Source organism: Arvicanthis niloticus, chromosome 1 (genome assembly GCF_011762505.2).
Source record: "Arvicanthis niloticus isolate mArvNil1 chromosome 1, mArvNil1.pat.X, whole genome shotgun sequence".
Classification (NCBI taxonomy): Eukaryota; Metazoa; Chordata; class Mammalia; order Rodentia; family Muridae; genus Arvicanthis; species Arvicanthis niloticus.
Window position 1 is genome coordinate 3,394,062 of NC_047658.1, and position 135,820 is coordinate 3,529,881.

Below are 135,820 nucleotides of genomic sequence, written 5' to 3' on the forward strand. Positions count from 1 at the left end.
GGTATCTCATTACCACCTGCTAGGAAGCCAGGGGTGGTCCTGGCCAAAGCCCACTCTGGTCAGTATTTAATCAAAACTTGCTTCAAATTTGGCTCAAATGTATGGAACTGGTTTTTCTCTTGTGAATTTCAGAATTCACATGGAACTTATAAAAAGTCACCACGTGGACACATAGAGATCTTTCAGTGTACTTTGTTTCCCCACAGATTAGAAAATCTGAATTGTATAAAAAATATTTGCTTTTAGGCCAGAGAGCAGGCTGCACAAGTAAAATGCTGCCGGGCAAGTCTGGCAACCTGTGAAATACATCCAAGTGGCTTAGAACAGACCATACCAGATCAAAAGGTTCCAAGTGGGGCTTATTCAGGAAATAGGGCAAAGATATGGGGGGGGGGGGGAGGAAGAAGAAGAGGAAGAAGATGGAAGAAAAGAAAGAAGAGAGAGAGGTCAGGGGGTTCTGACTGTTTTGTATGGGCCGTGACATAGCCTTTCCCAGGTGAAGGTGGGAGGTAGCCAGGTGGATTCTGGGAATGTATGGCGGTTGCCTTGGCAACGATGTGGGGGTCGCCTAGATGTGATATCACTGGGTTTGGAGCCTGATACCAACATACCTCCTTTTTTTTTTTTTTTTTTTTTTTTTTATTATAAAGAAAAGAAAAAAGGGGAGGGGAAGCCGATGGTGAAAGGGGAGTCGGGGCACCGGGTCTCTTAAACTACTTCTTGCTGTGTAAGGGCATAATCCATTGTGGGGTGTAGCTGGCTTTCACCATTGGGGTCCACTTGGTAGATGTGTGCATCAGGTTCCTCTGTGGACAGTGGCTGGTAATCCTGTAACAGTAACTGATTAATAGTTTGATTAAAAATAATAACACCAGGAGAATGACTAGAAAGGGTGTTACAAAAGAGAATATATATATATATATATATATATATATATATATATATATATATATATATATATATATAGAACTGAAGGTCTCAGGTTCCCTAAAAACAGCATTCTTCGTGGTGGAACCATCAAAGACCATCTTCTTTAGCTGTTAGGACATATGACCCCTGTCAGTTCTGAAGCACCACAGCTGGAATCCTGCAAGTCTTGTATGTAGAAAAGAGTGTCTTGCAGTGTTGGTAGAAGAAATGGTTGGTCCATGATCCTAGCATGTGTATGTGACAAGACCAATATGGACAGTTCTCATAATCATCTGGCCAGTTTCTATAATAATCTTCTATCTGGTCAAAGAGAAAGCAAGTGTAGAGAACATAATATTTAGGTGGGACAACAGATACAGGGATGATAGCAATTTGGATTGGTTCTTGGCATCCAGCTATGGAGCAGTTTCCTGACCCTGTTTGGAAAGACTGTTTGTTATCTGTGGGGGTCTCCTGAACCTCGAACCTCCAGATCTAAGGGCTGACCTGGATAGAAACAAGCAGCAGGGGGAGGACGAGAAACCCATGTCTAGTCCAGTGAGGTCGAGCTCGGCTACCAGGGTAGAGTCTCATTTTCTGGGATTGAGGACAAGGTGGGTGATCTCGACATCCTCTGGAGCTTAACAGAGCCCGGTCCTGTCAGGGCCTACATGTATGAAGAAGAGTTGATTTTAGGTGGAGGGATGAAAGGCTTGAGGTGAGACAGGTGGACCCAATGAGAGAGTCCCTTGAGTTTAGCAGCTGTAGGGGTCACAAGAATTACCTTGAAAGGGCCTTGCCACTTTGGAGAGAGGGATAAGGGCCGATGATCTGGAGGGGAGAGAAGGACTTGGTCTCCAATGTTGACAGGCAATAGACAGGAGACAGTATGTGGTCAAGGTAGATGGTGGTCGGCAAAGTTCCAAAGAGAGAACGGAGATGGCAAAGTAATGTGGTGAGTAGATGGTCTGGGAGGGGAGAGCATTTAGGTGAAAGACCAGGAATTAGAACTGGACGTCCATAAATGAGTTCAAAGGGTGAGATGAGGAGAGGCCGCTTGGGGAGAGCTTGTAGCCTGAAAAGAGCCAGAGGTAGGAGTTTTACTTAGTCAAGATGAAGTTCCTGTGACAGCTTAACAAGCGTGGTTTTTAAAGAGCAGTTAGTTCTTTCTACCATCCCTGAAGATTGAGGGTGGTAGGGAATGTGGAAATGCCAGGGGATGTCTAGGGCCTTAGACAGAATTTGAGAAACTGGGAAGTAAATTCAGGACCATTGTCTGACTGGAGGGAGGCTGGGACACCAAATCGGGGGATAATCTCTCGGAGGAGGAGATCAGAGACTGTCTGATCCCTTTTGTTAGTTGTGGGAAACTACAACCTCCCAGCCTGAGAAGGTATCCACCAAGACCAGGAGGTACTTGGCACGTTTGACAGTGGGCATGTGGGTAAAGTCAAGTTGCCAGTCAGTCCCAGGAAGGGAACCTCTAGCCTGATGAGTAGGAAAAGGGGTGCTACGGTACCTGGAGTTGGAGTCTGACATCTGACAGATTTTGCAAGAAGCAGTGATAGATTTTAAGAAACTTAAGTCCTCTGGAGAAGGTTGTAGGTGGGTCTTAGCAAAATAAGACAATGCTTGGCTGTTAGGATGAAAGAGTTGGTGAAGATAGAACAGAGTTTGACGAGTGTCAGGGGTGTAGGTGGGGATGTGGGTTGCGGTGTAAGGATGTCCTGGGAAGGGAGAGGTGAGTCTAGACCCCTAAGGGCCACAGCTCTAGCTGCCTCATCAGCTCGGTTGTTTCCCTTGGAGACAATAGAGTCATCCGTCCTGTGGGATCTGCAGTGGACAATCCCAATAGCTGTGGGGAGATGGGAGGCCTTTAGCATGGCCATAATTTGGTTTGCATTAGTTACTGATCCTTCTTTTGTGGTAAGTAACCCGCGCTCCTTCCAGATGGCAGCGTGGGACAGGAGGAGATGGAAAGCATATTTGAAAACCGTGTAGATGTTGAGGGATTGTCCTGTGCCAGCTGGAAGGCATGGGTAAGGGCTATTAGTTAGGCCTGTTGGTTGGTGGTATGAGCAGGGAGGGCCTGTGCCTCCACCATCTTAATGTCTGACATTATGGCACAGCCAGCCTTCCTGGCCCCTTCATGTAGAAAGGAGCTTCCAAGTATACCAGGTATAGGTGGCTTGAGGCAATGTGCCCTCCTGCATGTGTGAGGGATGAGGTAATAGTTCCTCTAAAGTTTCAGTGCAGGAGTGAGATAGGGAGTGGTTAGTATTAGGTTGAGGAAGAAGATTGGAAATATTAAGAGGTGGGCATGATTGAAAAGTGAGGGTGGAGTCTTGTATTAGGGCTACCTGGAGAGAAAGAACCCTGGAGGGAGGTAGGGTCTGTAAGCCTTTATAAGTTAGGACCTGTGACAGGTTGTGAGAAGAGAGGACAGCTTTAGTTGATCCCGAGGTTAGTTTCTTTGACTCTCGAATAAGGAGTTCAGCAGCTGCTAAGGTATGAATACCAGGTGCCCATCCCTGGATGGTTAGATCTAGTTTTTTCGACAAGTAGGCTACAGGTGTAAAAGAGGGTCCCAGTTGGTGACCTAAGACTCCAGGGGCAAACCCCTCCTTTTCAGTTACATAGAGGGAAAAAGGACGAGTCAGGTCAGGGAGATGTAAGGCTGGGACCTTAAGGAGAGCCTGTTGGAGCCTTTGAAAGGGCTTAGTAACAAGTTTGAGAAGAGGTTCATGGGTAGGGCCTAATGCCGCCTCATATAAGGGGCGAGCAAGTAGGAAAAAGGAAGGAACCCAGGACTACAAAAAGCTAGCCATTCCTAGGAATGATAACATCTCTGCCTTTGTAGAAGGAACAGTTAGAGACTGAATCAGGTTCTTTCTATCTAAGGTAATAGCCTTGTGGGTTGGGGGTAGTTGTTAGCCCCAAATAAGTGACCTGAGGAGTAGACAGTTGGACTTTAGAAGGTGAGACCCTGAAGCCTCAACTGGAAAGGAAATTTAGAAGAACAGAGGTGTCAGCTTGGCTAATCTTTAGAGAGGGACTACAGAGGAGGACATCGTCTACGTAAAGTACAATAAAGACAGCAGGTCAGATCCCAGGGCCTGGCCAAACAGGTGTGGGCTGTCCTGGAATCCCTGAGTTAAGTTGGATAGAAAAGTGGGTGTCAGGATCTGTCCATATAAAGAAAAATATGTCCTGTGATCGGGCATCTAGAGGGATAGAGAAGAATGCATCCTTGAGATCTAGGACTGAGAAATGGGAAGTCCCTGAGGGGATAGTAGAAAGAAGTGTGTAAGGATTAGCCACAACAGGATGGAGGGGAACCACTGCAGAATTAATTCATCTGAGGTCTTGGACCAGGCGATAGGTACCATTAGGTTTCTTAACTGCTAGTATAGGGGTGTTAAAAGGGGAAGAGGTAGGGCGAAGGAGTTTTTTACTTAAGAGGTCAGAAATGATAGGTTTAAGTCCCTTGAGGCTCTGGAGGGAGAGAGGGTATTGAGCTTGGGTGATGTACCTGGTAGAGTCCAGTAACTGGATGACAACAGGAGAATGGTGTTTAGGAACAGAGGGGTTCTGGACATTGCAAACTTGGGGGTCCACCTGAGAAGCTGGTAAGGGAAGCAACATGTCAGTGTTAGTAGGTTGACTGGCTAGAAGAAGGAGCAGAGGAAGTGCTGGCGAGCTTGGGTTTAGGCGAATTGGGGGAGCAAAGGAAATAGAGGCTCCCAACTTAGCTAAAATATCCCTTCCCAATAAGGAGACAGGGCATGTAGGCACTACTAAAAAGGAATGGGTGAGAGGTACACCCCTAAAAATGCAACTAAGTGGGGGGTGTCTGGTGAGGAAGGTAAGGTTGTCCTCCTACCTCGACAATAGGAAAACGCGAAGGTGAAGTGGGTCCCCAAATCTCTGTCAGGACCGAGTAAGTGGCCCCAGTATCCAAGAGGAAGGAGGTGGGTCTTCCATATACCATAATAACTACCCGGGGCTCCTTGCTAGTGATGGGCGTGGTCGGTCGAGACAGCTCAGGCCCTGTCAGTCCTCCATAGCCAATCCTAGAAGGTCAGCTGAAGGGTTTTCTGGGAGCGATGCCACTCTCTTATGGGCCACATGAGGGCAATTGACAGCCCAATGTCCCTTCCGATGGCACCTAGGACATGGTCCCCTTGGCTTGCTGGGGTTGGGGCAAGCCTTCACCCAATGACCTTGTTGACCACATTTATAGCAGGGGCCTGGTTGTCCCTGAGCCTTCAAAGACCAGGAGTCTGAGGTGGCAGCTGAGGCTGGTCGGAGAGCTTTTGCCAGCATGTGGTATTTCTGTTTTCAGGCTTTCTCATCTATCTCATGGTATACCTTGAAGGCCAGTGCCAAGACTTCTGCCTGTGGAGTTAGGGGCCCCCTCTCCAATCGCCTAAGTTTAGCTTTTATGTTGGGGTAGCTCTGGGAACAAAGTAGGTCATCAGAAGTTGCTTACCTTCTGGGTTTTCAGGGTCCAGATTAGTATACTGCAATAAAGCCTTTGTGAGGCATTCTAAAAACTGAGATGGGTTTTCCTGTTTGTCCTGGACAACCTCTTGGAGTTTCTCAAAGTTTACTGGCTTTAAGACTGCTTTTCTTAGGCTGCCAAAAGACATGTCATAAATTTATCTCTAGCTAAGATACCACCTGTGGAATTATAATCCCATCAAGGATCCTGGTCAGGAACTGCCTCAGATCCAATTGGATATGCTCCGTCTGTTTGATGAATCTGATCTGCATGCGTTTTTGCCTCTTCCCAAACTCGTGTGCATTCATCAGGAAGTAAATTGTTAGTGAGAATCATATGCACATCATGGAAAGTCAAGCTATAAGATTGAGTAATGTTGGGCTGGTAAGATGGCTCAGTACTTAAGAGCACTGACTGCTCTTCTAGAGGTCATGAGTTCAAATCCCAGCAACCACATAGTGGCTCACAACCATCTGCAATGAGATCTGATGCCTTCATATGGGTGTCTGAAGACAACTACAGTGTACTTACATATAATAAATAAATAAATAAATAAATAAAGTCTTTAAAAAAGATTGAGTATGTACTGGAATTCTTTAATAAAGGTGGAGGAATTAGAGGTATAGGAACCCAGTCTGCTCTCTATTGAGAAAGTTCACTCAGTGAGAAAGGGACATGTATGGTTAACTCCAATCACTTCCCTTAGGGGAAGGACAGATGCTGGTTTAGGTGTCCCTGGAGGAGAAGAAATTGGAGGTTTGGCTGTGGCCTTAGAATGTGTGATAGGAGGGGTAAAGTTTGGTGCCAATGCAGGGCAATTAGAGTGGCTTGCAGCTGGCACAGAAGGAGGGGTTGGGCTAGTAGACTCTGAGGTATCCTGGTGAGAAGAAGAAACTGAGGTGGCAGATTGTGGTTTTGACTGCATGGAACAGATCTGTGACGGAGGGGAGGCAGTCTATCAGCTGGATCTCAGGGTGTAGTGTCATCTAATGGTGGTTGAGTAGGTTTCATGGCTGAAAGAACCTGGGGTGGGGAACAGGCAGAACACATGGGGGGATTAGAGCGGAGGTAGATGAATGCTTGGATATAGAAACCCTCTTTCCATTTACCACACTGCTGGCAGTGTGTATGAAGACCCTTTAAAATGACTGGGTCTAGCGTGCCATTAGGTGGCCATTTTAATCCGTTATCTAGAGGGTACTGAATCCAAACCTTATTGCAGAGGTGTATCAATTTGGAAGGCCTCAAATCAGGCGTTAATTTTAGAGATTTGAGGTTTTTCAGGAGACAACCCAGTGTGGTGTCTGGGGGAACAGTCGAAGACAATTTAACACCCACTGGGTGATGGGGGGAGGCTGTTACTGTACTATTCGTTTAGGCGTCCCAAAAGAAAAGTCAGTAACAGATCAGGCAGGCAGCCTAGATATCAGGTCAGCTGTGGCAAACTCCTGGAGATTGGCAGAAAACAGGTCAACCTGGTACCAGGGATTTATCGGCTGCTGCAAGAGCTTGGGGGGGGGGTGGGTGGGTTATGAACTGCTTTTGAGAAGGGAAGTCACCCAGTGGCCAAAGTCCTAAGTCATAGGCCAGCCAGGAGCTCAAGTGGTGGAAGTTCCATGAGCCTCGCAGTGGCGGGCAGAGTTGGTCTGAGGCAGCGGTGGAAATCCACACGGTTGGTGACTTCCTGAAGTCTTCGGTTTCAGCCCAAATGTACCAATGAAATACATCCTGATACCAACAACCTGAGCTCAGTCCATGGGACCCACATAAGGGGAAGCAGACAACTTCCTCTTCAAAGGAAGTTGCTCCCTGTGGAGCAAGGCCAGCCTGGGCTGCATTGAGTTCCAGGCCAAACTAGGCTCCAAACAAAAGAAGAAAGTTGCACTTTGGGGGGTACAGGCATGCAACTCCAGCTACCCGGGAGGCTGAAGGGCTGCAATTCGAAGGCAGTTGGTCAGTTTAATGAGATCCTGACTGAAATACAAAAATAAATAAAAAGGTGGACCAGAGGTAGTGAGTGATACACGCCTGTAATACACGCCTTCGGGCAGGAGAACCACTGTAAACCCAAAGGTAATCTGGCTCAAATGGAGAGTTCAATGCCAGCCAGAGCTACATAACAAACAAGGTCTTGTCTCATGAAACAAACTCTTGGGCTTCCAGAGCACTTGCCTGGAGGGTGCCAGACTCTGGCTTCACTCCTAGCCCTGGATTATTTTTTAACTCCTCAACCGTCAGAGTTGGCAGACATTGCAACTAGCTTGGGAAATCGAATCTTCTAGAGCAAAGGAAAACATGTCACGTGAGTGACTCCCAAACTAGATGGACAACATTTTCAATGTTTGTGTTTGAACAAACCGGGTGGTGGTGGTGGTGTAAGGGAGAGCTGTAAATTGCAGCTGCGCCATCTACTGTTCAAATATGGAATTGCATCTTGTGCATGTGTTCCATGTCCAAGGAGCATTTTGTAGATTTAAAAATATTATTACATCATATATCCTTTCCCCCTTCTCCACACAACACCTCCTCGTTAAAAAAAATATTTATAAATTTTATCCGTTTATTGTATGGATGTTTTGTCTGCATGTATGCCTGTACACCAAATGCATGCAGGGTTTGAGGAGGGCAGAAAAAGCATCAGGTCTCTTGGGTTATGAGCCACCATGTGAGCTCTGGGAATTGAACTCGACTCCACTGAGCCATCTCTCCGGCTCTTATTGGGTGTTTTCTAAACTGGTATATATGCACACTTCCTTTCTGAAGTGCCACACACACAAAAGCATGTACATTTCATTCACAGGAGACTGAAGAGAGATTCAGGGGTCATTTGAACTACCCACAATTTTCACTTTATTTTGTCTTCATTTCTGAAGATTTGTGTTATTTTGATCTTGAGACAGGGTTTCTTTGTGTAGCCCTGGCTGTTCTTAAATTAGCTCTGTAGACCAGGCTGGTCTCAAACTCACAGAGATCTGCCTGCCTCTGCCTCCCAAGTGCTGGGATTAAAGGCGTGCGCCACCATCACAGGCTATGAAGAATATTTTTGCCAGACCCGGAACTCTTTTCTTTTTCATGTGAATGCATGTGTGGAGCACGCGTGCACACATGCATGTGCATACGGGTGTGAGGCACCTCAGGAGGGTGCAGGCATATGTGTGTCTGTGAGTGTGAGTGGAGGCCCGAGGCTGACTGACATCATGAATCGTTCTTGATGGTTCTCTACCTTATTCACTGAAGCAGACTCTCTTCATTAAACCCAGTTGCCAGTCAGGTAGTAGGTAGCCAGCTTGTTCTGGGGATCCCCTGTCTCTGCCTTCTGAGACTTGGGTTTATGGGCAGGCCACCATGCTCACCTAGCATTTATAGGGAGGCTGGGGATTCCATATGAGGTCCTCACCCTCATTTGGCAAACACTTTATCCGTGGAGTCACCCTCCCCTGCTCTAGATACAAATTTTTAAAAAAAGATTCTTTTATGTGTATGAGTGCTTTATCTGCATGTATGGCTGCAGGCCAGAAGAGGGCATCAGATCCCATTACAGATGGTTGTGAGCCACCATGTGGGTGCTGGGAATTGAACTCAGGACCTCTGGAACAGCAGCCAGTGCTCTTACCTCTGAGCCATCTCTCCAGCCCCCTAGATTTAGAATTCTTGACGGTTTTCTTTCTCCTTTGCTTTGAACATCCCACCATTTCCTTCCCCATCGGTGTCGGTGGAAATGGGCTTTCATTTGAATTCTTCTTCCCATAGGAGTGACTCCAGATGCTTGTCAGTCTCCCCCTTAGCTGTTGCTTATACAGAGTTTAGCAGTGCCTCTGGACATGGATTCCTTTTTGTGTGGTCCTTGGGTCTGAATCCATCTCTGTCCCCTGAAGTGAGGGGTTGGACAGTGTGCTCGGTCAGTGGAGCCTCCATTTCTGCTTTCATGCCCAAAGGGTGGAAACCACCACTGCCTTTGAGTTCAGTCCACCTCTCAGAATTAGAGGGTCTGAAAAACCCATCACAAGCATTTGCTGAGCACTGTCTCCACCAAGCAGATCCATAGCAGACAGACAGACAGACAGACAGACAGACAGAGGTTCCCACCCTAGGAGAGCTGACAGCAGGAGGATGTCCACCATCAACAGGCAAACTGAGGGTAGCAGACATCACATCAGGTGACAAAGCTGGACTGGGTGGTGGATTCAGAGTGGGGATGTAGCTCAATTGGTAGAGTGCTTGTCTAGCATTCACTAGGCCCTGGGTTCGAACCCCAGCACTGCATGAAACTCAGTGGGATGATGTACGCCTGTAATTGAGCTTTCCGGAGATGGAGGTCATCCTTGGCTATGAAGAGATTGTGGACAGCCTGAAGTACGTGAGATCCTGTCTCTCATACACATTCACACACACACACACACACACACACACACAGAGAGAGAGAGAGAGAGAGAGAGAGAGAGGTACACGGAGACAGAGAGAGACACAGAGAGGCAGAGACAGAGAGAAAGACAGAGAGCGATGGAGAGAGATGGGGAGGGTGTGCTTTGGGGTTCTTTGGGTAACTGCCTCAACAAGATTTCTTCTTTGGGGAAGAAACCCATCTGAACAAGAACCGAGTGTAGTAGAAAATCTGTAGCTAGGGTGGACATCAGAATGAATAGTTTTCTAGAATTACTTGACCTTGAAGAAATCAATGTAGAAAACAGTGTTTGTTTTCTGTGATTTATAGAGTTGTTTTTCTGAGGGAGCTTTAGAGCCTTTGTATGACTTAGGTCGCAGGACGGTCCTGGCAAACCTGGAGCATCTTGCGTTCTGAGTATTGCTAAAGACTGAGACTGCAGAGGAAGGAGCTCCTTCAGGGAACACTGAGAGCAAGAAGATCGGGGTTTGGTACAGGAACTTGTTTTACTCTTAAAATAAAAGCTTGTGAATAACTGTCAGTAAATGCGCGTCTGTAAAGCAGTTTGAGGTTTGGTTCATCAAGGCTGGACCTTCCTGCTGCCTCAGAGCCTGACTCTGTTGTGCTAGAGAAAGGTTAGTGATCCCCCCAAAATAGGGGCCAATCTGATGCAACTCACAGCTGGGTCTTTATTCTATTCGAGCTAGTTCTGCCTTCCCCCCAAAGCACCACCTTCATGCAGGACAGTTTTGGTGGTGGGGGAGCCCCAAATGTCTACTGGGGCAAGACTCAATAGTAAGCGGCAAGCTACTGTATAGCCTTTAACATCATTGGCTGGTGCTGGGATCCTTATCATAAACTTAATTTCTGCTCCCCTCTGCATTGGTGGTCACTAGGCAGGGGGTGGACTGGTAACCTGGGGTGCAGGTTTGTTGGGGGAAATAACCTGGAGACTCTGGTCTTGTTGAGAGATTAGCCTAGGGACTGGAGCTAGGCTCTGGTTTTGTTGGGGGGCAACTTGGAAACTAATGCTAGGTACCAGCCTGTTAGTTTACCTGAGTTCAAACTTAGGTCAGGTTCTCTAAAATGGAGTCTGAACTTAAAAGATTTGGCATCTCAATTACATCTTGGAGTGGCCCTGGTTCTTAGATTGACCCGAGTAACTCAGAACACTGACATGGTGTCCAGTGTGGGCTCGAAGAAAAGAGGGGTCTGGACATTCCAGGACTGGAGGCAAAGCAAGCTCACTGGTAAGCAAGACTCCAGGATTTGGCAGGGACATGGGAAACTCCAATACCCCACCTCAGGAGCAGCAATATGTACAGTAGCAAAACTGCTTGTTAAAAGCTCTTGTTAGAAGCACAGACTGCACATTTGCAAAATTTACAGGTAAAAGCAAACGAGTTCCAGAGACAAAAAATATTAGAAGGAAAAGGGATCCTCCCACCAGGATGAAGGGAAGGAAAACGTAGAAAGGGGGAAAGGAAAAAGGATGTTCCTGGTAGAAAGGAAAGCCAAGGACTATGGCACTTCTTTATGCAGGGATTGAGGAATGGTTGATTATTCTGAAAAACTGGAAGGGATGATTGACAGCCAGAACTCAGAGTCTCTGGCTGCGAGCTGCCTGGCATCCTTTGCTGCCCACAGCCCACCAGCCTACAGTAGCAGCACACTCCAAGGAGGGATGGGCAAGCGGGCTCTACTGTTTTGACGTAAGCCAACATAGCTGGCCAGGAACTTAGGTTTTTCTTGTTTACTTGCTTTCTATTTTAAACTTTTTGTTTTAGATTTATTTATTTATTCTATGTATGTGAGCACACTGCAGCTATCTTCCGACACACCAGAAGAGGTCCTTGGATGCTGTTACAGATGGTTGTGAGCCACCATGTGGTTGCTGGGAACTCAGGACCTCTGGAAGAGCAGTCAGTGCTTTTAACTGCTGAGCCATCTCTCCAGCCCCAAAATAAATTATTTTAAAGTTTTCACCTAAAATTATTTTCAGCTCAGCTTGAGGATTTGTTATATCAATTTATCTTCAAAATGGAGTAAAAAAAATCAATGTTAGGTGTGGTGGTGTGCCTTTAACCCAGCCCTTGGGAGGCAGAAGCAGGCGTATTTCAATGAATTTGAGGGCAGCCAGTTCTGGCACAGCCAGGGCTACACAGAGAAACCCTGTCATGGGGGAAAAAATTAAACTCTGACAAGAAAAATAGTTTTAAAAGGCTCACAAGAGTCTACCCTCTATTAAAGGCATTGTGTTATATATCATAAAAACAAATTTTATATAATATTCCAAACTCAGAATGCATAATTAGGAATGCATGAAGATCATCTTGACGTCTGAAACTTGGGCATTCTCTGCTGACGGGCATGTAACGGTCTGTGCTCAAGGTGCAGCCGAGGCACACAATGCCTTTCCCTAACTAGTCAGTGACAAGTCACAGTTCCAGGTATGCCAGGGGCCCCTGGGGACTCCAGAAAACACCATTATGTCATACCTGGAACTTTGACAAATAGCCCTTTATGCGTGTCCTTTCTAGGCCTCCTTACAACTAAAAAAAATGATAATGGTCCTGCCAATGCCAGCAATAGATTTCAGAAAGTTTAATATTAATCATGTTACTAAAAAATTCCTTACTCTCTGCAGGGTCAAGCTGTCCTAAAATGACACCATCCCAGAGGGCCCCTGATCTGATGGGTGAGACCAGGACACCCAGAGACCACCAGATGAATCTAAAGGCAGATGACACATCCATCAAAGAGGAGACATCTGGAAATTTGGGGCAACATCAGGGCTTTAACTCATCAAGGTGGGACTTTGAGGAAAATAAGGACCACTCAAAACTACACTGTTACCTTTACTGACTGGAATGTACATAATGCAAAGAATCCAGATGTCTTTTGTCAAAGGGGACGAAGGATGCACCTCTGATAGGAGACAGTACGGTATTGCTTTGTCATGCTAAGGATTGCTCATGAAAGCTTATGCAGAAAAAAACTATATTGAACCTATTTTGCTCAGAGCAGAAATGCTAACAGAGACTCAATGGATCCCTGTTCTAGCCCTTGTTATACTTTTTTTTTCTGTACTAACTTTACTGGCTTTAGAATGTATTCTGGCTCATCTACATCCGACTTTAATACAACAGAAACTGTCTTCACTGTGTGTCTGCATGACTGTCAACATAATTAAAGTAACTTAACAAAAGGGGGACTATAGTGGGGAATCTAGTGGAGTCATTGTATCTAGGGTAAAGGTCAGAATGAAACACTTGTTCCCGAGCTGTTGAAGGAAACATTGTAGAATACAGAGGTTGTCTCATGGTGTGTAGACTTGTTTTTCTGAGGGGCTTTTTAGCCTTTGCACTTGAGTCACACCTGAGTCGGTGGAAGGCAGAAGCCTTCCTGGCTATCAGTTGCTTTGCTCATTACTCTGTCCAGAGACCTGACAAAAGCAACTCCAGGCGGGAAGGGTTTGCTGTGGTGGGAGGTTGGCGGGTACAGTTCATAGTGGCTGGATGGAGTGGCAGAAGTGTAAGTGGCTGGTCACATCACATCCACAGCTGGAAAGATGATGGCTCACAGATGGAAAGAGATGATGGCTCTCCAGGACTTAGCTTCTTTGCTTTTGTTAGCTTACAGGCTATTCTGCTAGGCTCCTCCCAGGGACCTAGCAAGGGATTACATCGTCACCTGCTCCCATCACCTGCTGCCACCGGGCACAGGTGGCCTGTTGTATAAAAAGACACCCCAATTCTCCCTCTCCCTCTCCCTCTCCCTCTCCCTCTCCCTCTCCCTCTCCCTCCCCCTCCCCCTCCCCCTCCCCCTCCCCCTCCCCCTTCCCCTCCCCCTCCCCCTCCCCCTCTCTCTGTTCAGTGAGGCATGGGAAACTTCTGAGGCAGAGAGAGGGGACATAAACAGCTCTAAGTGTTAATGCGACACCAGGACTAAGTCACTGGCTGGGGCAGTCCAGATGGGAGATGGTGCCATGCTGGCGGAGATGTTCAATGGTCAGATGCAGGACTTGGCATTGTAAGCATGAAACTGGTTCTTCGGTAAATATCCTCCCTCCCTCCCTCCCTCCCTCCCTCCCTCCCTCCCTCCCTCCCTCCACCTCTCCCTCCCTCTCTCCCTCCCTCCTTCCTCCCTGGCACTCTACACTGCCTTATAAATGTTAGCCTGCAGCCACCTGACAGGGAAGCCTCTGTCTTAGGTATTGCTGTGATGAAACACCATGACCAAAAACCAAGTTGGGGAGAAAAGTGTTTTGTAACTTAAAATTTTCAAATTCTACTTTTTTGCCCTTTTTTTATTAGATATTTTATTTACACTTCAGATGCCATCCCTTTTCCCCATTCCCCCCCTTAGAAAACCCCTATCCCATGCCCCCTTTTCCTTTTTGCATTTATACATTTTTTAAAAAAAATAATGTTAATCATAGGCTTTATAAGTTTGGTATTGTTCAATCAGAGGTGTAACCCACTGACCAACCTAGATATAACAACTATCTTTGACTGGTGGAGATACATGAATATCTGCCTCCCTGTCTCCCCCCTCTTTCTCTCTTTCATCACCTAGCTTCTCCTCTCCTTCTTCTTCTCCTCTTCTTACTCCTTTTCTTCCTCTCAGTACTCCTCCTACCTTAGCTCCTCCTACACATCACCCTTCCTGTTAAAATGAAACTTTTCTCTCAAAATACAATTAGAGCATAATTATGCCAATTTGTACCAGTGAGGTACAGGATAGTCCTAATACCCAGTCCATCCTTTTGTTGACTAACCAGCACCTCTGTCATCTATCCTAACTAAAACATTTAGTTCTGAACCTGGCTTTAGGATGAATGTCAGCTGCCGACCATCCACTCAAATCTTTTCTCTTAAGGTAAATAGCTGTATGTTTTCAACCCCGTCAGAAATCCAGAATGACTGAGTTAACTATAATTGTGGGAAGCACAAAGCATAGCTTCTAAAACTTAGCCAATTTATAGAGAACTCTGAACCCTTGGACACTCGCTTTACTTCAAAACGTTGGAGCATCTGTTCTTCTGCCTTCTGGCCCAGGATCATCTGACAGACCTTAGCGCTGCAGAATTATTAAGGGCTGATTACTCTGTCTAGGCAGATATAATCAGTCGACTATTCTGCAAGTGTGTCCTTTTCTGGACAGTGATTTGTCTGTAGAAGGAAAGTGGCAATTCTTGCCTAGTGGCTGTCTCACCACAACTGGAGTAACTCCAAGGATGCTCAATTTCTTCTTAGAATTCAATATAGGAAGCTGTCAGGAGCAGACAGGTCTCTAATCAAAATGAACATTAATACTGAAATGTTTGTTATGTCAATTCTAAGGATTTCTGATGTTTTGAAAACCAACTATCTATGTAAGGTAATCTGGACTGTTGCCTGTTAACTCCACTCAGCTATTTCTAAATAAAACATAGAGAACACCCTTATAATAAACTCCAAGTCATGAATTTGCTATAGTCCCTTAACTCACAGGCTGACCATCTCAAATCAGTTAAAAAAAAAAAAGTTAAAGAAGGACTGGGTCTAAGCTTTGTATTCCTAAGTGTGTTATACTGGTACAATGCCTATGAGAGTAACAATATTCATCTCACTCTTATATCACTAAGGAGCTCATGCCAATGAAAACCTTAAAATTTGTAATCAAAGTAAATTGGTGTCATTTAAGAATTTATATCTTCATCTTGATATCAATTATACCGATTTCTACTAATAGGTTATGGCTATGCAATAAACCCTAGCTAATCTTCTCTATTCCGACAAAACCACTACTTTTCCCTAGAGAGACAGCCCAACATTTACCACTTTAGTCCCCAAGCCCAGGGAATAGGGGCGCTGACTCTTCATTAGCTTCTTCAGGCTGATTATGGGCGTTGAGATATTAGAAGAGGAGTGGGGTTGGGGGAAGAGCAAATTGACAGTCCTCTAATGCTGTGTCTTCGCTGCCTCCAGATGGAATTCCCGGACCTCAGAGGTTTGAGCAGGTCTGCCCAGCTTGCTTGTTGAGTAGATACACCAAGGCTGATCATTCAGCAGGCCAGGCAGAGCCAAATTCTACTTTTAATAAGGGTTCTTAAATGTTTTAACCTCCCTTCTAGCCCACCACCCACCAGAGGTAGTGGAAAAGAAAGGTTATTAGGATACAGGGGAAGTGGATCTGTTTAGAAATTGTTCTTTGGAGCAAATCCAATCTGCATTATCAGGAAATCAGCAGTTCAATTCCACTTGCAAACACTTCATGAATATACCAGCAGTCCAGTTCAGTAGTGTTGGGATAGCAAACACGAATCAGCCGTGGTGGCACGACCTAGCAGAGACAGCCAGGTCTCATCCGAATCAGCACAAGTCAGCAGGAGCGATCAGGCCCAGTAGGGACGCCAGGAGAAGCTCTCTGTCAGCGCCTCTCTCAACGAAGTGAAGGTCAGCAAGGAGGCCACAAACTCGAGACCAAGAAGCATTTCAAAGCTAGCATTGCAAGCCAGTCCACATCACTGTTCTTTGATTCCTATTTATACTTTCTCCAAACATCACATGTCCTCCATGGGTCCTGCCTCACCACATGAGTCTGTCTTAGCAAAATTCCATGTGAGTCTGTATCAGCTGACATCACTCTGCCAATCGGCCCCAGTCTGCGGAAGCAGCAAGAAGCCGCCTCATGAGAAGTTCTTTGGTGAATTTCTCTGTATGGCGTCACCACAAATGGAGCTTGCAACATAATATAAGGTAAGCACAATGTAAGGCCTATCATTAGTGAGGAATCCTTCATCACATGCCCTTTCACATGTCTGCTTTAGCAGAACATCCTTTGACATAACTGACTTTACAAAGAAACCAAAAGTTTCCACTTCAGTGTTTATTCAGCTTACACTTCCACATTGCTGTTCATCACCAAAGGAAGTCAGGACAGGAACTAAAACAGGGCGGGAACCTGGAAGCAGGAGCTGACACAAAGTCCATGGAGGGGTGCTACTTAATGGCTTGCTCCCCCTGGCTTGCTCAGACTGCCTTCTTATAGAACCTAGGACTGTCAGCACAGGAGTGGCACCGCCCACAGTGGCCTAGGCCCTCCTACATCACTCGTCAATCAAGAACATGTACCACAGGCCAGTCTGGTGCAGACATTCTCTCAGTTGAGGTTCCCACTTCCCAGATGACTCTAGCTCATGTCAGCCTGACAGAAAACAACACAACACCTCCATCAGGTTGGCCTACGATGGATTTGAGCCAACTATGGGCCGTGTCAACCCTTAGGAAGTGGTTTACATTCTATAAGAGAGCAGATGGTGTTAGCAATCAGGCACCTCCACGGCCAGCCCGAGGGGCCCAGGGACATTAGCTGCCAAGAGGTGGCACATTCTACTGTTGCCACATTTTGCCTGTCCTCCTCCAGAGCATGCGCCACATTCCTGATAAAAGGCCCTGTTACTCCTTCTCTCCCCTGCCCCCTCCCCCCATAAGCGCCTCTGTATCCCCTCCCCTTTCCCTGAATAAACCTTCTGTGTGGGACCTGTGGCATAGTGTGGCTCTGTGGATCCCGCTGCTTAGACCCAACAGGTGGAGCAACTATCTTAGGTTTTTTGTTGCTCTGGGGAGACACTTTATAATGGAAAACATTTAGTTTGAGGTGTCTTATGGTTTCAGACTGAGAAAAAAGACCAACTCCATTTTGGGTTCAGGCTCTGTCGAGAATCACACTAGCCCATGTTTGCAGGCCAAAATGCCAGGGACCGCTCTATCAATGTTGGAACCAGCACTGCCAGAAACCTTGGGGGCTAAGTGTTAGAGCCTGCACTGCCCCAAGCTGCTCCAGTCCTCGGGTCAGGGTTCAGCAAGAGAGTGAGGAATGGAGACCAGACAGAATGTGATTCAATCCCGTTTATTCTTCAGTCTCTCTTCCTAGTCCAAGTCCCAAGTCTTGAGTTCCTAGTCCCTAGTGCTAGTTCCTAGTGCCTCCAAGTTCCAAGTTACTTCTTCCAAGTGCCAAGTGCCTAATGTCTAATAATCTCTTCTATCTCAAGTGTCTACTACCAAGTGCCTAATACTTAATAATCATGTCAAGTGTCTGATTCTCTGTTATTCTCCTGTCTGCCTCTCGCCTTTTATGTTTCACTTCTAAGCCACACCTTTAAGTCACGCCCTTAGGCCTTATCTCTAAATCTGATCTCTAAGTCACGCCCTTAAGTCACACACCTTTAAGTCTCACACACCAAGGGAAAATCCTGGGTATCTAAAGCAAGATGTTATCAGAGTGTGCTCAGCTGTTGTAGGCTGTTGTAGTCAAGTCTCTTGACAGGGTCTATGGCTCAAGATGGCTGCAAGGATGATAGTCGCCTTCTGTCGGCTCCCCACAGTAAGCTCCATCTTAGAGAACCTGACATAAGGTTGAACTCAAGTTAACCAACAAGCCTTCACCTATCACTAGTTTTCAGGTTATTCCCCAACAAGCCCACACCTAGCGCTGGTTTCCAAGTCACTCCTTAACAACCACCAATCAGGAGGAAAGCATAAGTTAAGTTTATGGTTTGGCTCCCAGCATCAGCCAATCATTTTAAAGGGCAATAATAGTCCCCCAATTAGATGTGTGCCAAGCTTGTTTGCTTGCCTCTATAAATGCTTGCTTGAAACTGGGCCCAGGGCTTCATTGCTGCATCAGGGTTGGCTGTGAGGCCCAGCTTGAGCTTGAATCGAAAAGCATCTGAGACCTTAAAGCCCTCCCCCATGGTGACACACTTCCTCCAACTAGGACACACACACACACTCCGGCAAGGCCACACCCCCTACTAGTACCACTCCCAATGGGCCAAGCATTCAAACATATGAGTCTATGGGGGCCATTCCTATTCAAACCACCACCACAGAAACTCATGAGGAAGAAGCCTGTAAGCACTGCTCCTCCATGGCCTCCCCTTCAGTTTCTGCCTTGGCCTCCTTCCCTCACTGGGCTATGACCCAGAATATATGAGCCAAAGAAACCCAAGTTGCTTTTGATCTTGATCTTTATGACAGCAATAGAATCTTGATAGGACAGTGAGTGATTATCTTGAGTATTCACTGACACAGGAGGCCCAGCCCACTGTGGGCAGCATCCTTGCTAGGCAGATGGTCCTGGGCTGAACAAGGAAACTAGCTAAGTACGACCCTATGAGAAGGTCAGAGAGTGAGCCACCAAAAAATTTTTCTCCGTGGTGCCTGCCTTGATTTCTCCCAGTGAACGAACTATGACCTGGAAGTGTAAGCTAAGTGAATCTTTTTCTCCCCTCAGTTATTTTTTGTCATGGTGCTTGTCACAGTAACAAAAGAAAACTATGACAATATATTGACTCCCTTTCTTTTCACTGTGATCAAATTCTAAATAAAAAGCCACTTTGTGAAGTGCTGTCATGGCCCACACCATTAATCCCCGTAATCGTGAGGCAGAGGCAGGCAGGGCTCTGAGTTCGAGGTTAGCCTGGTCTACAGAAAAAATTCTAGGACATTCAGGGCCTTGTTTTGAAACACACAAAGACCTTGTTTTGAGAACCAAACCAAACAAACAAACAAAAAAACATCTTGGGCTAGGGATATAACTCAGTTGGTGGCTCTGCTTCCATCCCCAGCCTGCATCAGCCATAGGTGGGCAGTGCATCCTGCAAGCCCAGCACCTGTGAGGTAGTTACAGAAGGATGGGATGAGGAATTCTTCCTAAACCACCCTCTGCCACACAGTGAATGTGAGGTCGGAGGTCAGAATGGGCTACACAAACACTTGTCTTTTTTTCCTTTTTCTTCCTTTCTTTCTTTTATTTTTGTCTTTCTTTCTTTCTTTCTTTCTTTCTTTCTTTCTTTCTTTCTTTCTTTTTTAAAAGGGAACTTGAAGGGAGAGAAGCTTATTTCTGCTTATGGCTCAGGAGATAGTCCCCTCGTGGCAGGAAAATGTACACGGGGCGTGGAGGTGGGAGCTTGCTGAACTGCTTTTCCTGGCATCTCTGTGGGCCAAGGAGCAGAGTTTGCTTAGAACACAGAAGCCTCACCTCTGTGGTCCTATGTCGACTAGCTACGCATGCACCATGGCTGGAAGGTCCCAGGACCTTCCAAAACAGTGCTACCATTTCAGAACTGAGTGTCCAAACATACAAGCCTGTAGGGAACACTTCACAGATGATGACACCTGGTAAGAATTCTACTGCAGCTGGGCAGTGGTGACACACACCTTTAATCCCAGCACTTGGGAGACAGAGGCAAGTGGATTTCTGAGTTTGCGACCAGCCTGGTCTACAGAGTGAGTTCCAGGACAGCCAGGGCTACACAGAGAAACCCTGTCTTGAAAAACAAACAAACAAACAAACAAACAAATTATTAGAGTATGCTAAAAAAAAGAATTCTACCACTGAGTTTAAATCCTGACCTCTCAATAATAATAATTAGTAATAATAATTTTTTTGAGACAGAGTTTCTCTGTGTAGCCCTGGCTGTCCTGGAACTTACTCTGTAGACCAGGCTGGCCTCGAACTCAGAAATCCACCTGCCTCTGCCTCCCAAGTGCTGGGATTAAAGGCGTGTGTCACCACTGCCCAGCAATAATAATAATTAATAATAACAACAATTATTATTTTAGTTTTGTGTGTGCATGTTTATGTGTGTACAGTGTGTTTGTACAGATGTGTGTGAGTGCAGGTGTCACAGTGTGTGTGATGGTCCTGAGACAACCTCAAGTATCTATTCTTGCTTTCCACGTCATTGAAAGTGAGGTTTCTCCTTCTTTGCTGCTGTATACACCAGGCTAACTTGTCCTTTAGTTCTAGGAAGTCTGTTGACTCAGTTTCTTTTCTTTTTTTTCTTTCTTTCTTTCTTTCTTTTTTTTTTTTTTTTTTTTTTTTTTTTTTGATTTTTCGAGACAGGGTTTCTCTGTCCTGGCACTGTAGCCCTGGCTGTCCTGGCACTCACTCTGTAGACCAGGCTGGCCTCAAACTTAGAAATCCGCCTGCCTCTGCCTCCCAAGTGCTGGGATTAAAGGCGTGCGCCACCACCAGACACAGATTTCCAGGAACTGAACTTACAGATGGTTATAAACCACCATGTAGTTGCTGGGAATTGAACCCAGGTCCTCTGAAAAAGCAGCCAGTGATCTTGACCACTGAGCCATCTCTCCAGCTCCTAGTTTTTATTTCTGAGACAAGAAAAGGAAAAGAAAAGTCCCACTATGTAAACCAAGCTGGCCTCGAACTCCTGACTCTCCTGCCCCACAAGTGCTGGCATAACAGGTGTGTCCTACCTCGCTGATTCATGTCTTCTTTTACACCAAAGACTTTTATGCTCCTTCCCATATCCCCAGAGGACTCCACTTCCAGGAAGGTTACTTGCCCTCTCAGTCACCTGACCACAGCCTTCTTTTATGACCAGGATCCACCCAGCCCCACATGCGTGCTCACTCATTTAATTAATATTTTGTGGCTGCTCACAGCTAGCTTGGCAACCGGCCTAGCTTTCCTAAGTTCAGAGTAACTGGCTTTCATTGTCTTTATTAGTGTTGCCGTGGGCCCTAACAGTCTCAGTTCCTGGTCCTTGAGGTTCCAGGGATACAGGACAGTACCTGGGGGGGTGGGGTGGTTTAGGGCAGAGGTGGGGACAAAGTTCCTTCTCTGCTCCCAGCACTGCTGGCCTCCAGCACTGCTGGTCCCATATTCTGGCAGCTGCCCACACTGTGCACTGTGTGACAGGCTGTGTGTGCCAGCCAGGAGAGTGTGCCCGGCACACTGAGGCTGAGGCCAGGACTCATGGGGCCTGCTGGCTTCCACGGCCGCTCGTGGACAGCGATCCTCCTCCCAGGTGAGTCTGTCCTACAGACAAACTTTGCTGCATGGTTGAGTGGCTAGAGGTGTGTGTGTGTGTGTGTGTCTGTGTGTCTGTGTGTCTGTGTGTCTGTGTGTGTGTCTCTCTGTGTGTCTGTGTGTGTGTCTCTGTGTCTGTGTGTAAAAGAGAAATACAGAGAGACAAAGCAGAAATAAACCAGACATAAAAGACATTAAGAAGAAGAAACAAAAATGAAAAAAAAAAAAAAAGACCAGAGAGAAATTATCTTTCTCTTGAATAAATGATAAGGGAGAGAGGAAAGATAGTGAAGGAGGAAAAGGAGGAGGAGGAGGAAGATAAGGAGGAAGAGGAGGAGGAGGAAGAAGAGGAGGAGGAGGAAGAAAGAGAGAAGATAGGGAGAGTAAAAGGGAAGAGAGGAGCAGAAAGGGAGAGAGAGAGAGGAGGGAGGGAGGAGGAAAGGGAAGGATGGAGGAAGGGAAGGAGATAGGAGAGGAGGGAGAAAAAGAAGGGGAGGGAGAGAGGAGGTAAGAGAGGGAGAAACAGAGGGCATGGGAGGGAAGGAGACAGAGACAGAGGTAGTGGAGTTTGTACCAGAGGAAAAACCAGGGAGAGACTGAGATAGATGAGGGGGCGAGGGAGACAGAGGACAAAGAGACGGGAAGAAAACTGGAAAAAAAAAAAAAAAAAACAGAAAGAGAAGAGAATGAGGTGGGGTTGGGGAAAGGAAGGACCCTGATAGACAGATGAATGGGTGTGAGTAGGCCGGACTGTGCCATCCCTGTGGTCCACACGTCCCCGTGAGGTGGATGTGAAGACCACAGCTAATGAGCATCCAAGATGAAAGGGGCGGCAGAGATGGCTCTGGAGTTACGAGCATTTGTGCAGCTTTGGAGACCTGAGTTCCTGGTCCCAGCATGGTGTAACAAGCCAGACATGGGTTCCTGCAAGCCTGTTACCTCAGCAGTGTGGGGTACACATGGAAGGGTCTTGTGGTTCTTTGGCTGCCAAAAAAAGTGACCTCCAGATTCAGGGAGAGACCTTGCCTCAAAGAAATAAGGTAGGCCGGGCAGTGGTGGTGCACGCCTTTAATCCCAGCACTTGGGAGGCAGAGGCAGGCGGATTTCTGAGTTCGAGGCCAGCCTGGTCTACAGAGTGAGTTCCAGGATAGCCAGGGCTACACAGAGAAACCCTGTCTCAAAAACAAAAAAAAAAAAAAAAAAAAAAAAAACAAAACAAACAAACAAAAAAAAAACAAAAAAAACAAAACAACAACAACAACAACAACCAAACCAACCAACCAACCAAAATAAATAAATAAATAAATAAATAAATAAATAAATAAATAAATAAATAAAAGAAATAAGGTAGAGGGGAGGGGGTAGATAGGTGGTGACGTTTGGTCTCTGTGCACGCACACGCACAGGCATGCAATGTGTGTGTGTGTGCATACACCATCCATGCACACATGCATTCACTTGCACACACATGTTGGGGGTTACTAGAGTAGTTTGGTACAACAAAGCACTTGAAGGTTAAGGGATATTTTTGTGATTTTTGAGATGGGTTCGCCACAGAGATAAGGGCTCAGCTCAGTCTTGCTGTGTGACCCCGAGTCTGATGTGCCCCTCTGGGTCAGAGCTTCACGGCTGATGTGAAGAAGGCTGGACAGACTCCAGGTCCTCCTGAGAGGCTAAGTTATTGGTTGCGTGTTCAATTGTCACTGTGAAGTTTGATTACTTCCAATGGGCACCAAAGTCAGGTCAAGAGAAGGAAGCAGGACAGGCTGGGGACTTTCTCTAGAGGAAGTTCTTTCCCATCCAGGCAGGTTGGTGACAAGGTCCACTTTTCATTCATTCACCCCTGTGGCTTCCTTTAGTCCTTAGGGACTTAAGTGAGACTGGATCTATCCTTACTCCCAATGACAAGAGGGGCAACTGAGACTCAGAGAGAGAGAGAGAGAGAGAGAGAGAGAGAGAGAGAGAGAGAGAGAGAAGCACATCACTAGGCCAACTGGGTAACAAAGCTGGGATGGGAGCCCTCTGGACCTGTGGCTCTGACCTGTAAGTACCTTGGAGACAGAGTGGTACAGAAATGAAAAGGGCCAGTACATCATGTGACTAAGTGCTAATGAGGGGTTACTGTGCTTGTGTCTTTTTGTTTTTTAAGATTTATTTATTGTGTGAGTACACTGTTGCTGTCTTCAGACACACCAGAAGAGGGCACTGGATCTTATTACAGATGATTGTGAGCCACCATGTGGTTGCTGGAAATTGAACTCAGGTTCTCTGGAAGAGCAGTCAGTGCTGAGCCATCTTTCCAGCCCCGTGTTTGTGTTTTTAAGAATCAAACCTAGGGTGTTGTGGGTGCTAAGAAAATGTTCCACTACCTAGTCATGGCCCCAGCCCCTCTCTGGGGGGATTCTAGGCAGGGGCTCTACCACTGAGCAACACCCCCAGCCCTTCATTGGGGGTGTAAATATATATGTTTTATATGTGTTTACATGTGTGTTTTTGAAAACACAGGATTTCCATGTGTAGCCCTGGCTGTCCTGGAACTCACTCTGCAGACCAGGCTGGCCTTGAACTCACAGAGATCCTCCTGCCTCTGCCTCCTGAGAGCTGGGATTAAAGGCGTGCCGTCATTGCTAGGCTTTGTTTTTGTTGTTGTTTTGTTTTTTGTTTTTGTTTTTGTTTTTTTCAGACAGAAGCTTATATGGGTGTCAGGCTGGCTTCAAATATGTGATCCTCCTGCATCTGACCCCTGAATCCTGGGATTCCAGGTCAGCACTGCTGTGTGTGATCTTCCCCACTTGCAAAGACTACAGCTAGCCACATTATTTCATCTCCTTCCCTCATTGTCTCTTTTCTCTTTCCTTCAGCCTCACTTCTGATCACATGGAGCCCCCCAGCTGCTGCCCGCTTCACTGGCCAGGCTGATCCGCTTAGCAACACCCAGATGGAGAGAGGTATGGTGTCTTTGGGCTCTCTGCCCAGACGCCCCTGATTCATGGCACATTGAGTGATTTGTTAGCAGAGACTGAGGTCACCATCCATGTGTCTGTCTCCACAGAGTGTAGTAGTGAGGGTTTCTATTGCCTTGACAAAACTAGCTAGCATGATTAACCCCTTGTTAACTTGACACATGCACACATCACTATTTGACTAGAACCTTTCCTTTTTCATTTGTCCCCAATAGTAAGTCTAACAGTGTAAAGGTCAATGTCAGACTTCTGGGCCTCATGACCTCCTAGGCTCCGGAGGGCTTGGCACAGCACACATAGCACATGTCCTGGGCTCAGGCCAGCTCCACCCCGTGGCTCTTACTGTACTTGGCAGTCATCCCATGGTACTGGCAGTTGCCAAGCCTCAAGTGCTCTCTATAATGTCATCATACCTTTGAAACCAGCACCACCAGGGTCAGCACCAGCTGACCAAGTTCAGCTGCCAGCATGAGATGCAGCCTCAGACTCCTCCAGACAACAGATTCAGTGTTCTTACCATAAGGAAACACTTCCCAGAAAATTTTACCTCAACAATGCTGGTCTCTTCTTAATGACAGCACATTCCTTAGCCTTGGCTGATCAGCAATCATTGTCCCAGCAAAGCAAAGGTTTCTCATTTGGGGTTCTTAATTCGAAACATGGAGTGACCCCGATAGTTTTCCCTGTGAGACTTCACTGGTCCTCAGTCAGACTTACAGTCTTCACTATTCTCAGAATCATCTAAGTTCCGCCACTGGTTACTAAGTTCTGAGCTCTCAATGGTGTTTCTATCTCAAGTTCCAGTCTTTCTACAATTCTCCACCAAAACATGGTCAGGTTTGTCACAGCAATATCCCAAGACCGGCACTAATTCCTGTCTTAGTTTGGGTTTCTATGGCTGTGATAGAACACCATGACCCCAAGAGCCCCAGAGAGTGCCTCACTCACTCACTGTTCTACTGCTCTGAAGAGAAACCATGACTAACTCTTATAGGAAAATAGTAATAATAAAGATTTATTTATTTATTTTTATTTTATTTTATTTTATTTTATTTTTTGAGATAGAGTTTCTCTGTGTAGCTCTGGTTGTCCTGGGTTCATTTTATAGACCAGGTTGGCACCAAACTCGGAGATCTACCTGCCTCTGCCTTCTGAGTGCTGGGATCAAAGGTGTGCGCCACCACATCCGGTTAAAACAAAGCATTTACTTGGGGCTTGCTTATGTGTGTGTGTGTCCACCTGTGGTGTCCAGAAGAGAGCATCAGAGCCCCTGGTGCTGGAGCTCCAGGTGGTTGTGAGCTGCCCAGTGTGGGTGCTGGGAATTGAACTCAGGTCCTCTGCAAGGGCAGCAGGTACTCCTAACCACTCAGTTATCTCTCCAGCCTCGGTTACTTTCCTTGTGACCATACTAATTGAAGGAAGGAAGAACTTATTTTAGTTCATGATGTAGGGAGATCCAGCCCATTGAGGCGAGAAGAGCAGAAGGCAGGAGTGTCAGGAGGCAGCTGCTACTCACACCTTGGTAGAGCAGAGACAGTCTTGCAAGAGAGGCCAAGCTATAACCCTTAAAATTACTCTCCCAGGGATTCGCCTCCACCCACCCAATCCCACAACCTCTCAGCTAGCACCAGCAGCTGAGGGCCAGGATCTATGGGAGATATCCTGATGACCCCATCATGTCCCACACCGTGTGTACCACTTACACAGCCCCATTGGATAATGCATGGAAATTGGAAGGAGGATGCAAAAGTTTACACCTGGGGTAGAGAGATGGGTCAGCGTTAATAGCACTTGCTACTCTTGCAGAGGACAGTTCCCCGCACAGCTGCTATTAACTTCTGCTCCACAGTAATCCAGCGCCCTCTCCTGGCCTTCACAGGTATTGCATACATATGTGCTTATACTCACACAGAAAACTACATATGAAAAATAACTTTTTAATAAAAGTATACATATACTTCAAGCACACTGGGTTTACATTGGACATGTAGTACTGATCTCAGTCCATCTCCAGGATGTCTTTTTGGCCATTCTGGTCCTTTCCAGTCTCATCGGATCCTTTTGTGACTGTCTTGTTCTTCTGTGTTCCTGCATGCCGCCATGACCTTTTGCTCTCGCTCTCTGCAGCTCCACTGGCCAAGCCCACCCTCACAGTCAGTCAGAGAACTGTCACAGAGCAGAGGGAAAAGGCAGTCTTCTCCTGTAGGACTAATGCTGTTAATGTCACCATCCACTGGGTCTCCAACAACTCTTCACTCCTGTTGAATGAGCGGATGAAGCTGTCTGCAGATAACAAGACCCTCACCATCCTCCTTGTCCAGCGGGAGGACTCAGGGTCTTACCTGTGTGAAGTACAGCACGGCTTTGAGGTGCAGAAAAGTGACATCGTCCCGCTGGTGGTAAACTGTGAGTCTTCCAGGTTCCCTTACATGTCGTGTGTAGGACCCTTGTTCTGGAGGGTGTCCCACGACGATCTCCAGACTGGGGACAGGGTGAGAGCAGGGAGGGCTCACTACAGTCTCCACACTGCCTCCGGCCTGCGTTTCCGCTATCTGTAGATCTCCATCCCGGCCTGATGGGGAGGCCAAAGGACACAGAGTGCGAGTGGGAGGGGAGATTGCCTGCCTCTGCCGCTGCCTCTGGTGCCCTGTCACTGACCAGTCTCTCCCAGGTGTTGCCCCTGTCTCTTCGTGGTCTCTCCCAAGTGTTGCCCCTGTCTCTCCATGCTGAACTGATCCAGGCCCGGGCTGGGCTGATAAGGAGCCGGCTAGCTGGCAAGGAGGCAGCCTGGTGTCCAGGTTCCGGGAGAGCCGGCGGGTTCTGAAGTGTTACAGCTCTTTGTTGAGCCGGGAAGTGCTGGCTAGGTAGCAGGGAAAGAGGGTAGATCCCTTGCCCAGTGTTAACAGCTCTGGAGCCGGCTAGCTGACGAAGAGGGGAGGGTCCATGGCAGAAGCTCTCTGACAACAGGATGATTCTTGCGTGCTCTTTACTTCTCAATTAAGCTCAATATATACAGTTTGTGGTGGGTGAAGGTTTTAGCAGCAGGTAACCTCATTGGCTTAGTCTGAGGTTTTGGGGATGCCTCATATGCATCTGAGGAGAGCCTGAGGCACCATTCCTACGTGACCCAATGGTCGAGATGGTTGATGGTCATAGACCTCTCAACCTCTCTGTGGGAGGGGCTGTGAAGGGTGGAAGCTGAGAGAGCTGGGGGGCCAGGAACAGAGCTGAACTCCTGCCGTCCCAAAGGGTTTCCGGGGTTCAGAAGCTCGTTCGACCAGACGCCTGGTTGTCTCTCAGCTCAGCACCCCACAGTCGTGGACACCTGCTTCCCTAGCACTGTGTTGTCTCAGGCTGTAAAATACTGGCCCAGAAAGGATTTACAGAATGAAAGTGGAATCAAGGATTAGAGTCCTTGTCTAGCACAAATGAGCAATGGACTTGATCCCAAGCAAACCCCATACAAAAGAACAAGTGCAGGCTTCAAAGAGGGAACTGATATTCACATCAGGATTCAATCTGAAATAGCCAGTGTAGTGAATTAGAACCTGAGTTTTTAAAGAACACATCTATAATAAACCTACCTCCATCAGATCCCACCTCCATCAGATCCCCACCTCCATCAGATCCCCACCTCCATCAGATCCCCACCTCCATCAGATCCCACCTCCATCAGATCCCCACCTCCATCAGATCCCACCTCCATCAGATCCCACCTCCATCAGATCCCCACCTCCATCAGATCCCCACCTCCATCAGATCCCCACCTCCATCAGATCCCCACCTCCATCAGATCCCACCTCCATCAGATCCCCACCTCCATCAGATCCCACCTCCATCAGATCCCCACCTCCATCAGATCCCACCTCCATCAGATCCCGCCTCCATCAGATCCCACTGAAGACCCCCAAACTCGGGAGACCCTTCCTCAAGTCTCAGAAAATCACGACCACCCAAAGATCACAAGACACCATACCTGGATGCAATCAGCAGAGGTTTATTAGGAAAGAAAGCTGGCAGCCAGTGGTCAAACTGCACACTCGCGCAGGAGTAGAGTTTGACCCCGCCAGCCAGTCTGAGGAGGGTTTTAAAGGGAAAAACCACAAACCAAGGGAGTGGGAAGGGGGTGAGGGGTTGTCAAGGATACAAAACATAAAAATAGTGGTACATTTCAGAGGTACTCACCCTAAATGATTAGAGTCATGTGTAAATCACTCTGCACACTCATTCTTCTCAAAAATGTAGTCTTACCATGTCACTGTGCCCCACACTGTCATTACCAACTATTTCAGGTTAAATATTTCTCACTTCCTCCAGTCACAGCCCCACCTAGATGGCTTGTATTTTTTTATGGTCAGGAATGTGTCTTCCTGCTTTGGGCTTTTCCCACCCACAGGTGGGCCTGCTGCCTGAGGCTTGAGGAATGTAATCCAGCAAGTGTCCTCTGATTCAGGGATAATGTCCTCCACCCAGAATGTGCCTCGGGGCAGTGAAGGCCTGAAATCTTATTTTCAGTTCCGCGTTCTGGAACCTGCACTTTTTCTGCTCAGGTCTAAGGCAAAAAAAGTCTACACATATTTCATATAATGGCCTTTGTAATTTTTCACTCTACACCACCTCCATCAGGTCCCACCTTTATCAGATCCCACCTTTATCAGATCCCACCTTTATCAGATCCCACCTTTATCAGATCCCACCTCCATCAGATCCCACCTCTATCAGATCCCACCTCCATCAGGTCCCACCTTTATCAGACCCCACCTTTATCAGATCCCACCTTCATCAGATCCCTCCTTTATCAGATCCCACCTTTATCAGATCCCCACCTCCATCAGATCCCACCTCCATCAGATCCCACCTCCATCAGATCTCACCTCCATCAGATCCCACCTCCATCAGATCCCACCTCCATCAGATCCCACCTTTATCAGATCCCACCTTTATCAGATCCCCACCTCCATCAAATCCCCACCTTTATCAGATCCCATCTTTATCAGATCCCACCTTTATCAGATCCCCACCTCCATCAGATCCCACCTCCATCAGATCCCACCTCTATCAGATCCCACCTCCATCAGGTCCCACCTTTATCAGATCCCACCTTTATCAGATCCCCACCTCCATCAGATCCCACCTCCATCAGATCCCACCTCCATCAGATCTCACCTCCATCAGATCCCACCTCCATCAGATCCCACCTCCATCAGATCCCACCTTTATCAGATCCCACCTTTATCAGATCCCCACCTCCATCAAATCCCCACCTTTATCAGATCCCATCTTTATCAGATCCCACCTTTATCAGATCCCCACCTCCATCAGATCCCACCTCCATCAGATCCCACCTCTATCAGATCCCACCTCCATCAGGTCCCACCTTTATCAGATCCCACCTTTATCAGATCCCCACCTCCATCAGATCCCACCTCCATCAGATCCCACCTCCATCAGATCCCACTTCCATCAGATCGCCACCTCCATTAGATCCCCACCTTCATCAGATCCCCACCTTCATCAGATCCCCACCTTCATCAGACCCATACCCCTTGTAACTGAATAGAGAAGAAAGCTGTGCCTACAGTATCCCCCAGAAGTGATCTGCCACTCTTTCTAAGACCTCTGCCATGCTTGTTCCCACCCTCTCAGATGGTCCTGACCCTGTGTCAATCAAGCTGGATTCAGGAGTAGCCACTGGGGATGTGGTAGAGGTGATGGAAGGCCACACCGTGAAGTTCTGGGTGGAAACACAGTCTTACCCTGTCCCTGCCTATACCTGGTATCCCCCCACTGACTCGATCCAGCCCTCCACCACAGGAACACTCATCATCCATGCTGTGTCCAGAGAACACGAGGGCATGTACAGGTGCCTGGTGTCCAACACTGTCACCAAATTGTCCCGCCTAGGTGTTATCAAAGTCCAAGTGCTTGGTGAGTGTCATTTCCTGGTTTATCTTTTGCTTCTTTAAGGAATCGAAAGCTGAGGTTTTACGTGGGACCAGAAGCTTAGTCTGGGATTTTAGGGAAACTCTTTGACTACCTGGGTGGATATGGAGTCTTGTTTTAAAGAAACAGTCAGTGGTAATTTTCACACTCTCTAGTAAAAGCTGAAACTCCAGTCCCACCTTAGTATTTGAGGAGGAACCATGTGACAGGTGTCAGGGCACGGCTCTTATCTCAGGGAAGGACACAACTCCAGCTTGGCACACATTCAAGACCTTCTTACCTCTCCGTGGGTACCCATGGTTTGATTGATTCTTTGGATAGGAAGGAGTTGTGTGTCTATATAGGTAAACTAACACAACTCACATTCCATATACATTAGTAGACTGATTATAAGCATGGGCCACCCTCACACATACAACAGGCACATACAACTTATATACAACACAACACATACACATAACCTCAGGCATATGACAGTCATAGAAGACACAAATACATATAACACACACATACTCAATACAAAATACAGAGCAAGCATATCAAAGACATACACTGAGCCATACCACTGAGCCATCTCTCCACCCAAATTAAAACAAACAAACAAATAAACAAACAAGCAACCCAAATAACCTTCACGGCTACATAGTGAGTTCAAGGCTAGTATGTGTAACTTAGTGAGGCTGTTTTCCACAATACCACTGAGTTCAATGCTCCTTGGTAGAGTGCCTATTTACAGTCCCCCAGTGAGGGGCTGGGTGCATGGCTCAGTGGTAGAGCCCCTGCCTAGAATCTCTAGTGAGGGGCTGGGGGCGTGGCTCAGTGGTAGAGCCCCTGCCTAGAATCCCCCAGTGAGGGGCTGGGGGCGTGGCTCAGTGGTAGAGTCCCTGCCTAGAATCCCCCAGTGAGGGGCTGGGGGCGTGGCTCAGTGGTAGAGCCCCTGCCTAGAATCCCCCAGTGAGGGGCTGGGGGCGTGGCTCAGTGGTAGAGCCCCTGCCTAGAATCCCCCAGTGAGGGGCTGGGGGCGTGGCTCAGTGGAAAAGCATTTGTTTAGAATGTAGGAGTCTCTAGGTCAAGTCCCTGATACCACAAAACAAGTAGCAAAAAAATATATAAACCCAGGCAACATACATATGCATACCACACGTATAGCATTCTCCCACAAAACATGTAAGGAACATTCAGTATGTACCATAATTTATGCAATATCACAGATGTGAAACACATACTCAGATACAAGATGTGTGTGTGCCTATGTAAAATGGAGTGCGTGTGCATTTTGCCCACACAATTCAGTCATAATGCACACACAACACAACACATAGAGCAGGCATAAAACCAGCAGTTCCCGTAAATATACCCCAATTCCACAAACTTTCCTCCCACACAAAACACATAACATTCTTGTACTATTGTCACGTATACCTACTCATCCACAAAAGCCACCTGTGTTCCACACACAAGCTCTGTGGTCCAGTCCTCCACACATGCATGCTCACACGCACGCTCACACACATGCACACATGCACACACGCACACACGCGCACACGCACACACGCGCACACACACACACGCTCACACACGAATGCACACACATGCATGCACACACGCACGCACACACGCATACTCACACACATGCACACACGCATGCACACACACGCACACACACATGCATGTACACACACACACACACACGCAAGCACGCACGCATGCATGCATACATGCATGCACACATGCATGCTCACACATGCCTCGGGGAAAACTCAGGGTTGTTTTTGCTGGTTTGACACATGGTTTCACTATATAGCCTAGCTGACCTGTAACTTGCTATGCAGATCAGGCTGGCCTTGAACTCACAAACTCACAGAGAAGTGCCTGCCTCCCAAGTGCTGGGATTAAAGGCCTGCACCGTCCTGGCAGTGTAGGAGTCTTAGGAATCCTTTGATCCTGAACCTGTATCTCCATGTGTTTCCAGAAAATGTGACTGCACCATATATTGAGTTACCAACCTTGGCCCTTGTGGAGAACGCCACCTCTGTGACGCTGACCTGCAAAACCAGCCACCAGAGGGTTGGTGTCCATTGGTATCTGAAGGGTCAGCCACTCAGGCCTAGTGAGCACCTGACACTGTCATCTGAAAACAGAACCCTGACCATCCACAGCCTTCAGAGAGATGATACTGGGCCCTATGAATGTGAGGTGTGGAACTGGGGTAGCCAGGCACGCAGTGACCCCTTGAATCTCACCATCAACTGTGAGTGGCGGGGGTCTGGGTCTCTGCCTCCTCCCTCCCTCCCTCCCTCCCTCCCTTCCTCCCTCCCTCCTTCCCTCCCCCCTCCCTCTTTTCCCTATACCTGCCTCTTTAAGGAGTCAATTCTTTCTGGATGCAGTGGTACACACTATAATCTCAGCACATGGGAGGCTGAGATAGAAGTTGAAATTTGAGGTCAGCAATGATCTGAAAAGGCAAACACATAAAAGTAACAAAAAAGAAAAAAGAGAAGAAAGAGAAAGGAAGAGAAAAGAGAAAGCCATACCTTTTAAGTGGTCAGCTGTTCATCCAGTAGTTCTCACCCTGTACGTTTCCAGCCCTTTGGCCACCTTCTATCTCCAAAAATTTACATTACAATTCATAACAGTAGCAAAATTACTGTTATGAAGTAGCAACAAAATAATTTTCCGGTGGTGGTGGTGGTAGTGGGGTCACCACAACATGAAGAACTGTAAGGGTTGCAGCACTGAGAAGGTTGAGAACCACTGAACTTTGAACCCTTTTGCATGCATCTGGGGCCCGGACAGAGCTGTCTCGGGCATTCTGCAACTTGTAGTGTAGCAGATAGACCCTAAAGAGATTAACAAGGGCCATCATGGTGGCTCAGGGTGCAGAGGTGCTTGCCCCAAAGCCTGACGACTTGAGTTCAATCCTCAGGACCCACAGAGTGGAAGGAGAGAACCAGCTCCTGCAAGTCATCCTCCACATGAATGTCATGTCACACACATTTTCCTCCTCACAGAGACAAGAGGTACAGGCTGATAAAATAGATAAGGGAGACCACTGCACCGGCCCCCACACACCCATATGTGAACACATGTGTATCCAAAATTTCAAACAAAGGTCAAAGCTGGGTGTGGTGGCATATGCCTACCCAGCACTCTGGAAGCAGAGGCAGGTAGATTTCTCTTGAGTTCGAGGCCGGCCTGGTCTACAGAGTGAGTTCCAGGATAGCCAGGGCTACACAGAGAAACCCTGTCTCAAAAACAAAGAAACAAACAACAAACAAACAAATGAAAAGAAATCCAAAAGTACCAAAATAAGGACAACAACGGCAGCAAAAATCCCCAAAGCAAAACACAAGCTAAAGAAACAAGAAAAGCAGAAAAGAAAAAAAAAATCTGGTAATTTTGCCTGTGGCATCGGAGGCTCATGATGTGTGACTTTGCAGATGGCCCCGACAGAGTGGACATCACCCAGGGGTCAGCGTCTGGAGTGGTCAGCACCGTTGAGGCAGTGCTCAACTCCAGCCTGACCCTGCACTGCTGGGCTGACTCCAAACCAGATGCCAGGTATCACTGGACCCACGAGCACTCCTCTGAGGTGGTTTCTGGGGAGCAGCTGAACATCGAGGCACTGAGGCAGGAGCATCAGGGCATTTACAGCTGTACAAGTTCCAATGACGTCACCGGCCTGGCCCGATCTGCCTCTGTCCTGGTCATGGTGGTGGGTGAGTTGCTTGATGTTCCTTTCATCTTGGAATCCACCTGGTTTTTCCCTATGTGGCTCTAGCCACCTGCCTCTCTTCTCTCATGGCCGGAAGTGTGACGGTGACTTGCTAGATTTCCAGTCCAGAGTCACAGAATCCCAGCACCTCACGCTCAGGCAGCCTGCACTCTCTACTGTGTGTTCCAGCAACTTCTCTGAGTTGTTTGAGTCTCGTCTTTCTTACCTGTAAATTGGTTTAGGCTGTTACTTAAAATGTTCTTTAATTAATTGGATGTGTGTCTGTGTGGGTATGTGCACATGAATGCACATGCCCTCAGCGGCCAGAAGAGGGTGGCAGACTGCCTGATGCTAGTGAGATACAGACAGTTGTGAGCTGCCAGACCTGGATACTGGGAGACTGAGGTTGAGATCTCTTCAAAAGCAGTGTGTGCCCTTAACCACTGAGTCATTCCTGCAGTCTCATGACAATACTTTTTTTTGTGACAGGTTCTCTCTGTCTGTAGCCCAGGCTGGCCCTAGACCTTTCCTTTCCTTCCTTTCCCTTCCCTTCCCTTCCCTTCCCTTCCCTTCCCTTCCCTTCCCTTCCCTTCCCTTCCCTTCCCTTCCCTTCCCTTCCCTTCCCTTCCCCTCTCCTTCCTTCCTTCCTTCCTTCCTTCCTTCCTTCCTTCCTTCCTTTCTTTCTTCCTTCCTTTTTTTTTGAGGCAGGGATGATTAAAGGTGTATACCACCATCCCTGACATATGACTTCCAACTTACTATCTTCCTGCCTCAGCCTCCTGAGCACCAAGAATACAGTCATGCATCCTTAGCCCTGTCTACAATGGCTGCATTCTAGAATTGCTTAGGGAGACAATGGATCTTGGATATTACCTGAAAAAAAAAAAAAAGGAGAGATTTGATGAAGCCAACAGTTAATATATTAATTACATTAATGTCATATAATATGCCTGGTAGAGAAACCTGGCCTGGGTTCTTTTAGTGTGTGTGTGTGTGTGTGTGTGTGTGTGTGTGTGTGTGTGTGCAGGTTCATGAGTTTGCAAGTGAATGTGCCCATGTGTGGAGGTCAGAGCTCAACCTCAGGTGTTGTTCTGCAAGGATCATCCACCTTATTCTTTTGAGACAGGGTCTCTCATTGTCCTGAAAGTAACCAAATATGCTCGGATAGCTTATCTGAGCCCTGGCTCTGCCTCCCCGGCTCCGAGATCATAAGCACATGCCACTAGGTTTTTTGTAATATGGGGTCTGAGGATTAAGTTCAGGTCCTTGTGCTGCGGAGGCAAACAGTTTGCTAACCAAACCAGTTCCACAGCTCATTCAGATCCTTTCATTAATCTGAAGATCAGATCCTTTAATTAATTAAATTAAATTATTTTATGTGTCCGGGTGTCTTAGTTACTGTTTTATTGCTATGAAGAGACACCATGACCAAGGCAACTCTTATAGAAAATGAAAGCACTCAGTTGGGGGCTTGCTTACAGTTTTGGAGGCGTGGTCCATTATCATCATGGCGGAGAGTGTGGAAATAGGCAGGCACGGTGCTGGAGAAGTCCAGTTGATCTGCAGGACTGGGCCCACCCCCAGTGACACACCTCCTCCAACAAGGCCACACCTTCTGCAATAAGACCTAATTCTTCCCCATGAGTACCACAAAGTGGGACCAAGTATTGAAATATATGAGCCTATATATGGTGGTCATTCTCACTTAAACCACCACAGTGAGTATTTGCCTACATACATGCATGTGTGCCACATGTATGCATGGTACCCACGGAGGTCAGAAGAGGACAGTGGATCTCCTGGAACTCCATTCATAGACGGTTGTGAGCCACCATGTAGGTGCTGAGAATTGAACTCAGGTCCTTTGGAAGAGCAGCCTGTGATCTTAATCACTGCACCATCTCTCTAGCCCCCTGTTTTGAGAACTTAACAGGAAAGTATAGTGTTGCTGTCTATCAGAGTTCAAATCCTGGCTCCAGCTCTTATTAGTTGTATCATTGAGAGCAATTTACTCAATCCTTCAGGGCCTCTGAATAATTGTCTATGCAAGGGTTTACACATGTTGTTATAGTTATTGAAGATTGACGAGCATTTGTAAAACTTATTGGCCTGTGCTTGATAGACTACATTTTCTATAAAAAGGTTGTGCCATATGCCTGAACTATGTGCTCTACCACTGAGCCACGCCCCCAGCCCCTCACTGGGGGATTCTAGGCAAGCACCCTACCACTGAGCCACGCCCCCAGCCCCTCACTGGGGGATTCTAGGCAGGGGCTCTACCACTGAGCCATGCCCCCAGCCCCTCACTGGGGAATTCTAGGCAAGCACCCTACCACTGAGCCACGCCCCCAGCCCCTCACTGGGGGATTCTAGGCAAGCACCCTACCACTGAGCCACGCCCCCAGCCCCTCACTGGGGGATTCTAGGCAGGGGCTCTACCACTGAGCCACGCCCCCAGCCCCTCACTGGGTGATTCTAGGCAGGGGCTCTACCACTGAGCCACGCCCCCAGCCCCTCACTGGGGGATTCTAGGCAGGGGCTCTACCACATCTTCCTTTCTATCACCATCGTCACCGTATCTTGTCATGTTCTATCACGTATGCCGAATGTTCTAGTAATGTCATTCATGATCCCATTGATCTCCTCACAGATCTATAGAGTTAGTGTATTGGTTACTTGTCTCATTTCTGCAACAGAATTCTGAGCAAAAGCGCCTCAATGGGCTGGAGAGCTGGCTCAGAAATTAAGAGCTCTGGCTTCTGTAATGGAGAACCTTTAGCACCTACATTGGAGGTTCACAACTGCCTTCAGCTTTGGCTACATGGAGATACAATGCTTTTGGCCTCTGAGGACACCTGCATTCATGTAAACACACACACACGCACACACACACGCACACGGAGACAGACAGAGATCGCAGAATTGTCTATCTTAACACTCAACAAATCAGGGCCATTTCCTCAAACCCCGAGCCATCATCCCTCTGTGAAAGGCTTAGACAGAAATGGATGGGCAAGCACCAGGTCATTGTGGAATCACCTGCTCCACTTCAGGCATGACGAGGTTCAGTCTCTTCTCATCCCTGCGGCATCCTCTACAGTGGGTACCACTTTCCTCATTGTCAATAAGAAAATTTGATTCTGGAGTGAATTTATCTGCTCAGAGTCACACTGCCCTAAAGAGTCAAGGGGCTTCACCTGAGGGACAGCCAAGTTTCTGTTATCAAAATCCTTTCCCTCACTCCATGCCTTGACCCATCCAAATAACTAGTTCTGCCAAACACATATTTACACACTGATCAATTCTTGGTCCATCAATTGAAGACAGTTGATGCACAGAGAGGTTGATTAGTGTGCCCAGTGTCACACATTTGGGGCATTTGAAAGCAAGCCAGTGTGCTCTGGGGAAAGATACCTCTTACCTCTCACTATCAGTTGCTGGGTCCTAGTGGCTGGAAAACAAGTTTTTCAAACAGTCAGTGAAGATAAAGTCAAAGAAATTCTGGAATGGGGCTGGGGATAGGAAGAGAGTGTGCCCGCTTAGTTTTGATTTTGCTCTCTTGGCCGAGGTCTCCAGCCATCCTCTATGTCTCCTGGAGCCATCGTTGGCATTGTTCTCGGGATCCTGGTTGCCATTGCTTTGGTGATAGGACTGGGCTACTTCCTCTACAGCACCAAGGACAGATGGTAATAAGTGAGGGATTTGGAGGGGCCGGCAGGGGCAAGGAGGCATGGCTGCTCGCCGTGGTGTTGAACGCTGTCTGTGCACCCTGGGAATTTAGGGTTTTTTTTGGGTCATTGCCCAAGAGCAGACAGGTAAGGGGATGGGGGAAGATGGGTAAGGAACACAACAGAGCCTATGGAAACAGGCCAGAACGTGCCCTGTGAGATTATGAGCGATGCGTGTTTCAGGACCTGCAGGAGATCAGCCAGTGACACGAATACCTCTAATACCATGCCACCCACCTCTGTGATGCAGAGCACCCCAGAGTCCAGACCCAGTAAGTGACTCCACAGTCTATGTTCTTCCACTGGGTGAGGGGCGGGGTAGGAGCTGCTATGGGAAGCCTGGGACTCTCCTCCTGGCTTAGTCCTAGGTCACTGTTGGGTCCCAGGGAAGCTTTGTCCTCCCTGAGATGCACCACTGTTCTCATTAATGCTCCCTCTCCTCTCCCCTTCATTTTCTCTCTCTTCTGTCTCTCCTCCCTCCCTCCCTTCCCCCCCTCTACCATTCTCCCCTCTCTCCACCCAGTCCAGTACCCAGCCTAGTGAATTCTAGACACGCTCTGAGCCTGTTCTTTTTTCAATCGTGTGTGTGTATTTCTTCTGTCCCAACCCCCCTCCTCTCTCTTTGAGACAAGATCTCACTGTGTACCCTGGCTGTCATGGAAGTCACCATGGTGGTCTCCCGTGAGGGTGCTGGGATTACAGGCATTTGACACCCTGGCCAGTTCCATTCTTAGTCCACTTCAACAGGATGCCTTGTTGCCCTCTATTGACGGATGTAGTCAATGAAAAGCAATTTGGGATATCTGCCATCTCTGAATCTAGGATTCTGGAAGGAGGAGCCCCAGAACTCAGAAGGCTCTTTAGAAATTTGTGTCTAGATGAGACCCATCTCTCTTCTCTTTCTTTTATTTCTTCTTTTTTTCTTTTATGGTGCTAGGATTGAAGGAACCTGGTGTTGCCGTAAACCTCCAACTTCAATAAGCCCATGCAAGGAAAATACAACTCAATTAATATGAATACAAGCTACATGCCTAGGTCAGCAGATCCACCACCACACCACTCCACTATTCCCCATATGAATTCCCTGCAGTTTGCAGTTTCTCTAGGACACATGCTTCTGCTCCATCTTCCTTCCAACTCTTCTTCTTCTGTCTTCCCCTCTCTTCTTCCTCTCCTCATCTCTTCTCTCTCCCTCTCCCCCCTCAAACTTCCAGCTCCACCTTTCCCTTCCACTGGCTCTAGCCTTTATTTTACAAGTTAAAATGGGGAGAAGGCTCACATGAAGTCACCTGCATATGTGATTCACTCCTCTTCTGAGATAGCCCCTCTTGGGGAAGCAGAAGTAGCATCAAAATACAAATACCAGGGCAACCCACAATATTCTGGGGCCTCAAACACTCTAGGCAAGCTATCTACAACTGAGTTATACCCCAGTCCTTCTATTAACCAAAAAATAGTTTTATGTTTTATATATATGTGTGTGTGTGTGTGTCTGTGTGTGTCTGTGTGTATGTGCACATGAGATGAAGAAGGTTCTAGAAGAGTCTAGAAGAGGGAATCAACTACCCTGGAGCCAGAACCAACTGACATGAGTGCTGGGTACCAAATTCTGGTTCTCTGAAAGAGCAGCAGCAAGTGCTTTTAATTTCTCATTTTTTTTTTACTTTTTTTTTTTTTTTTTCAAGACAATGTTTCTCTGTGTAGCCCTGGCTGTCCTGGAACTCACTCTGTAGACCAGGCTGGCCTTGAACTCAGAAATCCACTTGACTCTGCCTCCCCAGTTCGGGGATTAAAGGCGTGTGCCCACTATGCCTGGCTACCTTTTCATTTAAAAACAATTTACATTTTGTAAGATGGTGGTGGCGCACACCTTTAGTCCCAGCACTCAGGAGGCAGAGGCAGGTGGATCTTTGTGAGCTTCAGGCCAGCCTGGTCTACAAAGTAAGTTCCAGGACAGCCACGGATACACAGAGAAACCCTGTCTCAAAATAAATAAATAAATAAATAAATAAATAAATAAATAAATACAAAATAAAATGAAGCATTTAATTTTTCATCTTGAAACAGGGTCTTTCAAGATGTCCATGTAGCCTTGAACTTGGTGTGGTAGCCCAGAAAGGAATTAAACTGTAACCTTCCTGCCTCAGTCTCCAGAGTAGCTGAGATTACAAGCCAGTAGGTACATGCCTGGGTGCCAGCTCCATTTTACAGAGGAGAAACAGTTTCCTGAAGGGTGAGGAGTGAGGCCGTGGCAGGCCACCAGAGCTCAGGACGACGTCTTGGCTGCTCCTCTGTATCACTAAATGGTCTGTCTCACCTGAGGCATGATGGGAAGGAAGTCCTGAGGACCAGGGAATGTTCTGGAAACACAGTGCCTAGTACTCATATCTCACCCTAACTTTTGCTCTGGGATGTGGTTTGTTTTCTCTAGACAAACCAAAGCCTGTGCATGACAATACACCAAAGCCCGAAGGAGAGGCCAGAGGAAAAAAGGTGGGTGAGCTCCTTGGATACTCTCACTACTTCCACACTTTCTGTCTGATCCTTCGCCAGTCCAGTAGGATGTTTCTACCTTTTAGAATGAGAGGCTGCCATAGCCACTCACCCTTTTTCTATCTGTCTTTTCTCACCCTTTTTAATATATCTATATGTACAGGGTTGTGTACTGTTAGGGATTGAACCCAGCCTTAAGCATGCTAGCTACCTTTTACCACTGAGCCACGCCCCCAGCCCCTCACTGGGGGATTCTAGGCAGGGGCTCTACCACTGAGCCACGCCCCCAGCCTCTAAGACTTCTTTCCCACCCATTTTTCCCCAGATGCCGATACTGCCACCTGACTCCTCAGAGCAGTTCTATGAGGTAGGCTGGACCTGCTGCATCTAGTTAAAGAAACTGTGTAGGAAATGAGACTAGAGGATTTTATGATCATCAAGGCTGAGAGTTGATTCAGTCTAAACCTTTCTCACTGCAAGGCAGTTCTAGGGATGGGGAGATCACGGCCCCAGGCCACACAGGGATCCAGGCCACACAGGGATCCAGGCCACACAGGGATTCAGGCCACACAGGGATCCAGGCCACACAGGGATCCAGGCACACAGGGATCCAGGCACACAGGGATCCAGGCCACACAGGGATCCAGGCCACACAGGGATCCAGGCCACACAGGGATCCAGGCCACACAGGGATCCAGGCCACACAGGGATCCAGGCCACACAGGGATCCAGGCCACACAGGGATGGCTGCAGTGTTTCTCCTTCCAGCAGGCCTTGGGGCTGGATTGCAATGAAGTGGCACTGGCCGGGAACATGATGGCGGGAGGAAGTTAGGAGGGGAAGGTGCGGATCTAGGAGGAGATAATGACTGAAGGGGGAGGGGGAGGAGGGAAGAGGAGGGGGAGGGGGAAGAGGAGGGGGAGGAGGGAAGAGGAGGGGGAGAGAGAAAGAGGAAAGATTGAGAGAGGGAGGGAGTGATCGAGCATGTTATAGAGGAGCAGTGACTTGGGAGTTATAGCTGCTCCTCCACTTGGGGTTCTTCGTAGAACCCTGAACTGGGTGTGCTCTCTCCCTTTCCTTTTCAGACAGGTTCTGTCTCTCATGTAGCTCTGGCTGTCCTGGAACTCGCTATGGAGACCACCAGGCTGGCCTCAAACTCACAGAGATCTAACTGCCCTGGCTTCCCGAGTGCATGAGCCACTACTGCCTGGCTTCTCTGGGTCTGTGAGGTATAGGTTGACATCCCCTGGTCCATCTTGACTATGGGGCTCACTCGACTTCTTTACTCGCTTGCAGAAGAAGCCACCTTCCGCAGCTCCCGAGGGCGCCAGGAAGCCACTGCCCCAAATCCCGAAGCAGCCATTGGTTCCCCCAGTACCAGGCAAAACCGAAGAGTCAGATTATGAGGTATTCTGATGTCACGCCGTCTCTGGTAGAGACCTGTACCTTTTGTCCTCTGCTGTGGAGTCTGTAGGACAAATGCCCAACAGAGTTTTTTCTTTAAGAGCCTTCTCAGTTGTAGGGACTGAGAGGATGACCCTGTCCCAAGCCCCACACAAGAGCTGAGCGTGATGGCATGTGCTTCAATCCCATTGCTGGGCAGGTGAAGTCGCTGGGACCCTGGGGCTTGCTGGCCAGCCAGCCTTGCGGAACCACAGGCTCTAGGCCAGGGAGGCTGTCTCAAAAACAAAACAAAGTAACCACAGTGAAGCCAAAGCAAAACAAAACACTCAAGGTGGACAGTTCCTGAAGAACAACATCTGAGGTGGCCGCTAACTTCCACACATATGCATCCACACATGCACAAACATGCACGTACACCTACACAGGTACAAGTGTGTGCGAGTACACACGTGTTCAGATGTACACACATGCACTGCTCTCACAAAATTTATTTCAATTCCATTGAATTTCCTTTGTCATCAAGTTCATTTCCAAACCTGTCCACCCCATGTACCCCACCATTTCTGTTGAATCTTTCTCTTCCCCTCCCTCCCTCCCTCCCTCCCTCCCTCCCTCCCTCCCTCCCTCCCTCCTTCCCTCCCTCCCTCCCTCCTTCCCTCCCTCTGTTTTCTTCTCTCCCCTCTCCTCCTTCTATTTCTATGGTCTCTACATGTAGTTCACCCTGGCCTTGAACTCATAATCCTCCTGCCTCAGCCTACCCAATGCTAGATAGCACATGTGTGCCCACCACACTTAGCTTCTGTTTCTGTCTTTCCATTTCAGTTTATCCCAGATATTTTACTTTCCATCCCACTTAGGTTTTTTTATGTACATCTGTGTGCATGTATGCATGGTGCACATGTGTGCACATGTGCATGTGTGTGCATGTGTGTGCATGTGCGTGTGTGCATGTGTGTATACACATGTGCATGTGTGCATGTGTGTGCATGTGTGTCTGTGCACATGTGCGTGTGTGTGCATGTGTGTGCATGTGCGTGTGCATGTGTGTCTGTGTGCCCATTTGCATGTGTGTGCATGTGTGTCTGTCTGTGCACATGTGCGTGTGTGTGCATGTGTGTGCATGTGTCTGTGCATGTGTCTGTGCATGTGTCTGTGCACATGTGCGTGTGTGTGCGTGTGTGTGTTTCTGCTCAGTTGCTCCTTGTCACATCTCTTCCCCTTCCATTCTTTCTCTTCTCACTCACTTCACTTTCTCATTTCCTTGACCTTGCTTCACTGCTACAAGGTCTCACTCTGTAGCTCAGGCTATCCTGCTACTCTCTATATACATCAGGCTTGTGTAGAACTCATCCTGCCTTGGCCTTCCCAGCTCTAGGGTTGCAGACGTGCATCGCCATGGGCATGTAAGCTTCAGTATGTCTAATTTCAAGTGCTTTAGGAGAGAATCAGACTGGTTCATGCTATTGTGTGTCTTTTCTTCAGTTTGGTGAATTCTCCAGTCAGCCATGCCTTTCACAAATGGAACTTTTTTGTTTCTGTTATTGTTTTGAGGTAGGGTTTCTCTGTGTAGCACTGTCTATCCTGGAACTCAGTATGTAGACTAGGCTGACCTCAAACTCAGAGATCCACCTTCTTCTTCCTCTGCTGAGTGCTGAGATTAAAGGTATCTGTCATTGCCACCTGGCCACAAATGGACCTCTGAAATTTATTTCCATCAGAGGTTAAGATGGGGAGCCATGGAATTTCCCTTTATTTTTGGTTGTGAGCCTAGCCTTTAATGGCTGAGCCATCTCTCCAGCCCAAGAATTTTCCTTTATGTGGGGAGAAAAGCTCTTTCTGGAAACCTCCCATAGGAGACTTTCTCTCATCCATCTTTAGAGGAAGTGGAGCTTTGTGCTACTTCTTGTTGCAAGGAAGGCTGTCCAAGCGAGGGCTTGGACTTCCCAGGCTCTCTAATGTGTGGGCAAGAGAGTCTGTCTCGCCCACCCGAGATCTACTACATTCTGGAAGAATGGGAAGAGCGGCCTCGGTCAAGGGCATGGAGTGTGTCAAGTTGACGGATGTCAAGGCCCTGCTGGGGTGCTTTCTGTATCACTGTTCCCCAGTGGAATCACCACTGACTGTGCAGCTTGGGATAACACTCAACACCTCCCAGTCTCTGTGGCTCAGTAGGTCAGCAGGTCAGCATGATCCACATAAGCCTCCTGCAAGGCTGCAATGGAGGTGCTGGTGACCACTGAGGTTTCAAGTGGGGCGCCACTTGGGAAGGATCCATTTTCAAGCCTGTGTGGCCCTTGTTTCTCACTGATAGTCAAATGGCCTTCAACCTTTTCCTATGTGTCCCTCTCTGTGAGCAGCTTATAGCACTGACTCCCCCTCCCTCTCCCTCTCCCTTACCCTCTTCTTCTCCCTTTCCCTCTCTTTTTCTACCTCCCTCCCTCCCTCCCTCCCTTCCTCCCTCTCTCTGTCCCTCCCTCTCTTTCTCCCTCCCTCTCCTTGTTGTTGTTGGTTTTTTTTGTTTGTTTGTTTTTGAGACAGAGTTTCTCTGTGTAGCCCTTGTTGTCCTGGAACTCACTCTGTAGGTGAGTCTGAGTCTGTCCTCAAACTCAGAGATCCATCTGCTTCTGCCTCCTGAATGCTGGGATTAAAGGTATGCACTACCACCACCTAGCCTTCTTGTTTCGTTCAAAGCCAAATAGAAGCAAAAATATTATGGGACAGATTGCAGTATCTTTGCAATCACCTACATCTGGGGTCTTTGCCTCATTCATTAGATGCAAAATCAAGGTCTTTCCATCAGGGCTGGGAACTATATGATGGTGAGGAAGTGAGGGATTGTGGGGCCACCTTAGAGTCTGTCTGTCTGTCTGTCACAGTGGGCAGGGTCATAGGCCATTCCTAGAGATACTAGTATGACTGTAATGCAGTGAAAAAGGAGGGATATCTGAGGGTGGGGATAAAAAGCCCCAGGCTATTTTGCAGATGGTAAGTCCAGTAGACCAGAGTGTACACTTAATAGATGGAACTCACTCTCTCCCTTTGTTTAACAGAAATTGCTGAATCCAAACCATAGTCTTTACTGCAAGATCAACCCATCAGCCTGATGGATGCCAAGTTTCTTTTCCCAGAAGGTCGAGACATGCCATCCTGGGCGCCATCCTGGGCGCCATCCCGGGTGACTTACTGCAGGACCTTGATACCTGCATATTAGAATCCAGCCATTCCCTGCCACCTTTGTGGACTTCATGATGCCCTGGCTGGATCAGACTCTGGACAAACAGGTTTAACCAAATCTTAGCTTTTGGTTCAGGCTTCATTTACAGCAACAGAGCTGGGCTGGGGAGATGGCTCAATCAAGAAGATCACTTGCAGCAATTCCAAACGACACAGGTTCCCAGAACCCATGTATGGAAACTTACCTACTCTAACTCCAGCTTCCAGGGACCCAATACCCTCCTCCGGCCTCTGCAGAAACATGAATACATACAGATTTTAAAAAAATAAAGCAAATCTTTTTTTTTTTTTTTTTTTTTTTTTTTTTTTTTTTGAGACAGTGTTTTACTATGTAGCCCTGGCTGGCCTGGAACTTGCTATGTAGATCAGGATGGCCCTGAACTCATAGAGATCCCCCTGCCTTTGCTGGGGTTAAAGGCCTATGGCATCATACCCAGCTCAGTGTGATGAGAAAATCATCAGTCAAGTGGCTCACCTGACAAGCGTTGACTCTGGGCCCAGTCCCGAGCAGCATACATACAAAATGCAGCAAAGGGTCTGGGGAGGCTTCTCAGTGCTTGAGATGTACACAGCTCTTCAGCAGGACCCAAGTTCAGTTCCCAGAGCCCACGTCAGTGCCTCACAGCTTCCTGTTAACTCCAGCTCCTGAGTCTCACATGCATATGTACACACACATAAATAATACATGTGTACATGCACAAAAAAAACTTTCTTTAAAAAAAAAAGCAGTGGCAGGCTGCATAACAGAGAGATGGCTCAGCAGTTAAGAGTTTTGGCTGTTCTCCCAGAGTCCTGAGTTCAATTCCCAGCACCCACACGGAAGCTCACAACTGTCTGTAACTCCAGCTCCAGAGAATCTGGGACCCTCACACCAGTACACAGGCACATAAAAATAAAAATAAAAATAAAAATAAAAATAAAAATAAAAACAAACTATTTAAAAAACCAATGGTAACAGGTAATTCACCCCCCTCTTCTTTATAGTGTGTCTTAGTTAGATTTCTATTGCTGTAATAAAACACTACAACCACAAGCAACTTGGGGAGGGAAAGGTTCATTTAGCTTACATTTTGGAGTTCAGCATCCAGAGAAGTCAGGACAGGACATCTGTGTGTGTGTGTGTGTGTGTGTGTGTGTGTGTACGTGTGTGTGTGAGAGAGATGTGGTGGGGGAAAGAAGGGGGCAGGGAGACTGTACAGGACAGGATCTCCCCATGTGGGAAAGAAATATTACACTTTCACAGGTGCTGTGTTTTATAAAATGTGGTATGATGTGGCAGGGGGCAGTGCCTTAGTGGGTCGATGCTGATACATCCACCTGAGGTTACCAGCCACACCACAGGCATAGTATAAAAGGAAGATAATTTGGGACCTGGGAAGAGGTGTGGGTGATGGAATAGAGGCAGAGAAAGTAAGGGGACAAAGAAGAACAGAAAGAGAGTGAGAGAAAAAGAAGGGGAAAGAGGCTGGCCAGGGACACATGGGAAGAGAGAGGGATTGGAGAGAATAGGTGGAGAGAGGAAAGATGAAGAGGGAGAGGTAGACAGGGAAAGGGGGGTTAGAGAGGGGGAGGAGAAGGGGGGGCTAAGCAGTCCTTTTATATCTAGTTTCGCTTTTGTACCTGACTGTTGCTAGGTAACTGTGGGGGTGGAGCCTCAAGGAAATGCTAACAGTCCTCCATTTTGGTTTAATTAAAAAAATGAGAAACTAGAAAGAGGTAATAGTGAGGCAGGAATAGGGTTGTCATGATCTTTAGCTACTTTCTGCTGACTTTGGGGTGACAAGTTTGTCTGTGGAACCTATGAAAACTGGGATCAAGGTCAAGACCTGAGAGAGCTGGCTGTTTCATTGCTGTTTAGAGTTTGTGGAACCATCTGTGGGCAGGAGAGTATAGGCCCAATAGAAGTGTCTGTGAGAGTAGACCAGATCATCTGTGGGCTGTTTTTCTGGAACTGTCCTGGATGTATATTTTGAGTAAACAGCTGGACTTGGCAAGATGCTGAAACACATATAAATATTAGAGGCAGAAAATAAAGTTAAGTACTGTCTTAGATAGGGTTTTACTACTGTGAACAGATACCATGACCAAGGCAACATTTAATTAGGGCTGGCTTACAGGTTCAGGGGTTCAGTCCATTATCATCAAAGCAAGAAAATGGCAGCATCCAGGTAGGCATGGTACAGGAGGAGTTGAGAGTTCTACCTCTTCATCTGAAGGCTGCTAGCAGAATACTAGCTTCCAGGCAGCTAGGATGAGGGTATTAAAGCCCACACCCACAGTGACTCACCTACTCCAACAAAGCTACACCTATTCCAACAGGGCCAGACCTTCTAATAGTACCACTCCCCGAGCCAACCATATACAAACTATCACAAGTATATTTAGGAAGACAAAACTTTTCTTGGGTGTACATTTGAAACTCTTAGATCTTGGTGGTTGCAGAGAGGGAACAGGGGAGAAATCCCACCCTCTGGAATATGCAACAGTTGGGGTGGCTTAGGGTATTGACTGACAGGGGTACTTACCCAGATGGACTCTATTTGGTCCATGAGATGTGGATGCAAGTGGATTTCCTGAGGCTTAGAGGAATCTTCGTAAGTTTACAGAAGAGATAAAATTGTTTTTTGTTTGTTTGTTTTAGATTTATTGTGTATACACCATTCTGCCTGCCTGTACAACTGCATGCCAGAAGAGGGCACCATATCTCATTATGGATGGTTGTGAGCCACCATGTGGTTGCTGGGAATTGAACTCATGACCTCTGAGCCATCTCTCCAGCCCATAATAAAATTGTTAACAGCATGAACAGTCTTTAAGTTGAGTTCAGGGAAGACAAAAACCTTTTGTGAAGTAGAAGGGGCAAGAGGGACTTTCCTCCTCTATCCAGAAGACTGAATGTACATAAATTTAGCAGAATGAGAAACATTCTATATTTATATATGAACAAAGGCCTCAGGGGGATAAATGTCAGTGGTGACAAGAATCCAAGGCATCCTCAAAGGGAATGAGAGACTTGCCAGAGAGAAATGTCCCAAACCAAAGAGGAGAGGCATCTCTTCCACATGTCACAGTGCCCAGTAGGGCAAGAGGAGCTTTGTGGCACACTAGTGTGGTTTTTGTAGTTGTAGTAGACAAAGCAGGCAACTCTGGGGTGGCACTTGTCCTGAAGAGGAGGAGAGGAGTGAGCATCTGAAGACAGACTTGGAAAAGGGATGACTTCAACACAGTGAGCAAGTGTCTTTAGTAGAGGGATGTCTTACAAGGGTCCCCGGAGGGCTTACCAGGCTGCAGGAGCCAGAGAGACACTTGTGAAGTAGGCAAGGAGGGACACATGGTTAGAAAGCAATTGCAGAGGCAGACTCTAGACTTGGGAGTCAAACTGGTGGGTGGTAGAAGCCGGCCGAAATAAATGATCCATACATACGTTAGAAGAGCCAGATCTGCAGCTTGGATCGGAGTGGTCGAGTCCCTCAGAACGGAACTCATTTATGTCAACCCAGGGTTATGGCACCAGATAAATGAAAAGAGAAAAGCTGAACTGTGAGGTAGAGAACAGCCAGAGGCATGGAAGGGTCCAGATTGAACGGAGCCATGAGTGGAGAGTGAGTGTTGGAGAGAGTGGAAGAGGAGAGGGAGTTTTGTGACCAAGAAGGTAAATACATAGTATAACAAAAGTTATGTTTTATTATGCTGAGGGTCATCACACAAGGTTCACACTCTATGTTCCTAACCACTGTCCTAAGTCTGTCTCCCCAAGGCTGTTCACCTGTGCGATGTATCTTAGCTGAATGTAAAAACGTTGGAGGTCCAGTCTCTAGCAGAACTCTGATTTGATCATAAGGATCCTTGGGGGAGAATCTCTATCCACAGGGCCAATCAAGATGGTGTCTCTCCAGATGTGCAGAGCAGAACATTGCTCTAGGTCTCTGCTTATATTACTGTTCAGTGAGCGTCACGGGGTTCTAGGACTGTCATGGTGTCTGTGTCTGGTTATCATGAGTGAGTGATGTCACTGAGTTCTGGTTATCAGGTGGAGCCTTGGATGGAGCAGAGATCCTAAGCTAATTTTTTTTACATGTCTAAAAGGCATTCTCTCTCTCTCTCTCTCTCTCTCTCTCTCTCTCTCTCTCTCTCTCTTTCTTTTTACTACACTCATTATAAGAAGCAAAGTGAGGAGCCAAAGATGGAGATACCAAAAGTGTGGGAACTAAGAGACCTCATAGCCAAAATGGATGACTTTATATTGAAAAGAAAAGCTGGGAGAAGGAGAGGTTCAGGGTGGGGGATGGCATTCTGGGAGAGTTAGCCAGCATTTGCTTGGATATGTTAACAGGCACCTTAGCCATTTGTCCTGCGTTTCTTTGAGACTTAACAAAGGCAACTATTAAATTTTTTTTTTTTTTTAAAATCAGTTTTTAAAAAAATTACATTCGTAAGATACGTGTGGTAGTTCATGCCTTTAATCCCAGCATTTGCGAAGCAGAGGCAGGTGGTTCTCTGTAAGTTCCAGGCCAGCCAGAGTTATATAGTGTGTATGGTGGGGACGGGAAGATTAGATTTATTTATTTTCTGGGTTCTGGGAATCCAACTTGTGTCATCATGATTGGTGGCAAAGCGCCTTCATCTGCTGAGCCATTCTGCCCGCATGCTAAGAACTTTTTGAACTGGACAACAGGGACACCGCTAGTTTTCCAGACTTGGCAGTGTCAAAGCCAGCTTCAGTGGCTTACAGGAGGATTTTCCCATTGGCTACAACCCTGAAAGCAACTGGGATAGACTGCGCAGCCTCACTCGAGTTCGAGCCCTCGCCCCCGGCGCTGAGTCTCTGACAGCGGCTGCGTGCGCCGCTGAGATTTCTGGGAATTGTAGTTCTATTGAGCTGATACCACCTACTTCCGGGTTTAGCCGGCAGTGCAGCCATTTGTGTGTGTGTGTGTGTATGTGTGTATATGTGTGTGTGTGTGTGTGTGTGTGTGTGTGTGTGTGTGTGTGTGTGTGTGTGTGTATGTGTGTGGAGGAGACTTCTGTGGCCCGGCTTTGTGGCCGGGCTCAGTCCACACGGAGCGACCTGGCGGATGCTGACTCGAGGTGGAGGCCAGACCCCCGCCACTCGAGTCATGTCGGATGTGCTTCAGGATCGGGGCAAGAAGCGGTGAGCCCAATTTCGTTCTGACGTTGAGTCGTGAGCGGCTCACACCCGCCCCGGCCCACACCACGGGCTCACGGACGTCCAGGTTGGTGCTAGCTGAGGGACGCTCACAGTGCTCGGTATGCGCATGCGCAGGGTCAAGGCGGGAATCATGGACGCGTTAGTGTCAGTGACTCGGGATTCCTGTGCCTCGGTCCGGGACTCTCGGTTGCGGAGGGTTGTGAAGACTGCACAGTTGTGCGCATGCGCGGATGATTGGCCGTGTGATGGGACTAGTTTTGGGACCGAGGATGTCCAGAAGGATGAAAGACAGGGCCTTGGCATAGTTCTTGGGGAGATAATTGAAAGGCCTAAGGGGACTTGCGTTTTGGAAAAAGAGTTTTAGAAGAGGTGTCGCCACGGAGAGACAACGTGGTGGGGCTCCTGAGGTGAGGAGAGTTCAGGTCTACTTGGCACAGTAGGGGGTCCCTTACTGGTTTGAAGGAAGGCGGGAGCTTTGAAACCACGTAGATGATGTGTTGTCCCTGCTTGTCGTTAGGCTGGCTGCCTCTTGATTCCTGTCTCAGTAGGCAAGGAGTGTCTTGCATTTCCTAAAGGGGATGGATGTGTCACTTTGATGTGGGGAGAATGGGCCCAGTTTAGTCTGCTGAGTCCTTTACAGGGTGTGTCACCTAAAGCTCCTAATAACCAAAGTCCGGTGGGTGCCTTTGCAGAATCAGCTCTGAAGCTAGGGAGAGACCATGAGGGTAGGTGCAGAGGTGGGTGTGACCTGAGCAGTTTCCTGACTGTGGTCTGTGTTCGTACTAAAGTACCAAGAAATCCCCTCCTCCTGTGCCTATTTAGTGGAGAGCCTTCCAGTGCCCAGATTTTTTTTTCCAAAGGGAGAAGCCATGTCACCGTCTCTGTACTAAATCTAAGCCCACACTATACTCTTGAGCAAGTGTTTGTTTTGGAATCACCAGCCAGGATTCTGAAGAGGTGGTTCTAGTACCCAGGCAGACACTGTTCTTGCAAACCCGGGGATGTCTTGTTGTTGGAGATGTATGTAGCTTCTGTTCCCAGATCAGGCATGACAGCCACGCAGGGCAGTGGCCCCGGTTTAGCCCAGTGAGCCAGTGGGTTTATTGTTGTTCCCTACAGAAGTATGAGTGAAGGGTTTCTTACAGGAGCATGCATGACTCAGCTATGTCGCTGAAAAGCCCACGGGAGTGATGGCTCAGGGAAGCTGCGTCTCTGAAGGTGCCTGCAAGACTCAAAGGCAGCTCATCTGGGCAGGGTACCTCCTCCCCAGCCTTTGCTGTATTGCTTGTATAACCTTAAGGAAGGGTGTGTGTGTGTGTGTGTGTGTGTGTGTGTGTGTGTCTTCCTGCCTTAAAGTTTCAGCTTCTGAGATTTTTAAGTTTTATTTACTTCCTGAGTCTTAGGAGCCTCCCTTCTCCCTCTAGAAGGGAGCTTTATGACTCGGAGGAAATGGGTCCACACAAGAAATCAGCCTGGAGTTCCCAGCCCTTGTCCCAGGAGAGGCAATGTTGCTTCAGTTAATCAGTCCTTTAGACATTCAGGTACCAGATGGAGGGTGCAAGGGCCTAGAAGAGGATTCTAGCAGAAGGCCCCTGTACGTGCCAGTGTATTAGATCAGAGGATCTGGAACTGGTACCTGAAACCTGAACACCTTAGGGTTCTAAAGTGTTCAAGTTGGGGAGAGACTCCAACTTGGAGGTAAGGAATCTAGACCTCCGAGGACTCCCTACCTTAGCTGCCTTCTGATACACAACTGGCTGGGAGGAGGCAGATGCTATAAGCATCTTTACAGAGTAGGTATTGCTTGGACCTTTGTTTTGGCCCATTCTGCCTTGAAACAAGAGAATGCCTAGGTTTATAGGAGAGCAGGGTGGAACACAGGGAAGGGCCCAGGTTCCTTGGGAGCAGCTCTAGCCTAGGTTTGAGGACACCTTGGGAGCCACGTGTCGAGGGCCTAGGACTGGTTCTGGAGCTACGTGCTCAGACTTAGGTGATGTTGTATTTTAACTGCAGCTCTGCAGACATGCAGAACTGGTGACCTCAGGACATTGTGGTAGCTGTGACCTGGAGGCACAAGAGGATACAGATTCCTATAAGAATCCGCCTGGAGCCAGAGTGTAACTCAGCTGGTTAAGTGCTTGCCTAGCATGAACGAAGCCCCAGGTTCCATCTCTGGCACTTCATAAATCTGGTTTGGTGGCACATGGGAGGTAGAGGCAGGAGGATGGTGCGTGTGAGGACAGCATAGACTACATGAGACCCTGACTCATAAACTAAGGAATCAAAACCAAAACCAAAAAGAACCCCAGATGGGCAGAGCGCCCAGGGCCTGAATGCAAACCCTTCATGGGAACCTGCTCAGATGAAAGGTGTTTCACCGTGCCCTGCTAGAAATGTACTTTTGACATGGTGCTGGGGTCTTTGTGGATTTTGCTGTAATCACAACCAGTTGATGCCCAAGTGTGGGGAAAGACAGGGTCTCCCTGGCATTCAGGTGCCCAGGAAGGTGTTATAGCAGGAATCTAGGCAGGTTAAGACTCAGGCTGGGGTCTGGTGGGTGGAGGAAAGTAGGTGGAGCTGTACATTAGTGCTGGAGTGAGAACCAGGGGCAGGGTAGTGAGAGAGAAAGATGGGGGCTGAGGATGTGGCATAGTTGGTAGAGTGCTTGCCAGCACCACGTGAACAGCAAGGGGGTGCGTTGAGGTTGGTGCCTCGAGTGGGATTGGTCGGCTGCTACTCTGCTTTCCAAGTAAGACAGCTGAGCTACAGGGGTACAGGTTCTGGGCCTGGCGGAGGCTGGTCTGCCGTGCCTGTAGAGGTCCCTAGTCCTGCATAGAACATTGCGGCTTCAGGTCTGAAAGCCCTCCAGACTGATGGAGGAATCAGGTTCAACTGACAAATTCAGGGCCTGAGGGTTTGGGTAAGAACCTGAGGCAGATTCTAGCTGCATGGTGGAAGGAGGGGTCCGCCCTGTCCCTGGCTCTTTGGATAGGAAGGTGGAGACTCTGGATGTTTGCTGATGAAAGGGCAGTGTTCTTGGTAACATAACGATCTGGGAAGCTGCGTATTTCCTGAATTTCCTCCTTTGATCAGTGGCTATATGGTTCCTAGGCCTGGGAAGAGGGGTTGTTTTGAGGTTGCACACTCAAGGCACTAGAGTACGTAACATGAAGGGGTCCTTCGAGTGCTGGGTGTCCTGATTGGAGCTGCACACTTTGGTACTGGGCAGATGGTCGTGTTTTGAGCATGAGGCGGACTTACAGAGTACTGGGAGTGGAGAAACATATCAGAGCTGCAGATTTGGCCTGGAGGCGGGACTCAGGGATTCTTGGTCACTGTCCAGTTGGGGCATTAACTGCCAGGGGCCAGGCTGGACTGGGGAGCAGTGGTGCAGGCTGTACAGAGCTTCTTTTGTTTATGCAGCTTGGCTCCATGCCACACCTGGAGGAGACCATGGAGCAGCAAGATGAAGAGTCCCTGGAGCCCCTGCAGGCCTGTGTGGAGGTAAGTGAAGCCAGCCTGACCCCACAGCCTGAGCCTTGAAAATCTCTGCAGTATTTTAAGGGATTTGGTCCCTCATGGGTGGCAGGCTTTTTAAAAGATTAGCCAGCATGTGTATGTGCATGTATACACATATGTCGACAGGGGTATGTGCCTGTGTCGAGGCCAGAAGGCACCAGATGATGGTCGCTGTTACTCGCTACGTATTATATTGAGAGATGGCCTTTTTCTGATGTTGTAGAGCAATTTCTTCCGATTGAAGTGCTCTCTCTGGGTTGCAGTGGGGCAAGGAAATAAAACGTCACAGAGCCGATAAAGTGGAGAGCCAGGAGGGCTCTTTCCTTGGGGATAATGGAAGCAAAAACCCAACGGTTACAGAGGAAACTCCAGAGGCACACTGCAGAAGAGCCCCCTCGGCCCGTGGAACTACCTGCAAGCTGTGCAGGAGCTCCGGGGATAGAGCTGCTCCTGCTAGTAACCCTCACCCGTGCTCCCGCTAGTAACCCTCACCTGTGCTCCCGCTAGTAACCCTCACCCATGCTGCTGCTAGTAACCCTCACCCGTGCTCCCTCTAGTAACCCTCACCCGTGCTCCCTCTAGTAACCCTCACCTGTGCTCCTGCTAGTAACCCTCACCCGTGCTCCTGCTAGTAACCCTCACCCGTGCTCCCTGTAGTAACCCTCACCCGTGCTGCTGCTAGTAACCTTCACCCGTGCTCCCTCTAGTAACCCTCACCCGTGCTCCTGCTAGTAACCCTCACCCGTGCTCCCTCTAGTAACCCTCACCCGTGCTCCCTCTAGTAACCCTCACCCGTGCTCCCTCTAGTAACCCTCACCCGTGTTCCTGCTAGTAACCCTCACCTGTGCTCCCTGTAGTAACCCTCACCCGTGCTCCTGCTAGTAACCCTCACCCGTGCTCCCTCTAGTAACCCTCACCCGTGCTCCTGCTAGTAACCCTCACCCGTGCTCCTGCTAGTAACCCTCACCCGCACTCCTGCTAGTAACCCTCACCCGTGCTTCCTCTAGTAACCCTCACCCGTGCTCCTGCTAGTAACCCTCACCCGCACTCCCGCTAGTAACCCTCACCCGTGCTTCCTCTAGTAACCCTCACCTGCACTCCTGCTAGTAACCCTCACCCGTGCTCCTCCTGCTAGGAACCCCGTCTTGTGGTTGCTATTGCTGTAATGAAACACCATAACTGACAAGCAAGTTGCGAAGGAAAGGGTTGTTTGGCTGTTTATTACCAGAGTAAATTTGGGCTGGAACGCCAGCAGAGCAGGAACCTGGAGGCTGGAGCTGATGCAGAGGCCATGGAGGGGTGCTGCTTACTGGCTTGTTTCCCATGGCTTGCTCAGCCTGCTTTCTTACAGAATCCAGGATTGGTATACATGGGTTTCCTTTCTGGCATAAATAGACATGTGTATGTTTCATCTTCCTAGGAAGAGTCTGTCACGCAAAGGCTAGCATTTCCCCAGATAGGCTAGAAGCCAGTAGGTCCTAGTGAGTCTCTGCTCTCTGCCCCTTGGAACTGGGGTTACAGGGATGCATGGGACATCTGCCTTGTTACCTGACTTCTGGGATCTGAACTCTTAACTCTTGATCTCTCTTTCTCTCTAGTCCTCTACCCTTTTAAAGTTTTAAGATTATTATTACTTACTGATTTTTAAGTTTGATGTGTATGGGTGTTTTGTTTGTATGTGCATCTGTACATTACATGCTTGCCTGGTGCCCAAGGGGTCAGAAGAGCGGACTGGATCCCCTGGAACTAGAGTTAGATGGTTGTGAGCCACCATTTAGGTGCTGGGGACTGAACCTAGGTCCTCTGGAAAGCATCCTGTCATGCCTTTAAGGAAGGCACAGTAGTAGGACACAGATGATAGGAGAGGGAGGGAGCAGGCTTCCTTCTGTATTATTTCTTTTAATTGTGAGATTGTAGTATAATTACATCATTTCCCCTTCCTCCGCCTCCCTCCAAAGCTTCCCATATTCCTCTCTTTACTCCTACAAATTCATGACCTTTTTCCCGTTAGTTGTTACATGTATATATGTATATACATATGTACTTCTAAATATAACCTGCTCAGTTTGTATAATGATGCTTGTATGCATGTTTTCAGGACTGACCAGTTGGTACCATCATCTCTATAAGAATCAACACCTAGCCATATATATATATACATATAATTCAAACCAGTAAATCATGTACATACATTTAATATAAAGGTCCTGTAGGAGTCAAAAGCAAAAGCACCAAGGCTGGGAGATGACTGGCTGGGTCAGAGCTGGGGTCAGAGCTGGTCGACGGCAGTTCATTGGCTCTGATCTGCCGTCCGTCTCTCTCTTTGCCGACTGCAAGACGCTCATGGCCATGATTGGAGGCCAGCACAGTGGACTCGGAACTCGATAGAAATCAGTACTGGGGATTTATCAGGGGCTTTCAGGACCAAGAACATTTTCTTCCGTTCAGCTTACTCATTTGTGGGACTATCTGTCGTTCACTTTAACACTTAGTTGTAGTTCCTTTATAACAGCCACAAACTGATTGTGGACAGAGAAATCCTCATGGGTGTGCCCAGGTCACAGGTAAATCATCTGCTGTCATTAGCAATTTATTCTATGTTTGATGGCATGTCACTGTGCACATGTGGAGGTCAGGACAACTTTGTAGAGTCAGTTCTCTCACGATGGCAAGCTTGGCAGCAGATGCCCTCATCCACGAAGCCATCTTGTTGGCCTACATGTCCTCACAGCGTAGAATCCATGGTGGAGTGTGGTGGCGGATGTAACAGGAAGGCAGTCATTTTACTGGCATAGAAAAAGTTCAGGAAAGACAGGAAAAGAGTAAAGAGGGAAGAGAGAAGGGTTTGTGCCATCTGGTGCGGTGGCTCTTCAGCAGTTAGCTGGGCAGTGGAAAGGGAGGGACTGTGTCATAGGTGTGTTGCTGTGTGTATGCTAAGAGTGCAGTAGGCCTGCCCCATCCATCTGTCACGTGATTTTGTCTGCTAGCATGTGCGACGTCCTCCGTTGTTAAAAATACAGGCAAGAGGATTGCTTGAAGGGTGCCTTGGAAGCTGGGTGTTCTAAACTGCCCAGAGGTTGAGAGTGAACCGAAGCAAGTAGAAGCCATGAAACAGTAGCTAAATGTGACTCTAGTTTTACAGAATATTCTCCCTGGGAAGTAATCGTCTCCCCTCCTCATTTGATCTCAGTGACAAGGTACAGTTCTCTCAGAGCTTAGCCTGGGACCACCTGAGAGCACAGATGCCCCAGAGCAGCCTCACCGGGAAGTCTGCACCTGGCCTAGGTGATGGCTTCCCCATAGCTGCGTGCAGGAAGCCAGCCCATCACTTAACCTTCCCAGCCTGTATACTCTAGCACCTCCCAAGTCCCCTGTAGTTAGGGCAGAATCATGTGCCATGGCTACTGCCTAAAGAAGCCGCCTAAAACTCAGCTGCCAGTCCTCTGACTGCTGAGCCGTCCCTCCAGTGCCAGCTGTGTAGACATCACTAGTTTCTTTATCGTTGGTGCTTTTTAAAAAGATCATTTCTGTGTGTGTGTTGTGCCTGAGTTTATGTGCGTGTGCGCGTGCGCGTGCGTGCGCCTCTAACAGGTGTCTTTTGAAACAGTTGCTTTCCCTGAACCTGTGACTGGATTGGGAGACAGAAGGCCCAGTGATTCTCCTGCCTCTGCCCAGCTCAGAGAAGGTTGTAGTCATTGGCAGACCAGCCTGGGTGCTGACATGGGTGCTAGGATCCAAGCTCTAGTCTCTTAAACACAGGGCCATCCTCTAGCCTCTTCTAGAGGCTGGCCTGTGAGTCGCTGTGTTGCTGAATATTCCCTTGAACTTTGTGGTCCTCCTGCCTCCCAAGTCCTGTGGTGACAGTCATGCACCACCATGTCTGAATTAATTTTGAAGTTAATTTGTTAGTTACTCTGAATTGCTTCTGGCCTGGGTCATGCCAGAGACTGAGTTGCTTGCTTACTGCTGAGTGGTGCAGAGTTTAGGCAGGGCCCAGTGGACAAGGCAGGCCAGGCCAGGCGAGGTCTTTTACTCCAGTGGATCCTGACTTCACTCAGCCACCTTCAGCTGGCAAGTGGGGCCATGCTGAGGCACTCACAACAGTCTTGTGCTGTGTGTGAGGCCTCATTCCTTGGGAGGCCCCTTCTCTCTTCACAGGTTACCTTGAGCTTATGTGGAACGGAGCAGAGACTGGCAGCTGGATGTGTTAGAGCAGGTCAGACTCTACAGACCCACCATGGGGGTTGCAGTCTTGGCTTTGTTCTCTGATGGGTTCCCTTTGTCTCATGTGTTTCATTTCTCAGAACTTTGTCCTACCCCAAGAGATGATCATTGAAGTGGAGGGAGAAGATGCTGGGCCGCCGGACATCATGCCTCAGGTGAGCTGGACAGGGCCCATCCTTCACCTGAGGAGCTGTGCATGGTAGTGAGTGGTGGAAGCACGCTGAAGGGAACTACAGAGGATGGAAGTGAGGGTGGTGGGCAGAGCGGGGCTGGGGGGTGAAGTTTGTTGTATATTCATGAGGGCTCAAGTGCAGCCCACAGGTGGTTTGAATAAGCTTGGCCCAGGGAGTGGCACTCTTAGGAGGTGTGGCCTTGTTGGAGTAGGTGTGGCTTTGAGAGCCTCCTCCTAGCCACTTGGAAGACAGTCTGCTCCTTGGCTTCCTTTGCATGAAGATGTAGAGCTCTCAATGCCTGAGGATAATTTCTAAATGTCGGCTTTCACTTTTCACCATGTGGAATTCAGGGAACAAATTCAGGGTGGAAAGCTTTGTAGTATCTTTAAAAAAAATAAATAAATGATTTCTGTTTATTATCTGTGAATGGGTGTTTTTCCTGCATGTGTATTTGTATGAGGGTGTGGGATCTCCTGAAGCAGGAGTTACAGACACTTGTGAGCTACCACGTGGGTGCTGGGAATTGAACCTGGGTCCTCTGGAAGAACTGCTGAGCCATCTTTCCAGCCCCCCTCCTTTTAAAAAAAAAAAAAAAGACATGGTCTCTTTATGATCCCTGGCTGACCGGGACCTCAAACTCACTATTTACTGAGTGCTGAAATGAAAGCATTCGTCATCTCGGCAAGCTGGCAGCATCTTTACCTGCTAAACCAACTTGCAGGCCCGCCCTCGATATCTAAGCATCTATTAGACAGCAGGGCTGAATAGCTATTATGACGAAGCATGGATTTAGAGATTTAAAGACCCCTCAAGGCCAGTGTCCAACCCAGCTGGCAGTTAGTAGCTTGCATTTCTGAATCCTGTTTTTGGCTAATCACTAAAACTCCTTTGAGATTCTGGTGAAGTTGATAGGCCTAAGAAGAATGCCCAGATGGCAGCATGTGCATGCAGTTTTCTGTGATTCCGCTCCTGTGTCCTACTCACAGGCCACATTCCAAAAGCCTGGTCCCCAAATATCTGGTCAGTTTACAGAGCTTTTAGTGGCAAAGACATTCAGTTGCTTGGTTTTACTGTTTTGGGCGACAGGAGAGGTCATCATCAGCACTTCCCTATGGATCAAAATCCCCACCCAGTAGGCTTGTTACAGTTTTTGTTCTGTTTAAAGTAATCAGTCCATGAGTCATTGTTCACATCTTCATTTATTGTTGATGCTTGTGTGCAAGATGAGTGCTCTACCACTGAGCCACGCCCCAGCCCCTCACTGGGGGATTCTAGCCAGGGGCTCTACCACTGAGCCACACCCCCAGCCCCTCACTGGGGGATTCTAGGCAGGGGCTCTACCACTGAGCCACGCCCCCAGCCCCTCACTGGGGGATTCTAGGCAGGGGCTCTACCACTGAGCCACGCCCCCAGCCCCTCACTGGGGGATTCTGGGCAGGGGCTCTACCACTGAGCCACACCCCCAGCCCCTCACTGGGGGATTCTAGGCAGGGGCTCTACCACTGAGCCACGCCCCCAGCCCCTCACTGAGGGATTCTAGGCAGGGGCTCTACCACTGAGCCACACCCCCAGCCCCTCACTGGGGGATTCTAGGCAGGGGCTCTACCACTGAGCCACGCCCCCAGCCCCTCACTGAGGGATTCTAGGCAGGGGCTCTACCACTGAGCCACGCCCCCAGCCCCTCACTGGGGGATTCTAGGCAGGGGCTCTACCACTGAGCCACGCCCCCAGCCCCTCACTGGGGGATTCTGGGCAGGGGCTCTACCACTGAGCCACGCCCCCAGCCCCTCACTAGGGGATTCTAGGCAGGGGCTCTACCACTGAGCCACACCCCCAGCCCCTCACTGGGGGATTCTAGGCAGGGGCTCTACCACTGAGCCACGCCCCCAGCCCCTCACTAGGGGATTCTAGGCAGGGGCTCTACCACTGAGCCACACCCCAGCCCCTCACTGGGGGATTCTGGGCAGGGGCTCTACCACTGAGCCACACCCCCAGCCCCTCACTGGGGGATTCTGGGCAGGGGCTCTACCACTGAGCCACGCCCCCAGCCCCTCACTAGGGGATTCTAGGCAGGGGCTCTACCACTGAGCCACACCCCCAGCCCCTCACTGGGGGATTCTGGGCAGGGGCTCTACCACTGAGCCACGCCCCCAGCCCCTCACGGAGGGGGGGGGAGGGGGAATTCTAGGCAGGGGCTCTACCACTGAGCCACGCCCACAGCCCTCACTGGGGGATTCTAGGCAGGGGCTCTACCACTGAGCCACGCCCCCAGCCCCTCACGGGGGGGGGGGGGAGGGGAAGGGGGGGATTCTAGGCAGGGGCTCTACCACTGAGCCACGCCCACAGCCCTCACTGGGGGATTCTAGGCAGGGGCTCTACCACTGAGCCACGCCCACAGCCCTCACTGGGGGATTCTAGGCAGGGGCTCTACCACTGAGGTAGAATGGCAGCATGGCAGAAACAAGCAAGCTCTGCTTCAGCAGGAGGGAAGGCAAGAGTCCGAGCCTGAGCCTGTTCTCTGGCCTCACCATACTTCTGTGGCACATGCAGGCTCCTGCTCCTCTATCATACAGACAGACACGTGGTGGTAACAAGTGGTAAAAATCTTGGGGCTGCATAGACATAGATGGCCAGTGATTCAGAACGCTGGCTCTGCTGTCCTCTTCCAGCCTCTGCTGGCGCTGGGCACATATGGTGCACATAAATGAATGCAGGCAAAACATCCATTCACATAAAATAATAAATAAAAATGTGTATATTATCTCATGTATATGAGTGTTTTGTCTTCATGGATGTACAGCACATGTGTGCCTCTTACCTGTAGAGGTCAGAAGAGGATGTTGGATCCTCTGGAACTAGAGTTACAGGTGTTTGTGAGGCACCATATGTGTGCTGGGAATTGAACCCTGGTCTTCTGCAACAGCAACAAGTGATCTAGACAGTTGAGCCATCTCTCCAACAGCCCCTGAATAACTTTTTAAAGGCTGGTAACAAGGCTCAGTGGTAGAGCACTTGCCTAGCGTGTGTAAGGGTCTGGGTTCAGTCTATAATAAGTAAGTGAGTAAATTGAAGAGAATCTATATACTTCTTGTGTGATGTTCCTCTTTAAGGGATAAAAGCAGGCCCAGTATCTGAAGCCCGGCAGTGCTTTGGATGCTTTGGATGCAGATGGTCTAAGGATAACTTCCCTGTGCTTAGAGTCCATGGGCACTGGAGAAAAACTACCAGTGCCCAGCTAAGCAGGGATGCGTGTGCTGTTCTAGGAAAGCACAGACTTCAAGATTGTGACTGTGGACCTTACGGAGGAGGGACAGAGCACGTGGAGCAATGCCCAGAGAACCCCAGAGAGACCTGTGTTCCTGGAAGGCCACAGGGACCTGTGGGGTGAGTACTGAGCCTCTCTAAACAAAGGACTATCTACCTATGCTCTCCTTTCCTGTTAAGTTGTGGGCCTTAGCAGCCAGATTTACTTTTTTACGATTGTTTCTTTTGTGTGCTCAGGAACACACCATAGCACGAAGATAAAGATCAAAGATCAACCTGCAGCACTGGCTCCCTGGCCATGCACCTCGGGAGTCGTTCTCCATGTTCTTGGAGATGTTGCCCAGAGAATTTATCCTAGTATTCTTGGACCAGACCTGGACCTGGCACTGCTGCATGTCAGTCCTCTCTGCAGCCCCTGGAGAGGTTCGGAGGTGTTCTGTGGCTCACAGTGCCTCCCAGCTACCCTCACTGCACTCCTGAGGGTGTTTCCTTGAGTGCTGAGGGATTGCTGGTGATGCTGGGAAGTCTGGGGGACCCCCAGGGCCTAAGGAACATGGGGAGACTTTGCAGCCTGGCCGCATTGGAAGGCCTGGGGACATGGTGATGGGAGCAGCACAATATGGCACTTGGAAGTCTGGGAGCACTGGCAGACCAGGCATTCCTATGCTCTTGCAGAATGTTCTGCAGCCTTGAAGAATTTTTAACACAGGTGACCTTGCCTACCCTGGAAACGCAAGTTTATATAAAATATAATTTATTGGGTTTGAGGTTGTTCAGTCTTCCCAGATCCTAACAACCAAAACCTGGGACCAAACTCAGTGATTGTTCTTCTGTCTCCAGCATAAATATCCAAAGTCCAGTCTCTCGTTCCAAACCACACAGTTTGCATATTAAAGCAAGGCAAAGGATATACAGAATTATTAGTGCATTTGTCCAGTTTTCATGTGACGTTTCCAGGGAGATGTACAGAAAGTCTGTCCCCCTTGACAGTACTCAGCAGGCACCTACATCCAAGTCCAGCTTGGTAAACAAGTATGTTTGCTAGATTACTAGAGGAACAGAGGTGACCTGAAGGCAACTATTCTTCAGAAAGCCACACACTCAGCATGGAGGAAACTTACGGAAGCCCAGGTCCCACTAAGCCTTCTCACTCTGATCTAGCACCTCTTCAAGACACGTGGAGTCGGGGCAGGAGGAGTCGGTGACTGAACTCTGAGAGTCTAGTACTTCCCCCATCTCTGTTTTGCCAGAATGTAACAGCTGACTACCAGCACCACCAACCCCATTGTGGCTGTATCTTCATTAGCTCACACCAGCGTCACCGACCCCACTATGGCTGTATTTTCGTTGGTTCATTACCCTCGTTACAGATGTAGGTGTTCCGGAAGCCATGGCAACTCTCATGTATCATGGTTCAGTGTTGCACTGTACTCAGAGTGAGTAGCTCAGTTACACCAGTCGAGAACCACACACGGGATCCTTACATGTGCATAAGAGCCTTTTGCAAACCCCACTGGTAGTTGCTGCTTCCCCTGTCTTATGGACTGTATGGGTGACCGCTTTTCCCACATGAGCTTTTTAAGAATTACCTAACAGTTACTCAGACATGGGTTGTATACAAACCTCTAATCTCTGTAGAAGTCACAGGAATCCTGAGTCCATAGCCCATCAGGTGTTTGGAAAACTGGGGTAATATTGCCCCATTCACAAGTTCCTGCGTTCACAAATATACCGTATTAACGGCTTGGTGATGCACACTGTGCTAGCCAGATTCATGCCTCCAGAGCTTTCTAAGAAATGTAGCCACGAGCTTTTCAGTGAACATGTGTCTAACACTAACACGAATTGAAGGGTCTTTATTTCTTTTGTTTTGTTTTTGTTTTAGCACCCTTTGTATTTAAAGTCTTGCTTATTCTGATAAAATTAAGATGCAGATAGTTCGAGTCAAAGACTCTGTTGTGCCTTTAGGCTGTGGTACTTTGTTTCTTTGTTTTCTTTTTCTTTTTTCAGACAGGGTCTCTATAGCCCTGGCTGTCATGGAACTCACTCTGTAGACCAGGCTGGCCTCGAACTCAGTGATCCTTCTGCCTCTGCCTCTGCAACTTGGCCAGGGATGTGGCACTTCTGAACTCACTGCCATCTTTCTTTTCATTTTTCAGTCCAGGTTAGAGGTACATAAGTCAAAACGTTTTCTGTAGTTTCTTGTAAGCTTTATCCCACTGTGTAGCTCTCATTTTCTTGGGAGCTGGAGTGTATAGGATGTTGTTGTGGTTTGGATATGAAGTGTATCCCACAGACTCATGTGTTAAATACATGTTCTCCAGCAGGTGGCACTGCTTTGGAAGGTTCTAGAAACCAGAATGAAGGGTCTGATTTGAAGAAAGGGGCCATTTTGTTGGTGTTCCTTAGGTCATACATATACTCTGATCATTCTCTGATTTCTAGCTATCACAGAGTGAACCCTTTGCACTCACTCCACTTGACATGATGTTCTACACAAGCCCCTGGGACTAAGTAATTATAGTCTCAACCTTCTGAGCCATATGCCAAAGTCAGTCTTCCCTCTGTAGGCCTGTTACTGTTGGGCATTTGGTCATGGTGTGATAAAAGTGACTAATACAGGTGTCTTGCTGTACTGTCTTCCAGACTTGCCAGGTGTACATGAAACAGAAGAAACAACCTCAAAGCAGACAGTCTTCGATGAAGAGCCGTCCCATGGATTGAAGTTAGAGGGGTTGGCAAGAGACCCTTGGCTGTCTTCATGTGAAGTTCGTGACTGTAAGGAGCAGTTGGAGAAACAACAGGACAAGCAAGAGGAGGTGGCCTTTACCCAGGGTAGAGCTGGTCCTCCTGATACTGTCTACAGGGGTCATGACCTTGACAGGAGTTGCGTGAGTACCAGCCGGCCTTCATTCCCGATGATACCCCTCAGAAATCATTTTCATAAACAGGCATCACATGTTAAAAAGTTACATCAAGGTGATGTTGTTGCAAGCAGTCAGCAAAAGATCAGCGACAACGTGGATCTCCTTGAAGATGACAAATCTGGGAAAGTTCCGCAGAGCTTTCATCCCACTCCGTTTATAAGAACCTCACAAGGAGATAAAGCCTATGAATATAACGCTCGTGTTCAACCTTTTGGCCAAGGTGTGCCCCTAAATCCAAACAAAAAAGTTCATTTGGAAGGTAAAACCTTTGGTTTTAAAGGGCGCGGGCAAGTTTTGAACCATAACAAAGCCCTCAATGAGCAACAGAAGCTTCTTGTTAAAGAGGGCCAGTATAAATGTAGTAAAAACGCCCCAAGTCCGTCTCTTCCTCAAAACATGAGAAACTACTCTGAGGAGAAACGCTTTGAATGTAAGTACTGTGGCAAGTCCTTCAGCTGGAGCTCGCATCTCATTGCACACCAAAGAACCCATACTGGGGAAAAGCCGTACAAATGCAACCTGTGTGGGAAGTTCTTCACCCGGAGCTCACATGTTGTTTCTCATCAGAGGATTCATACTGGAGAGAAACCATACAGGTGCAATCTGTGTGGGAAGTCCTTTACCCAGAGGTATGTTCTTGTGGTGCATCAAAGAACTCACACTGGCGAGCGCCCTTATGAATGCACCCAGTGCGGGAAGTCGTTCCGCCAGAGCTACAAACTCATCGCACATCAAAGAACCCACACAGGAGAGAAGCCATACGAATGCACCCAGTGTGGGAAGTCTTTCATCCAGAGTTACAAGCTCATTGCGCATCAGAAAATTCATTCTGGAGAAAAACCTTATGAGTGCAGTCACTGTGGCAAGTCCTTCAGTCAAAGCTATAAGCTTGTAGCACATCAAAGGACTCACACAGGGGAGAAACCCTTTGAGTGCAATTACTGTGGGAAGTCATTCAGCTGGAGCTCCCAGCTGGTATCTCATCAAAGAACCCACACAGGAGAGAAACCTTACGAGTGTAACGAATGTGGGAAATCATTCAATCGTAGCTCACACCTTGTCATGCATCAGAGAACTCATACTGGAGAGAAGCCGTATCAGTGCAAGCAGTGCGGGAAATCCTTCAGTCAGAGCTATGTTCTTGTCGTCCATCAGAGGACACACACTGGGGAAAAGCCTTACGAGTGCGGCCAGTGTGGGAAGACGTTCAGGCAGAGCTCCTGCTTTACTCAGCATCAGAGGACTCACACTGGAGAGAAGCCCTACGAGTGTAATCAGTGTGGGAAGACATTCAGCCTAAGTGCCCGGCTTATCGTCCACCAGCGAACCCACACTGGGGAGAAGCCCTACAAATGCAGCCAGTGTGGGAAAGCCTTTATTAGCAGTTCGAAGCGCAGTAGGCACCAGGCTACTCACAGCGAGGAGTCCTGTAAGTCCTAACCAGAGTCCAGGAGTCCTAAGCGAGGACTCCTGTCAGTCCAGTCCTCTCAAGTTATGTCTGAAGGAATGCACTTGGCAGGAAGTGACAGTATGAGAAGAATGCACACAGACCCTTTCTTTACCCCTGTGTTGATGATAGAAAGGAGTGAGGCTTTCAGTTTGACAGACGAGGATGAGGCCTCTGGAGAAGAAAAGCCAGCAGGGGTGATCTGAGAAGGCCACCTGCTGACTGGCAGAAGTCATTTCCGGAAGCACTCCGTGTACAGAGAAGGCAGAAGCTAGACTTAGAAAAACTGAGTGTTAGATCAAATACTGCAAGCTTAGTGCAGAAGCCCTCTTGTTTGTGAGTTCTGGCCTGGTCCTTGAGAGCACAGCTTCTCTGTTGCAAAGCTGACACTCTGTAAATTTAGTTCAGGAGGCACGTGTTCTAAAATGCTCTTACTTAGGAAGGTAACTGCTGGCCACCAGCTTTGCTCTCCTGCTTCTGCCTCTTTGCCTTCATGCTACTGGGTGGCTGAGCCACGACCTCCCACCGCATCTCCCCATGCAGAGTCTTTGTACCTATTTACTTCAGGCAGACGAGCCATTGGCTCCCTCATTTATGCAGGCTTAGCCAGTCAGGTTCCAGTCATAGCCAAACGTAAGCTTGTTTGGAGCACCTACTGCCCTTCAAAGGGGCTGCTTTTCTATCTCAAAGCTTTGCTTGCTCTTCTGTCCTCACTAGTCATTCCGTGCCATCAAGAGACAACATCGGAGCCACTGCCTCAGAGTGACAGGTGGCCATTGAGTTGTCAGGGCCCTAGTCCTCTAAACCAAGCTCATCTGAGCCACAGAATGGACTCCCTTGCCCTCAAAGCCCTCTACAGTATTGCTGTGGATGCTAGCCATGAGCTACATGTTTCAGGAAATCCACAGGCAGGGTTAAGCTTGGACCAGCATGGAGGGAAGCCCATGCTAAATGCCCATCACTAGTGATGGCTGAGTCAAGGATTGTTCAAGACCAGCTTGTGCTACATAGCAAGACTATCTAGAAAGAAAGAAAGAGCGAGAGAGAAAGAAAGATAGATAGATAGATAGATAGATAGATCAAGCTTGGCCCATGTGTACTCCTGCATACATACTAAATGTTGGTTCTTTTCCCTGAAGAAAGAAAGCACTCAGATCCAAATCTCAGAGAACCTAAATCTAAAACCAATGGCCTTTTCTAAAAAGACTTAAGTGAACCGTTGCCTGGTGGGTGTGCTGTGGTGACTTAGGCCTTCCATTGGATCATTTGACTGTGTCAGTCTGCATAGCTGCCTGATTGGTAGTTTGTTACCTGTTTTGTACACTTCTATTACAAGTGAAGATTTTCTACAACTAAGGCAAATGACCAGTTGAAATGAAACACATGTCAAGAGTATAGAGACTCTCTGGAACCCCCTTGAGAAAATGTTTATGTATAGCCTGAAGTTGAAAAGGGATAATAATCTATTTATTGATACTGTTGTTACCTCTCGGAGATGCATGTTGTGCTATAACATGGTACAGGAATAAAAAATTATCAGAAGCAAAAAGCAACAGATGTCCCATTTGTTTGAGCTTTTAAAGAATGGCCAACTAGATGCCCTGGGGGGCTCAGTGATTTCCACTAAGCTCAGCCTGGACTAGTCACTCCCACGGCTTAGTAGAGTCTATGGGAACCCGAAAGTGAAAGTGTTTCATTAGCAAGGAGAACTTAAGGCAGAAAGCATTTGAGGCCTGGGGTTTTGTGGACAACACATAGAGGAAGTGGCTCCTTCACTTCCAAAGCAGTGCCACCCCAGTGCTGCTCCCCTCCCCTCCCGTGGTATCCTGCCCTCAGGTGTTCTGTGCCTTCCAATTCTTAGGATTAAAAGCCAGAGCTTCCACACCTGACCTAATTTTTTAAAGGTGTACTTATCCCAGGTGTCAGAAGAGAGTATCATATATCCTGTGACTGGCCTTACAGATCATTGTGATCCTCCTTGTTTGGGCTGGGAATTGAGTCCAGGTCCTCTGCAAGAGCAAGAGTGCCTAAGTAGACCAGGCTCTGAGATCTGCCTTCTGCCTCCTGAGTGCTGGGATTAAAGGTATGTATAACTACCACCCAGCTAGAAAGGTTACTCTTTAAAGGAGACTGAAAATTGAGGTGAAGGGCCAGGGAAGAGTTCCTTTGAAAGAATTTCAAAACCTTGTAATCACAGTTCTGATCTGTAATTTTTCTGGCTTTACGGTAATTTGTATGAACATGGTTCCTGCAAGACATAGCCTGTCTAGTGAAAACTGCACTGTAACTTAATCGTGAATTCCCCCAAATAAGGAAAAGAAGCAGAAAGTACTACCTGCTAAAGGTATGAGATTATTCTAGAGCAGTGGCTCTCAACCTGTGCGTTGTGACCCTCTTCGGGGGAGGGAGTTACCTATGACCCTTGGAAAACACATATTCATGATTTATAACAGCAGAGTTATAAAGTAGCAATGAAAATGGTTGGGTATGCCGGGTGGTGGTGGCGCATAATCCCAGCACTTGGGAGGCAGAGGCAGGCGGATTTCTCAGTTCGAGGCCAGCCTGGTCTACCGAGTGAGTTAAAGGACAGCCAGGGCTACACAGAAAAACCCTGTCTTGAAAAACCAAAAAAAAAAAAGCAAAGAAAAGAAAATGCTTGGGTATAGTACAACCAATTTAAACTTACCCTCGTTGAACCTTCAAATGGATGAGACGCAAACTATGGTTATTTTACTTGACTTTGACAATTACTGGGTATGTGTGTGTGTGTGTGTGTGTGTGTGTGTGTGGTAACCCCTAATCTACTTTTCTAACTGCTGGTCTGGCTACCTCCCCAGCACTGTACCCCAAAGACTTGCTGTTTCTGCTGGTCATGTGCTCACGTTCTCCTTCCTTTCCTTCTCACCCCCAGCCCCATCTCCCACCTGTGCCCTCTTTTTTTCTCTGCAACCTCCAACCAGGTAACTGAAAGTCCACCTACCTCTAATCCCTTCAGTAATTGGCTGTACCCTTTCTACTTAATCAATAGTTTTAAATTAAGAAATAAGGTTTACACAAGAAAAGCTGGTAAATGTGAGGATTGGCTCATGGGCAACCAGACCTTCAGGGACAGAATTTAGCATTACAACACATGGCAACTGACCACACCTCAACAGGTGGGGGTCACCGGAAAAAGAACATGAGGGACTGTATTAAAGGGTCTCAGCATTAGAAAGATTGAGAAGCACTGCTTTAGAGAGTCCTCTGACAGAAGCAGCATCAGTCTGAACTCAGATAAGAAGACAGCAAAGGTTCTCCACACTTTGGCTTTGTTGAAGGCTTGAAAGTCTGGGAGACAATAAACTTTGTTGCCCACTCACTCCCCTAATGTATAGATGACAGCCGGTGTTAGAAGTCCTCATGTTGGGTTGGTTGGTTGGTTGGTTGGTTTTTTTTTTTTTTTTTTTTTTAATTTTATTTTTTTATTTTTTGTTTTAAAAATCTGTAGTCATGGGTGGTCTGGGACTCACCCTGTAGACCAAGTTGGATTTGAACTCACAGAGGTCTGCTTGCCTCGGCCTTCCAAGTGCTGGGCTTAAGGTGTGTGTGCCCCAACACCTGCTTAAGTGTGTGCACTTCAGTAGGCTTTGAAGGAATCATGCTGGTGTATAATATGAAGGCAAAATGGCTACAAGTTAGACCTCTGAAGCTTTCAAGGTTTGGTTGAGCAAAGGAAATTCTTTAGTAAACACTGAAAATGTCTGTTTGGCAGTGGAATTGATGGACGTTTAAAGACTTTGAAAGATTTGCGTGGCTGGGTGTGTGCCCATGTGTATCTCTTTTTGGGGTCTTTGGTCTTGGCACAGCTACTGGGTAGTGGTTGATGGGTCCCAAGCGTTATACTATAAAATAGATTACTAATTAAACAAACGGCTGAGTAATTTCTATCATTTGCTAAATAACTTACTTTTGGACTGGTGAGATGGTTCAGCAGCTAAGGATGCTTGCTCAAGTCCTGACCATCCGATTTTGATCCCCACGACCTGTAGAGTGAAAATTTATAAAGAGCATTTTATAAAATATATACAGGCTTTTTCTTTACCCCTAGAGCTGAGCAAAAGAATGCAGGTTCCAGGAAGCGGAACTGAATGTAAGATTTCAGGCCTTCACTGCCCCGGGATACATTCCGGGAAGAGGACATTATCCCTGAGTCAGAGGACACTTGCTAGATTAACATTCCTCAAGCCTCAGGGAAGAAAACCCACCTGTGGGTGGGGAAGGCCCAAAGCAGGAAGACACATTCCTGACCACAAAAAAAGATGCAAGTCATCTAGGTGGGGCTGGGAAGCTAGTAGCCACGATGATAGGGCAAGTGACAGGGCAGCAACTGAGAAATAGTTGGGCAAAGTGACAGGGCAACAACTGGGAAATAGTTGAACAAGTGACATGGCAATACGACATTTTTGTGGGGAGTGGGTGTGCAGAGTGCTTTCCACATGATCCTGGATCATTTAGGTTTGGTCTCCTCTGGAATGTTCCACTATTTTTGTTATGTATCCTTGACAACCCCTCACCCCCCTTCCCACTCCCCTGTTTTGTGGTTTTCCCTTTTTAAAAAGCCCCTCAGCTTGCTGGTCTTTTGTCAAACTCTACTCCTGAGTGAGTGAGCAGTTTGACCTTGGCTAGCCAACTCTCCCTAATAAACCTCTGCTGATTGCATCCAGGTAAGGTATCTTGCGATTTTTGGGTGGCTGTGATTTCCGAGACTTGAGTAAGGGTCTCCTGAGTTTGGGGGTCTTCAGACCCACATGTTGAAAGAGAGAGAACTGCAAGTTGCCCTATGACTTCCACATACTTGCACACTCATGTACATACTACTTTTGTAGAGGATCCAGCACCCACGTCAGTTGGCTAACAGCGGTTTGTAAAACAGTCAAGTTTTGGGGGAGGGAGGCGGGGAACAGACATGCTCTTCGGGCTTTCTTGGCACATGTGCTCAAGTGCGCGTGCGCATGCACACACCACACTAAATAAGTATTTAAAATTATTAATTCGGTTTATTTGTACTTGATTTACCTCTAGTCTTGCCTCCATGCTTTTTGTAGGATAACTTCTTGGACTGGGTGGGGGTTAGCTAGGTTGAGTTTGCCCTCGTGTCACGTTTGAAAAGCTTTTCTTTTCCAAGATTACAACGTGGGTGGAGGTTGGGGAGCTGAAGGAGAATAGCAATCAGTAGAATTAATCAGGCCAAGAAAGTCCACGCTCAGGACTATGTACATGATCTCGAAGGGAAGTCCACTAGGGGTAAGGACTGCCCTGCAGATCCCGGGAACTGTAGCCTAGAAGGCCCGTGCAGTCCCTGGCGCGTTCTAGAAAAGCGCTGTTTAACACAGTCTTCCACAGAAATCAGGGAAAGCTTCGTGGTTGGGAGATTTTGGCTTCGGGTACGCTAAGGACGCTGTTCTGGACTTTGAGAGTGAGACTCAATCTAGTCTCTGTTACTCCATGGCACTTCCGCTCGGGGAAGGCGAGACGGGACCCTGAGAATTCTGGGAAATGTAGTTCATGACCCTCACATCCCCGGGATAATAGGATAACTTCCGCCGCAGGAGACTGAGGCCGCCGTATTTCGGTTGGCAAATGTGGGAAATGTAATTTGGGAGTGTGCAAGAATAACTTCCTCTGCGTGAGACTATGTGTCCTCCCTTCTCCCTTCAGGAATTCTGGAAAATGTAGCTCCGGCTGCCTATGCGGAAATCGTCACTTCCGCCCCAGGTGTGCGAGGCTTGGTCCTGTTCCTTTCAGAAAGGTGAGCCCTCCCCTTTGTTGACCCCTCCCGAGTCTGCGCGATTCTTTTCAGGTTGCCTTGGGCGATAGCCACCAGACGTGTATCCTGGGTAAGGAAATCTGCCTCAGAAAGGCAGAAAGCAGCCTTACTTTGAAAGAGCATGCCTGAGTGTGCTGCGATTGCGCACACTGACTCAGGCCTGGCTAGGGGTTGTCAGTCACCTGCGTGGAGGCTCGCCCGGGCGCTGTGCATCCCCAGCCGCCTCCCTAGCCCCACTCAGCGATGCCATCTCTCAGCAGTAGAGTTCAGTCTCTCCATCTCCGCCTCCATTTCCTCCTAAACGCCTTGGTACCTATCCAACAGTGATCTAGAGTTTCCTGTAAGGCTCAAAACAGCCGACGCATGGTGGGAGATGGGACATTTGCTATCAGTGCTTTTCTAATTTCAGAAAAGCTGGAAGCTTTAGTGACCCACGGATGGTCCCAGAACTCTGGCTGTAGGGTCTCTGGACCCAGCCTGTCCCCATTAGCAAAATTTTTAATGACTTGTTTTGTTTTTGTTGAGACAGTCGTTCCCAGAGGTTGTGTTCAATACCCACTATGCCTTATGGGGGTGGGTAGGGGTGTTTGCTGGAGTCTGGTTTCTCCCAGCATCTTGTCTTCTTAATCCTTTATTTGAAAAGTGCTGCAGGGGAACAAGACATCAAAGAACGTGGTGGTGGTGGTGCAGTAGTTTGAATGAGAAATGACCCTGTAGGCTCTGGCCTTTGGATGCCAGGTCCACAGTTTAGAGGGCAGGGTGCTGTTTCTGGAGGTTTAGGTGGTGTAGCTTTGCTGGAGGAAGTCCTGAGGGGTGTGAGCCTCCGAGGAGTTTGCACACTCTGCCTTGTGCTTCGGGTTTCAGATGGGAGCTTTAGCTTCATGCTTCTGTTGACAAGGCTGCCATGCTGCCCCTACCATTATGGAACTGAAAGCCAAAATAAATGCGTTCTTCCACAAGATTCCATGGTGTTTTATCACAACCGCAGAAAAGTAACTAATACACATGGGCAGACGTTAGCATCCTTCCGTCAACCCGTACCTCGCTTGTGAGGAGTGAAGTTCTCTTTACTCATTGGCAAATCCAGTTATGAAGCTACCCTAATATTTTTGAATAAATTCTGGAAGGGATGGAGAAATGCTTGACCATAGCAATAAGGATGTAATATAAAATTTAATACTAAATACTGTAAGAGTTTTATATAAATTAATAAATATAACTTATAAGAGCTTTATTGGATGTAGACTCATTATTTAATTTACTTATTTTGACACATCTATTTAAGGAAAAAGTAAAATTTGCTTTTTTTTTTAAACATAGGTTAAAAATTTACTGAATGTACCAAAAATTATATAATTGTTATCTTTACATCCTGTGTTCCTAGGTAATTATATTTCTTCTTTATAGTCTACTTATTTTTTAATTGGATACACTACAGAGTCATTTCTACAATCTTATTTGGACTAGGCACACTGAGATGGTTCATCAGGCAAAGGCACTTGCCAGCAAGCCTGACACCCTGAGTTTGATCCTTAGGACTCTCATGGGGGAAGAAGAGAATTACTACAGCTGCACACACCCACAAATAAACAGATTTTTTAAAAGCAGAATTGGGGATGGAGAGATGTTTAACAATCAACACTGTTTCTGCTCTTGCAGAAGCCCTAGGTTCAAGTCCTAGAACCCACAGGTGACTTGTAACTAACTGTAACCCCAGTTCCCAGGGATCCACTGACCTCTGAGGACACTGAATGCCTGTGGTGCAGATAGACAAGTAGGCAGACACATAATAGTAAATAAAAATTAAAATATAAAGTGCAATGTTGAAGTCCTCAACCCATATATTAGAAGAACAACAACAACAAAAACAAACATGTGCCTGGCCCTAGGTTCAATCCCTAACCTCATGTGAGAGAGAAAGTGTAAAATGTATATTTTTTTTAGCTAGAGATTTTATTATCTATAGCAGAGCACATGCAAACCCCCCCCCCCCCAAAAGCCTTCTGGATTTCACAAGCAGTATCAAAATGGTAGTATATGCTGTGGGGCCATAGAGATGGCTCAGGAGGTAAAGGTGCCTGCTGCCAAGCCTAATGACCTGAGTTCAATCCTCAAGACCCACATGGTGAAAGGAGAGAATCAACTCCCACCATTGCCCTCTGACTTCCATACACATGTGTGTATGTAGGTGGCCACATAGTAAGTAAATAAAATATAATTTTAGCTGGACAGTGGTAGCACACGCCTTTAATTCCAGCACTCAGGAAGCAGAGGCAGGTGGATCTCTGAGTTTGAGGCCAGCCTACTCTACAGAGAAAATTCCAGGACAGCCAGGGCTACATAGAGAAATGGTGTCTTGAAAAACTAGAGCAAAACCCTTTTCTATTTTAACAAACTAAAATAAACACTGTGAAAAATTAGACGTGTTTGTTACAATTCAAGATCAGCCGCTAAGAAGAAACAAATTCTGGAGCTAGAGTGAGAAGCTAAGAGATAAAATGAAAGAAATAGTAAAAATAAATAAATAATAAGTAGCCTAAGTGAAAGCAGCCAGGGAGTGAGAGAATAAAGTCAGGGAGGACAAATGAAACAGGAATACAATGGTGGGCTGAAACCCATCAGCATCAGCAGTTACTGGATGCAACTGTTATGATAATAACCTGACAAGAAGCAGCCTAGAGGAGAAAGAATTTGTTTCAGCTTAGAGTTCTAGGTTATAGTCTATCATTGTGGGGAAGTCAGGGCAGGAATGTGAAGCAGCTTATCCATTACAGTGAGACTCAAGAGCAGAGAGAAATGTATGCATACATGCTTGCTTGTGTTCAGCTTAGTTTCTCTGCATTTGTCCAGTTCAGAACCCCTTACCTAGGGAGTGGTGCCTCCTACAGTGGGCTGGCTCTTCCCATATCAGTTAGTTAAGCCAGTTCCTCATAGATAATGCCCACATGCTAAGACAGATAATTCATTATTGAGATTATGTTTCCAGATGATTCTAGTTGATAATTAAAGCCATCTATATCACTAATAAATCAAATGCATAGGTTATAAGATTACAGATTGGCTCTAGTCTTGGTGGCACACACCTTTTATTTCCAGTACTTGGAATAGGCAGGTAGATCTCTGGGAATTCCAAACCAGCTTGGTCTACATTGTGAGTTCTAGGCCAGCCAGAGTGAGACCGTGTCTCAAAACTAAACAAAATATAAACCACCTAACCAATATATCATTATATATTTTATTGTGTGTGTATGTGTGTTGCACACTCTGAAACCCGTTCACTCTAACATGAGGCATTTGCACACATGTGCTCCACCATGTCTTCCTGACAATTCTCCATGACACAGAGCTCAAATATAGTTTCTCTGCTCATAAGTCACTTGTGTCAGGTATTTCATTATAGTAGACAAACGAAGAGCTGAACCAACACACAGTTGGAGCATAGAGTGGTTTTGTTAATATAAGACATAGAATCCAAGACTGTTGTCAGCTGTGGCTGGGTCAGTTTGCCTGCTAGACATAACAATCCCAAATGCATAATCACAAAACATCACATGAAGGACAACAACACACCAGAGGGATCTCAGCACTGTTTTACATGAACAATGCATCAGTAAACTGAAAACAGTACAGATACAATGGCCATAACAATGCTGTTAACCCCCTGGACCTCATTCACACTTCTAAAATATTCCATCAAGAAACTGCCAACTTTACATTCTCTTCAGGTTCATTGTGCTGGGTTGAGTTTGGTGGCATCTCTGATGCTGGTCTCAGATCTGTCTCCCATCCATGATGCACATTTTAGGGAATAAGAACTGTGTAGTTCCATCATGCCTCTTGCCTTGTGCAAAAATGGGCAGAGAGGGATTAGCATCACCTGTTAGTCACGGCTGTGCCCTTCAACAGGGACCTTCGACTCAAATATATTCAACTTTGTTGAAAATGGATGTGAAGGAAGCAGCCCTCTCTCCCTGTCCCTAAGCAGTTTTGGTGGGATGCTGGATTATGTAGCTTTCTTAGAATGTCGAAAAGGTGATGTGTATGGATTTGTAAGGACTAACCTAAATAAATACACTGTTCAGAGACAAAGGCTGGCGTGTGGACTGTTAACTTGAGTGGTGACAAGTGTGGTCTTGTCAGTGGCTAATGCATGTTTGATGTTTATTATGCACCGCTCCTGTTCTCTAACACTTTTGGTACATGCCCTGGTGTCTCCTTCCAAACCAGACTGTATTTTTGTGTGCATATTGGTGTAATGCATGCATATGTGTTTTGGGGGCAAACACCCATGCAAGTGCAGAGACAGGAGCAGGAAGAGGACATCAGATAACCTTCTCTATCACTGCTTAATTCTCTTGAGACAGTCTCTCACTGACCTTGGAGCTAGGCCAGTGTCCAGCAGGTCCCAGCAGTCCTCCTGTCTGCACCTCCCACAGGCAGACAGGGAGTTCTTTTTACATGGGTGCTAAGGGTTGAGCTCAGGTGCTTATGCTTGGTCAGCAAGCCCTCTTAGCTCTTGAGCCTTCTCCCCTGCCACTTAGTTATTTTGCAATGCTGGAGGTAGAATTCAGTGCCTAAATTACTAAGCTGTATACACAGCCCCTCACTGGTGGGTTCTGTATATTGGCTCTATCATTGAATATTGTGTGACATTATTTCTGGGGAGACATAACCAAATATCTACTTATCCCAGGTAGAGAACCATTGAAAACCCAGAAAGTCCAACGTGGTGAACCAATGAGTTTTACTGGGGTTAGTCACAGGATTATGGTGTGAGGTGTGTGACTTACAGCAGGGGCAGAAATTAGTCAAAGACACTCATATCACCAAAGCCCACCCCAGCATGAGTGACAGCTCACAAAGCTGAGAACCTGGAACACCCTGCACAGCCTGCGGGCAGACCAAGAGGTTAGAGAGTGTCCTTTCCAGGCTGTAAGTTTAACTTTGTAAAAGTCTACGTTTAATGATGGCTCTTAAATGCTTTAACCTCCCTTTTAGCCCACCACCCACCAGAAGTAGTGGAAAGAAAGGATATGGGGGATGTGGACCTGTTTGGAAAGGCTCTTTGGAGCAACTCCTGTCTGTGTTGTATGGAAATCAGCAGTTCAGATCATAGGTTAGCAGGCAGCAGCAGCAGCAGCAGCAGCTTGATCTCACAAACACTTCATGGATACACCAGCAGTCCAGTTTGATAGAGTCAAGATAGCAAACATGAATTAGCAGTGGTGGCACTATGTAGCAGAGACAGCCAGGCCTCAGCCTTGGCTCAGGTCAGCAGGAGGGACCTGGAAGGATGCCAGGAGAAGTTCTCAGCTGTGCCTCTCTCAGGGAATCTAAGATCAGCAAAGATGCAAGACCCACAAGTGTTGCACAGCTAGCTCAGCCTCAGCCACTGTCTGTCAAGTCCTATTGATGCACTCCAAACATCATGTGTCCTCAGCATATGTGTCTGTCTCAGCTGACATCACTCTGCCAATCAGCCAGAGTCCAAGGAAGCAACAAGAAGCTGCAGCACACCACCAGAAGTTTTTCGGTGTATTTCTCTCTATGGAGTCCTGAGAAATGCAGCTCAGCTACACGATGTAAGGCAGACTGATACATGTGTGTTGTTAGTGAAGAATCCTTAATCATATGTCCTTTTAGGTGCTTGTTTTAGCAGTACATCCTCTCTCCTGTGTCTGCTTCAGTGAAATGTTCCTTCATGAGTCTGCCTTAGTCTTTCACCTGTGTCCACCTCAGGAAAACATTCCTTCATGTGTTTGCCCCAGCAAAACACCTTCCAACACAACTACCTTTCCAAAGAACTCTTAAGTTTCCACTTCACCAGATGGTTTAATGGGCCTGAAGTCTGCTCAAACTGGTCTCTGCTTCTGAGACCTCAGATGTGATGTGAGCTGATGTGAGCCTCTTCTATTCCTTACTGCTTATAATAGTCTGGGAAGGGAGGGTCTAGTGAATCTGGCCAGTTTCAGGGATTTCCTAAAACTTTTGAGTTGTGTTGGATGGTAAAACTATGCCAGGAAGTTTGGTAAGGTAGAGCAGGTTGAGACCTGGAGACTTGGTGGGCACACATCTGAGACTTAGGCGACTTCCTGCTCACTGCCAGATTCCTGGCCTGGACATGTGCCATGCTTCTCACATAATAGAAACATGTCCAATGGTCACATAGGCCCAGAACAGAGTTCTCCATGCTAATGAGGTACCTAGAGTCCCGGAGGGCTTAACCAATAAGCTTCATTTCCCAGACATTCCTCCCTGCAAAAGGTATTTAATCTCAGGTCCACTGAGAAGTGGGTATGGTACATCATGCATCCATTTTCTGCCATGAACAACCAATAAACTGTTTAGAACCGTGGACTGCCTCTTTCATCAAGATCTCTGTGAGTAGTCAAGGAGAAGGCATTCTACCACAGAGCCACAGCAGCTTAAGGTCTCTGGTAGAAGGCCTCTCCGTGCTCCCAGCCAGAGCTGCCACCAAGCCTACCTCCACCAAGCTAAGGACAGTCACCGCTGGGACAAGCCAGACCTCCCCTTTTCCCTCCTCCCCCGGCCCTGGGCTAGATGCTGTCCTGAGTCTGAGAACCCCACGGCTCTGGCCTCATCGCAGGCCTGGGGACCCCCGAGCCAGCTCCTGCTTTCCCACATCTCAGACTCTGCTTTCCTACCATGATGCAGTGTCTCAGCACTTCTGAACAGTCCTGGTGATGGCATAGGATAAAAATCCTCGTGTTCCACCTCCTCAAGTGGTATGTATGTGTACATAAGCACACATCAGAGGACAACCTGCAGGAGCCAGTTCTCTCCCTCCATGTGGGCCCTGGGGATTAAACTCAGGTCATCAGACTTGGCAGCAAACACCCTTACCTGCTGAGCCATCACAGCCCAGCACCAGGTTCTGAACACAGGCATTTTGGCCCTTGCTGCTACTTGGAACCAATATATTTCTCCACCCTCCTTCACCACATTTCCCAGGACAAGAGTGAACACACTGGGAGATGGCTAGCATGTACTAAGGGCATCTGGGAAGGCTGGTCCTGCTTATAGCCGAGGGTGGGACATCCTGGGGCGCTTAGAATAAGGCACGCATACCTCACTGCAACACATGTGCATATGGCTGCGTGCAGTGGGGAGAGGCAGCTTGATCTCACCTGGACAAAGTTGTATTTTTCCCTCTCTCATGGTGTCTGTCACCCTGTCCTGCCTTCCCAGGTCTCCATCATTTCCTAGACAAAAGGAGGAGAAAATGACCAAGTTGCAGGTGAGTTGCTGTTCATTTCTGCCGTTACGTTCCCTCAGAGTGCCGTTCCCTCAGAGTGGGCACACTGTTCCCCAGGAGGGCCAGCAGCAGGTATGGGCCACATATGTGTTAGGCGCAAACAAAATTCTTAGTTTATTTTAAAATGTATTTGTTTATTCATGAGGGATAAACACTCATGCCACAGTGTGCCTGTCAAAGTTAGAGGACAACTTCCCAGAGCCTAGTCCCTGGCTTCCGCCATGTTGGTTCTGCGATTGAACGCAGGTAGCCAGGCTTAGGGCAAGTGCCTTTACCTGCTGAGCCGCCTTCATAGTTCTTTTCTGTTCAGTTTGAGTCAGTCCCCTTTGTGGGGGGTTAAGTTAATCTTCCTCCCTCCCTCCCTCCCTCCCTTCCTCTCTTCCTTTTCTTTTTTCTTTTTGAACTAGTGTCTTACCATGTAGCCTGGGCTAGCCCCATCATCTGCCTCATATGCCCGAGTGCCGTGAAGACAGACACATCGTTTTTATTTTGTAAATGAACAATGTAAAAGAAAAAAGTAGCTTAAAAACTACACACATCACTACCTTGCTTACAGTTGCCCCGCCAGGGCCATTTAAAGCCACATTCCTGGTGACATTTGCTGTGGTACGACATGGACATCGTTTCCAGTTCAAACAGCATTTAAAATCTTTCGATGCTGTCAGGGAATTGTGGTGACCCCGCCCCCTATATTAAACTATTCTCCCACACACACACACACACTTATAAATTCCTGAGGTGTCCCACAGTTTTACGTTGCTACCTATGGAGAACCTTGACTCACAAAAACAGCTTTGGGGTTGGCCTTGTAGCCCAGGGCACAGCACTTGCCTGGCATTTGGCAAAACCCCACGTCCATCCCTGGCACTACACAGTAATGAGAATGAAGTCATGAAAGGCAGTCTGAGAGACTATCACTTGTGCATAACCTTCTAAAGACTCAAAACTGTGTCTGAATATACATAATAGGTCTGCATGCACACACATATGCATATGTGCCTGTGTGTCTATATCCGTCAAGTGACAGCTGAGATAGTTTATTGTCCTTTTATTTTACTTTAAGGTTTATATATTTTTAGCTTATGTATATGAGTGTCTTGCCTACATGTGCAACATGTGTGTGCCTGGTATCCATAGAGGGCAGAACAAGGCATCAGATCCCCTGGAACTGGAGTTACAGATGGTTCTGAGCCACTATGTGGTTGCTAGGAACCAAATCTGGGTCCTCCACAAGAATAGGCAGTGCTCTAACTGTTGAGCCCCTAGGTTGTTTGATTATAGTCGCTGGCACTCTGGAGTGTCCATGGGTGAGGCCTTTGCTTTCTGGGTCAAGAGATACAGCCTTGTTGTTTGGGTGGAAAGGCTGAGTGAAAACGCAGAGGAGAGCAGGGCAGAGGGGAGGAGAGCAGGGCAGAGCAGTGCAAAGGCAGAGTTCTTCCTTCACAGCCAAGGGCAAGATGCTCAGAAACTCCTCCAGAGCTGGTGCAGGCTTGAACAGGTCTGTAGTATAAACACTTAGATTTCCTTATAGCAAACCAATATGAGAAGTGTTTCCAATGTAAAAGGAAGTGAGAACAATCACGTCTGACCAATGGGTGCCACAGAAGAAATAGTCACGCTGAGCCAGGGCCCGGGAGATGGCTTGGCAGGTAAAGGAGCTTGCCGCCAAGGCTGATGACTGAGTTTAATCTATGGGACACACACCACAGGAGAGAAGCTGACCCCCCACGTTCTCCTCTGCCCTCCACAAGTGCACCATGGGGTGCTTCAGTTCCCTGACACGTACAAATCAGTAAATAATAACACTGGAAAGAGAAATAGTAAATGCATGGAAAGGGGATGTTTACTACCAAATTGATCAGGGAGATCCAGGTCCAGTGAGAATATACTGTCTCATGGGAGGAAACGGAGGGGGTGGCTCAGCGGATAAAAACACTTGCCACAGAGTCCTGATGACCTGAGTTCAACCCTTGGGATCTGTGCACAAAGCCAGATGTGGTGCCCATCTGTAATCCCAGCACTCCTGTGGTGAGACAATAGGAGGGTACAGGAGAACCAGCTGGAATCCGGGAGGCAGGCTGGCCTGGAGTACACTGCACGACAGAAACAGCAGGCGAGAGTGTACACTGCTCCATTCTTCAAGGCTGACAGCCGGAGCCAGCTCCCAAAACACCTCCACATATATGCTGTGCCATGAATTTGCCAGGAGACATGCCTGTGTGCGCCCAAAATGATAGTCATAGTTCTTTCTTAAGATGCGGAGAACAGAGAAAGACAGTGGTGTCAGCTTCTGGCCTCCAGGTGTTCATCACAAGTGTGGACCTGTGCACATGCACACTCACAGATGTGTGTACATCCACATGCATGCATGTCTTAGTTAGGGTTTTACAGCTGTGAACAGACACCATGACAAAGGCAACTCTAAAAAGAACATTTAATTGGGTCTGGCTTACAGGTTCAGAGGTTCAGACAATTATCAAGGCAGGAGCATGGCAGCATCCAGGCAGGAGGAGCTGAGAATTCTACATCTTCATCTGAAGCTGCGAGCAGAATACTGACCTCCAAGCAGCTAGGATGAGGGTCTTGAAGCCCACACCCACAGTGACACTCCTACTCCAACAAGGCCACACCTCCTAATAGTGCCACTCCCTGGGCCGAGTATATACAAGCTATCACAATATGCCACCCACACATGTATGTGCATCCACACATATGCAACACACACACACACATTCCGTTTTGCTGTGGCCCTTATGGTAGGTGGATCTAGCCAAGCAGAGGCAAGATTAACTCAACCTGAGAGGCTGAGTCTCCCATGGCTTCTCCCTTCACACCCTCCCAGCACCACATCTTTCTTCTGTAGTCACAGCCTATGTGTGTTTGCTGTCACAGGAGATGGTGACGTTCAGGGACGTGGCTGTGGTCTTCAGTGAGGAGGAGCTGAGGCTGCTGGACGCTGCCCAGAGGAAGCTGTACCGAGAGGTGATGCTGGAGACCTTGAGGATGCTGCTCTCAGTGGGTGAGGACGGGGAGCTCGGGGACACCTGAAGTTATTCTCCAGGCTTGGCTCTCTGACCGGAAGCACAGAAGGTTTCTCATGGCTACTTCCAGGAAAATGTCTGTCTTTTGAGCTGTGTATTGGAGTCCTGGGTTTGTTGTTGTTTTGTTTTTGTTTTGTTTTTTTGCCAGCTTGACACAAGCTAGAATTGTCTGGGAAGAGGAACCTCCCTTGAGAAAACACATCCATCAGAACGGCTAGTTATTGCTATGAAAGGACCCAGGCCATGGTGGGCAGTGCCATCCCTGAGCCGCCCCTGTGAGTTGCATAAGGGAGTAAGCTGAGTAAGTGATAAGGAGCAGGCCAGTGAGCAGCACCCTCCATGGCCTCTGCATCAGTTCCTGCCTCCAGGTTCCTGCCGTGTGTTCCTGCCCTGGCTTCCCTTCACGATGGTCTATAAGCTGGAAGAGGAAATAAACCCTTTCCTCCCCAAGTAGTCATGGTGTTTATTGAGGCAACAGGAAGCAAACTAGGACAGTGGGCACACTGAGCCCCTCAGCACTGGGGATGGAAACCCGTTTAGCATGCTGTCCAGCTTGCTTTGTTTTATAGGGCGTATAGCAGTGACTACTTATTAATCCGAGCCTCCAGGAGTTATTTTAAAAATAAATTACTGTGTGTTGTAGTTAGGGTTTTACTGCTATGAAGAGACACCATGACCAAGGCAACTCTTACAAAGAACAATATTTAGTTGGGGCTGGCTTACAGGTTCAGAGGTTCAGTCTGATATCATCCAGGCAGGAGCATGGCAGTGTCCAGGCAGGCATGGTGGAGGAGGAGCTAAGAGTTCCTTGTCTTGATCTGATGGCATGGAGGAGAAGACTGGCATCCTCAGGCAGCTAGGAAGAAGCTCTCCAAGCCCACCCCCCACAGAGACACACTTCCTCCAACAAGGCCACACCCACGCCAAGGCCACACCTCCTAACAGTGCCACTCCCTGGGCCAAGCATATTTAAACCACCACATTGTGTGTGTGTGTGTGTGTGTGTGTGTGTGTGTGTGCGCGCGCGAGTGTGTGTGTGTGTGTGTGTGTGTGTTTATGGGTGTAGCTTTGCATGTGTTCTGTGTGAATACAGGTGCCCACAGAGGCCAGAGAGGGCATCAGATTTCCTAGAACTGGAGTTACAGGTAGTTGTGAACCACTGTGTGGTTCTGAAAATCAAACCCTGAGTCCTCTGGAAGAGCAGCCCATGCTTTTAATTGCTGAACCATCCCTCTAACTCTGGAGCTTCCTTCCTTCCTTTCTCCTTCCCTCCTTCCCTTCTTTTCTCCCTCTCTCCTTCCTTTCTTCCTTCTTTTTTTTCTTTTCATTTTTTTTTTTTGTTTCTGTTTCTTTGAGTCATGGTCTCATATTGCCCAGGCTAGACTGTCTCAGACTTACTGTATAGCTGAGGGTGACCTTGAACCTCTGATTTACCTTCCTCTGCCTCCCAAATGCTGGTAAAACGACATATACCTCCATACCCAGTTCTTTTTTTTAAATCTATTTCTGACAAGGTAAACATCATCAAACTTTTGCTTTTCTTTTTTTACATAGCACATGAGCCCTTCAAACCGGGTCTGATAGCCCAGCTGGAGAATGAAGAGAAGCTTTGGATGGTGGACGTGGAAGCCCAAGCGGGTGGTCTCTCAGGTGAAAATGGTGCATTGGGGAGAGTGGGTGGGGGGTGCTTTCCAGAGCACAGGTCAGGATATGTCAGCTCCCCACTTAACACTCCCCTGCTCCCCATTTCCTAAATAGTATAATGGATTTTAAAGTGTGTAAGCCAGCTGCTCAGATGGCCCTGCAGTAAAGGTGCTTGGAACCAAACCTGAGGACCTGTGTTACTTTCCTAGAGCCTGCATGGTGGAAGGAAGGAGTAAACTGGCTCCTCCAAGTTGTCCTCTGACATCCACTGTCATGCTGTAGCTTGAGTACACACAACACACACATACACACTCACACATGCGTGTGTGCAGACATGCATACATGCACACACACATACATACACATTCACATGCACGCACATGTGCATGCACACTCACGTGTACACACAATCACACACTCTCACTCATGTATACACATGCATGCACACACATATACAAACACACATGCACGCACATATGCACGCATACACACTCACACACACAAGACAAAAGACATTTTTCTGCTTTGGGAATATCCCTTTTGTCCACTGAATCACCCAACAACCCATGGTAAAGCCACAGTGACATGCATAAAGTTCACTAGATCTTTTGAATGGGGCCATATTTGATACCCAGATTTTATTAGAAAACCCAGAACTTAAGGTACCCAGAGAACCTTAGTTTTGTGGCTCCTACATGTGTATCAGGTGCTTTGAAAGTATCCATAGTAACAGTGTGACATGCCAGTGTCCTGCTGTGAGCAGGGTGAAATGTAGCAGTCTCTTGATAAGGTGTTCACTTGTGTGTTTGTCTGGATTCTCATCCTCCTCATAGGAAGAAGGAGTGGACATGCTGGGGAGAACACAGAAGACGTGGAATTAGACTCCCTTTGTCCCAAGGAGCTCTCCTGTCAGCCCTGGCCACGGGGTGCAGGCATATCACCCAGGGGTCGAGAGTTCATAAAAAGATGCCAAGGGGGTAACAGTGAACCTCAGAGCCGAGGAGGTCCCTGCCTGGTGTGGGCAGGGGTGCCCGTTCAGATTTCTGAAGGCGGGAATTACATGTTGCCTCCTGTACACAGAGAGTCTGCTTCCATGAAGAATCAGGAGTTTCCTTCTCTGAGATCCCAGCAGTCTTGGTGGGAACCATATCTCTGCAGGGCATATAATTGCCAGTGGAAAGGTCAGCAAACGTCCATAAGAAATGACTTCTGTAGGTGTGACAGTGTCGGCTGGTCCTCCTACCACAGTGACAATGAGGGGCCACAGAGCAAAGGGAAAAGCTACAGTTTCCGTGACCACAGAGGAGAGACCGTGGAGGTATCATTTCTGAATCAGGACCTGATTGAATTAGGGCCAGGGCCCTGCTCATGTACCAAGAATAGAAAAGCCTGGGGCCATAATGACAACAGTGACCACAACTTTCACACACATCAGCAGTGCCGCTCAAGAGGGAAGCCCTGTGCACGAGGTCTGTGTGGAGAGGGCTGTGGTGATAGTTCAGCTCTTCATGGTCGTCCAGGTCCAGAGACAGGAGATGAAGGTGCTGCTGGGAGCCCACCTCTGCAGTCCCCTCCAAGAGCATGTATGGAGCAAGCACTGCACAACTGCAGTAAGAATGGCCACCACGGTTCCCCTCCTAACACTCCTGAGAGTGCCAACCCAGGCAACTCCTCCCAGAAATGCAGCATCCCCGAGCAAGCCGGTGCTAGTTGTTTCCTCCACAATAGTACTTTTAGGGCCCATCCTAGGGAAGAACCCAATAATTATGAGGAGAATGGGAATGTTTTAAATCAGAGTTTATCTCTTCAAGTTAATTGGAAAATCAGTGCTGAAGAGAAATTATGTCAAGGTGTTGAGTGTAGAAAAGATTTCCCACATTGCTCAAATCTGAACGTTCCGCACAGAGTGCATGTGGTAGAGAGTCTCTGTAACCCCGATTATGGCAGCCACTTCAGTCTGCCCCCACAGTCTCAGGACTTCTCAGCAGTGCACCCCAGGGGACAACCACACAATTGTATGCGTCGTACCGGCTTCAGTCAGACTTTGTGCCTTCAAGGCCATCAGAAACTTCACATTCAAGGAAAGCCTTTTCATAAAGAGGGCAGAAGTGGCTGTAACTGGAGCTCCACCCCTAAGGATTATCAGAAACAGAAGGAGCATAAATGTAATGCCTGTGGGGAGGGTTTCAGTCACAGATCAGTTCTTAACGTTCATCAGAGAGTCCACACCGGAGAGAAACCATACAAGTGTGAGGAGTGTGAAAAGGGCTTCAGCCGAACTGCCTACCTTCAAGCCCACCAGAGAGTTCACACCGGAGAGAAACCATACAAGTGTAAGGAGTGTGGGAAAGGCTTCAGCCGAAGTGCATACCTGCAAGGCCACCAGAGAGTTCACACCGGAGAGAAACCACACAAGTGTGAGGAGTGTGGGAAAGGGTTCAGCCGGCGATCACACCTGCAAGGCCACCAGAGAGTTCACACTGGAGAGAAACCATACAAGTGCGAGGAGTGTGGGAAGGGCTTTAGCTGGAGCTTTAATCTTCAAATCCATCAGCGGGTTCACACTGGAGAGAAACCCTATAAATGTGGAGAGTGTGGCAAAGGCTTCGGTAAAGCCTCAACTCTCCTGGCCCATGAGCGAGTCCACACAGGGGAGAAACCTTACCAGTGTGATGAGTGTGGCAAGAACTTTAGTCAGAAATCCTACCTTCAAAGCCATCAGAGCGTCCACTCTGGAGAGAGACCATATATATGTGAGGTGTGTGGGAAGGGCTTCAGTCAGAGAGCATATCTACAAGGTCACCAGAGAGTCCACACTCGAGTGAAACCATATAAATGTGAGGTGTGTGGGAAGGGCTTCAGTCAGGGTTCACGCCTCGAGGCACACCGGAGGGTCCACACAGGGGGGAAACCATATAAATGTGAAACATGCACAAAGGGATTCAGTGAGAGTTCCCGCCTCCAGGCACATCAGAGGATCCATGCAGAAGGAAGACCCTACACATGTGACCGGTGCGGTAAGGGCTTCAGTGGCTATTCCAGTCTCCAGGCCCATCACCGAGTCCACACTGGGGAGAAGCCATACAAATGCGAGGTGTGTGGGAAAGGCTTCAGTCAGAGATCAAATCTCCAAGCTCATCAGCGTGTGCACACAGGAGAGAAACCTTACACGTGTGACGTGTGTGGTAAGGGTTTCCGGTGGAGCTCGGGCCTTCTGATCCATCAGAGGGCCCATAGCAATGATAAGTTCTGTAGGAGTGAGGAGTATGGGACCAGTTATCCGCTTGAGAACCTATGCAGAAACGAAGGCCTGTAAAATGCTGTTCTGTTTTGTTAATGGAGACATAACAGAATGTTTGTACCCACCATGAACACCGACGGTGGTTGGGAAGGACACAGCATAGAGCTCTTATGAAAGGGCTGTACTCAGAGTTTTCGAAACCTCAACAAGTTACGGTGGGGAACCACGAACTTCCCAAGGCCACACACTTCAGTGGGGATTAACAAAAGAGTGAAATCCATGTCCACTAGAACATAAGTTTGGTGATAGCAGAGCCTGTCTGCTGCCAAGGCTGCCAGCATGTGACTGGAGAGATGGCCCAGTAGTGATGAGCACTGGCTGCTTTTGAGGACCACATGGCAGCTATCTGACACCTTCACGGTGCCCAGATGTATGTGCAGTTAAGACACTCATATACAGAAAAGTAAGCCAATAAAATGGATCCATGCTTCTTTATAACTTAAAGTATTACTCAGTGGTTTTTTTTTTTCCCTACAAGTAAAAATATGCAAAGAAACAGCATTTGAAAGTCTTAAGCTTATTTCAAAACGGATTAGGAGAGATCCTACTATCAGTGCAAATAGGAGTTCCATTTGAAATGTAAGACCTTCAGGAGTATTTTCATCTGCAAAACCCACAGTTTGGTGAGTTAGCATCCCCTTGTCCTGTCCTAAGCAGACAGGTGCACAATTCCTTCTCTAGGGTGCACTGTTAAGGCTGGCTGTGTGTGCGCCTGCGCGTGTGTGCGTGTGTGTGTTTATTCCTGCACATGAATGCAGTGTCTGTGGTGGGCAGAAGAGCACGTTGGATCCTCTAGAACTGAAGTTGTGCTGGACCCGGACTGTGGTCCTCTAGACCAGCAGATGCTCTAATTGCTGAGCATCCTCTTGCTCACGCGTGTCTTTGTCAGCCGCCACTCCCAAGGGAGGATTGTGCAAGCTCATGGTGGATTCACCAACCAGGGTGCTCTGAGTTTTGAGTAACAGAAAACACAGAGCTATCTGGACTAATTACAGTATTTGTGTGCACAAATGCTACAGTAGGGGAAGGCGAGCCTTTGGCTGGGTCAGACTCCAGCCTTCCTGTTGTTTTCTTAATCCTCTCACATGGGTCCCTTCATGCAAGCTCTTGTTTTCTGGCTGCTTATGAAACCATGTGCTTCCGGTTGCAGAACCATGTGTTCTGCCCCAGCCCTCCAAAGGAAGAACACTGTCTCCATGGTGTGTGACTGAATAGGCCTCTCTGATCTTCAGTCAAAACAGACCAAAGAGGCAGCAAAGGGACAATGTTGCTGGATCTTCAGACAACTAGACTGCCCCTGATCAAACAATAGCAAGTCATCCTGAGAAAGGGGAAACCTATGGACAGAGAATTCTTCTGTGGTATATATATATAGCAATGGGCAAAATTGAATGAACAGCAGGGACACTTGAAAAAAAGTCCTCCAGCATTCCCACTCTGACTGTAAGCTCAAAGCAACAACATTGGCTCAGTTTATAATGACTGCAAGAGAATAATAAAACCAGGCAGTGGTGGTGCAGGCCTTTAATTCAGGAAGCAGAGGCAAGTGGATCTCTGAGTTTGAGGCCAGCCTGGTCTATGGGAAGAGAGAGGGGAGAGGGGAGAGGGGAGAGGGGAGAGGGGAGAGGGGAGAGGGGAGAGGGGAGAGGGGAGAGGGGAGAGGGGAGAGGGGAGAGGGGAGAGGGGAGAGGGGAGAAATCTATGGAGACCCAATTCCAGCCTACTTCCTGGCCAGACCCATTACAATGCTCTGGCAAAGCAGGTGCACCCATCTCCATACAAAAGCACCAGTTCTGGCTCTGAGGCTGTCTCCAAGCTATGTAGTCTTTGCTTGAGGAATGAGGACGCTCTATTGCTAGGAGACATCAGGCCAATAACTACAATGACAATGAGTTCTGGCATTATCAGGGAATTATGTAGCCCAGGCTTGCCTCAAACTTGCGCTATGAGATTAGTCAGGACTAATCGTTGTGCTTGAGGCTCTAGAAAAAGGTTGGACAGTTGTGGTACATGCCTTTAATCCCAGCACTCCGGAGGCAAAGGCAGGTGAATCTATGAGTTCCAGGACAGCCAGGGCTACACAGAGAAACCCTATCTCAGTGGAAAAAAATATGAGAAAAATTTTTTTTCTGACATGGTGGTACACACACAATTTAAGGTTTAGGCAGGAAGATCATGAATTCCAGGCCAGCCTGGACTTCAAAGTGAGACTCTGTCTCAACAAATACAAAAATTGTGCTTAACATATCTGAAAACTTTATCAGAGAACTTCACTATAGGTCAATAGAAATAACACAACTAATCCAGGAATGTAGGTGCCTTCAATCCCAGCACTTGGAAGGTGGAACAAGAAGGATTAGGAGTTCAGAGCCTTTCTCAACCACAGAGAAAGTTAGAGGCTAGCCTGGTCTACATACATTTTAATTTAAAAAAACTTAAAAAATTAATTTCAGATGGACAGCTGTCACTGACCATGCCACAAGTTGTCTGGTGGGCTAGCTCACTGCAAACCATGTGTGAATTTCGTATATTTGTAATTTGATTACACTTTCAGGCAGAGATGAAGAGGTTACTTTGCTGGCTTTATGTGACTCCAGCAAGCCATATTCTCTCTCTCTCTCTCTCTCTCTCTCTCTCTCTCTCTCTCTATATATATATATATATATATATATATATATATATATATATACACACACACACACACACACACATATACACACACACCCTATTGAGGGCTGGACGTCAACTGTCCTTAGAAATCCCCACACAAAGAAATCACAGGCTCCTGAGGAAAACTTGGGATGGGGGATGACTGGGGTCGAAGATATTTTAAATTTGATATCTATTGGACACATTTCCAAATGGAGGAGAGAACGTCCAGTTCTGGTTTGGTTTCTGTTACTGATAAAACACTGAGCAAAACCGTTTTAGGTAGGAAGAGGCTTATTTGGATTATACCTGCCAATCACAGTCAATCTCGGAAGGAAGCCAGAGCAGGAACTGAAGCCCGAACTGTGGGAGAACACTGCCTACAGGCTTGCTGTCCACGGCTTGAGCTAGAGCTCTGGCTGTCCTGGAATTCACTATGTAAACCAGTCTGGACTCAAATTCACAGACCCCCTGTCCTCTGCCTCCTGAGTGCTGGGATCAAAAGTCAGACCTGGCTGCTCAGCTTGCTTTTTTTTTACACAACCAGGGACCATTTGCCCAGGAGTGGCACCATTTACAGTGAGTTGGGCTCCTCCCATAGCAACGACTAATAATGAAAATGCTTCATAAACTTGCATCCAGCCCAGTCTCATGGAGGCATCTTCTCAGCTGAGGCTCCCTCTTCCCTGCAAGTTGACAAATCACATGCAACTCCAGCCCAAGGGGACCTGGCATCCACTCGTGGCCTCCAAGGGCATCTGCTCTCACAGACACAGACACAGACACAGACACAGACACACACACAGACACACACACACACACACACTCTGAATCTGTTTAAGAAGAATTGAATGGGTGTATAGAAATGGAATAAATACAGTTTGTACTCTTGTCTCTGACACAGTATTCTAGACTTAGCTTAATGACCCGAGCTACAGGATAGAGCAGATTCTGAGACTCTATTTCCTGCAACCATCTGTGGTAAATGGTCATGTTTTTGTTATGCTTTAGGAAGAGAGATGGAATGAGAGAGTAGCACTGGGTTGAACTGTCCTCCAGGCAAGAGACTGACACATGGCTCCAGCATGGTGGGGTCCAAAGTGGATTGTCAGCCATGCTAAGACAAAGTAAGCTGTCTTCCTATAGCATGTAGTTTATTTTATGTATGTATTAATTAATTTGTGTGTGTGTGTGCGCGCTGCAGCACCTGTGGTAGGGGCAGATGTAAACTAGAGGGAGTCACTTCTCTTCTTCCACTGTGTGTGTTTCAAGGATTGAACTCAGGTCCCCAGGCCTGTACCTGTGGAGACATTTACTGGTCACAGGCAGCATCTCTTGTTTCTGCCACGCTAAGTGTCCAGGCTAGCTGGTATGGAGTCTTCTTGCTGGCTCCAATATGACACTTTTTATTGTGGGAATCAATAAACAGTTTTCCTTTTTGTTGTATCTGTAGGTTGTATGGATGATAAATATCTGGCGACACAGCATTGGCTCTAAGTTGAACCCAATGTTCCTTAAACATAGTATGTGGTGCACTCAAGAAAACAGCGCTTCCAGCTGAAGCTTACCTTGCTCCCAATTAACATGTGTGTGTTTGGAAGAGAAAGAGTAATTATGGCACAAATACAGGAGTCACACACATCAGGTGTCAGTACCACCACTGAGCCACGCCCCCAGCCCCTCCCTGGGGGATTCTAGGCAGGGGCTCTACCACTGAGCCACGCCCCCAGCCCCTCACTGGGGGATTCTAGGCAGGGGCTCTACCACTGAGCCACGCCCCCAGCCCCTCACTGGAGGATTCTAGGCAGAGACTCTACTACTGAGCCACGCCCCCAGCCCCTCACTGGGGATTCTAGGCAGGGGCTCTACCACTGAGCCACGCCCCCAGCCCCTCACTGGGGGATTCTAGGCAGGGGCTCTACTACTGAGCCAGGCCCCCAGCCCCTCACTGGGGGATTCTAGGCAGAGACTCTACCACTGAGCCATGCCCCCAGCCCCTCACTGGGGATTCTAGGCAGAGACTCTACCACTGAGCCACGCCCCCAGCCCCTCACTGGGGATTCTAGGCAGGGGCTCTACCACTGAGCCACACCCCCAGCCCCTCACTGGGGGATTCTAGGCAGAGACTCTACCACTGAGCCATGCCCCCAGCCCCTCACTGGGGATTCTAGGCAGGGGCTCTACCACTGAGCCACGCCCCCAGCCCCTCACTGGGGGATTCTAGGCAGGGGCTCTACCACTGAGCCATACCCCAGCCCCTCACTGGGGGATTCTAGGCAGGGGCTCTACCACTGAGCCACGCCCCCAGCCCCTCACTGGGGGATTCTGGGCAGGTGTGGTGGTTTAAATGAGAATGTCCCCATAGGTTCATATATTTGAATGCAGAGTCTCCAGGGAGTGGAACTCTGAAAGGATTTGAAGGACAAGGAGTCATAGCCTTTCTGGAGAAAGTATATCACTGTGTATGGCCATTGAGATTTCTCTTTCTCTGTCTCTTTGCCTATGGATGAGGATGTAAGTCTCAGCTACTTCTTCAGCACTGTGCCTGCCTGCTGCCATGTTCCTGCCATGATAATGAACTAAAATCTCTGAAAGTGTGAGCCAGCCCCCAGTTAAATGCTTCCTTTTTGGCCTGGAGAGATGGCTCAGTGGTTAAGAGCACTGACTGCTCTTCTAGAGGTCCTGGGTCAATTCCCAGCAACCACATAGTAGCCCACAACCTTCTGCAATGGGGTCTGATGCCCTCTTCTGGTGTGTCTGAAGACAGCAATGGTGTATTCATATACATAAAATAAATAAATTTAAAAAATGCTTCTTTTTATAAGAGTTGCCTTGTTTATGGTGTCTCTTCACAGCAATAGAACACTGACTAAGACAGGAGTTGGTACCAGGGACTGGAGTATTGCTGTGACAAGCCGGACCATGCTGTTATGGAAGACTTTAGGACTTTGGACTACAAAAGTGATTAGATACTTTTTGATTAGTAGAGCTTAGTGGATCATCCTAGGAGGAGAGTGCCAGACAGTGCCAAGGGCAATTTGAGCTGCAGGGGCCCAGCTCAAGAAGTTTCAGAGACAAACAATATTAGTCAGTGGTCTAGACCATTCTAGTCATATTTAGGCAAAACAAAAGTGGGTGATTTTTGCCCTTGTCCTAATAATCTGCGTGAAGCTAAGTTGATGAGTTTTGGATTAGTGGCAGAAGCAGAGGAGATTTCCAGACAGCCTCGTGTTAACTGTGCTGTGTGGTCACCAGTGGTCCCTCTCATGGAGACCCATCATGAAGAGGAGCAAGGTGGACAGAAGGAAACACGAAATGTGAGTTTGAGGAAGAAAGGAGCTCCGTGAAGGTGTAAAGAAAAGTCTGATTCCAAATGCTATAAAGGGCTGACCTGGGGCAAGACCCCACTTAGCGACACTTCTGACTTGTGAAAAGGAATTAAGGAAACGTTTAAGCATCGAGGTAGACCATCAATTACAGAAAGGTGATGGAAGTGTAATTGGATGGGGCCAAGGTCCAGAGCAGAACATGGCAGCTTTGGCCACTTGGTTCTGGCTTTAGAATCAAGGATACAAGAAAGGTGCACAGACTCTCCCTCTGTAACTAAGGAAATGCACTGAACGCAGTTGGGGTGTAGGAGAGTTCCTCCATAGAGGCCAATAGAGGGCATTGTGCGACGGTGTGAGGGTAAAGCCTGGATTATGTTGGTGAGGCTGTGAGCAGGAAGCCTGGATTATGTTGAAGATGCCAGAACTATGTGACACCAACTAAGGAGAGCTGCAGACTGAGTATGAAACCAGCCTAAGAGAGACAAGTGTGTTACAGCCAACAAAGCCAGAAGTGTAAAACATCTGAAGAGTGCGTTGACATCATCGTGGAGATGGGGAGTTCGGCCTCCACCTTCGGGTTTCAGTCTTGCTTTGGTCCAGTATTTCCTCACTATACTGCTTTCCCTACATTTAGAAATGGTAAAGTATATGTGTGCCATGACACACTGGATTATGTGATCTGCTTTTTGATTTTATAAGGGCTTACAATGAAGAGATTGCCATGAGTATCAGAAAAGATTTTGAAATTTAGATTTTTAAACAGTATTGAGACTGTGATAGACAGTGGGGACTTTTGAAGTTGGGCTGAATGCATTGTGATATGGGCAAAAGCCTGTGGGGACAGGTAGTGGAGTGTCTTAGTTTGAGTAACAGTGGCCCTCATATGTTCATGTCTTTGAATGATTGGACATTGCAGGCAGCCATGCTTTCTGCCATGATGTTACTGGACTAAGCCTCTGAAACAAGCCTTGGTCATGGTGTCTCTTCATAGCAGTAGAATAGTGACCCAGACACCCTGTGGTCTGCCATCACTCCCACAGCTGGGATGGAGGATTCTAGGCAGAGACTCTGACTCTGCTGCTGAATCAGACTCCTAGAGCTGGGCAGTTTTAGCCTTTATCGTGCAATATAAAATGGGACTTCAGTGTTCTTAAAAAGGATCCACAGTCGGGCATAGTGATGCTTACCTCTTATCCCAGCACCCAGGAGACAGAGGAAGAGGCATCTCTGAGTTTGAGGGCAGCCTTATTTACAGAGTTCCAGGACAACCAGGGCTACGCAGAGAAAGCCGTCTCAAAAAAACCCAAAACAACAAGAAAAACAACAGATGTCTTACATCACATTTCAAAAATGAAGAAACCGAAAAGCAACCCAGGGGAGTGAGCTCCCAAAAAGCGATTTCCAAGGATCACAGGCCAGTTAAAACAGCTTGGAACACATGGAGGCTTTAGTATTGTGGGGAATGTAGTCCCGGAAAAGCACAGAGCTAGGCGCTTCCGCTAATGCATTCTGGGAATTGTAGTTCTGGCTCCAGCGGCGGCTAAGCTGATTTCCGCTCCCGCAAGGCAAAGGCTGGTTGTGCTTTTGATGAGATGAAAGCTTGCAGCGTTCCGCGACCCTCTGTGCGCTGGTGTCTCGGTGTATCCTCTCGGGGACCCAGTCTGCATTCCTGGGAGAAGCGGGGCAGCGGTGGCGGCGGCCGGTTCTCTCTAGCTGGGCTCTGCCTGAGGTGTTGCTCGCTGCCCGGGATTCCTGGACCCATCTCAGCTGCTGTGGAGCCCCGGGAGAGTCTGGCTTCCCACGGGAATCTGTCAGAGGAGCTGTGATAACAGATGGCCAGTGTCCTGAAGCCTTAAGTGGTATGCAACTCTGGTTTTATGTGTTTTTTTTTGTTTTTTGTTTGTTTGTTTGTTTGTTTTTTTTTTTTGCGTTTATGTATTTGGTTATTTACTTAAAGAGTGGGGCGTGCCACACTTTATAAAAGGAATAGGTCAGAAAAGTACTTGTGGGAGTAGGGTCACTCCTTCCACCACGTGGGGTTCAGAGACTTGAACTCAGGTGCTCAGCCTCAGCGGCAGTCACCCATACCCTTTGAGCTATATCGCAGTGCCTAACTCCCCTTTCCTTGGAGAGGATTTAGCTTTTTATTGGTGATTATCTGCATGTACGAGGGAAAAGAGACTTTGTGGAGGTTCTTGAAGATGAGCAACGTTTACTAGAATTTAAAATTTTTAGAGCGAGAGAAATTTGGGGGTGGGGATTTTACTCCTGTGTATGGAAATAATTATATGTAAGACAGCTGTCACATTAACAGACCTTTAAGAGTGGCGATCAGTTATGACACAGCGTTCATCAGAGAGTTCGGCGCTTCTTAAACATTTGTTTTTCTGGGAAACCCATCACCACAGGCAGCTTTGTGAAGGTAGGAGCGCACTGCATCCCTCGAGCTGCCAGAAATAGAGATTGTGGCCTTTCCTAAGCCCTTGCTGTGAGTAAGGTGAGCCATGGATGGCCTGGTAACCTGGAGGCTCACACTACCGATTAGCAGGAAGTAGGTAGGAAAGCCTGGTCAGCCCGCTCAGCCCTTGGGGCTGATGGAGAAGCTGAGGAAGCCATGTGGACCGACTGTCCTGGCAATGTTCTCACGAAGCCCTTCCTCCCCCAGCTTGCTTCCCAGAGCCCTGCCTTGTCTCAAAGAGAAGACAACAATGACCAAGTTACAGGTAAGTCGGCTGCTTCCCCATTCCACACAGAGCTAGGGATTGGAAACAGGACCCCTGCATGCTGGGCAAGTGCTCTGCAGCGGGGCCTCTCTGAACTGCATGGAGTAAGAGGGGACGTCGCTGAGAAGAAAGGGCTGGAAGGAGGAGGATTAGAGAGGACAGTGGGGACATGTGCTCCAAGTGCACTGCATATGGGAAAGTGTAAAAGGATGAATAAAATATATTGAATTAGAGAAAATGGGCTGGAGAGGTGGCTCAGTAGTTAAGGGCACTGGCTCGGTTTGTTCCCAGCACCCACGCCTGATGCAACTGCCTGTAACTACAATTATATGTAGTTGGAGAATGTCCAGCGCTCCCCTCTGGCCTCCCAGGGCACCTGCACACACACACACACGTAAACACACTACACGCACACACAGACACATGGCATACACATTCATTTAGAAAAAAACCTTTAATTCACTTACATTTAAAAAGTGACATTCTCTACCATCTGCCTAATTTTATTTTGCAACTCGGTATGAGTTCTCCATACTCGTGTGGGTTATGAATTATATTTTTACTTTTGGGAGTCCAGCTTTCTTTCTTCTTGCACCTTGCTAAAGCAGGTCTCCTGTTTCTGGAGCTCTGTGGAGACAGGCAGATCCCTGGTGCTCATTGTCAGCCATCCCAGCATATTTGGCAGGTTCCAGGCCAGTGAAAGGCCCTATCCTCAAAGAAACAAAAAATGGTGACCTGCTCCAGAGACTGTCTTGTAGTTTGTACATGTAGGTGCACTGTCATGTACAAAGTTACACTGATGTGTATGCATACATGTGTGCACACATACACACAGATCACTGGTCACCCTCATTTCCTACATTTGGGATACATATCCCGAATAATCAGGGAGCATCTGGCTGCCACCATCTGCATACCTTCTGGGGTTGACCCACCTTGGGTGATGAGGGCATCAAGAAAGAACAAAGTTTTCTTATGAAGTATTCTGAATCTGAAATTCATAATGTTGTGCAACACAAAACATTTTAAATGATGTTATCACTCATGAAATGTGGTTCAGAGGGCTGGAGAGACAGCTCAGTGGTTGAGAGTACCGACTGCTCTTCCAGAGGTCCTGAGTTCAATTCCCAGCAACCACATGGTGGCTCACAATCATCTGTAATGGGATCCAATGCCCTCTTCTGGTGTGTCTGAAGAGAGTGACAGTGTACTCACATACATAAAATAAATAAATAAAATAAATCTTTTAAAAAAATTGTTAAAAAAGAAAAGAAAAAAAGAAATGTGGTTCAGAGAAGTTTGGGTTTGAGGATGAAGATACACCTGAGTTGTACTGCCCAAGAGGAGCCAGGCATTGCCAGCTGTCTCTAGTATAAGTCAGCACATGACTCCCAACATGAGGTGGAGCTCTCTAACTCTGAAATCCGTGACTTCCCACTTAAGAGTGATGGACCTACTGACCCAGCTGTGGAAATGACACCAAGCTCCTTGTCCAGCATTTTCTCCTTTTTGTCCCCTCTCTACTCTGTAGCCATGGAAACGGGTGACTAGGTGTACTGACTGGTGCTGTGTGTCAAGTTGACACCAGCTAGAGTCAGAAGGGAGGGAGGAGCCTCAGTGGAGGAAATGCCTCCATAGGATCCAGCTGTAGAGCATCTTCTCAAGTAGTGAGTGATGTGGGAGGGCCCAGCCCACTGTGGGTAGTGCCATCCCTGGGCTGATGGTCCTGGGTTCTACAGAAAGCAGGCTGAGCAAGCCATGATGAGCAAGGCAGTATGCAGCACCACACCCTGGCCTTTGCATCAGCTCTTCCCTCCAGGGCCCAGCCCCGCTTGAGTTACCATTCCTTCAATAATGAACAAGAATATGGAAGTGTAAGCCTAATAAACCCTTTCTTCACAATCTGCCTGTTTGTTCATGGTATTTACTTCCAGCAATAGAAAACCTAACTAGGACAATAGATGGCGTATAAACAGATGCTCAGGTTCTAGTGACATCGGGAATGGAACTGAGGTGGCATGTGTTTGCTGTCACAGGAGGCAGTGACGTTCAGGGATGTGGCTGTGATCTTCAGTGAGGAGGAGCTGAGGCTGCTGGACGCCGCCCAGAAGAAGCTGTACCAGGATGTGATGCTGGAGACCTTGAGGAACCTCCTGGCAGTGGGTGAGGACGGTCCCCTGTGTCCCTGGCAGTGTCAGAAGCTCACATCCTTTGTGTCTGTTGCACTCCACTGCTTTCCTTTATAGTTTATTTAGTTTGTGTTTTATGTATATGTGAGTGTTTTGTCTGCATGTGTGTTTCTGCATCATATTCACTCATGATGTCCACAGAGGCCAGAACATTAGATTCCCTGGAACTGGAGTTACAGATGGTTGTGAGCCACCATGTGGTGCTGTGAACCCACCCTGGGTCCTGTGGAAGAGCAGCCAGTGCTCTGAATTGCTGAGCCACTTTTCCAGCTTCCACTTTATTCTTTACAACTGCAGTTTACACATAGATGCTGCACTTTAAATAAAAATTTTAAACATTTCTTTGTGAATGTGAGTGTGTGTCTTAGTCAATGCCATGACCATGGCAATTTTTTTTTTTTTTTTTTTTTTTTTTTTTTTTTTTTTGCTTTTTGAGACAGAGTTTCTCTGTGTAGCCCTGGCTGTCCTGGAACTCACTCTGTAGACCAGACTGGCCTCAAACTCAGAAATCCACCTGCCTCTGCCTCCCAAGTGCTGGGATTGAAGGCGTACACCACCACTGCTGGGCCTGACCATGGCAATTCTTACAAAGGAAAGCATTTAATTGAGGCTCGTTTACTGTTTCTGAGGTTTAGCCCACTGCCATCATGTGGGGAGCATAGCATTCAGGCAGACATGGTAGCAGAGTGTTCTATATTCAGACCTAAAGGGAACAGGAAGACAGAGACACTGGGCCTGACTTGAGTATTCAAAACTCCAAAGCCCACCCACTCTGACCCATTTCCTCCAACAAGGCCACGTCTTCTGATCTCTGTCAATCCTCCCCATTCCTTATGGACCAAGCATTCAGGCACTGGAGTCTATGGGGGATGCACCTATTCAAAACCACCACATTTTGCTTCTAGCCCTGATATACTTGTAGCCATATCAGAATGCAAAATGCATTCAGTCCAACCACAAAAGGCCCCAGAGTCTGTGACAACTTCAGCCCTGTTTAAAAGTCCAGAGTTCAAAATCTCTTCTGAAAGTCTTGCAATCTCTCAAGTATATCCTTCTATAACATCAAAATCAAAAAACAGATGACATAATCCAGCATACAGCGGCACAGACTGTACCTTCTAAAAAGGAGGAAAGGGAGCTTAGTGAGGAAATACTGAACAAACAGGAACAGAAACCATGAGAACAGGGGCTGGAGAGATGGCTCACGGGTTAAGAGCATTGACTGTTCTTCCAGAGGCCCTGAGTTCAGTTCCCAGCAACCACATGGTGATGGGATCTGATGTCCTCTTCTGGTGTGCCTGAAGACAACGACAGTGTACTCACATACATAAAATAAATAAATCTTAAAAAACAAAACCATGAAAGCGAACTCTCAACTGTGCACCCTCACATCTGCTATCAAAGTGCCCTTAAGATCTCCAGTCCTTTCAGCTTTGCTCACTGTAACACATGTCTGTCTGTCTTAGGGAGAGGGTGCTGGCTTCCACTCCCTGTTAGTCGCGCTCCTTGGCAGGTATCCCACATGATCACACGTCTAACCTCTTGGGGTCTCCAAGGCAATCCAGGCTTCACATTCACAGCTTCACACAGTGCAGGGACAGCCCTCCCACACGCCTGGCCTCCAAGGCTTTCCTTAACTGCAGGGAGTTTCCACAACCTCTTTCCTGTATCTGAGACTTGGACAGGTAAGTACAGCCACCAGATGCCCAGATCTTTTTCTATTCTTCTGTAGGGTGCTTCCCCCTCCCCGCGACTGAAGAGTCCTTTGTACCCCCTCCCTGCCTCAGACTGTTGGCCTCTCTTTTCCCTCAGTAAAATCAAGTTGTTTTCAGTGTTTTGTGGCAAGGTGTAGCTGTGTAGCCTAGACTTGCCTAGAAATTTGTGATTCTCCTGCCTCAGCTTCCCAAGCACTAGTGTGACAGGCTTTGTCCACTATGCCTGGCTAGTACGCCATCTTTCCAGGGCCTCACACTCCAGCTCTGCTGATCTTTTTTTTTTTTTTTTCTTCCTGTTTTTGTCTTTGTGTCTTAGCTGCTGTTGCTTGCTTCTCTCTGCTCAGAATTCTCTTCCCAGTGGAATAACAGTCTCTCCTTTCTCTATATCTGTCTGCTCAGAAGTCCTCACAGACCCAGCTCTGAGAGGCCGCTTTACATGTGTTTAGTTTTCAATCTCTTGTCATTTGCACTTGCCTCTGCTGGTGTCTGAGTACCACCAGACCCATTACCACAGATTTTGCTCGTGGTGACACACCAAAATCCTGAGCATTTGTACATGTGCGAGCAAGGGCTCCATGAAGCCTATGCCCCTTGTGCATCTACAGCAACAGCAACAGCCATCCCTAGAAAGCTGTTCATGTTCCTCACAGGAGTACCCCCCCTCCCAACCCACAATCTCATTTCTCTACCTTTCTCCCACTGACACTAACTAACTATTCCAATGTGTCATGGAAGCCACTGAGCTGCATCCTGGGAACACTGATCTACTTCACTTGTTTCTGTTTTCAGCTTCAGAAGTTTGTCTCTTTCACTGTCATCATTTCCCATCCTGATAGTTTGCTCTCAGGTCACTTGCTTCTTTGGCAGCCCTGTCTGATAGTGTAGCAACCTTTGTTATTCTGTCATAACATCTGCTGCGTTAGGTTGGCAGCTGAAATCTCCCTTCTTTTTTGAGCCTTTTAATACTTACTACAACACCTTCTTCTTGCTCCTTTTTGAGCCTGGCAATCTTAGGTTGCAGAGCGGGTGTTTAAAGAAACCCACTTGCTCCTGTCCTTGCAGCCTGCCTTCCCCGCTTTTTCTCCCCCCAGAAAAGCCCTTTCCTAATCAGCAGACGTGTTTTGAATCTTTCAATCTTAATGCTGTATCTCTTCTTGTATTTTCCAAGTGAGCTTGTGTGCTGAAGTTATTTCATCTCTTCCTACACACATGAGTTCTCAAACACAGTGGCTTCCTTGAACTGGACATCAGGTTTTTGCTGTGTCTGTGATCCCTGTACACCTGTCTCTTTCCCTCAGTCTCTGAAGCTCCCTGTACCTTCCCATTACACTCTCACCTTGACTCCCAGTCAGGTGCCCCAGATCAGTCTACATGCCACAGGCAGACAGCTTAGGATCAGGCAGCTCTAGTTTCTCTGTTCCCTTCAGTCTCAGGAGGCATAAAACTCATGTGTACTCTAACCCACAGCTTTGCTCAGGTAAAACTGCCAAAATCCTGAAATGTTCTTTCTTCCTGTTATCCATCTGCACAGCTACACACAGGCCTTGTGAGGCAGGTACTCAGTAGAGGCTGAAGGTACCCTTAGCCTTCCCTCCTGGGTTCACCCCAAATTTCCTACCATGGGCAACTATGGCTTGCTCTTGAGAGCACTCACTCTTTGTGATGCTGGTATTTAGCTAATGTTTCCAGAGAGAAATGAGGACTCAGATCTTTGAAGTTCCCATCTTTGCTCATATTACCTTCTATTCTCTATTCTTTTAGGAGGTCAGAGTCCATACAAGATGGAGACTCTTGACTCAACAGGATTAAGGCATCTTTCACTAGGGTGGCTTCCATGCTGCCAGATGACAGGCCATGATGTCAAGAAACTGGCCTGCACTCCAGATGTTGTAGTAAACACTCAAGGAAAGGGTTCTCACTTCCTGGAGCAATGCCACTTCTCCTGCCATGCGGGAGCAGAACAGACTTCCCAGGCCTCCGAGGATAACGGCTGTCTTGAGAGTCTTACAAACGTTACTGAAAATCAGGAATTTCTGTCTGGGAGGGCTCAGAGTTCTTGGAGTAAAACACATTTTAGTGAGAGATGGAACCATGGGAAACACTATCCTCAGACTCTGGTGAAAACTACGTCTCAGCTGCTGGCTCTGGGTGTTGACATTCTGAATTGCATTTCCTATCAAGATAACAATATACTGTATAAAAGAGATAATGTCCATAGCAGTGGTGACTATGGTAAAGTCATCTTTCCTGTGTCATCCTTCACCCAGTTTCCTGTTTACATGGAACAGAAAGCCTACCAGTGCAGCAAGGGCCAAGAAGCCTTCATTGACAGCCCCTGTCAGGAGATTCATCAGCAGGTCCTCTTAGGAAACAAGTGCCCTGTACATAGTACACATGAGGACACCAGTCATAGATCCAGTGTCACCATTCAACAAAGTGTTCATCCACGAAGAAAGCGCTACTGGTGTCGGGAGTGTGGCAAGACTTTCAGTCAGAGCTCAAATCTGCAAACTCATCAGAGAGTGCACACGGGGGAGAAACCCTATACCTGCCCTGAGTGTGGGAAGAGCTTTAACCAGAGCTCACACCTGTATGCTCACCTGCCCATCCACACAGGCGAGAAGCCCTACTGTTGCGACAGCTGTGGGAAGGGCTTCAGCCGCAGCACAGATCTCAACATTCACTGGCGCGTGCACACTGGAGAGAAACCTTACAAATGTGAGGTGTGTGGGAAAGGCTTCACACAGAGGTCACACCTCCAGGCCCACGAGAGAATTCACACGGGAGAGAAGCCATATAAGTGTGGAGACTGTGGCAAACGGTTCAGCTGCAGCTCAAACCTTCACACCCACCAGAGAGTCCACACTGAGGAGAAACCATACAAGTGTGATGAGTGTGGGAAATGCTTCAGCTTGAGCTTCAACCTCCACAGCCATCAGCGGGTCCACACAGGAGAGAAGCCATATAAATGTGAAGAGTGTGGGAAGGGTTTCAGTTCAGCCTCAAGCTTCCAAAGCCACCAGCGGGTCCATACAGGGGAGAAGCCATTTTGCTGCAGTGTCTGTGGAAAGGGCTTCAGTCAGAGCTCTTATTTTCAAGCCCACCAGAGAGTTCACACTGGGGAAAAACCATACAGATGTGATGTGTGTGGGAAGCGCTTCAACTGGAGCTTGAACCTTCACAATCACCAGAGAGTCCACACTGGAGAGAGACCATATAAATGTGAGGAGTGTGGGAAAGGCTTCAGTCAGGCCTCAAATCTGCAGGCTCATCAGAGTGTTCACACCGGCGAGAAGCCGTTCAAATGCAATGCATGCCAGAAGCGATTCAGTCAAGCCTCACACCTCCAGGCTCACCAGAGGGTTCACACTGGGGAGAAGCCCTACAAATGTGACACGTGTGGGAAAGCCTTCAGTCAGAGGTCCAATCTCCAAGTCCATCAGATAATTCATACCGGGGAGAAGCCATTCAAGTGTGAAGAGTGTGGGAAGGAATTCAGCTGGAGTGCAGGGCTCACTGCTCACCAGAGGGTCCACACAGGAGAGAAACCCTACACGTGTCAGCAGTGTGGGAAGGGTTTCAGTCAGGCCTCACACTTCCACACGCACCAGAGGGTCCACACTGGGGAAAGGCCCTACATCTGTGGCATCTGCTCTAAGGGCTTCAGTCAGAGATCACATCTGGTCTACCACCAGAGGGTCCACAGTGCAGGGAATCTCTAGGTTTGTTCTGCAGTCAGGTGGGCTCCATTCTGCTGATTGTTAAAAGCTCCTCCCAAACCCAGAGTCTTCAGGAGACTTCACCAGGGAGATGTGCTTCTCTTTGGGAGATCATTTTTTTGTTCTTTTTTTTTTTTTTTTTTTTTTTTTTTGAGACCAGATTTCTTGGCTGTCCTGGAACTTGCTCTGTAGACCAGGCTAGCCTTGAACTCACAGAGATCTACCTGCTTTTGACTCCTGACTGTTGGGATTAAAGGTGTGTGCCCAGTTGGGAGATCAGTTCTTTACAAATGTCAGAAATTACATATGAGAAGATAATTGCTCTATAAATGTGTTGCCACCATGTACAAGAGTTGTAAGGTTGGCACCTTTGGGATGTGACAGGGCAGGAAAATGTCAGCATCCATCCAAGTCTGCAGAAAGGCTGCAGGAAGGGCTCTAACCAAAGCTGGTGATTGGCAGAACTGATTGACTGAAGCATCACTTCGTCATAGGAAGCCCCCCTCTGTATCTGCTGTGCAGAGCTGCATGTGGCTCAGGACCCAGCCATTTCTGGAGCAAGTGAGAAAAGCCCTGTAAGACTCAAGTTTGAAAACACTTGCCAACCTTCAACCCTGCATTCATATTGATTCATATTGATTCATATTCCCCAGTAGTCTTGTAAGGGGCCTTTAGTCAGCTTCCTTGAGGCATGGTGCTTCCCAGTCAGGTCTGCAGTGTGTGGCCGGCCTCTCTCGCCGTGGCGCTTTGCACAGCAACTCCATACTGGATGACTTTTAGTATTTGTAGTTAATAGACTAAAACTATGCTCTTTTTGAATATTTCGTATTTATCAGCCCAATAAGGTGAATTGAAGCTTATGCGATTGGGACTTTGGGCGCTGAATTCACTGAGGGAAGGGCTTCTTACCGTAACCACTACTGCAGATATTTGCTAGTGACAGAAAGGTTTTTAGTAAACTTGAATTGTTAATGAGTTGCTCCTCCTCCTTTGTCTCTAATCTTAGATCGGATTGTCCTCCCTAACCAGAGTTGCTCTGAGCTTCTGCCCTCAGTTTTTAGACTGACTCGTGCTGCTCCCACAGATTCTCCAAGGCTGTATCTCAGATAAAAACCAGAGTCATTGCTTATAGCTCCAGGGCTCTGAAGAGCAAGGGTCCAGCAGGGTGTTGCTGTGTCAGCTGATAGCAAAGGGTGTGCAGGAATGATGCAGGAATGGCTGGACATCCCAGTGTCCACACAGTGGCTCACAAGAGCTGTAACAACAGTTTCAGGGGATTTGATGCCCTCTTCTGACCTCCAAGGGCAACACACACACACACACACACACACACACACACACACACACACACACAGAGTGCATATACTACAAATATTGATTCACCTAAAACAAACTTTAAAGATGTAGGCATTTTGCAGGACCTCCTACCGTTTTAGCCTGTGCTCCCTTGTGAGGTAGTGTCCTCCTGACAGTCACTGTTCCAAGTGCTGGCTCATAAATCTCAGGATGAAGAAAGAAGGAGGAAGAAGAAAAAGAGAAAAGCCAAGTGGGGGTTCACACCTAAACCCTAAGGCTAAGACAGGAGGATGTGGAATAACTGGCAGCGCAGAGGGACTCTGCCAGAAAACAAAAGAAGAGTGTGACTTTACTGGCTCTGTGCTAGTGACGGAGGTGACAGCTGCAGGTTAAATAGCTTACAGCATGATGAGAACAGTGGTCCCTGCTCCCCATGGGAAGGGGTTAGGTCAAATCCATGGTCTGCACAAAGAATTTGCCAGCCTCAGAGTTCTCGGGCAAAGTGCTGGGAGAGCAACAGCTTCATCTCCTGTATTCTCTGCACTTCATCCATATGAAGCTCCAAGTTTTCAGCAGCTCACCCAGGGGCCTCCCTCTTAAACTCTCCAAGAGTTCTTGGGCTCTTTTGTCAATACATTTTTATTTTATTAATATTTTTTTTGCCAATGTATTTCCAAAGCCCCTCCTGTTTGTGGTTTCTGGATGAGGTTTAGCTAGCCCTGATTGTAGGCATACATTTTTTGCAACCTACTTTTAATAAACGTTCAACCTCTCCTCTTGCCCACCACCCAGCAGAGGTAGTGGAAGAGAAAAGTTATTAGGATGTGGGGGAAGTGGACCTGTTTAGAAATAGTTCTTTGGGAGCAAGCTTGATCTTTGTCAGCAGCTCAGTCCCATAACAAACACCAAATATGACTCAGCAGCTGCAGACCAGCCCTCTTGGCAAGCAGACACCACACATGAACTGAAACCACACATGAATGTTGTTAGCGATGAATATCGAGGCAGAGCAAACCAACCAATGTTCTATGCTCTCCTCCCATACTGTCTGTGGAGTAATATTTATACTCCCCCATCATGGGCTCTTTCATACGTTAGCTATATCTAAACTTCCTTTCATCTGCATGTGCTTCAGGAGAAGAGTCTTTCCTGTGTCTGCTCCAGCAAGACATCCTTTCACCTGTGTGCTCCAGCAAACCAGCATTTGACGTAACTGACTTTCCAAAGAAACCGGAAGTTTCCACTTTACCTGCTCTCACTATGGCTGTTTTTGTTGTTTGTTGATACCAGGTTTGTCTGCGAAGCCTTCTATGCTGAAGCTTGCTATGTAGACAAGCCTGACTTAAAATTACAGATCTACTTGCCTCCTCTCCTGAATGAAATCAAAGGCACACACCATCATGCCTGCTCCACTGGATTTATTTGGATTTCATGGACAGAGATCGCAAGTGTAGGAACGCATTCTTGAGCAGGGCATGGGACTCAACAGAATCCTTGCTTAGAATCCACCAGTGATGGGGTGGGGACATGGTTCAGTGGTAGAGCATTTGTCTAACATTTGAAAGGCCCTAGTTCAGTGCACTTCAAAAAGAAAATTCTTGGGACTGGAGAGATGGTTCAGTGGTTAAGAGCTTCCACTGCTTCCACAGAGGACCCAGGTTGGGTCCCCAGTGCCCACACTGAGTGGCTCACAACCATCTGTAAGTCCAGTTCCAAGGTCTTCTGCCCTTTTCTAGCCTCTGAAGGCACTGCATGAAAAGTAAATCTAAAAAGAAAAAAATTCTTCCTTGATTTCTACTGGCCTTAGGAAAGTTGAGATTTAATGTTTGAGTTTTGGGAACAGAATAACTCTCTGCAGTCAGTATCTTTTGATGGAAATTACAGACGTAAATATTACAATATAAAAAAAAACCCCAAACCTTCAACACACTGATTAATTGGGCTCAACAGTGCATTGGCAATGAAGTGAAAATGATTTAACTGGCAGGCAGCATGATGGAAATCACTAAATCTCAACCTAAAGTATAAACTGAAAAAGTATTACCAAACAACAGGTGGTGGCTCATACCTTTAATCCCAGCACTCGGGAAGCAGAGGCAGGCGGATTTCTGAGTTTGAGGCCAGCCTGGGCTACAGAGTGAGTTCCAGGACAGCCAGAGCTACACAGAGAAACCCTGCCTCAGGTGAAAAACATGCTTCTGTGTCTGACATTGTGGTGCACACACAAATAGGAGGTTTAGGCAGGAAGATCATGAATTTGAGGCCAGCCTGGGCTTCAAAGTGGGATTCTAGCTCAAAAACTAGAAAGATAATGCTCAACATAGCTGAAAAGAACATCCGAGAACATCACTGTAGGTCAATAGAAACAACTCAAACTAAGCCAGGCATGGAGCTGTGTGCCTGCAGTTCCAGCACTTGAAAGGCAGAACCAGAAGGACTAGTAATTTAGAGCTTTCTCAACTACAGAGCAAGTTTGAAGCTAGCCTGGGCTACATAATTTTCTGTCCTGTATTGTTCTGTTTTGTTTTGTAAAACTCAAAAAACTCTGAAGAAACTAAGCATCCTAGAGTAGGATAACAGGGAGTCTAATATTTGGATGGTTAGAAACCCATGGTAGAAAGCAGGGGTGGGGGGAGGAGGAGAAGAGAGGAGAGGAGGGTAAACAATAAGGTGTCTGAAGGATGAAGGCTGAGAACTTTCCAAAAATATTAAAACACCTTGCTGGCAGCACTTGAGCAACATCAGGACCAGGGTGTGGTGGCATGGGCTTTGAGGAGATGGGGCCAGGACTATGAAGAGTTCAAAGTCATCTCTAGGTACACAATGATTTCTACTCCTACCTAAAACCAAAACCACCTCATCCCCATAGTCAGGTGTGGTCATATACCCCTTTAATCCTGGCACTCAGGTGGCAGAGGCTGGTGGATCTCTGTGAGTTCAAGTTCTGGTGTCTACAGTGAGTTCCAGGACACCCAGAGCTACATAGAAAAACCCTGTCTCTAAAACCCAAACAAAAATAAAACAAAGAAAGGAGAAGGAGGTGGTGGTGGTGGCTGTGGTTGTACAGCATCTTATGTGCTATTTCCAGGGGCGGGGGGGGGTGGGGTGGGGGGGGGATAGGACAGTGTCAGCAAGAAACTAATAAAGCAATGTTGCACAGGGGAACACATCACGGTATGTAAAGAGCACCTCACCTTCACATTGATAACTCTGGTCTCTTCTCGGAGAAGAGCCAAGTTCCTAGGAAGGGAAACCTTAACTGGTGTGTGTGCGTGTGCATGTGCGTGTGTGTGCACACGTGCATGCATGTATGTATGTATATTTGTGTATATACATGCAGTTGCTTCAGAAGGGCGGTTAGAGGGAATTGGAGTCCCCAGAATTAAATGTGAGCGTCCAATGCTGATTTTAGGAGTCCTCTGTAAGAACAGCATGCCTCCCTAACTGGTGAGCCATGTATTCCATGTATACTAATTTAAAAATTTTTAAAGTTTATGTACATTTAATTTTATTAATTCCTAAAGGAACAGAAAATAACCTATTGTTATAGTGGGCTCCCTTGAGTTATGGTTCTCACAGACAGAGACTGTTAATGATTCAAAGGCAAAAGTCCCAAGCAGGTGTAAGCTGACTCAGCAAAGCCATAAATAGACTCCTGATGTCTCCATCCCACCATGGAATGTATTTTGGGTGGTGACATGTCACTGTTCTTCAAATCAAATCATAGCACTTCCAGTTAGGAAGCCACCAATGACGAAGCACTTGGTAGTTCTGTACTGGGCATCATTTGCTTCAGATGAACAGTTGTCACCGATCGCACCACAATGAATGTATCAGGCCAGCTTGATACACGACAAGTGTGGATATTGTCTTTGTACTTTAGTTAATGCTCGCAGGGATGAAGGGGTCACTTGCTGACTTTATGTGATTCTAGGAAGCCATATTTTTCTATATATATACGTATACATAAGCCTCAAGTTTACTGTCAGTAGGTGTTCCTATGGTGGGCTGGTGGATGTCAGCCTGCCTTAGGAATTCCCACAGAAATAAGTCACAGGCTCCTGTCTACTGAGAAAAATTTGAGAAGTGGGTGTCTGGGGTCGAAGATATTTTATATTTATGTTTACTGAACACATTTTCAAAAGTAGGAAAGAACATCCTGTTGTAGTTTTGTTTCTGTTACTGTGATAAAACACTGAGCAAAACAAACTTGGGGAAGAAAGGGTTTATTTGGATTGCACATGTCAATCACAGTCAATCACTGAGGGAAGCCAGAGCAGGAATTGATGCCAGAACTACAGGGGAACACTGCCTATAGGTTTGCTGTTCATGGCTTTGTAGACATTTGGTTTTTTGTGTTTTTTTGGAGGGGGGGAGTGGGAATAGGGTCTCACTGTTCCTCTGGCTGTCTTGAAACTCACTATGTAAACCAGGCTGGACTCAAATTCACAGAAATCCACCAACTTCTGCCTCTTGTGTGCTGGGATCAAAAGCCACCAGGCCTGGCTGACAAGCTTGTTGTTTTATACAACCCAGGACCATTTTCCCAGGGGTGGCACCGTTCACACAGGGAGTTGGGCCTTTCCATGTCAATCATTAATCAATAAAATGCCTGACTTGCTATCAGATAAACTTTGGTCTTATGGAGGTGCCTTCTCAACTGAGGCTCATCTTCTCTGCTAGTGTCAAGTTGACAAACCACCTGTAGCTCCAGCCCTAGGGGGTCTGACGCCCTTTGTGATCTCCCAGGGCACCCGAGTATGTACATGAGCACACATGTGCACACACACACACTCACATACAAATAAACAAACTAAAATGAATCTGGTTTTAAATGAATTGAATGGGTGTGTAGAAATGGAATAAATACAGTTTATACTTTTGTCTCTGCCACAATATTCTAGACTTCTCTCAATAACCTGAGGTACAAGTAAGAGCAGATTCTGAGATCAGGTTTCCTGCTGCCATCCATGGTGAGTGGACACTGGTGTGGTAATTTTTCTTCACATTGTGTGTCATTGTATTCTCTTTGTTATTTCTCTACTGGCACAGAGTTAATCAGGAAATGACCCAAAGCATTTGGCCAAGGCATTTGTAAATATATTTAAGTGTTATCATCATTATTCTGGAAGCTTGAGGCTGGGAGGCCATGAGTGTACAAAAAACTGTTTATAACAAACGGCACCCTGAAACAGAAATGTCTGCTTTCTTTGAAAACTCAATTGTGTCATGTGCTGTTTTACTGGAGGCTGTCTTGTGAGAGGGTACACAGTGTTTTTCTGGAAGTTGTCTTGTGAGATGTTTTGTTGAAACTGACACGAGAAAGGATGTTTTGCTGAAGCAGACACTTGAGAGGGTGCTTGATGTTTCAAAAGAGTTTAAGTAGAATCCCAAGACAGGGGAAGACACTCTTGCATTGCTAAACCTTGTAACACTTTACTGGGCTTCACTGGCCATGCAGTGCTTTGCTGGTCTTCACTGGTCTTCACCTCCTAGAGAGAAATACAGCAAAGACTTCACATGGTATTCTGGCTGATTCTTGGTGCTTCTGCTCACTCAAGCTGATTTGGTGGAACTTTGAGGTTTCTGCTGGATTGAACTGCTGCAATTGATTCATTTTAGAATAGCACCTTATCAGACTACCATGGATTAATGCTGGACTTCAACAACAGCACAAACACCAAAAAGCCTACACACTTATGGAAATTGAACAACTCTCTACTCAATGATCTCTGGGTCAGGGAAAAAAATAAAGAAAAAAAATGAAAGACTTTCTAGAATTCAATGAAAATGAAGGCACAGCACACCCATAGTTATGGATTACAATGACAGGAGTGCTAAGAGGAAAGTTTATAGCACTAAGTGCCTCCATAAGAAATTAGAAAGTTCCCATACCAGCAATTTAAAAGTCCACCTGAAAGCTCTAGGAAAAAAAAAAAAAAGAAGCAATCACACCAAAGAGGAGTTGAAGGCAGGAAATAATCAAAATTAAGGCTGAAATGGCTCAGCATTTAAGAGCACTGACTGTTCTTCCAAAGGTCCTGAGTTCAATTCCCAGCACCTACATGGTGGCTCATAACCATTTGTAATGGGATCTGATACTGTCTTCTGGTGTGTTTGAAGACAGCGACAGTGTATTCACATGTATAAAATAATTAAAAAGAAGAAATGTACATTCAAAAATAAAAGAAACAAAGGAAACAACACAAAGAATCAAAGAAACCAAGAACTGGTTGTTTGAGAAATCCAATAAGATAGCCAAACTCTTAACCAAACCACCAAAAGACAGAGAGACAGAATCCAAATAAACAAAACAGAAATGAAAAGGGAGGCATAACAACAGACATTGAGGAAATCCAAAGACTCATTAGGTCTTACTCCAAAAGCCTGAACTCCACATAATTAGAAAAACCCAGTGAAGATGAAGATTTTCTAGACAGATACCACTTACCAAAGTTAAATCAACATTAGGTGAACTATTTAAACAGCCCTAAAATCCCTAAAGAAATAGAAGCAGTCAGTCATTAAAAGTCTCCCAACAACAACAACAACAAGCCCAGGGCTAGATGGTTTTAATGCAGAATCCTACCAGACTTACAAAGAATTGCTAATACCAATACTCCCCAAACTATTCCACAAAATAGAAACAGAAGGTACATTACCAAACTCATTCTATGAGGCTATAGTCACCCTGATACCTAAACCACACAAAGACTCAACAAAGAAAGAACTTCAGACCCCATTACTCCTATGAACATTGATGCAAAAATGCTCAATAAAAGACTCACAAATCAAATCCAGGAACACATCAAAAATGCCATCCATCATGATGAAGTAGGCTAGCACAACAACATGGGGTCTTTCCCAATGTGGCTCCAGGGACTGCCTCTGATGTCTCTTAATGAATACCCAATCTCTCGGCCAGTAGTTATGTGGTACAAGTGGAAGAGAGTGCCTTTAATTGGGCCTAAAGTTTCTTTGGGTATGGGCAAAGGTCTCAAGAGAATCAAGAACATGTTTGTTAGAAATCTCAGTAAGTACATCAGCCTTTAGGTTAGGAAGTATGGGAAGGGGTCTCCTATACATGATCTCAAAAGGAGTCAACCCCCAAGTATAGGGTATGTTACAAACCCTATATAGGTCAAGGGGGAGAGACATCCAGACCCCACCAGTTTCTATGGTTAATTTAGCAAGGGTCTCTTTTAGAGTCCTATTCATCCTTTTTACCTGGCCTGAACTTTTGGGCCAGTAAGCACAATATAATTTCCAATCTGCCCCCTCTGGCTTTGACCATTCCCTGTGTTACCTGAGCAGTGAAGGCAACACATTCATTGTCAGAGCTTAGGAAAGCTGAAACACCATGTCTTTGAAGTATGTCCTCCATCAGTTTCTTGATCACCATCTGTGCCATCTCATGCTTGGTGGAGAAGACCTTAGCCCAACATGAAAAGGTGTCTACAAGCACTAAGAGATACCTGTAACTATCTTTTCCTGGTTTTACCTCTGTGAAGTCCATCTCCCAATGGGCATCCAGCTTGGACTCCATTTCTTTTGGAAGATTACCTGCCTTCATGAGCTTGCAGTTCAAACATTTGGAGGCAATCTGCTCAACCAACTACTTGAGATGGAGAATTTTTAGGTCTGCACATTGGATCAGATCTCCTGGATTCCTTGTTCCCTTGCGTGTGGTCCGGTGGATATGGTGGAACAATTTCCTAGTGAGGTCCTCAGGCAGAATCCGCTTAGAGTTGCAGTTAGCCACTAGTCTCTAGGCTTGTGGACCATACGCAATTTATTTCTGATGTAAGCAATGCCGTCCTTAGAGGAGGTTTCTCTGGCAGAATGAGTCCCCAGGATCAGGTAACTGGCATGAATAATGTGATGGAGTGGAGGGTTGCTCCTTTGGCTCTCTGGTTGCCCCTGGCCTCAGGTGTGGTAATCTTCCGGCTCCAAGCAATGTGTAATAGCTAATGTCTGGGAGCCAGAGGGCCTCCAACAAGTTTAAGATCTCTTGTTTGTCTTTAATGGCCTTGCCTACAGCTTTTAGGTGGTCCTTTTCTTGGTAAATGGCCCCATGGACATGGCCATTGCAAAGGTATACCTGCTGTCTGTATAAATGTTGAGTTTCTTGTCCTTTTCTAAGTTTAAAGCCTCCGTCAAGGCTATGTGTTCGGCATGCTGGGCCGACATCTCAGCCGGTAGAGCCGGTGCCCAAGTAGTCTCTGAATCGGACACCACAACCGGCCCGTATAACTTTGTTGTGCACAAAACTGCTGCCGCGCATCTACAAGTGACCTCCGCATCAGGGAGTGATTGGTTGGTCAGGTCCTTTCTGAGCCCATGTACTTAGCTCACGATCCCCAGCACAGCCTTGCTATGGGGCCTCTAGGTTTGGATCCAGGGGCAGGGAGGCAGGGTTTAAAGTGGCACTCGGTTGAAACTGTATGCTTTGGAGGTTTAGCAGCCGGCTCTGATATTGACTTATACAGGCATTGCTTGTCCCTGGGGGGTGGGGGTGGGGGGGAGGGCAGAACGGGGATCCTCTCAATGGCACAGTGGGTGGTGAGAGTTCTTGACCCAGAGTCAATTTGTCTGCATCTTTAACAAGCAGCAATTGTTGAGTGTAATAATTAAAAAATAATCTACATTGTCGCTGATACTCTCCGGCCTCGCTGTCTCCCTGTCCCCATGGCCATGCCTCTGTTAAGGTCCACCTAACTTCCAGAGGTTCGCTTGCTGCTGAATTGCAGTTTTCCCAGTCATGCATCCCCTGCGGCTAGCTGCTACAAAAAAACGCTCTGCACTCCCAAATTATCGCAGGTAGCTGGGGGGCGCACTCTCGCCAATCCACGCTCCACTACGGTTACCTTACCCCCGGGGCTCAGTTGAGTCACCGCAAAATGGAAAACAGCAGACAATCTTAGTTTAGAATCAACAGATAACACAGTCGCTGGGTGGGAAATCTATCGTCCTAAACTCATTAACTATTCTATGTTAGAATCTTCCGGTGGCGGATTCTGATGGATTCCACCACCAGATCTAACAGTCCTGGGTCTACATTTTGTCTGCTTCGCTCCCGCCTCTGTCCAAAGACCGTGTGTTCCCTTCTCCTGCATAACCTGGAAGGCCTGCCTCCTCCTTGCCCAGTGATTGACTTCTTTTCATCTTTATTATCTAATCAATCAATTAGGAAAAAATTCTGCTGCAAGCAATGACTCGTAGTCTGGGTGCCTCCCCCTCCCCCCGTGGGTCTAACCTCTTGGTTAGGTATGCCACTGGCTGATTCCAGGGGCCCAATAATTGTGTGGGGACCTCTTTAGCTACTCCTTTGTTTTCATCTATGTATAGATGAATAGGCCTGGTAGTGTCAGGTAACCCCAGGGCTGGAGCCTGCTGCAGTAGGGCCTGCTTGAGCCTGTTGAAGGAGTCCTCTTTGGCTTCTGCACATTGGAAGATTTCTTTCTCCTCTGTGGACTCGTAAAGAGGCTTGGCCAATTCAGCAGTGTCAGTGGAATCCACAGGTGGCAAAATCCTGCTGAGCCTAGGAACTCTCTGACCTCTCTCCTAGAGCGTGGGGTTGGGATTTTTAAGATAGTCTCTTTCCTAGCTTCTGATAGCCTTTGTTGGCAGGGGCCTTACCTCTTATTGACAGATCTGGGCTTTCTTAGCCACCTGATAGCCTAAACTCCCCAGTGCTCTTAGACATTTTCTCTTGGATTCTGCCACCACCAAGAGGTCATCCACATATATTGCAGGAGAGTGGTACGGGGTAGTTCCATCAGTACCCACCCAAGTCCTCATCCAAAATGGATGGTGAGTTCTTGAATTCCTGTGGCAGTCTAGTTCAAGTTAACTGTCCATTGAAACCCTTCTCAAGGTCATGCCATTCAAAGGCAGAAAGGGGTTGGCTTTGGGGTCGGGGGTAGGCTGAAGAAGGCATCTTTCAGATCTAGCACCATGTACCAACCTTTAGATGGCTCTAGAGGGTTTAGAAGGGTGTATGGATTCAGCACCATGGGGTGGCTATTCATAACCCATTTGTTCACCTCTCTGAGGTCCTGGTCTGCTCTACAGTCATTGGAATTGGGCTTTCTAACTGGGAGGAGAGGCATGTTCCATAGGGATTGGCAAGGTACCATATGCCTAAGTCTCTGAACCTTCTGATTTGAGGAATAATACCCTTTGGCTTCTTGGAGTATCTGGTACTGTCTTACCTGGCAGGCATTGCCCCTGTTTTTAGTTCGATTCCAATGGGGACCCTATGGCTCTACAAACCCATCCCTCTGGTTTCTGCCCAAGACAAGGGAAATTAAGACCTCATTTGGGAGAGAACTAGGCTTTTGGTGTAGTATATATTCATCCTCCAAGGATATGGTGAAGGTGTGTATAGAACATCCCCCATGGCCCATGTCAGAGGTCCCTTTTGGTTGAAGGAAATCTGGGCTCCTATTTTAGTTAGTAAGTCTCTCCCCAGAAGTGGGTGAGGAGAATCTGGAATGATCATAAGAGAGTGGGATACTCATCCCATCCCAAGATCCAGTTCTTCAGGTAGTCCATGCATATTGGTTCATTCCAGTGGACTTTGTATCCATGATTTGTTTGTGGACAATTCATCAGAGATTGGATCAGGACTCTGGCTCCTGAATCTGCTAGGAAATCAACAGTTTTCCTCTCCACTTAAAGGGTTACCCTGGGATTGGGGAATGGGTCCAAGCCCCTTCCCATTTAGTCACTAAGTTATTCTAGCTCAAGGACCTGCAAGTGCTCCTGGACTTGGTCCTTCTTTGGGGGCTTCTTGGAACAGTCCTTGCTTGACCCAATGTCCCACTTCCGTACAGTAAGCACATTGGTTCTTCTGAATCCTCGGCTTTTCCTCTTGATGGGGAAACTTGCCTTTTCCAGCCTCCAGGTGGCACAATTGTCATTTCTTGCCTGGTGAATCCGCTGCCCTGGCCAAGAGGATCTTTGTAAAGTGGCGAGTGAGTGTGTCTCTTGTTGGTTATGGTCATGGCCTGCAATTGCTTCTCTTCAGGAGTTTCTCTATTATTACATACTTTCTCGACCACTCCTAACAACTCCTGAAAATTCTTGTCACCTAGCCTATCTATTCTCTGTAACTTATGCCTGCTGTCAGGGGCTGCCTAGTTAACAAAAGCCATAAAAACTGCTGACTAATTTTCAGACTCCTCTGGGTGCATTAAGCCTCCATAATCCTTTCTTGGAAAGCTGCTGGTGGCTCCTTTTTTTCTGTTGTTCACTGTGTGCTTTAGCCAAATTCATGAGTCAGCATGCAGCTGCCCAGAGAACCCCCCATTAGAGTCTGGTCATAGACATGGAACCTCTCCTCACCTTCTGCCGAATTGAAGTTCCAGTTTGGTTGCATTAAAGCGAACCTGTCATCTATGGATGCTTGGTTGGTGGTAGGTTCCCATCATTGCCCAGAACCAATTTCTGGACCTCATTAAGGATGCTCTCCCTCTCTTTGGTGCTAAAGAGGATTTGCAAAAGCTGCTGGCAGTCATCCCAGGTGGGATGATGGGTAAAAATAACAGAACCCAACAGGTCAATTAAAGCTGATGATTTTTCTGAGAACTTGGGGTTCTAGAGCTTCCAGTTATATAAGTCACTGGTAGCAGATGGCCAGTACTGCATCAAATGGCTTCCTTCCCCATCTTGGGGGTTCTATTGCCCTCAAGGGGAGTACTGTAAAATCTGCCTCCCCTGTCCGAGGGAGCTCTCATTGGGCCCTTCTCTAAGTTTGATGCAAGTTCACCACAGGGGGTGGGGGACTCTGGGACACCCCCTTCCCAACGTCTTCAGGTTGGGCTCCTGGGTGAGTTCTGGGAGTTGGGTGGTAGGGTAGTTGGGGGAGGAGAATCTCTTCTGTTCTGCCTTGCAAGACAGGATGAGGGGGCAGTAGGTTTAGGATTGGTTTCAGTTTTTCTCTTCTCTCCACCTTCCAGGGAGAGAATGGCAGGGTGTAGTTGCTATGGTGGCAAAGCAGCTTCAGCCATTTGGGTGGGTCTTGAACCAACTCCTGCCAGGTGATGTTGTAGGGGACTTGGTCTGGGTATCTGAGCCACCTGTCGATGATATCCTTAGACTGGAGGATCTTGGGCAAGTTTCAAGTTCCCTTTGGGGGCCAACCAGTGTTGAAAGTCAGTCACTCATTACTACAGAAAGTGGCTCGTCTACCTTTCTTAACATCTAATCCTAGACTTTTAACTCTATATGTATAGTCTTTAAAGTGGGCCAAGAGTAGAGTCAGGGGGATAGTCTGGGTCTCTCCCATTCTGTCAGCCAAAAGGAAATAAGTCAAACACAGAGAATATAGAAACACACACAAAACACTAAGGCATTCAACCCTCTGGGGATACGGAGACAAAAGTGAAAGTGAGATGACTGCCTCATGCTGCAGGAGTGACCTGCTTTATCTCTTCAGATCTACAGGGGAATCCAAGCCTATAAGGGGACAGGCTGGGAGCATCTCCCAAAGCCTGCAGCCTAGGGTCATCCAGTGCATCTGCCTACACCTCCAATGGGCAACTCATACAGAAAAAGAATGAGTGCCAAAATGTTGGGACAGGGGTGAGACAAATAGACACTTACCAGCTGGCAGTTGACTCAACTCGGGGGTTGGGGAGGGGGCTTGAGGATCCCAGGCAAGCCCTCAAATGTTATGCCCAGATCCAAGGGTCCCCAAAGACCACCAGAAATCAAACTCACATGCAAAAACAGTCTTTATTCAAGCTTGAGCTTGGACCCTCAGGCTCATCCGATGCAGCAAGGTAGTACAGAAGGCCCTGAACACCTATGATTCAGGCTTTGTATTGCAGTTACAACAGGGTAAGGGGCTTTCCAACTCAGTGCTACATGATTGGTTGGCATTTAAAACTACAGGCATGCCATGATATCATTGACTAGTGAGCTCAGTAAGCCTGGGCAATCTGTAACATCTGAAACTTCAGGTATGTTCCTCCGAAGAGCTGATTGTCTCCATCTAGGGGTGGAGAGATTCTTGGAACAGTTTGTGGCTTTTCCAGTAACTGAATTCAAGCTGAGGTCAGGCCTAAGTCTCAAATAGAGCCTGCTCTAAGATGGAGTCTGTCCTGCCAACAGGCAGGGCTTCTCACTCCCAGCTGCCTTCCCCACCCAATATAGGAGGAGGAGGAAGAATAGAAGGAAGAAAAGAAAGAAGAGGAGGAGGAGGAAGAAGAGAAGGAAGAAAAGAAAGAGGAGGAAAATGAAGAGGAGGAGGAGGAGGAAGAGGAAAAAAATCCCCTCTAGAAGCAAAATGGGAGAGAATCCAGTGACAGTAGCTACAATAAACAATTTGCTGACAGCCTGAAATACTATATTCATCTTTTTGTACTCTGCTGTCTCTTCTTCAGCATTAGAAACCAAGTTTCCCATTTTGCCTTGCCCTACATCTGGGTGCCTCTTGTTGAAGTACTTGTTTTTACTACTTTATTTGGGTTCTTATATCCAACACCTTTCTCCACCCCGATCCCTTCCAACACCCCAACACCAGACCTCTTTAGACTACCTTCTGCTGATTAGGGGTGTTGAGTTCCTTGGGGCAAGCCCAGTATTTGTCTCATCAGGATATCTCCAATTTCTTTTTATCGTTACTTTTCTCACAACATGACAAACTAATAACAGCAGCAACAGGAGCAGGAACCAGCAGGAACAGCCTTACCTTCTCTGGTTGTAAGGTGTTTTCTGTAACCTCATAATTTTCCAGCCAGCTCCAAGCTCCCAGAATAATGACTTTGAGACTAAAATATATTTACAAATGCCTTGGCCAAATGCTTGAAATCATTCCCTGGCTAGCACACGACTTAATCATTCCATTATTCTATCTAAATGTTGCCACATGTTTGGTTACTTGATCCTCAGTTACACATGACTGTCTTCCTCTGTGTCTGGGGCCAAATCCTCCTGCACCTGTCTCTATTCTGGAAATTCTCTCTGTGTACTGCAATTTCTACTTTCCTATTTTCTGCCTAAGCTAATATACCAAGAGCATTTTTATTGACAGGTGATGCTTCCATACAGTACAAGAGATTCTCTCTACATTTCCCCCTTTAGACCAATGAAAAGCTCTTACAATACTAAGCTATAAACAGTAATAACAATTATGAAACAATCAGGTAAGATTTATATTCACAACATCCAGTCCATTAGGTATTTGGCAACTTTGGAGAAAGTATTTTATTATCTATCTTATCTTGGTGAGTTTAAAGTTCTATACCAAAATCATTTTCTATCCTAGCTTGGATTACTAACCTAAAAACATCTTCTTAGGTCTAAATTTTTTCTTAATCCTAAACAACTTAAGCTTACTGTGAGATTATAACCACCTAATCTTCAACTCCTTAAGAAGGAATACATATTATGCAGGAAGGACAGACAAGCAGCTTTCAAAACCATAGGAATGATAAAGATAGTTGGCTGTCTGGACAATTACCCCAAATTCTTCTATAATGTTGGAACATCCATGTTCAGCCTCCTGGCCCAATATATCTAACACTCAGTTATGTGAAGCAGGGATTATGAAGGACTTGCTCATCTTGTTCTTGCAGAGCTTGGCAGTTGACTTCCCTACTTCCTGTTAGTTCATTTTTTACACATTCAGTCTGTGGTTGAAGCAACAGCAGTTTCTTGCCCAGTGGGAGCTTGCCACATTTGAAGCAAATTCCATACAGTGGATCTTTGATGCACATCATCTTCTTTTATGTAGAAGAGGGTGCTGACAGGAGCTGACATGTATCATAGGAAAAAAAGCCTTAAAATAATAAAACATACTAAAATTTCATATTCTGTAGGTCTCTGAGGTTTTTGAAAACCATCTATCTATCTAGTATATCAGAATGGACAAAGGTTGCTTGTTACTAGCTATTTATTATCTGTTCAATCTAAGAAGGATATTTCTGTAATTAACTAGTATCTGACATGACCATAAGTTTGGTTGGCCATTAACCTGCATTACTTAATCATTTGTCTTAAAGTGTTTGTAGTAGCAGCTTTAAAAAGATCTGGAACCTCATATTGCATTTTAAAGTAATCACCTAGGTACAATACCTCAGCACAAATTGAAGGCACACCAAGCATATATACATGGTATGCTGTATCGAATATAACCTCAGTTTTGCATCAATATACAAAGATCTATAACAAAGTAAGGTTTCTTTTTTGCTTGTTAATGCTTTCTGCTTTAGAAGTAGATTCAACAATCTACTCTTTATTTCTATTGTTCTTATATCCCCCATTCTATCTTATCATACCTTCTCTCTTCTTTTCCACCAACACTACATAAGAGAGAAAGGACAGAATAAAAAAAAGGAAAGAGAGAAAACCCTGTGTTTAACCCCCCTTCATTTCATTTCCTCCTTGATCAAGACCATAACAACTAGTAACCACCTCACCACCCTTAAAGGATGACAAACATCCATCATTCATTGAACAACCAAAACCCACACACTCCGCACTCCACCTCTTGGGAATGGAGTGGGGTTCTCTAACATTTCTCTCTGTTAATTGGGGCATTATTTTATGTCCAGGCATAATGGCAATGGTAATCTCATGATGGGGTCCCACCTAGCTAAACTTATTGTGTGTGCTTATAAAGGCAAGCAGATCTCTGAGTTCATTTGCTAATGTTAAAAATGTACTTGGTGTCTCCTAAAATTTGAGGTAAGTCTTGAGAAAGCTAGCTGTAGCATTTGCTGTTTAGTCTTTGCATGATGAAGAAGTTTAAGGCTTAACTGAAGCCCTGACCAGAATAGTCTGTGATGCTGGACCAGTTGGGGTCAGCAGCTTTCTTTGAAGCTGTCCTGGAAGCAGGTTTTGATGAAACAGCTAATAAAATGGTTTGAGGTTGAATCAGTCAGGATGCTTAATAAATATGTCTCAGCATCTTAGCATCTTTTTCAGCATCCTCAAGGTGAATCTTGTTAGATCTGCTTTTCTGGCTGTTTTACCCTGTGAATATATAAACTCTCACAAATAATATACAGTTCTGCAACAATATACTATGAAATATACCATGTGCATAATTCTGTTAAAGATGAGTTTTTGCAAGCCAGGATCAAAAGTAAGTGTTTTAGTTAGAAGAGATGACAGAGGTTCTGGTTAGTCAACAGAATGATGGACTGGGTATTAGGACTATCTTGTACCTCACTGGTACAATTAGGAATAAGTATGCTCTAATTGTATTTTGAGAGAAAAGTTCTACTTTAACAGGAAGAGTGATATGTAGGAGGAGCTAAGTGGGAAGGAGTACTGAGAGGAAGAGATGGAACAAGGAGAGAAGATGAAGAAGAGGAGAAGCTAGGTGATGAGAGAGAAAGAGAGAGGGGGCATGGAGGCAGATGTTCACAGGTCTCCACCAGTCAAAGATAGTTTTTATATCTAGGTTGGGTATTGGGTTACGCTTCTGATTGAGCATTACCAAACTTATAAATCCTTTGATTAACATTTTAAAAAATTGTATAAAAGCAAAAAGGAAAGGGGAAGCATGGGACAGGGGTGTTCTAGGGAGGGGAAATGTGGAAAGGGGATGGCATCTTAAATGTAAATAAAATATAAAATAAAAAAATTTAAAAAAAGAAAAGAAAAAAGATGAGTTTTTGCTCTTTATTTGAGCTGGTGAAAGACATCTGTCTTTCTTGATAGTTGGTTTGGATTGTATGACCAACTGTATTATAAATTTTTATTCATGTCATATGTGGTAGATTAAATATGCTTGGCCCAGGGATTGGCAGTGTTAGGGAGATGTGGCCTTGTTGGAGCAGGTGTGGCCTTGTTGGAGGAAGTGTGTCACGGTGGGGGTAGGCTTTGAGACCCTCATCCTAGCCACATGGGAGCCAGTTTTCTCCTGGCTGTAGTTGGATCAACATGCAGAACTCTCAGCTCCTCCTGTGCCATGCCTGTCTGGATGCTGCCATGCTTCCCACAATGATGATAATGGACTGAACCTCAGAACCTACAAGCCAGCCACAATTAAATGTTGTCCTAATATAAGAGTTGCCTTGGTCATGGTGTCTTTTCACAGCAATATAACCCTAAGACACTATATGAAAGGATGGCATGACAAGTCCTAAGGATTTTGTAGCTGCCACAGACAAGCCTCAGCTTGGAGTTGGGATCCTGAGGAAGGGGTATTTGGGAGTAGTGGAAGAAACAACTAAAAGTCAGTGATGGGTACAAGCCAACAGCTCTGTGTTCTGCTCTAGCTGGCTCTCCAGATAGCTGTGTAGTTAGCTGACCTCTTGCAGACCAAAGCCCAGCTTTTTATTTACATATCAATTCAATCATTACCCCAGGCACCCTTTTGATTACCCTACAAATCACCATTTTATGACCATAGCCCCTTGATTCTTAGAAGGAGACACCAAGTACATTTTTAATATAGCAAATGAACTCAGAGATCTGCTTGCTTTTATAAGCATAAACAACAAGTTTAGCTAGGTGGGACCCCATTATGAGATTACCATTGCCACCATGCCTGGACCTAAATTCCCTCTGTTCTAGGCTGACCTTAAACTCAGGAATCTGTCTGCCTTTGTAAAAACAATAAATAAACTTAGCTGGATGGGATCTTGCCCTGAGATTACCATTCTCTAAAATCTCTTTATCTCTTTTCTTACTATCTTTCTGACAAGCTGCCTTTGTTCTTTTAGTTCTGTGAAGCCCCTCATACAATTTATATTGCATCCTTACATTTTGTGTAGTTAAGAAATTTTACATTCTTGAACTCATGTTTTCAGAGTTCTTTCCCACAGCCTTAAGAACTGTCCTGAAGGTCACAACATTCACTACCATGCTGAGAAAAACCAGAGACACCCTCGCCTCCTGGACTTGCACTGTTTCTAATCATGATGGAGTCTTTAACCTTGTCAGGGAGAATATTTCTCAAAAGAGGAATATGAAGTAAAAAATACATTATTATACAGACAAACCTTACACCTAGCAACCATCAACACTAGTGGAGGCTCACTTCCTGTTGGCTCTGCTCCAGTGGCAGGAACAGTGTCACACTGTTCCTTCCATGGCCATGCAGGATTTGGCATATAGACAACAAGATTTATTGGCTATGCATAGCTGAAGTTCTGGCTGGAGACATCTTGATATCTCAGCCAGTCTCAGAGCTGTTCCCATGCATGTAGATTGTCCAGCAATACAAGTTACCTGTTTTGTTGGTCTTCTGACTTCTTTTCCCTTTCTTCAGGCAAGACCTTCAGAAAGTCTCTGATTGTCATTCATTTTGATGGAATCAACAGTATTTCTTCTCCTGTTGAAACAAATGCAGGGTCTTCTCTCCAAAGTAGCACATTTCCTTTATTCCATTCTGAAATTAGGACTATAGGCTGATCTAATTCTAATTTAAGTACAACTAATTTAAGCTTATCCCTGACCAGCTTACAAATAAATGAGACTTAATGTGGAGAGCTCTTGGTGCAATTCAAAAATATTGGCGAGAATTTGACATTGGGCTAGGACAAGGAAGTAGGCTCAAGATCTTGGTCATCTTGATAAGTCCCTGAATAGGACCCTTTTAATTCCTTGTTTGTTCCTTGACTATATTGTTTATGCCTTAGAACTGGCTGTATTCTTTGCATGTACCTAGAAAAGCAGATTGGAAAAAGTTAAACCCACCTCAGCACTTGCTGGAGTCATGTTATCACGCTGTCTAATTGTCTCTTTTTTCTTTAATCCTCACTCCCTCCCTCGAGACCCTGTTGACTGACTGAGCAGGCTTGGTCAACTTAGACTATGGTTATTTTATTTGGCTTTGACAACTACTGGGGGGTGGTAACCCCTAATCTACTCTTCTCACTGCTGGCCTGGCTACCTCCCAGTGATGTACTTGCTGTTTCTCTTGGTCATGTACTCATGGTCAATCTCTTCTCAAGGTAACTTCCCCTCTCTTCTTCATTTTTCCTTTTTCTCCAACCAGGTCACTCCAAACCCACCTACCTTTAATCCCTATAATAATTCATAGTTATTTTAATTTGCTATAGCCAATTGTATTTAACCAATAATTTTAAATAAAAGGTCAAGGTTTGTATAACAAAAGCTTGTAAATATCAGAAGTCATTTGTAGGTCTAGACCTTCAGGTATAGAATTTAGCATTAGAAACAAAATTTAGCAGCCCAAACTTCAACATTTTCCCATTCTTGTCTAAAAAGGGGCTCTTTCTCTTATAATAATAAACAATATACCCTAAGAACAATTATGAAATTATCATGAAAATTATTAAGTAAAAGTTACATTTTTTTTTGTTTTTTTGAGACAAGGTTTCTCTGTGTAGCCCTGGCTGTCCTGGAACTCACTCTGTAGACCAGGCTGGCCTCGAACTCAGAAATCTGCCTGCCTCTGCCTCCCAAGTGCTGGGATTAAAGGCGTGCACCACCACTGCCTAGCTAAAAGTTACATTTTAAAAATGCAGTCTGTTTGTATTTGACAACTCAGGAGAGAGTATTCTATTATCTATCCTATCCTGGTGAGTTCAGAGTTCTGCATCTAAATCAATTTTTATCCTAACTTGTATTTTCATCTGAAAATTGTCCTCTCAGGGGACAACATCTCCTGTCTGCAAGCATAATAGTATCATTAATGGTGTCAGGAATTGGTGTTTGCCCATGGGATGGGCCTCAAGTTGGGCTGGTTATTGGTTGGCCATTTCCTCAGTCTCTGCTTCATCCTCCATCCCTGCGTTTCTTGTAGGCAGGATAAATTTTGGGTTGAAAGTTTTGTGGCTGGGTTGATGTCTCTGTTGCTCCACTGGGCTTCCTGTCTGGCTACAGGAGGTGGACTCTTTAGGTTCCATATCACTAATGTTGCCAGTCACAGATAAAGTTACTCCCTTTGATTCTTGAGCCTCCTGTATCCTAGATCTGTCTCATCCTGGAGAAGCCCCCACACCCCACCTCCTCACCTGTCATCTGTCAGTTACAGATTTCCATTCATTTTCATGGCCATCTGGCAATCTCTCCTGTCTTTCTCCACACCTGATCCTGAACCTCCCTATTCCCTTTCACATCTCCTCTCTTTACCAGGTCCCTCCCTCCACCTTCCTCTTGTAACTATTTTATTCCCCCTTCCAAGTGAAATTCAAGCTTCCTCACTTGGGCCTTCCTTCTTGTTTAGCTTCTTTGGGTCTGTGGAGTATAACATGGTACCTGTATTTTATGGCTAATATCCACTTATAAATAAGTACATACCATGCATGTCCTTTTGGGTCTGGGTTATCTCATGTAAGATTATATTCTCAAGATCCATTCATTTCCATGTAGAATTCATGATGTTTTAGTTTTTAATACCTGAGTAATATTCCATTGTGTAGATGTCTCATATTTTCTTTATCCATTCTTCAGTTGAGGGACATCTAGGTTGTTTCCAGTTGCTGGCTATTATGAATGAAGCTGTTGTGAACATAGCTGAGCAAGTATCTTTGTGGGATGGTGGAGCATCTTTTCAGTATATGTCCAGGAGTGATATAGTGGGTTCTTGAGGTAGAACTTTTTCTAGTTTTCTAAGAAACCGCCAAATCGATATCCAAAGTGGTTGTACAAGTTTACATTCCCACCAGCAATGAAGAAGTGTTCCCCTCGCTCTAAATCCTCGCCAGCATGTGTTATCCCTTGAGTTTTTGATCTTAGTCATTCTGATGGGTGTAAGATAGAACCTCCGAATTATTTTGATTTGCATTTTCCTGATGACTATGGACTTTGAACATTTCTTTAAGTGCTTCTCAGCCATTAGAGATTCCTCTGTTAAGTATTCTCTGTTTAGCTCTTTACCCCATTTTTAAATTGTGTTGTTGATGTCTAACTTCTTGAGTTCTTTGTAAACGTTGGATATTAGCCCTCTGTTAGATGTAGGGTTGGTGAAAATCTTTTCCAAATCTGCATGCCATCTTGTCCTATTGACAGTGTCCTTTGCATTACAGATGCTTTGCAGTTTCATGAGGTCCCATTGATTAATTGTTGATCTCAGAGTCTGAGCCATTGGTGTCCTGTTCAGGAACTTATCTCCTGTACCAGTGCATGCAAGGGTATTTCCCACTTTCTCTTCTATGAGATTTAGTGTATCCAGTTTTATGTTAGGTCTTTGATCCACTTGGACTTGAGTTTTGTACAGGGTGATAAATATGGATCTATTTGCATTCTTCTACATTTAGACATCCAGTTAGATCAATACCATTTGTTGAAGATGTTGGGTTAACCACCCCCATAGCTTTCAAAGTCGTTGGAATTGCCATGTTGGACTCACCATGTGAATGCTTGCCTAGCAGAAAATCATCCCGACCTAGATGGCGAGTGTCCAAAAACCCAAGCAACCCACTAAAACTAAAGCTGCTCTGCTCCCGATTCTCACTTGGCTGGCTCTCCTGGGAGGCCTAAACTTGGAGCAAAGGGACCTTGTGGAGGAGCAAATCTGTCACAGACCCTGGAACCTATCCTGGACTCTGAGCAATGTATCCATAGGGGATGTACTCCAGCAGCAGCATAAAGTTGGCCCAGCAGGTACCTGCTTTCCCAATTTAATCTTTGACTTAAAAGACCTGCTTACATTTGCCTGGACTGCCAGACTCCTAAGTATCCCTGATTTTATGTTTGCCCTGGACACAAAAACAGTGACAAGGCCTGGCAACACCAATGTGGGGGAACTGAATCTTTCTTCTGCTTCTCCTGGGATTGCATGAATATGGAACACATTTGGTTGGATCCCCCTGTCAAAGTGGATTTAATTCAAGTGAGCCAAATTGTCCTTGAGAGTAATTTGACTTTTCTCACAGATCCTGAGCTCCCCAGGTTTTTCCCAACTCCCAGTCTGCAGCCCTTTTTCAGCCCGTCTGTAACCTAATTAGGATAGGTTACATTTACCAGCATCCATCGATGGATGGCATGGGATCTAATACCCATAGAGCTTATCTGGCAGGTACCCTCTTCACTCTAAGAATAGACAGGCAGGTCCCTCAGTCCACCTCAACTGCGCTAGGACCCAACCCAGTATTAGCTCCTCCAAACACATTACTAACACCGGATCCTGAATTAACCCCAAGACAATCTCTAAGTCCCAACAACATGGACTCTACCCAAGATCCAGGCCTCCTTCATCTATTTGAGTCCACCTATGAGGTCCTAAATATCACCCACAATAATCTCACTTCTGACTGTTGGCTATGCCTAAATAATAAATCCTCTTATTACAATGACATTGCCTCCAGTGCCTCTATGACTGAACATGTAGAAGGAAGTCATTGTAGATGGCAACAGACAAGCCCTAGCCAGATCCCCTTACAATCAGTCATAGGGCAATGGCTATGCATAGGCCAGAAGATACTGGGAGAATATTCCTGTTGCGGTAAATCTCTCGCCCATTGGAAGTCCATAGAAGAAAAGACACAAGTCAATAAGTATCAAATGAATGCTGCATGCCTAGATTGGGCAGATTTACCAATAAACTACACTATTCCCCGGCTATGAGAGCTCTTAACAACTTGCGGTTTCCTAGGTCTTCTTCGTCTTCTCTCTCTCCACCAACTGCCCTCTGCTTTGACCAACTGCCAACTCCGTGCCGCCCTCTCTAACCACTGCTCTCCTCGTCTTCTCCCTTTTCCTGCCTCTGGCTCCTCCCACTCCTCGTCTACTGCCCAATCACTGGCTGTAGCCTTTATTTAACAAATTTGATTGGACAGAAGGTTTACAAGATTCACTCCTCCTTCGCAGCCCCTCCCAGGAGTGGAGTTACCATGACAACAAGAGGCTAGGGCTATCCACCACATATTCCCACCTCTGTAACCAGACTTTTTTTTAACCCTTGGAGTTAAAAAAAATGGATACTTCCTAATACCACCACATAATGCATGGTGGGTATGTTCCACTGGCCTGACCCCAAGCATCCATACAAAGGTGCTCAACACGTCCTCTGATTTTTGTGTCCTTGTGCAATTAGTTCCCAGAGTAACATACCATCTAGGGAAAGATGTCTGCAACCATCTGATTCCTAGACCCCACACCAGGTTTAAATGAGAACCCATTACAGCTATAGACCTGTCCACTCTCTGGGGCATAGGTGTTGGGCCACAGGTGCTGGAACCACTGCTCTGGTATTGCAAGGGAACCATGACTGATCCTTAAGGCTAGCCCTTGATGGAGAAGTACAGAGGCGAGAAAAATTAATGTCCGCCCTAGAGAACTCGCTCTCCTCCCTAGCAGAAGTTGTGCTGCAAAATAGAAGAGGTTCAGATTTACTGTTCTTGCAACAGAGTGGTCTATGTGTTACTCTAGGAAAAAAAACCGTTGTGTTTCTGCTGATCATATTGGGATAGTCAGAGAAAACATGGCTGAGCTCAGAAAGAATCCACAGGTGGAAAACTCGAAATAGAGCAGCAACAAGGATGGTGTGGGAGTATGTTTATCTGGTCCCGTGGCTATCCTTTCTAGCTGGCCCTCTTATTACACTATTTTTGATATTTTGGACCCTGTATATTTAATACCAACTTTGTAAAAGAGTGAGTACAGACAGCTTCTGGTCCTTCGATCCCAATACCAGCCTCTTGGGCAGGACACCCAGAACTCCTACCAGAACTTAGACTGTCTGGGCCCTTTTAGGTACTTGTGATGCAGGAGTGAGAAGCCTTGCCTGTTAGCAGGACAAACTTCATCTTAGAGAAGGCTCCACTTTAGACTTAGGCCTGACCTCAGCTACTGGAAAAGCCACAAACTGATCCAAGAATCTCTCTACCCCTTGACGCAGCCAATCAGCTCTAAGAAGGAAAGTAGCTAAAGTTTCAGATGTTATAGATTGCCCAGGCTTACTGAGCTCACTGCTAGCCAATGATATCATGACATGCTTGTAGTTTTAAATGCCAACCAATCATGTAGCACCGAGTTGGAAAGCCCCTTACCCTGCTGTAACTGCAATATAAAGCCTGAATCATAGGTGTTCAGGGCCTTCTGCACTACCCTGCAGCATCAGAGGAGTCTGAGGGTCTGACCTCTAGATTGACTAAAGACCCTTTGCTTTTGCATATGAATTTGACTCCTGATGGTCTTTGGGGACCTTTGGGTTTGGGCATCAGAGGAGGATCAGGAGGCTGCATAGAGCGACAGGGTCAAAGAAACAGCATATAGAAAGAAAGGGTTAATGTCAAAATAACTGTAACAACCTGGGTTTACCTGGTTACCATCATTAGCTTTCCCAGTAGCCACCAAAAGTCTTAGATACAAAATGCCCGATGCTTAATTGTGGTGAATTCAGCTATTTTCAAAGAAACTGTAAGGCTGAAAGTCCCAGAGCTCAAAAGGGCAGGTACAATCACTCTGAGAAATACAGAACTTTCAACATCAGATTTCAAAATACCTGGTGTGGTAACTGTGATAAATATAGTACTATTGAAGGGTATTTGATCACATTGTTGAGCCCCAAGATTGTGATCTGGAAAAACTTGTTTCTTGTTGTGGTGTGGCTCAGCCCTAGCTCATGCCTTTAATTCAGGGGCTTTCTGTAAACAAGAGCTAAGTGAAGTCAACAGTAGATAGAGGTGGAGCAAGCAACCCATTGACAGGAAGTAAACATAAGTAAATCCAGGAAAGAGAAAGGAGGGTCTTTGAGTTTAAGGGTATTTAAGGCAGCATGGAGAAGAAGAAGGAGCTTTTTCCTACTGAAATGTCAGTGGAGTAGGAAGCTCAGCTGGGTGCTTACCCTGCTTCTCTGAGCTAACAGGTTTTCATCACAGCGTCTGGTTCCTGAGTAATTTGGCAAATCAAAAGCTTGGGGTTTTGTTTTCTAAAACAACACTGTATTTTCTGTCAGAGAAGAGAACAAGGCATTTTTGGCTGCAATGCTTTTTAAAAAGTATCCATTCTGGAGTTTGCAGACTCTGGTAATGGTGGCCACTGGACAAATAAACACAGGTACACAAGGGACACACAAGGTAATTGTCTGCAGCCAGGAAGCAGCTCTGGATCCCTAGCTTGAGGCCCAGAAGCAAAAAGCACAAGCCATTTGTTGCACAAGTTTTAAATCCCAATTGGGTGTTTCTACTCCACCTTAGACTGTTCAGTTCCCAGATAAAAGACATGCACAACCTTTATATTTACAAAAAGCCTTAAACAGCACTAGAGTTGGGCATATATTTTTCCACTATGCTATCAGAATCTCCTTTCCTATCAATAACCCCAATTTATTACTTACTATGTTTCATCTGGGCTGCTTTTAACTCCAATTGGCCAGCCCTGAGGGCCATATTCTCTTGAACTCACCTAACTTATGGTGACTTCTCCTTCTCTCCTCAAGGTTTTCCTCTGACCCCCAAGCCCAGGAATCCTAAGCCCCACCTATGTCTTTGCTGCTCATCCACATCATTATTTTCCAATCAGAAATAACTTGGGGGCAAGTCACACAATGTCAGTTGGGTCTAAGTGCAGATTCTCTCCTCTCTGGGACAACCTGGTCTTGAGGGTCCAATATTAATTAGCATTAGAATACAAACAACAACAGGCCAATCCACTACAGCTATTTCAGACAGGAGCAGCTGAGGATCACCAGGTTTCAGAAAAAAAAACCTTTGACCACTGATTTGAAAAGCATTTAGTTGTTGGGGACCGCTCTGCCAAATGTTGGAACCCGCACTGCCAAAAGGCTTGGGGTCCAAAATTGTTAGAGCCCACACTGCCCCAAGCTTTGGGGGCTAAATTGTCAGAGCCCGCACTACTGCTCCAGTCCACGGGTCAGGGTTCAGCAAGAGAGAGTGAGTGCAGACACGAAGAATGGAGACCAGAGTGTGATTCAGTCCCGTTTCTACTCAAGTCTCTCTTCTTCTCTCTTTCCAAGTCCCTCGTTCCTAGTCCAAGTCCCAAGTCTCAAGTTCCTAGTCCTTAGTTGTTGTGGCCCATACTCTTCCTCAACGCTTTGGGGCTAAGTGCTCTGGTCAAGAGAGAGAGTGGGGCTCTTGGGGCAGGCGACGTGAAGAATGGAGACAAGACAGGGTGTGATTCAGTCTCTTACCAAGTCTCTAGTCTCGTTTATTGAGTCTCCCTTATTGAAGGGAATTCTGAGGTATTTATACACTTTTGCCACGTGCCTTGTAGGTGCGTGGATACCACGTGCCTTGCAGGTGTTGATATGACGTAAGCCTTACAGGCATCTATAGCGTGGATAGCACGTGCACCGTTCGCCTTGCAGGTTTGGATACCACGTGCACCTTACAGGCATATATGGCCTGGATAGCACATGGACAGCACGTGAACCGCATGCCTTGCAGGCGTGGCTACCACGTGTGCCTTGCAGCTGGGGGCAATAAACAGCAACACAAAATATGTGGGATATCAGAGTGTGCTTCAGCTGTTGTAGGCTATTGAAAACCAAATCTCTTATCAGGGTATATGGTTCCAGATGGCTGCAAAGATAATCTAGCCGCTTTCTGCTAAAAGTCGGCTCCCAACACCTAGTGCCTCCAAGTTCCAAGTTTCCAGTGCCCTCTTCTTTCTGGCTCTTGCCTTTTATAAGTCTCACTTCTTAAGTCACACCTTTAAGTCTCTTCTCTAAGTCACACCTTTAAGTCACACACACCCAAGGGAAAATCCTGGGTGTATATAACAAGATGTTATCAGAGTGTGCTCAGCTGTTGTAGGCTGTTGAAAACAAGTCTCTTGTCAGGGTATATGGCTCAAGATGGCTGCAAGGATGATAGCCACCTTCTGTCGGCTTCCCACATTTAGTTCATAATGTCTCTGTTTATAATTTCTCACTAGACACAGTACAATTATTGGCATAAACAGAAAGGGGAAATATAGTGAGAATTTTGGTGCCTTGTCTTCAAAAGCCCTATTAAGTTATACATGCTTTTGTTTCAATCCCAGGGGTTGAAGAGGTCAGCTCAGGAATTTTGGAAAGGTCATGGGACACTTGTTCCTCCAGAAGGGAGAAGCTGATTAACATTCCTCAGACTATGGGGGTGGGGGGGAAATGAGGGGGAAACTGACCTGCAGGTGGGGACACATTCCACAGGTCACCCACAGACAAGGGAAGTCCTTGCCATCTCATTCCCTAAAGACCAATCAGTTTAAAAGTCACACTGTTCTGCCAATCATATTGTGCTTAGTTGCTATTTCTCTATTCTGCCTCCTGGAAACTATATAAAGGTCCATTGAACGAGATGCCCAGGGTTGTCTCTCCTTTTGGATGCAGGATGACCCCAGCATGCTGGAATAATAAAATTCCTCTTGCTTTTGCATCGATCCCCGGCTCTGCGTTGTTCACCTAGGGGATACCCCCGCCCTCACCCAGTAAGCTAAAGCTCAGGAGAGTCTTACAGTGTTTGATGTGGAACTGCTGCAGATTGTCCACAGCACCAGATGATTTGACTCAAGCATGCTCTGGAGGGGCATGATTCTGACATCTGAAGAGAGTTTAATTCTGGGAACTCTAGATAGGGTATAAAAAGACCAGAGCCCCAAGAGAGGAGACATGGTTGTTCTTCCTGCTGGTTCCTGCTTCTGATGTTGCTAGTTTGCCACATGGTCTTGAGAAAAGGGACACCATGTTGGGGGCCGACTTTTAGCAGAAAGCGGCTATCAGCTTTGCAGCCATCTTGAGCCATATACCCTGACATGAGACTTGGATTACAATAGCCTACAACAGCTGAGCACACTCCGATAATCTTGGTTTAGATACCTTGAGATTAAAGGTGCGTGAGATTAAAGGTGTGTGAGATTAAAGGTGTGTGACTTAGAAGTATAGAGATCAGAGTTAGAGACAAGACCTAAGGGCATGATTAAAGGTGTAACTTAGAGGCGTGGCTTAGAAGTGAGACATATAAAAGGCAGAGACAGAACAGATCAGAATTGAGACGATAGAAGACAGAACCAGAGATCAGAGAATATAGACGGAGATCAGAGACTATAGAGGGATCATCAGAGACGAATCTCAGACATTAGGTAGAATCTGCCGTCACCCTCGCTCTTGCTGAACCCCCGACCTAAAGACCGGAGCAGCAGCTTGGGCCGGGATACAGTGGCCGCCCAAACGTGGGTTGGCCCGGGCCTCAATATTTTGCTCAGGCCGAGACATTTATTTTGGCCGCCACAACTTGGGGCTAGTGCGGTCCCCAACATTATTTTGGCACCCAATGTGGGGCTAGTGTGGACCCCAACAACACCAGGAAGAAATTGAAGATATCCTGACAAGATGAAGATTGGATTTGTCCCAAGGATCTCAACAGGATCTCTGAATATTCAGGAAGTACTCTAAAAAGATCTCAATAGCCCCTGTCCCCACTAACCTTCTTTCTCTCCTACCTAGTGTTGAGGTATTGGGAGGAATTCATATGGAGAAGGGTGGTAAATATAAGAACCCAAATAATGTAGCCAAAACCCCTGGCTACAGAAAGGGATGCTGGGAAGAGAAATCAGATGCAGAAGATTAGGAGGCTGACACAGAAGGAAATATAGATGGGTGGGAAAAGGAGCAGAGAGGTAAAGGGCTAGCCACACAGCAGGTCAGGTTGTAGGCTAGAATAGTCAGATTAAGTCTAAACCCTAGCTAGGAGATTGCCCTGGCAAAAGGCCTAAGCTTTAAACTACATACAAGTCTCAGTCTCTGTATTTATACTGCAGGCAGGTCTAAGAAAATCTGGTTATAGAACATGTTTTTGGTATGTTTTAGGGAGGGTGTGGGAATAAGGATGTGACATGAGTTGAACTGTCCTCCAGGCAAGAGGCTTATTGACACATGGCTGCATCATGGTTGGGGCTGAAGTGTTTCAGCCATTCAGAGACTTAGTAAAACGAGAGAAGACAAATTGTCCTCTTACAATTTGTAGTTTATTTTTGTTAATGAATTAATTTCTGTCTGTCTGTCTGTCTGTCTGTCTGTCTGTCTGTCTGTCTATCTTTCTCTCTGTGCATGTATTTGTGTGTGTGTGTGTGTGTGTGTGTGTGTGTGTGCTGCAGCACCTGTGGTAGAGGCAGATGTTAACTAGAGGGAGTCAGTTCCCTACTTCCACTGTGTGTGTTTCAAGGATTGAACTCAGTTCCTCAGGCCTGTACCTGCGGAGACATTTGCTGGCCACAGGCAGCATCTCTTGTTTCTGCCATTCTGAACCTCTAGACTAGCTGGCATGGAGTCTAATTGCCTGCTCTGTTAGGACACTTTGCTTGGGTATAGCGTCAACTATCAAGATGCAATTCTCTTTTATTGTAGAAGTCATAATGTAGGAGGAGCTAAGGTGGGAGGAAGAGGAGAGGAGGAGTAAAGGGAGAAAGAGGAGGAGTAAGGGAGGAAGAGGAGGAGTAAGGGGAGGAAGAGGAGGAGTAAGGGGAGGAAGAGGAGGAGTAAGGGGAGGAAGAAGAGGGGTTAGGAGAGAAAGAGGAGGAGTAAGGGGAAGAAGGGGAGAAGCTAGAGAGAGGGCAGAGATGTAGGAGGATGAAGAGCCACGCAGGTATGGAGAGCAGTCCTGGGTAACAACTTATATTTAGGTTAGCTAATTGGGAAACACCTCTAATTGTATGGCATATTGTTATTGAGCATTACCAAACATATAAAGCCTTTGATTAATCTTTAAGCATTAGAGTCTCATTTCCTACCAGACCTGCATGAATGGTGGGATGGTCTGGGCACTGCCCAGCCTTGAAGAGACAGCATGGAAGATTGGCAGAGCCATCTCCCATGCTGGCATCTCATGGGTGGCAGGGCTGGTCGTTTCTAGCTGCGGTATGCACGTGGCCTCCAGCTGCAGAACATGGCAGGTGAGCTAGGCAGAGCTGCCTCAGCTTAGATAGTCGACTTGACCAGTGGTCATTTTAAATAATTGCTTCAACACCATAAAGAGTGTCTTTGTTGTGTCTGTAGGTTGAATTAGCGATGAATATTTTGGGACACAGCATTGGATATAAGTTGAATCCAGTGTTCCTTAAATATAGTACCGAGTGCATCCAAGAACCCACCCAAGTTTTCCAGTTTTAGCTTACACTTTGCTCCCAATTAATGGATGTGTGTTTGGATGAGGAGGAATTGTGGCACAAGCACAGGAGTAATACATGTCAGGTGTCAGTACTACCACAAAGCAGCATCCCCGGTATTCTGCTGGGGATTCTAGGCAGGGGCTCTACCACTGAGCCACACCCCCAGCCCCTCACTGGGGGATTCTAGGCAGAGGCTCTACCACTGAGCTGTGGCTTCAGCTCTTCACTAGAGGATTCCGTGCAGGTTGGGGATTGAGTGAGAAAGCCCCATAGGCTCATATATTTAAATGCTTAGGCACCTGAGAGTGGAACGCTTTGAAAAGATCAGGAGGATGAGGATATAGGACCTTAGGCCCAATGTCTCTTTTTCTCGCTCTCTCTGTATGAATCAGGGTGTGTGTCTCAGCTACTTCTTCAGCGCCATGCCTGCCTGCTGCCTTGCTCCTGCAAGGATAATGGACTAAACCTCTGAAAGTGTAAGCAAGCCCCCCAGTTAAATGCTTCCTTTTATAAGAGTTGCCTTGGTCATAGCATCTCTTCACAGCAATAGAACAGTGACCCAGATAGCCTGTGTTCTGTCACCAGGTCACTCCCACAGCCCCTCACTAGGGGATTCTAGGCAGGTGCTATGGAGCACAGAGCCTTTCCCCCACGCCTTACAGAGGGATTCTATGAAAGGTCTCTGACTTTGTTGTCAAATCAAACAAAGCTGCACAGTTGAAGCTTTAACTTTTATATAAAAATACAATGTGGAATTTTGTTATTTTTAAAAAGTATCCATAGCAGGGCGTGGGCAGCTCATGCTTTTCATCTCAACACTTGGGAGACAGAGGCAGGCAGATCTATGCCTTAGAGGCCACCATTGTTTACAGAGGGAATTTCAGGACAGCCACATCTACAGAGAGACGCTGTGTTTGGGGGTGGGGCGGGAATAAAAAATACCAAAAAACAAAAACAATATCCATAGTTGTCTTTCATGGTGAGACAGGCTGACTCCACGAAAGGTTTCAAATCGGCAGTCTAGGAGACTAGGCTTAAGAACTTGGGAAGTCCAGGCAAGTCACTTTAAAAAGAAACCCTCAGGCTTCAGGCAGCTAGTTAGAAACTAGAAGATGCCTAGCTATCTAGCCTCAAGCAAGGACAACAATTTCCAGCCCCATGCCCTGGTAATGGTTCTGGAATTTCTGTAGAGATAGAGTAAGACAAAGCCCTGGAACTCCCCTGATGTGCTTTAAATTGGGCCTGCAAGCTCACTTCAGGTCTCTCCATTTTGGAATGACGGACCTCCACAGGCTGGTCTTTTGCAGAATAAAGAGCTCCTTGCTTTGG

The 135,820-nt window shown here is 46.9% G+C and overlaps 4 protein-coding genes and 1 long non-coding RNA gene across 9 annotated transcripts; all 5 read left to right on the forward strand.

Annotated features, from left to right (window-relative positions):
- The first annotated feature begins 10,771 nt into the window (after positions 1-10,771).
- Positions 10,772-13,002, forward strand: LOC143442135 (uncharacterized). The gene is made up of 2 exons (XR_013110149.1): positions 10,772-11,044; positions 12,442-13,002. It is a non-coding gene; the product is annotated as an uncharacterized LOC143442135 (long non-coding RNA).
- An 8,421-nt stretch (positions 13,003-21,423) lies between these two features.
- Positions 21,424-45,863, forward strand: Ceacam20 (CEA cell adhesion molecule 20). Its single transcript, XM_034518450.2, has 12 exons — positions 21,424-21,618; positions 24,482-24,568; positions 26,711-26,989; positions 30,230-30,511; positions 32,499-32,777; positions 33,967-34,245; positions 37,810-37,927; positions 38,153-38,241; positions 40,401-40,462; positions 40,788-40,829; positions 41,759-41,869; positions 44,917-45,863. The coding sequence occupies exons 1-12, from the start codon at positions 21,567-21,569 to the stop codon at positions 44,968-44,970; spliced, it is 1,734 nt and encodes a 577-aa protein (XP_034374341.1). The 5' UTR covers positions 21,424-21,566; the 3' UTR covers positions 44,971-45,863.
- A 4,128-nt stretch (positions 45,864-49,991) lies between these two features.
- Znf180 (zinc finger protein 180) lies at positions 49,992-67,377 on the forward strand. Of its 2 annotated transcripts, XM_034513955.2 has the most exons (6): positions 50,189-50,334; positions 53,694-53,774; positions 58,094-58,168; positions 61,450-61,570; positions 61,688-61,873; positions 64,097-67,377. In XM_034513955.2, exons 2-6 carry the CDS (start codon positions 53,703-53,705, stop codon positions 65,815-65,817), a joined length of 2,175 nt encoding a protein of 724 aa, XP_034369846.1. In that variant the 5' UTR covers positions 50,189-50,334; positions 53,694-53,702; the 3' UTR covers positions 65,818-67,377. The 2 variants fall into 2 exon arrangements, with proteins under 2 accessions (XP_034369856.1, XP_034369846.1); XM_034513965.2 differs by lacking the exon at positions 61,688-61,873 and having other exon boundaries at positions 49,992-50,334.
- Positions 67,378-71,223: 3,846 nt separating this feature from the next.
- Znf112 (zinc finger protein 112) lies at positions 71,224-87,330 on the forward strand. 2 transcript variants are annotated; one of them, XM_076929259.1, is made up of 5 exons: positions 71,224-71,612; positions 77,071-78,888; positions 81,799-81,925; positions 83,502-83,597; positions 84,425-87,330. In XM_076929259.1, exons 2-5 carry the CDS (start codon positions 78,733-78,735, stop codon positions 86,905-86,907), a joined length of 2,862 nt encoding a protein of 953 aa, XP_076785374.1. In that variant the 5' UTR covers positions 71,224-71,612; positions 77,071-78,732; the 3' UTR covers positions 86,908-87,330. The 2 variants fall into 2 exon arrangements, with proteins under 2 accessions (XP_076785374.1, XP_076785376.1); XM_076929261.1 differs by having other exon boundaries at positions 78,840-78,888.
- Positions 87,331-94,411: 7,081 nt separating this feature from the next.
- On the forward strand, positions 94,412-104,191 carry Znf235 (zinc finger protein 235). 3 transcript variants are annotated; one of them, XM_034515562.2, is made up of 4 exons: positions 94,412-94,729; positions 95,536-95,593; positions 97,630-97,756; positions 101,259-104,191. In XM_034515562.2, the coding sequence occupies exons 2-4, from the start codon at positions 95,579-95,581 to the stop codon at positions 103,217-103,219; spliced, it is 2,103 nt and encodes a 700-aa protein (XP_034371453.1). In that variant the 5' UTR covers positions 94,412-94,729; positions 95,536-95,578; the 3' UTR covers positions 103,220-104,191. The 3 variants fall into 3 exon arrangements, with proteins under 3 accessions (XP_034371453.1, XP_076785435.1, XP_076785428.1); XM_076929320.1 differs by lacking the exon at positions 95,536-95,593; XM_076929313.1 differs by lacking the exon at positions 94,412-94,729 and having other exon boundaries at positions 94,759-95,593.
- The last annotated feature ends 31,629 nt before the right edge of the window (positions 104,192-135,820 follow it).

What these genes read in the sequence shown, in the direction of transcription:
- Znf112 (XM_076929259.1), top strand. Translation starts at nt 78,733, where the DNA reads ATGTGCATATGGCTGCGTGCAGTGGGGAGAGGCAGCTTGATCTCACCT. An exon ending in AGAAAATGACCAAGTTGCAG is followed by an intron (nt 78,889 to 81,798) that starts GTGAGTTGCTGT and finishes TTGCTGTCACAG; the next exon opens with GAGATGGTGACGTTCAGGGA. An exon ending in CCAAGCGGGTGGTCTCTCAG is followed by an intron (nt 83,598 to 84,424) that starts GTGAAAATGGTG and finishes TCCTCCTCATAG; the next exon opens with GAAGAAGGAGTGGACATGCT.
- Ceacam20 (XM_034518450.2), top strand. Translation starts at nt 21,567, where the DNA reads ATGGGGCCTGCTGGCTTCCACGGCCGCTCGTGGACAGCGATCCTCCTC. An exon ending in TATCAAAGTCCAAGTGCTTG is followed by an intron (nt 30,512 to 32,498) that starts GTGAGTGTCATT and finishes ATGTGTTTCCAG; the next exon opens with AAAATGTGACTGCACCATAT. An exon ending in TGTCCTGGTCATGGTGGTGG is followed by an intron (nt 34,246 to 37,809) that starts GTGAGTTGCTTG and finishes CTCTTGGCCGAG; the next exon opens with GTCTCCAGCCATCCTCTATG.
- Znf235 (XM_076929313.1), top strand. Translation starts at nt 95,465, where the DNA reads ATGGAGAAGCTGAGGAAGCCATGTGGACCGACTGTCCTGGCAATGTTC. An exon ending in CAACAATGACCAAGTTACAG is followed by an intron (nt 95,594 to 97,629) that starts GTAAGTCGGCTG and finishes TTGCTGTCACAG; the next exon opens with GAGGCAGTGACGTTCAGGGA. An exon ending in GAGGAACCTCCTGGCAGTGG is followed by an intron (nt 97,757 to 101,258) that starts GTGAGGACGGTC and finishes CTATTCTTTTAG; the next exon opens with GAGGTCAGAGTCCATACAAG.
- Znf180 (XM_034513955.2), top strand. Translation starts at nt 53,703, where the DNA reads ATGCCACACCTGGAGGAGACCATGGAGCAGCAAGATGAAGAGTCCCTG. An exon ending in CCCTGCAGGCCTGTGTGGAG is followed by an intron (nt 53,775 to 58,093) that starts GTAAGTGAAGCC and finishes TTCATTTCTCAG; the next exon opens with AACTTTGTCCTACCCCAAGA. An exon ending in TCTCTGCAGCCCCTGGAGAG is followed by an intron (nt 61,874 to 64,096) that starts GTTCGGAGGTGT and finishes ACTGTCTTCCAG; the next exon opens with ACTTGCCAGGTGTACATGAA.